Source organism: Cajanus cajan, chromosome 1 (genome assembly GCF_000230855.2).
Source record: "Cajanus cajan strain Asha chromosome 1, NIPB_CcT2T_4, whole genome shotgun sequence".
Taxonomy (NCBI): domain Eukaryota; kingdom Viridiplantae; phylum Streptophyta; class Magnoliopsida; order Fabales; family Fabaceae; genus Cajanus; species Cajanus cajan.
This window is the reverse complement of record NC_138517.1, coordinates 82,671,385-82,793,280: the sequence shown is the minus strand read 5'-3', so window position 1 is coordinate 82,793,280 and position 121,896 is coordinate 82,671,385. Positions and strand designations below refer to the sequence as shown.

The 121,896-nt window shown below is 32.5% G+C and overlaps 9 protein-coding genes, 1 long non-coding RNA gene and 1 other non-coding gene across 25 annotated transcripts; 3 read left to right on the top strand and 8 right to left on the bottom strand.

Moving 5' to 3' along the window:
* Nucleotides 1-1,681: 1,681 nt before the first annotated feature.
* PPR336 (pentatricopeptide repeat 336) lies at nucleotides 1,682-3,386 on the bottom strand. The gene has a single exon (XM_020384651.3). The coding sequence runs from the start codon at nucleotides 3,275-3,277 to the stop codon at nucleotides 2,099-2,101; it is 1,179 nt and encodes a 392-aa protein (XP_020240240.1). The 5' UTR covers nucleotides 3,278-3,386; the 3' UTR covers nucleotides 1,682-2,098.
* A 1,136-nt stretch (nucleotides 3,387-4,522) lies between these two features.
* Nucleotides 4,523-4,594, bottom strand: TRNAW-CCA (transfer RNA tryptophan (anticodon CCA)). The gene has a single exon. It is a non-coding gene; the product is annotated as a tRNA-Trp (tRNA).
* A 1,399-nt stretch (nucleotides 4,595-5,993) lies between these two features.
* Nucleotides 5,994-9,330, bottom strand: DER2.1 (DERLIN-2.1). The gene is made up of 6 exons (XM_020354990.3): nucleotides 9,042-9,330; nucleotides 8,598-8,697; nucleotides 6,911-7,125; nucleotides 6,741-6,824; nucleotides 6,558-6,611; nucleotides 5,994-6,463 (listed from the first exon to the last, which is right to left on the bottom strand). The coding sequence occupies exons 1-6, from the start codon at nucleotides 9,138-9,140 to the stop codon at nucleotides 6,281-6,283; spliced, it is 735 nt and encodes a 244-aa protein (XP_020210579.1). The 5' UTR covers nucleotides 9,141-9,330; the 3' UTR covers nucleotides 5,994-6,280.
* Nucleotides 9,331-16,492: 7,162 nt separating this feature from the next.
* On the bottom strand, nucleotides 16,493-17,504 carry LOC109795287 (HSP20-like chaperones superfamily protein). The gene is made up of 2 exons (XM_083064947.1): nucleotides 17,233-17,504; nucleotides 16,493-16,965 (listed from the first exon to the last, which is right to left on the bottom strand). Exons 1-2 carry the CDS (start codon nucleotides 17,372-17,374, stop codon nucleotides 16,700-16,702), a joined length of 408 nt encoding a protein of 135 aa, XP_082921073.1. The 5' UTR covers nucleotides 17,375-17,504; the 3' UTR covers nucleotides 16,493-16,699.
* A 15,025-nt stretch (nucleotides 17,505-32,529) lies between these two features.
* On the bottom strand, nucleotides 32,530-35,140 carry LOC109795367 (zinc finger MYND domain protein). Its single transcript, XM_020354840.3, has one exon. It carries the CDS (start codon nucleotides 34,697-34,699, stop codon nucleotides 32,804-32,806), a length of 1,896 nt encoding a protein of 631 aa, XP_020210429.2. The 5' UTR covers nucleotides 34,700-35,140; the 3' UTR covers nucleotides 32,530-32,803.
* A 2,945-nt stretch (nucleotides 35,141-38,085) lies between these two features.
* Nucleotides 38,086-42,556, top strand: LOC109814848 (polyadenylate-binding protein RBP45). Of its 3 annotated transcripts, XM_020379364.3 has the most exons (6): nucleotides 38,094-38,520; nucleotides 39,105-39,570; nucleotides 41,482-41,543; nucleotides 41,615-41,745; nucleotides 41,845-41,941; nucleotides 42,161-42,556. In XM_020379364.3, exons 1-6 carry the CDS (start codon nucleotides 38,239-38,241, stop codon nucleotides 42,338-42,340), a joined length of 1,218 nt encoding a protein of 405 aa, XP_020234953.1. In that variant the 5' UTR covers nucleotides 38,094-38,238; the 3' UTR covers nucleotides 42,341-42,556. The 3 variants fall into 3 exon arrangements, 2 of the variants coding, with proteins under 2 accessions (XP_082921061.1, XP_020234953.1); XR_014429969.1 differs by lacking the exons at nucleotides 41,845-41,941; nucleotides 42,161-42,556 and adding an exon at nucleotides 39,873-39,955 and having other exon boundaries at nucleotides 38,086-38,520; nucleotides 41,615-41,734; XM_083064935.1 differs by lacking the exons at nucleotides 41,845-41,941; nucleotides 42,161-42,556 and having other exon boundaries at nucleotides 38,091-38,520; nucleotides 41,615-41,749.
* A 4,286-nt stretch (nucleotides 42,557-46,842) lies between these two features.
* LOC109793015 (uncharacterized) lies at nucleotides 46,843-54,758 on the bottom strand. Of its 13 annotated transcripts, XM_083064897.1 has the most exons (6): nucleotides 54,610-54,720; nucleotides 54,355-54,467; nucleotides 53,878-53,967; nucleotides 51,229-51,483; nucleotides 48,064-49,923; nucleotides 46,843-47,224 (listed from the first exon to the last, which is right to left on the bottom strand). In XM_083064897.1, the coding sequence occupies exon 5, from the start codon at nucleotides 49,877-49,879 to the stop codon at nucleotides 48,068-48,070; it is 1,812 nt and encodes a 603-aa protein (XP_082921023.1). In that variant the 5' UTR covers nucleotides 49,880-49,923; nucleotides 51,229-51,483; nucleotides 53,878-53,967; nucleotides 54,355-54,467; nucleotides 54,610-54,720; the 3' UTR covers nucleotides 46,843-47,224; nucleotides 48,064-48,067. The 13 variants fall into 13 exon arrangements, with proteins under 13 accessions (XP_082921023.1, XP_020208069.2, XP_029130462.2 ...); XM_020352480.3 differs by lacking the exon at nucleotides 54,355-54,467 and having other exon boundaries at nucleotides 54,610-54,743; XM_029274629.2 differs by lacking the exon at nucleotides 54,355-54,467 and having other exon boundaries at nucleotides 53,878-53,962; nucleotides 54,610-54,704.
* Nucleotides 54,759-60,301: 5,543 nt separating this feature from the next.
* On the top strand, nucleotides 60,302-60,859 carry LOC109795365 (uncharacterized). Its single transcript, XM_020354838.3, has one exon. It carries the CDS (start codon nucleotides 60,372-60,374, stop codon nucleotides 60,699-60,701), a length of 330 nt encoding a protein of 109 aa, XP_020210427.1. The 5' UTR covers nucleotides 60,302-60,371; the 3' UTR covers nucleotides 60,702-60,859.
* Nucleotides 60,860-65,384: 4,525 nt separating this feature from the next.
* LOC109791021 (protein DETOXIFICATION 40) lies at nucleotides 65,385-71,592 on the bottom strand. Its single transcript, XM_020350273.3, has 7 exons — nucleotides 71,173-71,592; nucleotides 70,240-70,871; nucleotides 68,365-68,421; nucleotides 67,989-68,227; nucleotides 67,113-67,231; nucleotides 66,062-66,148; nucleotides 65,385-65,826 (listed from the first exon to the last, which is right to left on the bottom strand). The coding sequence occupies exons 1-7, from the start codon at nucleotides 71,470-71,472 to the stop codon at nucleotides 65,779-65,781; spliced, it is 1,482 nt and encodes a 493-aa protein (XP_020205862.1). The 5' UTR covers nucleotides 71,473-71,592; the 3' UTR covers nucleotides 65,385-65,778.
* A 10,456-nt stretch (nucleotides 71,593-82,048) lies between these two features.
* On the top strand, nucleotides 82,049-84,530 carry LOC145952516 (uncharacterized). Its single transcript, XR_014429966.1, has 2 exons — nucleotides 82,049-83,313; nucleotides 84,193-84,530. It is a non-coding gene; the product is annotated as an uncharacterized LOC145952516 (long non-coding RNA).
* A 14,390-nt stretch (nucleotides 84,531-98,920) lies between these two features.
* LOC109789505 (protein DETOXIFICATION 40) lies at nucleotides 98,921-108,086 on the bottom strand. The gene is made up of 7 exons (XM_020348477.3): nucleotides 107,642-108,086; nucleotides 106,872-107,503; nucleotides 103,524-103,580; nucleotides 102,513-102,751; nucleotides 102,301-102,419; nucleotides 99,410-99,496; nucleotides 98,921-99,137 (listed from the first exon to the last, which is right to left on the bottom strand). The coding sequence occupies exons 1-7, from the start codon at nucleotides 107,948-107,950 to the stop codon at nucleotides 99,069-99,071; spliced, it is 1,512 nt and encodes a 503-aa protein (XP_020204066.1). The 5' UTR covers nucleotides 107,951-108,086; the 3' UTR covers nucleotides 98,921-99,068.
* Between the last annotated feature and the right edge of the window lie 13,810 nt (nucleotides 108,087-121,896).

The following is a 121,896-nucleotide window of genomic DNA, read 5'->3' as shown; positions in this document are numbered from 1 at the left end:
TATCATTGTTGTTAAGGCCACCGACCCGTTGCACTGTAAAATATAGCAAATTTAAAAAGACTACATAAGATAAGTGGAAAACAAACAAATTCTAGACAAATTACCTTATATAAGTAATGTGTGATTGAGTGAGTTTCTTAGGTTCAAAAATCTGGTTGAAGAAGAGATACAACAACTAATCCCAACTAGAGCAACATATTCACCCGTCCAAATTAATATTCATCTTCAAAAGTAGATTAACACATCAAAAATCTATTGAGATGCTCTCTACTTCTCTAACTTATATGTTGCATTGATTTTAGATCAATTACATATAACTTTCTATACACATTATTCAAATACAACCAAATAAATGAGTTCTTAGAAGTTGTTTTATTTGAATAAATTGAATATACAATTAAACAAATCCCTGAAATACCAACTTGGATTAACACAAGAGACAAAAGACTCACATCATTTAACTAAGTAATCAGGGATCAAATATTAACTCTTGTGATTACAAAAAATTCAAATTAAAAGAAAATGTTCACTTATTTTATATTTATCAAATCTCCAAGAAAAATTGTCCCCATATTCGACAAAAAATTCTCATTGGTAATGAACACAAATAAATAAATAAGTCATTGAAATATTATTTATTTGAATAAACATTTCAATAACTTATTTATTTAGTCATATTTGAATAACATGAATGTAACTCAATTACCACTAAATAAATAAATTTAATTTATTTAAATGAAAATTAAATTTAATCAATTAAATAAACAATATTTCAAGGACTTATTTAATTAGTTATATTTGAATAGCATGAATTTTATTTGATTACAATCAAATAAATAAGTTTGATTTATTTAAATGGAAATTTAATTTAATCAATTATAAGAAAAGAAAAAAAAACTTTAAAAGGGTAAAATGATAATTTTCTCTAATTATAATTTTTTTCCTCTCAATGTATTCAAACCAAACAACTCTACAATATTATTTCTCTTTTATTTCTTACATATTTCTCTTATAAACTAAATAAACTTATTTTTACCTTATTTCTACTCACTTATTTCTTTCTTCTATTTCTTTTTAGAGTTAATTACCTATACACTACTAGTGTAAAAAAATTTTACACTAGTAACCAATCATATTTTTTAACAGTAACATATCAGTTACTTATTTAATAAAATAATAATAAAATAAGTAACTTTAAAAGATATGATTAGTTGTCAGTATAAAAAACTTTATACTGGCGGTGTAAGGATGATTAACTCTTCTTTTTACCCTACTTCTCACTTAATTTTCTCCTCTCAACCAAACAAGTACTTTCTTTGAAGGAATGACGACGCTTGAATTACCTCCCATTGCAATATTCCAACCAAAGGCATTTTCCCCGCATAGATTTTAACAAACATTTCAGTAGCCAAAAGGAAGGAGAGAACCATTAAATTAAGAGAGATGATAAAAGGCACTAGAAACAACGTTTGGTTTGCGTTCGTGTGCTAAATTCAAGTAAATTACATGGTGACTAGAGTTGAAGGAGCTGGTTGACGTTTAACACCTCTATTTACTATCAATATGCTTGAGCTTAAATTAAAATGCTTGAACACAAAACAAATCATTCATGAGCTGAGGGCCTACTATTGACTCTGCTGCTCTGCATTACCTACACAACTAGCATCGTACAACAAGCAAATGCCTCAAGAAGTTATTCAAAGAACTGTGTATAATTTCAGTAGAATCGATCAACAATTAGACTGAACAAACTATTATATCAACAACAGCTCCCATGTAGTGTATCAGTCTTCTTTTTTAATAAAACGGGGACAATGCAATTTAAAGAGACAAAACAAATGGAAACAAACAGAAATCCACTTGCATAACCCTTTCCAATTCTATTATTACTCAAACAAGGAATACTAAGCATGCCCAACAATAATGATCATGTAAAATTAACTTGACAGATTACCATTGACCATGCAAAAGGCCAAGGGCTGGAGGAAATGGCAAAACAAAAGAAAGCCATTCCAAAGCTGATGTCCCACACATAATTTAATTTTCCATGCTCCCTTCCAATTGATCAAAGAATCACACAAGGAGTCCCCACTCTTTCTCATTGAGACAACCCAGCCTCAATCTCATCCCACTTGTCCCCATTCTCAGGAAACCTCTCCTTGATCTGCTTAATAAGCTCCTTGGCCTCATCCACCTTGGACACACCAGCAAGCCCATTGACAAGACTCTTCATGGTACTAAAATTCGGATACCAATTCTTCCCCATACACTCCTTAGCAACCTCCAATGCAGACTCAAACTCCCCACCCTCACACAGGAAATGAACAAGCGTAAAGTAACACGCCCCATCAGGCACAAAACCCCTCATCTTCATGTCCCTAAACAACCTCTTGGCCTCCTCAAGGTCCCCCTCTCTACAAAACCCATGAATCAAGCAATTGTAGCTAACCCAATTCGGCTTCCTCCCGTTACAAAGCATCCCCTCCATCAAAGCCTTAGCCTCAGAAGACCTCTTCAACCTACACAAACTCAGCATCCTAACATTGTAAGTACTAAGACCAGGTAAAACCCTATACTTCTCCTCCATCAGTTTCATCACCTTCCCCACATCCTCAAACTTCTCCTCCCGGTAAAAACCGGAAATCGCATTATTCAAAGTAATCACATTAGGTCTAACCGAATTCCTATCCATTTCAGCAAAAACAGAATAAACAGAATCAGACGAACCAGACTCAGCCAAGGCCTTAATAACAGTGTTGTAAGTATCGACGTTAGGTTGAATTGAATAGATTTTGGGGAATTCGAGGTAGATTCGGGATACCTCTTTGTAGTTCTTGGCGAGGATGGATGCGAAGAGAAGGGAGTTTAGGGTTTTGACGGAGCGAGGGGGAGTGAGGTCGTCGGTGAAGGTTCTGATGGCGTGGTCGAGCATGTTGGCTTGGCCGTAGAGGACGATGGCATGGGAGAGGAAGCGCTCGTTCCGGAGGTCGGGACGGGTTTTGAGGTCATCGAGGAAGTGGCGGATTCCGGCTAAGTGGTTGGCGGCGGAGAGCTTGGAGATGGCGAGGGAAAAGGCGCGGCGGTCGAGGTGGTAGTCCGGGGAGAGGGAGGCGGCGCGGCAGATGTCGAGGATGCGCTCGGGGTTGCTCTCCGATTTGAGGAGGTGGAGGGCGCTGCGAGTCTTCTGCTTCGAGGTTAGAGGAGAGGATGAGTTCGGGGAGAGGATGGAGCTGGCGGTGCTGCTCGAGTAGTGGCGGAGGCGGGACAGAACGGACATGCTTGCAGTTGCAGGCTAGGGTTTTGGACGGAGGTTTAGGGTTTAGGGTGAAGAAGAAAATGAGAGCAAACACGAGTGTGCCACTTATGCTGTGAAATGAAATGTCAACAGTACATTAAACCTCCATAGATTCTTTCAATAATTACATACTACTCACTTTATAATTTATGATTTGTTTATTAATTATTTTTAGTTTATTACAATATTTTTTTAAAAATAGTTAATGAAAAAAATTAATCTTATTTTCTCTTTTATTATCAATAAATTATGCATAAATAATTTTGTAATTAGAACAAATATGTTTATTCAATAAATATGTAACTAAGTTATTTATCTAATATTGTTTGTTTTCAATTTTTTTTTTTTACTTCAAATGACAAACATATAGTGACATAATTAGAGACAAAATTATTTCGTTGTCCTTCTATTTTTATTTTGTTCGCTATATGTAACCAACTAGTTTTTAATCTATTAAAATTGAATTTAATATTAAAAATTTACGACAATTCACATAATAATTCAATTAATTCGAACTATACTTCTTGATTGTGTACACCATGTAAGACACAAAATACATAACATACTACTTAACAATGTTTCATGGCACCTTTCTCCTCTCCCGAGTTTGTTGTAGGAAAGTCTTGACTGAATTCAATATATTTGTATTGTTTGCATAAAGGATTTAACATTGTTAAATAATTAAAAAATTATCTTTAAATAGTTTTAAAGATATTTTTATGTAATTTAACTATTTTTTTACACATTATAGTATATAATTAGATAAAATTATTTAAAAATTACATTATTATTCGTACATTTTTTATTTATTCATCTTTATTTACATGTCCTTTCTTGTCTAAAAATTTGTGTGATTTAATCCAACTATTTAATGTTTAAATAATTAATAATATAGGTAATATCATGTATAATTTTTTTCATTTTTATTTAAATTAATTGGATTTAAATAGAATGCACTATACTCATTCGTTGTCAAGTATGATGATTTTTAATTGTTATTTTGAAAGTAACATAAGATTATTTCTAATTAGTTCATAATATTTTTTTACATTAACTGTTAACGAAAATTATTATTTTAAAAGATACTTTTATAATTAAAAGAAATTTATTTTATTATGCCATTTTTATTGTACATAAAATGTTTTTCGCGGGTGATATTTACTTATAATAAATTAAAACAATTTTAGATCGGATGTAATTATAAAAATGAATAAAGATAAAAAAACTTGAACCTGACGTGAATCGAACACGCAACCTTCTGATCTGGAGTCAGACGCGCTACCATTGCGCCACAGATCCATATATGAGCATATATCATATTATACTTACTTAACTATAGTCTCATTCCATGGAGTGACTATCAATGTAGCGAAAAACTGAGAAGTCTCATTATAGATTTAGTGTTAAATTTAGAAAATTAATTCACGTAATTTTTAATTAATAGCGTATGTATTAATTTAAATATTTAATTCAAAATAATTTTGACAAATATATAAATTATATTTACTAGTTGAAAATATTTTTTTATTAGACTCTTAAATCCAATAAACATGTACTCAGATTTGATTCTTTTAAAATAAGAAATACATTTAAAAAATAAAATGTAATGTTGTAGTTTTTTTTTTTTTTATATTCATATTCTGTAACATTTTTAATAATACCAAAGCATAGTTATATCATTTCATTAATAATTGTTTAGTAGTACAAAGAAAAACATGATTGGAAATATAAAGATAGAAGTAATATCATAGGTTGGATTGAAAAAAAAATCTACAATGTTGTATTGAAATTCCTAGCTCAGATTTATTAATAATTAAATTTCTTATTTCATCTACCGCTACATTACAATCTAATTCAAATATCACACATACTCAAAGAGACAATAAATTGGATTGCATACAAGATCAATACCAATCAATTTTTGAAATAAAAATATTACCACCATAATCGCGAATTCAACAATTGATACTACAAGAAGTTTAGCTCATAAAAAAACAGCATCAACGTATAATTTGCAATTTTAACAGTACATTTTTAATTAAATCTAATTTGCATTTTACCCTTTAATGAGTCAAATTCTACAAAATCATGCACATGGTTATATGGTATTTATCTTTTGTATTTAAAGTTTTAAGTGAGAGCATAACCAGTGGGAAGGCAAGGAGTTTATCTACAGGAAAGTTCAAGATAGTTTGTCTTTATAAACTTGTCATAAACATAATAATTAGGAGTAGAACTGTAGAAGATATTTTATATTTTATTAATAAAAAAACTATGACGGCAGCAATTTCTAAATTTAAATTTAAATTATGTACAATTTTAATCGTTGAAAACAATTTTCAAGTTAATAAAGACTATTTTAAAACTAAATAAATTTAATTCATGTAACAATTTCCTTCTGTTTAAAATCCTCAAATTTATACTTTTTACTCAACCTTCATTTGAATTATTTTAATTTTTTCTACTTAAAATTCACTAGCCAAAACCTCAAATTTTATCCCAAAAAATCTCAATTTATCTTGAATTCCTGATTTCAACTCTTATATAATCCTTCAAATTTTATCAGGCTTTCACTAAATTTTTTACTTCTAAACATTTAGAATTATTTTATATATCATGTTCATGATAAATTATCAAATATTTGGATTGAAATTAAGAGAGAGAGAGAGAGAGAGAGAGAAAACAAATGGGCTTTAAATAGAAGAAGAGGAAGAACCCAATTTGCTTACTTAATAAGCTTAAAAAAACTTTGTGGACTAAAGGGGCAAATTATAAAATAAATATCATATCTACAAGGTGGTGTCTGACAAAAACTACAATGAGAAAGAGAGAAACTCATCCAGTTAAAACTCTTGAACATTCGACATGCCCCTTAAATCCTAAGGATTAACAAATGCACGCGAAAAAAGATGTTTTAAATCTATATATTACACGGTCAACCGCTTTGGTGTTCTGTTGCTAATCCGCTAACCATCTGATGGCCATTCAATCTTGGTGAAGTTCATCTGCAGGTGGGGGCGCAAATCTGACATTGGCAGGCCGTGCCACAACAACTGGGTCATCTGCAAATAGTGCTTTGATGAATGATGGTGTTTTTAGTGGCCTACGACCTGTCATCCGAGGATAGACATCTTCAAGAAAATAATATGCATGACCAGCAATCATTCCCTGAAAAAATGTGGTCAACAGTCACATTAGTTGTTGTTTACAATAAATGTTTAGATAGAAATCAAGTGTCCATATTAATGTAACAGAGGCATACCAATAGATCCACCCAAGCACTAGCACCAACAAGTACAGAGAACCCCAAGAGAACCTACAAGCATAAAAATTTAATGTTAGGTTGCCTTGATTATAATTTGGAACTAAAGCAAAAGACAAAGATCAATTATTTTAAGTATAAACCCGGTTTAAATGTTTATTCTATCATATAGAGCTTACGCACCCATGGAAGGTAAGCAGCAGTGAAAGTAAAGAGGCCCAGGAAACTCATGTGAATAAAGGGATTCTGTTTGCTCCACACATAAACCTGAAAAAAGACAAATTGAGCTGTACATTTGAGGTAGATTTAAACACGAGGAGTGAACCAAAAAAAAATATAAAAATGTGGCTCACCATCATAAATGTCAACGAGTTGCTAAGGAATATTATTTTTGCGAATGACTCTGATAGATAAGGTATCATCCCCCCAAGAAGAACGATTCCAGTCAATACAGTGGCACCAAATAAGAGCATGTAAAAGAAATCAGCGGTCCTTCCCCTGAACGAGTTCTCCTCAAGAAGCTTGCAGTAACGAGCAAGAAAAAACATATGAAACAGGAAATCCAAGTCTGCCCATTCAATAAGAAAATATCATGTCAAATTTCAATGTAAGATGCACAGTTTTCAAAATAAATATCAAAAGAAAATGGGACAAACACAAAAAGTTATAGGGTTATTATTAGAGGGAGTTTGGAGGGTGTCTGATAAGCACTCAAGCACTTGGGAAACCGTCCCTTAAAAGCTAGCAGTTAAGGGGGGGAGAACCAAAGTTACCAAACACTTAAACACTTCACCGAACATCTCATACTACTGGATGTGGGACTAAGGCCCGCCATAATGCCTAAGTCCCTATCAGTGTCATTGTATTTGAGGAAAACCACGGGAATGTCAAGAAATACTGAGTACATGGACATAATAAATCATAACAGGAAAATTTGAATACATATATACATCTGATAATCTAGTCCATAGGGTGTGGGCAGGATGAGGCACCATTTTATACAATAGACACCTATTTGAATTGAGAGATTTTTAACATATTAACTTGTATACATCAAATCATCAATGCAAGCTTCGGTCTCCTTCCTAGTTTACTTCTATGAGACCAGGTTGCATTTGGCAATCTAGATTGCGTACCACTGAAAAGCACCACAATCAGAAATGCATGACCTAATTTCCAATACACCAAGGGGTTCAGCAAAGTTGGTAACTATGGTCATGTGTAAATACGGGCAATAACCACACTATACTCTCCAAGCAACAAGAATTAAATATCATAAAGCAGTTACATTGCTTCTGATAAGCCAACAGATACTCATATCTTTAATCAAATAGCTTATTTCTGGGAACTATCATGTCCATAGTCATTCTCCTTATGATTATGTCTGGGATAATTGGATTGACCCCTTACCCGAATTGTAGGGATATCCCACGTATTGCAATAGCCCCTGTCCATCAGTGCTATTCTCAAAAAGTTATGATTTATTTACCACAGGTTTGGATCCATGTCTCAGTGTGACAAAAACACACATTTGGCAGACGCCACTGCACCTAGCGTTTGCTTCAACATGTCAATATGAAGCGATTCCAAACATAGCATTAATGCAATTGCTCTTGTAATGTGATTTTCATCATGTAGGGATTAAATTCATGATGCCTAAAAGAAGTCCCCACTCCTCATTTACCAGAATTAATCAGGAACGATCAATAGTCACTATCACATTCAACATAGATAAGTAACTGCCCCCAGGAGGTGGACTTTAGTATAGGTCTTCCTAAACTAGGGAAAAAATTATTTCCTCTTAGGTGGAAGCAACAAATATCTCTGTATGCATACACCAAAACTATTTGAAATGAAAACAAGTGCTCAAAACACGTTAACATAAAAAAAAAAAAATATATATATATATATATATATATATATATATATATATATAAAAAGATGTTTCCCAAATGAAAACTGAAATTGAAATATCTAAGAACCTGCCACACCAATCTCAAAGAATAACAATTCGTTAAATGGTGAAAGCAGAAAATTTACCCATTTTCCGGAAATACAAGAAATTGGTAACCAGACGCCAAAACTGATATTGCTTCACCACCAGTTTCGGGTTCAAGTACAAATGATACGGAGAAATTATCTGCAACATCAAAAAGAAAAGAGCATCAATCAACAAAGAATCAGCCACCTAAAGTTCCCAAACCAGAGAGATCCAAACAAAACTAATCCTTTAAGTGCAAAATTTGAAAAATAAATAAATCTTTCCAACTTTTCAACAGACAAAGCTAACATAAACACGATCCACCCACAACTGCATTTAAAATTTCTTAAAAGCCTACAATTGCCGACAAATAACGCATTCACGATTTCAAAATCGAGCAATCAAAGGAACAACAACAACTATAAAATCAAAAACCCAATTTAGACAAAAAAAAATTGGAAACCCTAAAACTAAGAGTGCGAAAGCAATGAAAAGGGGTTTACATCAAGGGAGCATCCGATGGTGGTGACAACAGCGGCAGTGAGATAGGAACGCGTGATAACAGGCATCTGCTTGTACCATTCTTCAACCGCTTGAGCCATTCTCTAGTTCCCTAATTTCTGCTTACAGAGAATAAAAGGGGAAAGGGACGGGAACGAATGTGAAGGGTTCGGCTGCGATGAGAAAAACGAGAAACGGTGTGATAATCTTGGATGTGACAGAAGCAGAAGAAGATACCACCGAACAATGGAAGAAACGATGCAAAGGGGAAGATGAAGAAGAGGGCACGAGAAGACGAGAATACGACAAATGACAGAGACTTCACGAATCACACAGCGCGTGGTATATACGAACCAATGGCGTTTCTTCTTTTTTGTTTACCCTGTTTTGGGTCAAAATGGATTAATACTTTTTATTAATTTTAGGATAAATTTAAACAAGTTTTGCATTTTTTTTTTTTTACAGGAGTTTTACATTTAATTAAAAAACACTATTTTACATATCATATAAGTATGTGTACATTATAGAATTATTAATTACTAATATTTTATAATCATCATTCTAAAAATTAATTAAATTGTACCTTGTTTTACACATATACTTATTAATTGGATTTTTTATTTAAATATTAAAAAATTACTAAAATTATATTTATCAAAATGTTATATTTATTATTCATATCCAAAATTTGATCTTGCACTCACCAATTTTTAACCTAAAATTTTCAATTATTTTTTATTTATGCATTGAAAAATTGGTTAATTATTAACCAAATTTTCAAGTGCATTTTTTATTTTATTTTATATAATTTCAATTTTATAATATATATTTCTGTTTAATTTATTAGTTTGAATAATTAGTTAACATATGAATAAATTCATAATTTTTTATTTTATAATAATATATTTGTCTCTATTATAAATACAATGTTTTTAATGATGATTAATAATTTTCATAATAGATGTGTTTTGATAATTTATTAGAAGAAAGTAAAAATACTATTTTTTATAAATATTTTTAATATATTATAGTCAGTAAAAATAAGATTTTAAACGATATATGAAATTGTTAAATTGATTTTAAATAAATAAAATTAAGAACAAAATAAAAGGTACGATAATAGAAATAAAAATTACTATTGTTAGTTAGAAGTTCTCGCACAATAAAGACATTTTTCTTAGTATGACTATGATTTATACACATGAAATATCTTTTCAGTTGACCAGGTTTTCTCATATTCATTTTTTTTATGTATATGTGAGGATTTTGAACAACTATTTTTTTTTTAATTTCTTTTTGCCTTTGTTTATGCATAAGTGTCTTAATTTAGTCATAACTTATCTCCCTCTTTGATTCAATAAGTTGACACAACCAACACTCTAATTCGTAGGTTTATGATTTTTCTATATACTAAGTTGATTATCTCTACTAGATTGGTGGATATATGCCCCCATCTTTGAGTTCCATTTATCTCGTGGGATTTGATCAAGTCATTGAATAACATTTTTATTTTGTGGTTCTATCTTCAAATTATCATAGTAGTAATTGAATGTAGGTTCAATTATGTCATGTCAGGGAATTTAGACTATACAAAATCATTAAGTTGAAAAATAATTGATGAAACTAATTATTTTGATTGCATGAATAAAAAAAATTACTAACTCATGTTAACTACTTATTTTCTTTTGCTTGCATTTTTGAATTTTTTAATGAAATATTGTGCAATGTATCAAATGCAAAACACATGCACTAAATTCTCTTATGTCCATCCACTGTCGGTATTGAGTACCCACTCTTAATTGACTTATGTCTATCTAAGATCAAACAAAGACCATTTTAGTACTGATGGGCACATGCATCATTAATTATTGTGTATGAATTTGATTTTGAAGTATGTGTGAAAGTTAATTATCAATGTTTTTATTTTGAATTATGTGTGTTGTGAGCTATGAATTTCATTTCAAAACACATGTGAAAATTAATCTATATTTTTTTTATATTATTTTTTGCAATGTAATTGATCTTTTAAAATTTTATTTTCAACGATATATGTGTACTCTTTATTTTGTATTTTATAATAAATTTATACATCTTTAAATTATTTATAACCATTTTTTACAAAAATTTAAAGGTATAAAACAAAAAATATGAATTTATATATATATTAATTAAATTTTCAAGCTAATAAATTAAATAGAAAAATATATACTATAAAAATAATAATATTATAAAAAATAAAATTATAGAAGGAAAAAAAACAAAAAAAAAACTGCAGTTAATTAATTAATTTATTTTTTTTGGTAAAGATGTAGTTGATTAATTGGTTACTAGTTAACCAATTTCTCAGAATTAAAAAAAAAAAAAAAAAACTTAAGTGAAAAATTGGTTAATAAGAGGCTAAATTTTTAACATGAATAATAAATTTAACACTTTAGTAAATATATTTCAAGGTATGATACTTTAGTAAATTTAATTATTTTTTGTAATATTCAAATAAAAAATCAATTAATTGTTATTTAATTACTTTGAAACTTATAATTTAAGATGATTTTATAATGATGTTTTATCGATGTTCAAAAAATATGACTTGCATTAGGGAAGAAGTGCATATCTATAATTTTACTAAAAAAATTAAAATTTTGGTGATTGATTTTGAATTTACATGAAATTGTATCTTATTTTAATCTAAATTATTTGTTAAAAACATTATTAAAGCAACATCCATGTTTTTATTTCAACAACAGATTTAAGTATATTAATAATATAAAGAAATTTGTTTTGATATATATCCTTAATTAATATTTTAGTTTGTCAAATATATAAAATAAATATTTATTTTATAATTAAAATGTATAATAGATAATTCTTTTAAATATATAATTATATTATAAATTTATCCTGATCATTTTTAAATATTTTAAATATATAAATTATATTTTAGATTTATGATAAACAATAAATAACGTGATATAATATTATTTTAATTTAGTGATAATTTATATTAAAATATTAATTTTAATTTAAAAGAAAAAATAATATAAAATCAAATAATAATTAGTGCTGCAGTTGATCTTCAAGATCTCAAATTTAAATATTGAATTTATTAAAAAAATAATACTGGAAGAGATAGTCTTAATGTATTAAAAAATCACTAGTTTTTAGTCAAACTAATAAATACTTATGTCAATATCATGATAAAAAAAATAATTTAAAATTTTCAAATATTTTAATTATGACAAATAATATGTAACTATTTTTGACAAAGCTTTTTTATTTATAGAATAAAACAAACAACTGACAATATATTTCATTTTATCAATAGACGAATATAAAAATGCTGTGAATATAATATATACACGATATTAATTTTATTGTGCATATATTTTGTTGTGTCTCTTTACTTACAATGTTGTGTATATATTATATTCACAAAATTTTATTGTGTATAAAAATAAAATGCTATACCAAGAAGAAGAAAGTGAGAGAGTAAAATTTTTAGTATCTCTTCACTTACTTTTATTTATTTTCACTAACTGAATTTGTGTTTTTAAATGTTAGTAGTTTTGAAACAATTTGGATAGAAGTTTATCACATTTTGACTTAAGTTTTTTAAACATTGTTTTACATAATTTGATTTGATAAACCAATTTTTATCTTTCAACCAAATTTGCAAAAAAAAAAATTTAAAACAATATTTAACCCTTTTGTGTTTTAATATGTTTTACGGTATGTAATCATAGTTTTTCTTTTACAGGTGGAGGATCTTAACATGTGTTAATTAGAGGGAAAACATTCATAATAAATTTAGAAGGATAATTTAAAATTTTCTTATTAATGTCTCTAACTTTCAATGGTGAAGATTAAGTCAATTAAAAGAACAAAGTGAAAATGTATACTAAGTTCACCCAATATTTAAAGGATTATTATTCGCGAAAACCTTCTCTCACTAAACTTGAATATGAATACAATTAAAACAATTTTAACATACATTAACTTAATATCAAAGCAAGGTATATACTACTTATGTTTTATTTAAAGAAATGTGGGATGTTAAATAAATCATTCATGAAGGAAATAAAAATGATGAATTGAGAAGAGCTACAACTCTACAAAGTATTATGAAGTGTACACAATAAAATAAAACGAGCTTTAAAAATTTGAAACAATCATTAATAACTTTTAAAGTTTTCGTGTTAAATTAACTAAAATTTAAAACAATCTCAAGATCTCAATACAACCTTTTCATGATATAAGAATCTAAAAAGAAAAATAGTCAAACTCAAAAAGAAATATTTCACTACAAGAAAAAGGGGTTGAATTATTATATTTTTAAAAAAAACTTATTTTTTTTATGAAAATATGTCCTTTAAAAGGTAGATCTTATGAATGTTTAAAAACTTAGTTTTCTTATAAAACTACCTTCTAAGCAATTAATTTTGATAACAGATTATGCAACAATATATATGTACATATATAAGGCAATAAAGTAAATGCAACAAAAATATAGAGTTAGAGAGATTGTACACTGAGTTTTTATAGTGGTTCACATCAAGTTGGGCTACATTAAGTCCTCACACAACCTTGTGAGATTTTCTCCTAACATAATTACTATTGTTCAACTTACAACTTCAACAACTTGTTGATACAAATTTCTCACTATATAGCCACATGTTGTTAGTGATCTCCACTCAATTACCTATTGAGACTTTTGTCTCAACAACCTGTTGAGATACCCAACCGCATAGTCACCTACTATGAGATCTTACAACCATCTGTTGACTTCTTTCCTTCCTTCTTAATCTCTACGACTTAGATCTGGGTAGGAGAGACTTTTACAAAGAATGAGTTTGTGTATCCTAACACTTAGTTATGGTTACAACAGTTTGTCCTAACTAGAGCTTCCACCAAGAAAGATTCACACTTCATTTTCTCTATTATAAGATTAATACAAATGTAGAAGTGAAGTTCTTTATAAAAACAGAGTATGAAGTAAGGATTACAACTTTCACAACTTATGTTTTGATTCTTCTCATCTTGCTTACTTTTAAAATGTAGTCTTGATCATCCTTTTATAGCCTTCAAAATAAGTTCATTGAGGTTAGCTTAACTTTTAAGTTGTGTTGACATCCATTGTACTTTCCTTTTTTGGTACTATTAGCTTTTCCTTCTGAAGTTGTTACCTTGTGAGCTACCTTCTATTTAAACCTTTTAAGCATAATTTTCAGTACTAGTCTTCTAAGAAGCTAAGTTTTAACTAAAACTTTATGCTGAATGGTTTTGTACCCTCCGGATCTCCAATTTGTCAAGTTGATCGATCAATGGCTCTATGCGTCGCCAACGCTCGAGCCAAGAGGGTTTGTGTACCCTCTTGGTCTCCAATTTTCCGAGCAGGCCGAACAAAACATACCTTCCTGATCCTCATCCGACCGAACAACCTAGACTTTAGGCTGGTCATAAGTGTATTAACGACTGAGTTCCGGTAAAACTAATCAAGGTTATAATTTTCGTGATTATTGCGTAGATTTGATTACAATCATAAATGTGGTTTATAGGTTTATTATAAAGAGAGATCCGCACGCATTTAAGGGGATGAGGATCGAAGATTCGTATCACGTATATGGGACCCATATAAATAAGGAGAAAGGGAACTGGTGAAAGACAGGTTATTCTCATTCTTGAATGTTCTAGGTCAGGGCGACGGCTAGGTTCTCTTAGGATTCACGTCACTAAGGGTTTTCCGGCTGCTATCCCTTTACTAGAACAGATTTAAAGATAGACTTTTGAGTTAAGTCTTCAACGCATTTTCCTAGAGAGGAAATATTGATCCTGAACTCCTTTGATCAATATTCAGTGTGTTCATCAAAATAACTAAGATTATAATGCTATGTAACAACTCAAGTAGTATCTGTTGAAGCTATGAGCTGTAATACTTTGATAAACTTTTGAGTATTGAATAAAATAAATCTAAAACACTCGAACAAATTTGTTAATACTTAACACAATAATTTTTCGTTATTAAAACTTGAAACTAAAAGTTTGTCATTATCAAAATATGAATTAAGGCGAAAGCCAACACAAGAAATATTATATTCAATGATATATAAAAAGTGTCACTATAGTATAAAATATGTAAGTATAAATTTATTTAACATATAATTACATATAATTTTAATGTTAATTTTAAATAATATTTAATAATATATTACGTGTCATTATAATTTATATTTACACATTTAATAATATACTAACATAGATATATGTATCTAACTATAGTGTTGCTAAAAATAATTTTTAGTGAAAATATTGTGTTGCTATTAGTGTTTTAGTTTCTACCGATTACTTATACAACCGGTTCCATTACTTTATCCTCAACAATAGTGGTTAAATATGGATTTTTTAGAAATTAATATTTAAAATCGATATATGTAATTGATGTCGGTTTACGAAATTTTTACGCAAAACGACTGCATCATTGCCCTGTACTAATAATATATGTAATGTGATTCATTATATTAGAATACTAGCGATTTTCTCAAAATATATTTTTTTTATTGTTTACTAAAATTTATTAAAAAATTATAAAATTTGTGTGTGACTCATATCTCGAGTCTTTTTCATGCAACTCATAGGAAGAGAAAGCGGCAAAGAGATTAGCAAGCCCGAATTGACGAGTAGAAATACTATTTTAACACGAGTCTTGGCAATTATTTTTGACTGGCAAACCGATAATAGGAGCCAATGAATGAATATTGAAGAAAAGCTATCTCATTATGTTAAAATTTTCACGTGCTCCTTCTGTCTGAGGCGGTAAGTTGGTAACATGCAGCTGGATAGTATCTCTTTTTCTTTAATATGCCATCATTTGAGTCATCAAATCTTCTACCATGTTTACTATTAAGACAAGTTCTACTTAAATGTTCCAAGTTGTTTTGGTGGCACAATCGATGTGGTCACGTGAATGTGGTGCACTTCTCGGTGGGAATGGGACATGGAATATTTCCATGTCCGTGGATTATTTTTATTTTTATTTTTTCCCATTCAAACTAGCCTTATTGATTAAAACTTGAAAAGACAAAATGTTGAAAATATCTGCATCCACTTGGGCCTGTTTGGTGGGAAGATTTTTCCATTATTGCCATTTTTACACTGGAAGCGATTGACCAACAACTCCTTAAAAAAGATTCCAAATTTCCAAATGGGGATTGCGAATTTATTTTGCATTCTGCATGCCATACCCCAACCCAAGTGTTTCTAACGCGACCTTTCTGCTTAGTTGTGCAAAACATATTGAGATTGCGTTCTGGCTAATAAGCCATGGCATGTTATTGTCTACACCAGTTACACACTTTAACAGGTGAAAGGACTTCAAAGTTGAAACACACGATATAAAAGTTATGTAAAGTAGGAACGTGTGACGTGTCGCAAGTTTGATACATAAAGTTAGCTAAATATCTGCGGGTTGAAATCTTGGATGTCATTTGTGAAATAATATAAAACAACGGGGTCACAGTTTACAAGCATGTTGTACACAAGAATCACTAAGATAAGAACATAGCCCAAATCACGCAAAGGCACCTTAACCAATGTTTGATTAAATAATTCCATAAATCAATCACAATCATGTAAATGCATGGCAGCTCCTAAAACAAGGACCGTTCATTCAAGCAGCTCTTGCTAGAACTTCCAAATTGTCAGACACATCAGCAGGGTCAATGTAGAAACCTCTACTAATTGATCTTGGAACTGTAACAGTTAAAACTCCATCTTCATACCCAGCAGAGATGCCATCAAGATCAACCCTACCCGGCAGCCTAAACTTCCTCTCAAACTTCCTTGCAGGTTGTGTGGATTCATCCACTGCTTCAGTTCTGATTATGAGGTACTTCGAGTCCTGAACCTCTACTCTCAGCTCTTCTTTCTTCACACCTACCATAACAAGCTAACACCAAATAAATAAACAGAGAAAGAAACCAAGTTGATGGATGCAAATTAAAATTTAGTAAATGGACTATAACTCATATTATATAATAATTATCTTAAAAGTTATATCAACAAATTTATAATTTGCTTACAGTACATTTATTATTTATACTAACAATACATAGAAATTGAACTCAAAACCAAAAACAAAGGAAACAAAAGATATAGAAGTATGATTGATGGGAAGGAGTTTATTAATTAGTATGTGCTTACCGGGGATGTCAGCAGAGAATACGTGAGATTCAGGGGTTTCTGTCCAGTGAACATAGTTTTGTGGGATGAAATTGTAGGGAAAGAGAAGGTGAGAAGGGATACGGTATTGCCAGGGAAGGGAGTAAGGTGGTGGGAACTCCATTGTTTGGAGGTTAACTTGTGGGAGGGAATTTGGAGTTTCCTTGTAGAGTTGGTTTATATGATGTTAGTGGAAAAGGATAAATACTATGTAGCCATAGGTAGTTGGTTGGTTTTTTTTATAGACATGTGGGCAAGTTGGGTGATGAACTCATTAGAGTCTGATATATCATTGCTTTTCTTTTCATTCCTTTATTTTTCTTTTACCTTTTTTATTACAATTTATTATATTTATAATATTTTACAGGAACCCTTGGTTTATTGAGTTTATAGGGAGAATAAGAAAAAATAAGTATAATATACTACTCATATAACTTATAAATATTAATAGATAAAAAGGGAGGGAAGATGAAAAAAAAAATATCAAAATAATTTAGTTAACACAATATAAACAACATAATTACATTTGTACAGTAGATTGGGTTGAGTTTTCAATACTAAAACTTTATATCCAATATGGAAAATAATGAGTTTGATTGAACTTGAATATTATACGAACACTTAAAAAAATTGATATTGTTGGATCCACTCGAAATTATGGGACTCGAAAAAGATTGATAGCGCTGCCCGAGAAGTAAAATCAACACATGCTGATTACTTGTGACAAATCTCACGTGGGACGTGGGAGCACTCGAGATAGAATCGAACAAGCAAGTGTTGCTCGAGAATAGTTGAAAAATTGAGACATTCTCAGAACATGGAGGTTAAGCCAAAACGGTTACCAAACAAATCAATCGAAGAAACAAGAAACGTGGGAAGAGCGGTTAAAGAAAGTTATAATTCAAGACCACGTAGCAAATATAGTGGATAGCGGTTATGAGTTAGAGGCGTACATGCACAGAATTAACCGCTCTTGATTGCTCTATAAATACAAGGATTACGGACCTTTACAGGGGTCGAAAAAACTCATACTTGAATTAGCTTCTGAAGCATTCTCTACCTACACACACATATGGCTCTCGTGCACAAGATCGTTTTTGGGTATGACTGACTCTCGACCACTTTTATTTTCTCTTTTTAGGAGTAGAAGTAGAATAGTCTTCTTGTTCTTCGTTTAATCACGTAGTGTATTCATATACTTTGATCAATATGTTTTCATGTGTAATGTAATTTGACCATTGTACGAAATGAACTATGATTTGCATTGCTAATATACGTGTTGTTCATTCGGTGCATTTAAGTATTTACATACATGAACACTATTGCTTGATAATACTTAAAGAATATTTAGAGACAAGCAATTCTTGAAAGTTTCCACTCTGTCTCTGTTCTTTGCACTGTGTTCCAAATACATAAGAACGTTAACATATCTAAATTGAAACATTGATTGTGCTAGTCCGAGTAAAAAGAATCCTTAAAACAAATTCCACCGTAAACAAATTGGCACGCCCGGTGGGACTGTTTAAATCTAACATAATTGGACTAGTTTTGGGCATGTATGTTGCATGAGACTTAGGAGTGGAAGAACAATGTCTACGTCTAATAGAGAAACAGGCACTAACAACAATAATCACGTAGATGTAGAACAAGCAAATTCTAATCCTGATAATGTGACTAATGTAACCAGGGGGGCAACGTCTTCATCCCCTGTGTTACTCGAAAACACAGCTAGGCAAACAAATGTTACTCAGGAACTAGCGAATGTCACTAGAGAGTATCCCTGGGGTATGCCACAGAATTGGCGAAATACCCAACCTGTGCATGTCGAAATGCCAATACCGTTAATAGGACCCAATTCACAAATGCATGTATCCCCACAGGGTTATAATCCTGGGCCGAATGGCATGTGTTTTGTTATGCAAGACCCGTATCAGCATATAGGAACAAGTCAGGAGGGTTCTTTGATTCGACCAGGGAGTTATGTACCTACGGGTATTAGTAACCAAGTCATGATGGCTCTTCGACAACAAATGGACCACAGTAATCATGACATGGTCAATTTGTTGTCGACACAAATGCATAATATTATGACTCCTCTGTATGAATTGATAAATAAAATTGGAGATAAATTAGGAGAGGGGTCACCTTCGAGAGCCATGAGTGGAAATCTGAATGAGACGGAAAATCCTGGGGGGCATGAGAATTTTCATCAGAATGTAGTTCGACCTAATAGAAACCCACAGGATAATTTAGACCAAATGGTAGAGAGGATACTTAATAGACATGGATTCGATGTGGGTCGAAATGAACGCCCCTACTTTGTGTCAGCTTTCCCAGATTATATAACTCAAGTAGAATTACCCCGAGGAATAAAAGTACCGAAGTTTTCAAAATTCGCGGGAGAGTTAACTGAGTCAACAGTCGAACACATAGCTAGGTATGGGGTCGAATGTGGGAATTTGGCAAACAATGAGTATTTAAAAATGAAATATTTTCCAAGTTCATTGACTAAGCATGCCTTTACATGGTTCACAACCCTGCCCCCTAATTCGATACACACTTGGGTTCAGTTAGAAGGTAGTTTCCATGAACATTTCTTCCGAGAAGAAACGAAAGTGAGTATAGTTGATTTAATGAACATTAAGAGGGAAAGCCAGGAAACTTTAGATGATTATTTAAATAGGTTCAGGCAATTGAAATCGCGATGTTATACTAATATACCTGAACATGAATTAGTTAGGATCGCAGCAACAGGATTAGATTTCTCGATACGCAAAAAATTAGTAAATGAACAGTTGAGAGATATGGCCCAGTTAGCCGAAAAGGTGAGAAGAATCGAACAAATTAAGTTAGAAAAAGAAAGGTTAAGAAAATTCGATAGATTTGTTAGAAAAGAAAAAGTGGCTTATTTAGAAAACTCCGAGCTAAGTGACGATTCTAATTACGAGATTTCGACTGAAGATTTTGAGTTTAACTTAGCAGAGTTACGCCCTGGTCCTATGTATCGGTGTCAAATGTTAAAACCGGGAGATAATGTAGAAGGGAATTCGACTAAGAAATATAGTTTTGATGTGAGTAAGGCAGAAAAGATATTCGATACCTTGCTAAAAGATAAACAGATTATACTCCCAGAGAATCATAAAATTCCACCTTTCGAGCAAAGAAAAGGAAAGAAATTATGCAAATATCATAATATGTATGGACATTGGACTAACAGTTGTGTGCGTTTCAGGGATTTCATCGAGAAGGCGATTACTGATGGTCGCCTGGCTTTTGAAGAGAAGGAAATGAAGGCGGATGTTGATCCATTTGCTGCCCATACTGGCTATGTTGAACCAGTTTCGATGCCCATCAACATGGTGGAAGTTGCTGCTGAGGACGATGATAACATTGAGCCCATTTCTGACGAGAAGCTCGAGGAGTTAATGGAGGATTTTGCTAAAGAGCAAGAACCCATATACCCAAAGGAAGGGGATAGTCTGTTGGAGTTTCTGTCGAAGAAAAAAGAAGCTGATAAAGAGGTCATGTTGTGTCCTCGATGCAGTGCTGTCTTTGATAGGGCAGCGACTAAGGCTTTCGAAGAGTCAGAAATGATGAAGAATTACAAAGCTGAGAAGCTGCGTGAGAAAGCGAAACCCAATGCTAGGTCGAATGCTGGTTTGACCATGAGGCAAGTTCATATGCCTCAATATAATGCCCCAGTTGGGAAGATGGAGATGTATAACTCGTCTAGGTTCGGCAATACTTTTGCGCCGAACGCGAATGTACCTGTTGGAAGATGAAATGCACCACCTAGGCCTATAATGGGTCGAGGTAAACAAGTAATGACTAGCATGGGAAACCCAGTACAGGGAAATGCAGGAAAATTTTCGAATTTGACTACGGGGAATGTTAGAATTTCAGCTGGGGGAATGTTAGAATTTCAGCTGGGGGATATGGACGTGGCTTTCGACAGCCATTTAACAACTTAACCAAAACCCAATGGAGGAGGCAGCAAAGGATGCGAAAAGCAACCTTTGAAGGTATGGGGGGAAATCGTTTTTCGATTCCAGTTCCTCAAAAAGGGGAGTCCTCTAGAAAGTTCATCGAAGACGATGAAGACATGATAACGGACTGCTTCGAGAGCGGTTTCGAGGATTCTCTGGAAGATATTTGCAGGATAGTTTCCATTTTACCTTCGGAGTATGCTGGTGCTATGGAATCCATGAATGAACAAGAGGATATCAACAGGGAAGACGTTTTCGAGGATCTCAATTATGAGTCCAAGATTATATGGGTCAATCAAATCTCGAGGGTTGTACCCAAGTTCAACTCAGCTGTGTTTGACTCTCCCACCGAGGAAATGAAAGGACACCTCAAGCCCCTATTGCTAACTTTGATGATTGAGGGGCAGGAGGTGAATAAGGTTTTAGTCGATGGAGGCGCCGTTGTGAATATCCTGCCCAAAACAATGTTGAAAAGGTTTGGGAAATCTCTGGCTGACTTAAAGCCTCACAACATCATGATCTCGGACTACGCATGAAAGTCCTCACATCCTGAAGGTATGATTTTGTTGGATGTGCAGATTGGGAGTGTGAAGAGGACTACTATGTTTATAGTGACGCCATCGAAGGCGAATTTTAATGTCCTACTAGGTCGAGAATGAATACATGGGGTAGGTGCTGTTCCTTCCACGGTTCACCAGAGGATTTTCTTCTGGAATGAAGATGAAGGGTTGGAGGTTCTCGAGGCTGATCAGAAAACTTATGAAGTTGGCATGTATTTTGCTGATCAACAACTGACAGCATTTGCCAAGACCAAACCATTCGACGCCTACAATTCTAGGGTGATGGATGAAGAGGAAGACGTCAAGAAAACCTTTTGTTGGGACGTGAAGAGAGGATTCGTGATTCGAGCCGAAAAGAATTCGGCTCCACTGGATGCATGAAGGACGAAGATCCTTACTCGAGCTTCTTAGCTCGAATATCGGCCTACGTAGCCGATCAAACGGCCAACTTGGCCGAGAAAGATCAATTTGACAATGAGGTTAGCACGACCAAACCATTCGACGCCTACAATTCTAGGGTGATGGATGAAGAGGAAGGCGTCAAGAAAACCTTTTGTTGGGACGTGAAGAGAGGATTCGTGATTCGAGCCGAAAAGAATTCGGCTCCACTGGATGCATGAAGGACGAAGATCCTTACTCGAGCTTCTTAGCTCGAATATCGGCCTACGTGGCCGATCAAACGGCCAACTTGGCCGAGAAAGATCAATTTGACAATGAGGTTAGCACGACCATTTTGGCCGAAGAAAAACAAAAAAAGAAAGAAGAGATGGATTTCGAGTCAATAAAGAAAAAAGAAAAACAAAAGAGAAAAGAAAAGGACTTCGAAATCGAAAAGAAGAATGAAGAAAAACAAAAAATAGAAAATCAAAGGGACCAAGGAGTCTCAGATAAAAATGAAAAGCAAAAGGAAAAAATAGACCTAGAGATCGAAAGGACAAAAGAAGGTAAAGAGCAAGAGCTAGAACTCAAACTGGACTGCATTTTCGATGATTCACCTTTGGGGTTCGAGAGGGCCACTAATGAAGAACATAAGTTAGAATCCCAAGATCCGCTCGAAGAGGTTAATCTGGGGACTATCGAAAATAAGCGAATCACTTACATTAGCAAGTTCTTGCAAGGGGAGCTGAAAGAGGAGATAATTCGAATGTTGCATGAATACAAAGATTGCTTTGCATGGGATTATGATGAAATGTCAGGACTAGATCAAGAATTGGTGGAGCATAGCCTACCAATGATCCCAGGAAAGAAACCCGTGAAGCAAAGTCCTCGAAGATTTGCTCCTGAAGTGATCGAGAAAATCAAAAGGGAAATTGAGAGATTGCTGAAGGCAAAGTTCATCAGAACTTCGAGATACCCTGACTGGATCTCGAATATAGTGCCGGTTATAAAGAAAAACGGGAAACTCAGAGTTTGTATTGACTTTCGAGATCTCAACATGGCAACTCCCAAGGATGAGTACCCTATGCCCATTGCTGAAAATATGATAGATGTCGCTGCAGGTAATGAAATTATGAGTTTGTTAGATGGTTATTCTGGATATAACCAAATTTATATTGCAGCTAACGATGTGTCGAAAATTGCTTTTCGATGTCCAGGTGCCTTAGGCGTCTATGAATGGGTGATGATGCCATTTGGACTAAAAAATGTTGGTGCTACTTATCAGAGGGCAATGAATTTAATATTCCATGATCTAATTGGTAAGTTTGTACAAGTATATATTGATGACATAATTGTTGGGTCGAAACAAAAAGAGGATCACCTAAGCCATTTAAAATTATCTTTCGAGAGAATGAGAAAACATGGTTTGAAAATGAATCCACTAAAATGTGCTTTTGGTGTTATAGCAGGAGAATTTCTGGGGTTTATCATACACCAGAAAGGAATTGAAGTAAATCAAAACAAGACGAAAGCTATCATGGAGACTAAATCTCCATCGAACAAGAAGGAACTTCAATCTCTCCTAGGTAAAGTAAACTTTCTACGAAGATTCATATTGAACTTGTCTGGTAAAACTAAAGTGTTTTCTCCTCTTTTACGCTTAAAAAAGGAGCAAGAATTTCGATGGCATGAAGAGCACCAGAAAGCGTTCGATGATATCAAAGGTTACTTGGCCCATCCTCCAGTGCTTGCACCAATCTCTGAAGGGAAGCAACTGAAGTTGTATATTTCAGCTAACGATTCGACTATTGCGGGCATGCTGGCGCAAGATGATGAACATGGCATCGAGAGAGTCATTTACTATTTAAGTCGAATGTTAGTTGGAGCAGAGATTAAATATACCCCTTTAGAGAAATTATGTTTAAGTCTTTATGTTGCTTGTACAAAGTTGAAGTACTATATTAGGACTCGTGATATTGTAATATTTTGTCGAAGTAATGTGATTAAATATATGTTGTGTAAACCTATATTGCATTCTCGAGTCGGTAAATGGGCACTTGCATTAACAGAGTATTCATTAACTTTCGAACTGTTAAAATCAATTAAGGGGCAAATAATTGCAGACTTTCTCGCTGATCACTCGAGAGAAACAAAGGATGTTCTATACTTAACTACAAAACCCTGGCAATTATATTTTGATGGCTCTAAACACGGATCAGGCGCTGGTATAGGCCTTTTAATTATATCTCCCGAAGGGTTCCCGACTAAATTATCATTTGCAACGAACAAAAAGTACTCGAACAATGAAACTGAGTATCAGACATTAATAACAGGGCTTGAAATCCTTGAAGAATTGGGCGCTCGAAATGTATTGATTCGAGGTGATTCGTAATTAGTCATCAAGCAATTAACACGAGAGTATAAATGTTTAAATGAAAAGTTAATTGAAGCTAAAACTCGAGTTGTTCAATTGCTTAACACTTTTGATGAAGTTGAATTACAACATATTCTTCGAAGTTCAAATGTTATTGCAAATAAGTTAGCCCAAACGGCCTCAGGATATAAAGTGAGTAAAGAATGTTTTGAGCGTCTATCGCTTATAGAAGGTGAGTTAATACCTTATTTAGGGATGTCAATTCTAAATGTTGGTTCCTCGAGTCAACAAGACTGGAGAAGAGAATTAATCGAATATTTGCAAAACCCCAATTCAAAGGTCGAGAGGAAAACTAAACTTCAAGCTCTCAATTATGTCTTGTTAAACAACGAGTTATATAAGAAAGGTTTCGACGGGGTTTTATTTAAATGCTTGGGAAATCATGAAAGCTATATAGCCATGGCAGAAACACATGAAGGTATTTGCGGAGCACACCAAGCTGGGCAAAAGATGAAGTGGGTTCTGTCGAGGAAAGGTGTGTATTGGCCATCTATGATTAAGGATTGTATCGAATTTGCCAAAAGCTGTGAAGAGTGTCAGAAACATGGACCAATACAAAAGGTACCAGTAAGTGAATTACATTCAATCATCAAACCTTGGCCATTTCGAAGTTGGGCAATGGATTTAATTGGACAAATACATCCACCTTCCTCGAAAAACCATAAATATATATTGGTGGCTATAGATTATTTTACGAAATGGGTTGAAGCTATTCCTTTAAAAGACATTGAGCAAAAAGACATTATTGATTTTGTTGAAGATCACATTATTACAAGGTTTGGGATTCCCCAAACAATCACTACTGACCAAGGTACTGTGTTTACAGGTCGGAAAGTTGCTCAATATGCTGAGTCTAGGGGAATTAAGTTGATAACTTCGACCCCATATTATGCGCAAGCAAATGGTCAAGTTGAGGCTGCTAATAAAGTGGTAATTGGACTAATCAAAAAACATATATCGAATAAGCCTCGAAGTTGGCATGAAACATTGGTCCAAATTCTATGGGCTTACAGGAATTCACCTCGAGATGCCACAAGGACTTCTCCATATAAATTGGTGTATGGACATGAGGCCATCCTTCCTATCGATATTAATTTACAATCAATTCACATACAAAAACAAAATGAATTACCTTCCGAGGATTATTGGAATTTAATGTATGCTGAGTTGATTTCTTTAGAAGAAGAAAAGCTAATTGCGTTGCGAAATCTGGTTCAACAAAAAGAAAAAATCGAGAAATCGTATAATAAGAAGGTGAAAATGCAGCGTTTTCGAGTCGGGGATTTAGTCTTAAAAATCATCCTACCCATAGATCAGAAATCTCGATATTTAGGGAAGTGGTCATATAATTGGGAAGGTCCTTTCGTAGTCGAACAAGTATATTCAAGTAATGTATTTGTGATTAGGGAGTTAAATTCGAGTGCAAGCAAAGTAATAAATGGAAAATACTTAAAATGCTTTCACCAGAGGATGGAATGTTAATTGTTCGATACAAGTTAAAAAATAAATGAAAAGAACTGAGGATAAGACAAGAAAATATATTTATTACAGAATTTGGACTTAAAATCCTTGAAAGCTTTATAGGTATCGTCCAAACTTTTTCTTCGAGAACGACATTGGGCTTCTAGGTGCTTCTTCTGCTCCAAGGCCTTAGCAAGTTTAGAAGCAATCAATTTGCCTTCCTCCTTAAGGCTCGTCTGACGCTGTTTGATTTCTTGACTCTGAACCTTGACAGCATCTTTCTTGGAGCGAGTCTTATCCAATTCATGCTGCATAGCCTTAATAGTAGTCTCGATATCTGTTTCTTCCTTTTGCAATTGTTGCAAAGAGGAATCATCTCTGCCGTTGAATCCTTGAGGGAGATCAAGTCATCACGGAGTTTTTCCAGCTTAGCCCTATTTTCCTCGTTTTCAAATTCGACCTGAGCCACTTCTTGATGAGCGTTAGACCATTGAGTTCGAAGGTCCCATGCTAGACTAAAAGGCTTGACGAATTCTTGCAGCTCAGAATGGACCTCAGGAGGAAGGTTCGAATAACACAGTAAATCATCCATCATTTGTTGAACCTCTGCCTTGAACCCAGGAATAAGGAAAGCTTGATCAAGGTCCTCAACATAAGCCTTTGATCGAAAAGAATCAAGCAAAGGTTGATACGATGGGGTCTCAGAAACTTGCTCAACATTTTTGCCTTTCTCCTTCTCCGTTTCAGAAGGATCATTGGTCCAATTATCCAAGACTTCAAAAATCCTAGAGATATCTTCATCTCCATTGTTGAAGAAGCTCATCAAATCGAAATCCGGAGAGGGAACTGATGAAAGCCCTTAGATCGAAGAAGTAGGACCACCTTGAGTTGAAGGGGAAGTAGTGAACGGTCTTGGAGACTCAGTTGAACCTAAACAAAAGTAATATATGAGGTTTTCATTAAGGCACAATCACACAAGAGTTAAGTTGAAAAGAGATATACCCTTATTCGGGCTGAAAGGGGGTTGCAACTCGAAGGAAGGTTCACCTTGTGCCGAATTCTCTTGATTATGCGCGGTAGGGTCAGACTCAACCGTCCTGGTCTCTTCGATTTGAGGAGGTATTTCGATTGAAGCTACCACAGAGGCAATTTCAGCGACGTTCAACTGGGTTGGAGTTAGCTGCATACAAAATTAGAGGTTAGAAAATCGGAACAAGGAGGTTAAAGGCCTAGAGTTAGAGATTGAACTTGAGGAGTCGCTGCAGTCACCAGATGCACATCCTTCGGCAACTCTCGAGACATTTCTTGAGAGGAATTTAACTGGATGATCTCAGTGTCCTATTATGTGTTAATGTTAAGTCAAAAATATGGAAGACATAAAGAAATATGCATATAAAAAAAAGCGAAATACCTTCGGAACGGACTTCATGGCGTCTTTGAGTAGTTTCTCACCATCAGGCTTGGGGGGTTTCTTGGAAAGAGACACGACCATTTTGCCTTTTCCTTTGTCTGGTTTCTTCGTAGTCGAGATCTGACAACAAAGATAATGAATGGGTTATAAAGTGCGAATGAGAAAACAACTTCAATATTTTGACAAGTCACTTACGGTCTTAGTGCTGTCAGACCCTACTTTTTGTTTTTTCGAGGTCTCAATGCTCTGCCAGAGAAATCAAGAGTTAAGGAAGGTAAGACAAATATTTCGAGTTTAAAGAAAGAGAGAAGTCTAAAAGAAATGTACCTTAGAGCGAAGTGAGACCTTTTCAGCGGCAGTCTTTCTTTTTCGACTTTTCTTTGAAGACTCAATGTCTTCATCGTCCTCACTTGCCCACTCGGGAGTTTGCTCAGCATGTTGTGGAACACGCTGAGGTATGGCAACTACAAAATTCGAGGAAAGAGTTGAGACCAGTTAAAACAAACTCGAAAAGAAATATGGAAAAAGGAAAGACATTTATCAGGAGGAGGGTTAACATTATTGACCCAACATAATGGCCACCATTTGCTTCGAGAAAAATCGTACACGGAACACCTCGCGTAGGTAACTCGATTCTTTACAGGAATCTCTTTGCGCTCAAGGTAAAACGGATCAAGTGTTTTCACCCAAGGAGGGTGAGATAAATGTTTAACTAGACCAAAAAGAGCATTTGGAAGAGGAGGTATATGTTTTGGACAAATTTTTTCGAAATCAGTTTTACCTTGAGGGTTTATTACCTTTTTCGCGCGGATATTCCGTTGTACCATTTTCGATAAGGATACCGAAGCGTCAAAGATGGCTCGGTGCACATTATCAGGCCGATAACAAACTTTAAAAAATTGTTCAAATTGATAAATTATAAGCTGATTCTTGAAAGTACCTGATTGCTTGGGCCCCTGCGAACAAGAGAGAGGAGAATTAATCAGCTTCTTCAGAAAAATATCAAAATTAAGAAGTCTATCTACACAGTAGTCACACCACCATCGAAGGTAGCATCTGGAGGTTAAGAAAGAGGGTAAAAAATTGCATGGTGTAAGAGTTAGTTCTTTGCAGGGTCGAAGGACAAGGTCTAGAAGTTCTTCATAGTTCCCTTTCTCGACACAGATATCAGCATCGATGCTCTCCTTGCGTCGAAGAGGAAGAGGTTTCATTTGACAAAGACCAAATTGTCTAAAAAAAGAGTTGCGGTTGATATGGGTAGACTCTCACATCCTTTTGTCGCATTCCTGATATAATAATATCCCAAGAGAGAATCCTAGACTACATCTCGAGAGCATCAGGCGTTATATTCCAAACTTCGTTAGTGCCGCGAAGCCATGATGGACCAGATAAAGTATGTCGAATAAAAGGGGCGAGTTCTTCAGAAAATTCAGAAAAACTAAGGATAGCGCGGATATACACTGCGAAGTTGTCAATCAAACGCTTACGAGGAGTTAGAGTTGTTAGTCGAGCGCCCTCGAATTCGTAGGAGGGAGCAAAAGATGAAGAAAGAGACAGTTTCTTCTCGAAAATGGCATTGAGCCATAATTGGAGCAACCACAGCGGACCAGAGAGATTTCGAGGCCCAGATTCACGAGAAAGGCTTTCCGATGCCTCATCGAGACAAGTATACAAGGAGGCCAAGAGAAGTTTACTCAGACAGATTTTCTTTTTTAAATGAAGAGCTTGAGCAAGAACGTAGTAATATTTGGGAACTTGAAGTGAGGGGGTACAAAAGACACAAGCTGATAACCAATACATTAAAAATGCTATATGTTCAGAAGGCGAGACAGTAGAACCAGGTTGCCCCATATGAGCGTTGATGAAAGCTAAATAAGTTTTCTTATCCCAAGTAATCGAAAGCTCATTCATCGAAATCTCCTCTTCGAAAGCACCAGGGTAAAATCTTTCCCCAACAGGGGACAAACCAGTGATTGCAGCTATATCTAACAAGGTGGGGCCAACAAAACCACAAGGGAATTCGAAAGCTTTAGTTTCTCGATTCCAAAAGAAAATGGCTGATAGCAACATCTGAGGGTTGAAAAAGTGCAGGTCGAACTTAGCTAATTGGATAAAATCAAGTATACCCGTCTCAGACCAAGAAGTTTCCATTGCGTTTTCTACCCGAAGTAACCATTGGAAGTGCCTATCTTTAACAGGGGGAAAAGCCCTAAATATCTTGGTTGTGTCATTAAACAAGGTAAGATCTATCTTGGCAGAATGGATGAACGGGAGGGTAGAGTCATCTTCAGGTAATAAAGTATTGCCAAATTTTTTCTTATTTTGCCCTACAAACGGACCTAAGAAAGCATGTACATCTCCGTTCTCAAGAGAGAAAGGGAGCAATACCTGGGATTGGAAGATTTTTAGACTTGCTTCTTCCATGCCGGGAATAGGGACAAAGGTTTCATCCCCATCAAGAATTTTTTGAACTTCAGCATTAGCTATTAGCAAGGGAACCGTTTGAGTAGGAGCCATGGTGGTAGCAGCGGTAGTGGTCAAAACAGGAGATGTCGTCTGGACAGGAGTTGATGCAGAGGCGGTAACAGGAGAAGCCGTAGAAACTATAGCAGCAGAGCTAGAGGCAGCGGAGGAGGCCATTAAAAGAAGAAAGCAGGGAACTTGGCAAGATAAAAGAACGAAAGAACGCAGAGTTCGCCGGAGAAGAGGAGCGGAGACGGAGTAGTGAACCTTAGGCGCGAAGAAAGACAATAGTAAAAGTGGTTTTACGTAAGGTAAAAAAAAAAAAGGGGGTCTTAATGGGCTTAAGGTGAATGAGCCCATAAATGAAATTCAAATTAAATGATTGTAACACCCGCCAAAATACCAAAATATTTTGGTAACAGAAAAGGAATAGAAAACACGAGCCGTCTCTGCCATTAATATCAATTCAACGGTCATATACATTAAATGCAAAATCCAAATACGAGTCAGATTAGGGTATCATCGAAAGAAGTATGCCTCAAGTAATCCATAGGAACTCGACTTGCTATATCAGCATACATATCAAGATCGAATTCCTAGGGGGGCACTTGTTGGATCCACTCGAAATTATGGGACTCGAAAAAGATTGATAGCGCTGCCCGAGAAGTAAAATCAACACATGCTGAGTACTTGTGACAAATCTCACGTGGGACGTGGGAGCACTCGAGATAGAATCGAACAAGCAAGTATTGCTCGAGAATAGTTGAAAAATTGAGACATTCTCAGAACATGGAGGTTAAGCCAAAACGGTTACCAAACAAATCAATCGAAGAAACAAGAAACATGGGAAGAGCGGTTAAAGGAAGTTATAATTCAAGACTACGTAGCAAATATAGTGGATAGCGGTTATGAGTTAGAGGCGTACATGCACAGAATTAACCGCTCTTGATTGCTCTATAAATACAAGGATTACGGACCTTTACAGGGGTCGGAAAAACTCATACTTGAATTAGCTTCTGAAGCATTCTCTGCCTACACACACATATGGCTCTCGTGCACAAGATCGTTTTTGGGTATGACTGACTCTCGACCACTTTTATTTTCTCTTTTTAGGAGTAGAAGTAGAATAGTCTTCTTGTTCTTCGTTTAATCACGTAGTGTATTCATATACTTTGATCAATATGTTTTCATGTGTAATGTAATTTGACCATTGTACGAAATGAACTATGATTTGCATTGCTAATATACGTGTTGTTCATTCGGTGCATTTAAGTATTTACATACATGAACACTATTGCTTGATAATACTTAAAGAATATTTAGAGACAAGCAATTCTTGAAAGTTTTCACTCTGTCTCTGTTCTTTGCACTGTGTTCCAAATACATAAGAACGTTAACATATCTAAATTGAAACATTAATTGTGCTAGTCCGATTAAAAAAGAATCCTTAAAACAAATTCCACCGTAAACAGATATCTAATCCAAATTAACAATAAATTAGATTGAATTTGAATTTTACATGAACATTCTAAAAATCCGGATCAAACTATTAGAAATGGATTGAGTAGGTTTGAATCACGAGTATTCTTACCTTTGAACATCTTTTGAATATGACAATTGTTTTGCGAGGAAGGTGATCGATATTTATAACAAGAAAAAAGCAAGAAATGCGGATTATTCATTGATCGGAAATAACAAGCATCTTTTCAAATTTTAATACATATGAATTACGAAGTCCCTTCGATCTATAACTTTTTATGGTTTAGACTTTTTTTTTTTGTTTCAATTTTTTGATTCTTTACGCATTCCAAATAATATAAATATTTTTCTAAAGATTTGAAAAACATTAAACATAAAAATAATAGAGAGTAATATAGTTGCATTATGGGAGAAAACATAAACATATTTATTTCTAATTTAAACTAAAATAACTCATAAATTCAATTCCACTTTATTATGATTATTCTCTTACTTTTTCCATTTTAAAAATGTTAAATCCAAATAAAAATGTGACATCCGAAGAAAATAAATCGTTTTTATATAATTCTACGATTTTCTTTAATTATTTTCTTAAAAAATCAAATGCCTAAGGCAGATGCAAAACAAACCATTTTGATATTGTTTGAGATTTTGGTGGTCTCTAGAAAATAATGTTTGTACCTTTTGTCATTAAAAAGCCACACCATAAACACAATACAGCTCCAATCATCGAAACAAAGCCATAAGTTATGTGCATTCCAGTACTATTACAAAAGGCATTCAAAGGAACTTGCTTCGTGTTCCACAATTTCAAATCAACGACAAAATGGTCATTTGAATTGGTTGGTAATTGCAATTTTGCAAATATGGGCACTTAGTTATATATCTATTGGTAAAACCATAGTCGAGAACAGCGGTCATATATACTTAATCCAATGTTAAACAGGGACTTTATGGATAACTCTTAATATTGCTTTATTTCTCTCCAAAACAATTGAAGCACTGATATTGGTTCACCAAAACAACTGACATCTGATTTCAACTTGTACAAGTAAGATTTTGAGGTTTTAAACAAGATTCTAGGGAGATAAGTGACATAAACTTCAATGAGCTAAGTGGAAAACAACTTAATAACTCAGCACACTGGAGGCACAGGATACAAGATTATATAAAAATCACATGGTCCACAATTCAGAGATTAATACAAAAACTCTGGCCAAACAATCAATATACATAATTCAACAAAACTTGCAAGGATCTTCGTAGTTTGCTGTCATTTTCAGCAAACCGCATGACAAAAGAGAAAATTTGAAGTTGGCTGCAAGCTTGGGAATGCATGACAACAGATAGACACTTGTTTTTAGAATTTCTAGGACTGAATTTAAGTATTCACCCCAAAGACAAAACCATTGCTGTATGAAGGAAGATTGCTAGAGGCTGTCAGATTTTTCACAGGTGACCGAAAAGGATTTGGAGTCACCGGATGCGTGATGTGCAGTCCTGCATTACGAAGGACTTGTTTAGCATTTACACACGAAACTTCAGATTGATCAGTGAAGAAGGCAGGCACCCCAAGTGATTTGATTAAATCAAGTGCGCCACCCCAACTAGAATAGCTTTCTAGTCTTGAATTCAGAGCAATGACAACATGTGGAGAAGGTAGGTAGGAGGCTTCCACCTGATAAACACCCCTCACAAGATTCACTCTAACTCTGCTACCAATTCCTGAGGTTGTACCTGACAAATTTATTGGAACTTCTGGTCCCACCATCACTATTTGTACATTTCCCAATCCATTAAGCAAGTGACCTACTTCTGCAAATGCTGGCATCCAATCCAACTCGCCTTCAGGTCCAAGGTAGTGTACAATCACCTCCTTCCCTTTCAGTATAAGGTTCTTTGAACTTATATTAAGAGTAGTTAGTATATGATACACAGTCAATGGATGCGAGAGAATGTCGGCAACAGGACTTGACATCGGTAGGGAGCGAAGGTTGTAGTACTCAGACCAACCAGAGAGAAGAAATGGACTTGAGATGAAATGGTTATTAAATGGAGAGTCATGAGGGTATTCAAATTCATCAATTCCACTCCACAGTTCCTGCATCCCCCCCTTCACAGGAAGGAGACCAAAAGGGCAGTGTGAATAGCAACTGCACTTTCTCCTCCACATACCCTTCTGGTGGATACTTAATGATTCAAGCCACTTACAAGGCTGATCAGCAGAACATGGAAACAAGAAAATCATTATAGCCAGCTCTTCTTCCCTCTCCATCATAGCCTTGTAAAGTCCACACATGCTTTTATGTGTGTCATTCCAGTGTTGCTTCTGGCAGATTGGACTGCAGTAAACAACTGCTCTACACCGGCCACAGCAAAGAGACTGCTCTCCATGGACTTCTTTCTCACACATTGCACACTGTCTCAAGCCAGTACTTGAGTATCCTTTTGAGTCACTGAAAGTGTCCTCTCTAGGTGGTTCTACATACTTGGTTGGGGTAGAGCCAGCACTCACACTACCAGATTTTTCTTCATATGCCTGACCTGGTGGGTGGGAAATGGTAACAGCAACAAGGTCATAACCTCCCTTGGCTACTTCTGGAGGCCACTGAACATCAACAGTCTCTATAAAAGGTTCAAAACACACCACTGTTGAATACTTTGGACCACTTTCCCGGTCAACCTGAAGTAAGGAATGCACCAGAGAAATGGCCTTCATGAATGCATAGACAAATCTTAGCTCTTCAGGTGTAGGATTTCTAAATCGAAGATCGCCGGAAGGTGTGCATCGCACAACATCAATAACCGGAAATCGATCAGAGCCTGATGCTTCCAATGACAAAGACTTTATCATCTTGCGGTTAGATGGGAACATCAATGACTCCACCTCATATGTGACCCTGAGAAGCTCAACATTTGGAACATGAAGGGTCTCTCTAGACCCTGTCACTTTCTTAGCATCATTCTCTGATCTAAACATGTAGAATCCAACATCCCCTCCATCCCCTCCAATGAACTGAACACATGGAAAAGGCTGTTTCTTGCCAGGCCAATCCGAATCCTTTCCAACCCGAATGCCAAACAAGTGCCCCGGACGCAGCCTTTTCCATGGCTCAGTTCTATACAGAGCTGCAGAAGCTTTGTATATAGATTTAATGAAATTTGGAGCAATGCCATCCACTTTCATCATGCATGTCCCAGATCCAGGACCAAGACCAGGACCAGATCCAAACTGCTCCTGAAATCTGTTGAAGAGACTCTTCAAATGCAAATCCATTGTCTCCCCAATTCCTCAGATTATTTTCCCTTTTATGTTCACAATTAACTCTAGTGAAACTAAATCTATTAACTTCAACACTTGAAATTATACAATCACTCTGATCTCAGTCTCACAAAGTATCATAACTCTACTCCACTTCAACAAGCCAAATTCCCGCTATGCACTAGCACTAGACTTATCAAAGCAAAAGCATTTGGGTATATGAGTCACATACAGCTTATGAAATCAGCACCCTTTCAGTTCATTCGACGAACAATAAAACCAAAACTGACAGGACCATAAGATCAATTGTTTCAAATGTTCAATCACAAAACGAAAGAAAAAAATAAATAAAAATCAGAGCTTTTGTTTCGTACCAGCCCCGCAAAATAGTGACGTTGAGCTCCAGAGACTCAATTCGGATTCGTTTCATTTACAGACATTAACTCATAATGATAATGGAATTGACAAGTAAAATGTAACATGTAGGCATTCTCATTTGTGATCTGTGAGCTCGGAATTTCTATATCAAAATCAAAGCCACTCGAAATAAATCAACGGCCAAAATCCATCCATCAAATCAACGGTGATATATTCCAAGAGTCTTCTTATATATATTAAAAAAAAAATTTACACTCTAGGCCAATATTTTATATATATGTATATATAGGAAGATTATAATAACATTAATATAACTAATTTAATAACTAAATTTATAAAATTCACATTTAATATAAAATTAGTAGGCGATATAATATTTAATAAAAGTTATATTAATATTATTATAACTTTTATATATATATATATATATATATATATATATATATATATATTAATCTAGTTTAACATGTTTTTTTACAATCACTTATTTTGTAATTTAATTTAACTTGGTGGGTAGACTAAATTAAATTATTTTATTTTTTAGTTTTATTTAAATTAAAAAAAATTATCAAAAAGATATTGAGTAAGTTTTAAGCCAAATCCAAGTTGACTTTGTTAATCCTTTACATCAAGTTAGATTGGGTCAATTATTTTTCTAGATACATGTTTTTGATGTTTGACTCAATATGTGAGTCAAGCTATTGAACAAGTCACTTTAATTCCTCTAATAGACAATGAGTTAATTGAAAAGAAATGAAAAGAGTGGAAATATTATTCTCTAAAATGATAATACGAGAGTAAATAAATAAAAATTGTTTTAGCTTAACGTTAATAAATTTGTAATACTTTTTTTTTTGTAATTTACTCATAAATTATAATTATATATTCTTAATATTATTTCTCTTTCTTTTTTTATGTGCATTTCATGTATTATCTTACCGTCAGCCAAATAATATATTTATTAATCATTTCAAACAAACTTTACATTTATATACGTATCTTTTTATGTCTCTATCTTTAAATTAAATTTTAATAATTTATTTGAAAGAAATCGTATTTATAAGAGCAAGAGTTCGAGATGTATGTAATGTGAATATAATTTTTTTTACATAATATATTAGTGTATAATGAGGAAGCTAATCATGAGATTATAATTTATAATTTTATATAGACTTCTTGAATTTAAGGGTGATAAATTAATGAATTCGATAATTTTTTTAGATTCATCATAAATAAAAAATTTATTAATTTATTTACATCTAGAAAAAATTTATATAAAAATTTAATTTATTTAAAGCAAAAAAATTATTTAATTTATTTATTAACAATTTTTCCATAAATGAATATTTAATCCATCTATAAAAGTAATTTTTTTAAATTAATTTTTATTTTTGTAAATTTATTTTTCTTTCTTTTTCTTATAAATAATTATATTTTTATATAATCTTCTAAAATTCACAAGATATTTTTATGTTAAAATAATCTTTTAAAATCTCCATCCAATAGATATTTCATATTATAATTTAATGAATCTTGAAAAAATATCGAATAAATCACTAATCATCCATAAAATGAAGTGAATGGAATGAATCTAATCTATTATTTATTTTTATTGTAATAAATAGATTAGATAAATTTACTTATAAATGGATTACATGAATGATGGATAAATGAATTCATCTTGAACTTCTCATGATTAATTATTTTTTAAAATTTTTTATTCATTAATAAATCATAAATCATTTTTAATAGGAATTTAAGTTAGCTATTATAAATTAACAATTTACTATATAATAATTCATAAATAAATGATAGTATAAAAAAAATATTGTTGATGTATGTATTATTTATTTTAAAAATCATAAAATTATTCAAAATGAATCTAAAAGTAATTTTTATATTATAAATATTTAGTTATCATAAATTATAATTATGCAAAAAAATATATTTTATTTTATGTACTTAGTAAAATATTACATTAAATTTTAAATTTAGATTTAAAATTATTTAACCCATTCTAAAACCATATAGATGGATAGAGAATTCATATTATATAAACAGAAATTTATTAAATTATAATATTAATTTATTTTCCTTCAATTTTGTCATACAAACTATGTCATATTCAAATATTATTAATTTATTTCCTAAAGAATTTTTTAGTATATTTCAAATAATATTTATATTTTAGATGTAATAATTAATATTTTAAAACTAATTATCATTCTTATCACAAGTTTTTAGATTTATTGAAATAATATCGATAATATATTTTAAATTAAAAAAGTATATAAAAAATAATGTTATCTAATCTAATTCCAATCTACATGTAAGTAAGAATGGTTATTTTGAATGTGGAGGTTTTAGGAAGTATATTGAGAGAGGTTTTAGAATTTTTATGAACAAAAACATTTTAAGGTCTTTTTGAATATTTTATGTCTTTCATTTTATTATTTTTCTCTATTTTATAAATTTAATTTTAATTTTAAAAGTTATTAAAAATAAAAATAAATTTATATCATATAAGAAAAATTATTATTATAAATATAAAATCCAATTTACATATTTGAAAATATTTATTATAATTTCAATTATAATATATTTCAAATATTTATTTATTATACTATACAATACAGATATTGTGATATTAGTTTAATATTTAAATTAAATTATGTTAATGATATAGTTATAAAAATGAAATTATAATTTTTTTTAATCATAAAATGAAATAATTATCGGGGCAAAAAAATAAAAGTCGAAATACGTTTACGTTAAGGAAGAGGACATGAATCATGAATGTATTATTTATTACACGCGTTGCAGAGAACATGTGTCGTTTTGAAGAAGTAGCCAATGAGAGTACTCCACCCAATCACGAAACGATAAAAATCAATCAATCAATCTTTTAATTAATAATTAGCAAAAAGAATAAAAAAATAAAATAAAATAAAAACGAAATGCTTTCTTTTTTCATTCCATACCCATACCCATACCCATACCATATATACCGCACCACGCACCACGCACCACGCACCACGCACCTTACCTTTTTAGGGTTAGGGTTTGCGTCTTCTTTAAAGGGCATCCAGCCCTCGTTTTCTTCCTCTCTCTTTCTCTCTCTGGCCCTCTCACTTTCTCTCTTTCTCTCTCTAGAATTTTGAGATTTGCTGGGCGAGATGATGCAGCCAGGACCCGGCATGGCTCCTCCCAGCATGGGCCAACAGCCGCCGCAACAGTACCAGCAGCCGCCGCCACAGCAGCAGCAGCAGCCATACGTCATGATGCCGCCGCAGCCTCAGGCGCCGCCTCCCATGTGGGCTCCCTCCGCCCAGGCTCCGCCGCCGCCGCAGCAGCAGCAGCCTGCCAGCGCCGACGAGGTTCGGACCCTCTGGATCGGCGATTTGCAGTACTGGATGGACGAGAACTATCTTTACACATGCTTTGCTCATACTGGCGAGGTATATATAACTCTTGTGCTTCCTTGATTTGAACATGTTTTGTGTTTTTTTATTATTTTCTTTTTCTTGACTAAGCTAATTAGGGTTTTTGCTTAGTGAATTTGGGTTTTAGGTTGTTTTTTAAATTTGTGTACCTGGTTTTACTTGAGTCTCTGTGTTGATTTAGAGCTTTGTGTTCTGTTGTGATGCCGTGTGGGTTGTGAGATTGTAGGTTGACTTTTGTATGTTTTGTGTTACTTTTGAAAAAGTTGATCAGGGTTTTCTGATAAGTCAATTTATCCTGCTATGCCACTAGTTTTTTTTTTTTTAAATGTGTACTTGCCGATGTTAATTTTGTATTGATCATGACATTTGAGAGTTCTGTTGTCATGTTGTGATATTTAAGAGTAGGTTTTGTAGCATTGAATGTTAGATTTTTGTATTGATCTGTGTCATTTGTTTTTTGACAATATTAAATAGGGATTTTGCTGTGCGTGTTTTGATATATTTTTAAACCTGTGTACTTGTTAGTTTGAATCTTGTATTGATTTTGATGTTAGTGTGTTTTGTTGTGATACTTAAGTGTGGGTTTTGTTGGATTGTAGGTTACATCAGTTAAAGTGATTCGAAACAAGCAAACTAGTCAATCTGAAGGTTATGGATTTATTGAGTTTAATAGTCGTGCTGCAGCTGAGAGGATTCTCCAAACGTATAATGGGTCTATTATGCCGAATGGGGGGCAGAGTTTCAGGTTGAACTGGGCAACTTTTAGTGCTGGTGAGAGGCGACATGACGATTCTCCTGATCATACCATATTTGTTGGTGACCTTGCTGCAGATGTTACTGATTATCTCCTTCAAGAGACATTTAGGGCCCGATATAACTCGGTCAAGGGGGCAAAGGTTGTTATTGATAGGCTAACTGGCCGGACCAAAGGGTATGGCTTTGTAAGGTTTGCTGATGAGAGTGAGCAAGTGAGGGCTATGTCTGAGATGCAAGGGGTTCTTTGCTCAACAAGACCCATGAGAATTGGACCAGCCTCTAATAAAACCCCAGCCACTCAGCCAAAAGGTTTGTCTTTTTTGTTATGCTGTTTGTTCTTTTTGCTGCACATATCTCTCTCATATGCTGCATGTCAGAAAATTGAGCTGTCTTCGTTGTATGATTGATGGTGGTTGAGTTTAAGGCCATATGTCTCAAATATCTTTTGTGGTGATGCAAAATGTTATTAAGTTATGATTCTTTTCAGTTACGCACTTGAAGATTTGCAGTCCAAACTCGTTTCTTCCTGCAATTTCCTTTGAAAATTTGGGCTAAATAAATTATTATATATAATAATAAAATCTTATAGAACTCCTATTGTCTCAAAGCAGGGTGTCAGGAGGCTCTGTCATCCCGGAGCCTGGAACTGATTTCAGCTGAAATGGTTACCATTTTAGTGCATGTCCTTGCTTAGGTCAGTTATCCGTTTAAGTTTTGCCCGTTAATTTTTGTGGCATTTTCTTTTCTTGCCTACAATTTCAAGTTCTTTTCATTCCATTTGTTGGTTGAGTTTTTACTCAAATTACATTTGCAACTTCTCTAGTTACTTATTTTTTAGTCCTCCATTCTTAATCTTTGTTCCTTTAATTTACTCCTATTAGTTTGTCATAAGAACTACATCTTTGACTTTCTGTTGTAGTGTTCCCTTGTGCCAAAAAAGATCTTATTTAACTTTAGTAATTTCTTCTTTTCTTCTATCAAATGCCTGCTAATTTCAGTTTCCAATCTAGTCCATGGGAAAATGTTGAGTGCCAGTGTTTATTACTTTGATTTCCCAGAAACTTTACTGGCTGGTTGATTGTTTTATCGCGTGGTTTCATGTTTTCATGATGATTAGATTCTGTTCCCATTCAGTTGTTCCCAATTTCTAAGCGCAATGGCATGCAATTGAAGTTGTAATATACTTTTTATTGCTCATTCCTTTCAGTTATCATGGTCTTTCAAACTCTTGTTATTAATATCTTATTTTCTTGAGTACTAGAAAACTTTAGATATAGGATTGCGAAGATGGTCAAGTTCAGGGTTGTATCTATTGGCCTTTCTTGCATATAATATATGTGGTATATATATATATATCCTTTTTCATTCTTCTCCTATGCTGTCTTCATTTCCTTCTTCCTTTCAGTTAGCATGGTCTTTCAAACTCGTTATTAATATCTTATTTTCTCAAGTACTAGAAAAATTTAGATACAGTATTGTGGAGATGATCAAGTTCAAGGTTGTATCTATTGGCTTTTCTTGTATATAATGTAATATATATGACAATTCATTCTTCTTCTATGCTGTCTTCATTTACTTCTTCCTATTTGCTTGTCATTTTAGTTTAGATATTTTCTTTTTGCCTGGACCTGTATATTTGTCTTGGTTGTGTTGTACTTGTCATTTTTTATTATAGATATTTGCTGCTTACCAGTTGCCATGACCGTTATTTATGTTTACTTTTAATTTAATTGTGCCTTTAATATTCTGCCATTTTCACTATATGACTACTATCTTTGTTGAATTTACTCTAATTTATTTATATGCATGGTAAAAAACTTCTACTGGTTTCATTTATATAGGTGATTAGTGTCCAACTACTTTTCTGAAGATATGTGGTGCTTGTAAGGCACTGACCAAGTTGTTGCTTATGCTCTATATCTTATTATCTATTATTTATATATTCCTTTTAATTCTATCGTTGAGTATATTTACCTTTTTTTTTATTTGAAGGTCTGTGGTGCCTGGAAAAGTATGGCACTGAATAATTTTGTTGCTCCTGAGATTGCACACTAAATATTTGCATGCTATAAATAGCACCTACATAGAATCCTTGTTCTTTTATTAACAAATTGAACCCCTTTAGTCATTACAGTATTTATTTGATATGTTGCTTCTCTGTTTTCTTTTCCATGTTTACATAATTCATCTCTTTACTTCACTTTTATTTTGAACATGCAGCTTCATATCAGAATGCTCAACCTCAAGGCACACAGAATGAGAATGATCCAAACAATACAACTGTGCGTACTGCCTTGCAATATACAAACTGCTTTTTATTCCAACTTGTTTCTAACTTGAATCTTAATTGCAGATTTTTGTTGGCAATCTGGATCCTAATGTCACTGATGATCATTTGAGGCAAGTTTTCAGCCAGTATGGAGAATTAGTTCATGTGAAGATTCCAGCTGGCAAGCGATGTGGGTTTGTCCAATTCACAGACAGGTAATATAACCTCTCCTATGTTAAACATTCAGCTTGTGCGATAGCTTTTTCTAGTCTAGGCAGCCCTCTAATTGTGCTTTTTTTTTTTTTATGCATCAGGAGCTGTGCTGAAGAGGCCCTGCGGATGTTAAATGGGACACTATTGGGAGGACAAAACGTTCGACTTTCATGGGGCCGCAGTCCTTCAAACAAACAGGTAATTATATAGTGGTGTATCTTTGCATTTGGCTTCTAATTCAATGTTTTTCGATTATATTTAGTGTGTTTGGATTCTAATTGATGATCTGCGTTTTATCATATTTTTACATCAAAATGCACCAAAAATAACTAATAGTTGTTTCTCTGATCCGCGTTTGAGGTATGTGGTTGAAAAACCAATTATGCAATTAATGACCTTGAATGTTTTGTTTTTCAGGCGCAGCCAGATCAAAACCAGTGGAATGGTGCTGCTGCTGGATATTACGGATATGCTGCTCAAGGTTATGAAAATTATGGTTATGCTCCTGCTGGACAGGATCCCAACATGTATGGCAGTTATCCAGGGTATCCTGGTTATCAACCACCTCAGCAACAGCAACAAATAGGATATAGTTGAAAGTCTATTCCTTTACTTTTGTAATCTTATGACACTTATCGAGTTGCGTATCTCTTCTCTTGTCTCGTTGAAAACCGACTCTGCCCCTTTTTTCTTTTTCCTTTGATTGCTCAATAACATTAAATTTTATCGGAACGTCTTTTGTATCCATAAAAATTTGCATGTAGAATACTTATTATATGAAGTAGTCTCTATTATGCATTGATATGGTTTTAAGATGTGTTTGTTCTTGGATATTCAGCCGCTGGTAAATTGTAGTTTTGTTAGGATTTTTTAAAGATGGCTTTTGATTGCTAAAAATGTATAATCCAATCTTAATTAGGTTTTTAAACTTGGCATCGGTTTCTTTTGATGTATCAGATATTTTGCGAGTTATAAATGGTATAGTATGGTGAAACAACCATAAATAACTTGTTATAGAAAGTGTTGATATTGTTTTTTGAGGAATTGTATTTGTATATATGCTTCTGAAGTAATGAGATTATTTTAGGATTTGTGTATATGCTTTTAAAGCTTGAAATGTGTAAATTGGATCCAATTTTAATTAGCTTGTAACATGTAGGGCTTTTTCTATGGACGTTAGTGAAGGACTCAATAATTGCCTATTAAAGCTTAAAACTTGATTACAGTAGCTCAAGAAAAAGGACTTTTGTTCTATAACGTAATTTATGAAATAGTTGCCAGAGGATACTAAATATGTTTCATTCTCAAGTTAATATTAACAAAATTTTAATTTAGTAGTTTAGGTAATGAAAGTTATTGCTAAAATACTTTTAGGATAAATACTTGTTAAAGATATCTTAAAGGAGTTAATATTAACAAAATTTTAATTTAATAGTTCATGTAATGAAAGTTATTGCGAAAATACTTTTATGATAAGTACTTGTTAAAGATATCTAAATTGTCTCATGCTATGGTGAGCTACTTTATTGGTGGTGTGCGGTGAACACCCACAAATGTGCTGCTTCACGAAGTACTGTAATTGATAATTTTAGGATTTGAATGTTTTTAAAGCTTGAAATGTGTAAATAGTTGGATTTAGGAATGACAAAAATACTCGCATCACAAGTATTTGTGGGTAAAATTCGCTACGGATAATAAATGAGTAGGTTAATTGAGTACTTACGAATAATAAAGATGGATAATTTTTTACCCGTTTATAAACGGGGCGGGAGTGGGTATGATGGTATCTATACCCACGGGCATCCGGTTAATAACATTTCTTAAATATCCTAATTATTCTTTTATCACATAATCTTAAAATTACACTCTCATCTTAATTATTTTTTTCCATAGTTGCACAGCCCACACATTAGTCATCACACATTATGAGATTGAATTATTGTAATTTTGTAATGAGACTTTCACTTATTGATGTATTTTAAGTTATTGATTATGTTGTTTTTTTGTTATTATTTTAATAAAATTAAAGTTAATTACAAGTTCAAAATTAACATTAAATTTTTAATTTTAATATTTCAATGACATTAAATATAAATTTAAAATAATTTGTAATATAATTTTTTAATTTCTTAAAAAATTTATAAATATCTATAGATATTCATGGATATCCACGGATATTCAATAAATTCATAAATATCCACTTAACAGATACTCACGCAGGTATGAGGCCAATTTTCATCCAGTAGGGTGGGAATGAATTTACTATTACTCGCACCCATGAGGCTCATTGTCATCCTAGTTGGATCTTTTCTATCAAGATTAGTGAAGGAGACAACATTTGCCTATTAAAACCTAACACTATTAGATGAGATGAGAAAGTTTCTAGAAAAGCTAAGACGTATTGACGTATAACTTCCGTGAGAAGTGTAATTCATTTTACTCTTTTATTTTTTATTAGTTTATTTACAGAAGTAGAAAAAGAAAATAAAAATTAGATGAAAAGATTATGAGAGAAATAGTTGGAGAATGTGTTTGAAAAGAGTTATATGGGTAAAATAGTTCAAAAACTTGTATATATAAAACAAACTATCATTTATATATCATTATAGATTTATTGAGAAATTTATCTAAAATGTCTATTAAGAATTAGAAATTATGTTTCATATCTAGGATTAGGTTTGTTAGTGATCTATGATCCGACTTGTAAACGGAAAATATGTTAGATAATTTGTTAGTGGTCAATAATTTGATCGTATATTAAAAGCGTCAGGTTTAACTTAATTTTTTTTAAAAATAATTACAAAATGAGATTTCACACTTTCAAAAACCATAACTAACCTCATAAGTAGGAATGAAGATATATTAGGTTGAAATAGACTTTATTAAGCCTTACTTAAATATACATATTATATAGTCCATGTCTGAACATAGTTTTAAAAATTGGATTGTTCATTAAATCAATTACGGTATTCGGGATGCTGAGTTAGTGAGTTAAAAGTTGAACTAGTGGGACACTAATTGAATCGCATGACCTAATTTTTATTAATTTTTTTAAAAAACATTCATGTTAAATATATTTTATACTTATAAATTTTAATAAATTCATATTCTATTTTAAATTTCAATAAATTCATATCCTGTTTTAAATTTTAATTTCCATCTTATTTAAATTTCTTTATTTTTATTTTCTTTAAAGAAATACATAAAAAAAATTACATGTTAAATTGTATATTAATACAAATTAAAAATATAAATAATATGTACTAATATAATATGCTTGCAATTGATATCACAAAATAATATATGTAATATCTACATAGATACTATATTATTAAATATATAATTTAAAATTAATAATATACTATAAAAATTATTTAAGTTGCATAAATTACAAACAAATACATTAGAACAAGTAGTCATTGTTATGTTTAATAAGACTCTTTGCTTTTTCATTAAAAAAATTTAATTCTCATTGTTATTTTTGTGGTTTGTGATCCCTTAAAAAAAAATTAAAAAAATTGTGATTGAACCGGTTTGATCCACCAATTCACTGGTTGAACAAAAAAATTGACCAGTTCAATCCAGTTTAAAACGGGTTGAATGCATAACCAATCCAACTTAAGATTTGGACCGGCTAGACCACCGATTCCCGATTCAACCGGTTCGATCGGCGATCCAATCCGATTTTTAAAACACTATGTCTTACTTATTTACATTCGTAGTTTATTTTTTTAAAAGCTTGGACTTGACCTATATAAAAATCTGACATAATTTACAAACCTATTTCAAAATTTATTTTATAATAATTTAACACTAATATATAAGTAAAAATATGCTAAGTTTGATAAATAAATAAAAAAAAAAGCAAATGTAACTTGTTTATATAATATACAATATTTTTAAGGTTTAATACGAAAATCAATATATATTTATAATCATAATTTTATGGTTTGATATAACTTGTTTAAAATATATTTTGCAATAAAATATCTAAAAATATCACATAAATTTATCTTTAAACAAATTTCTAAGCTTTTACTTCTTATACAAGCATCTTTAGTATTTATGAAAGTTTTAATAAAAGTATTGACACGACATTTTCTAAAAAGCCTAATTTGGACCTAATGTAGGTTATGCATAAGTCTCCGTTGAATTATTTTCACCCTAATAATAAATAAACTTATTTAACATATAATATAATATTAGTTTAAATATATTTTTAGTCCTTCAAATTCAGGATAAATTTGTTTTTGGTCCCTTAAATTTAAAATTAATATTTTTAGTTCCTGTAATTTCAAAAAATCTTATTTTAGTCCTTATATTCAAATTTTATTAAAAAATTTATCAAATATTATTGTATAAAATCTACCTATTGGTATCCCTGTTAGTGAAAATATCACATTAAATTTAATTAATATTGCATAACCGTCTTAATTTGTTATTTTCATATATGTTATTAGTGATCTGAGAGACTAAAATAATATTTTTGAAAATTGTAAGGACTAAAAACAACGATTTTAAATTTGAGGAACAAAAAACAAATTTATCTTAAATTTGAGAGACTTAAAACATATTTAAACCTATAATATTGAATAAGTTGTACTTTTAGTTTTTATAATTTAATCTGTATTTTTGGTTTCCTAATTTTTAATTCTACAATTTTTGTTTCTAAATTTTATAAAAAAATCCACAATTTTAATTTAATAGTTAAATTTCATTCATTGACTATTAAAATTGTAACATTTATCATAATCTAACATTAAATGAATGATGTGACAATTAATACTCAATAACATTTAGGCTAAAATATCCTATTTTTATCTCATCTAATTACTTTAATGAGATAAACTAAAAGTTATAAGTATGTCTTAATCTAAATATTATTAAATATTTATTGATATATCATTTAATAATGTTAAGTCATACACATCGTAACAATTTTAATAACCAACAGATAAACATTTAATCGTTGAATCAAAATTACATGTTTTACAAAATTGAAAAAATAAAATTGCATAACTAAAAATTAGATCAATATCGTTGATTGAAAATTATATAAGAAAACCAAAAATATAATTTTGCTTATAATACTATAATAATGCTTTTAATACTTAGATTCGTTAATCTACTCAGATCTATTGACTTGTTCATAAACATGGCATTGAACATTCTATAAAACAGACTGTTAGACTATTAAACATGTCAAAGTCATAAAAACATGAAAAATAAAAATAAAAATAAAAGTCCGGATTCAAACTTTATAATTTTCAAATATTAAATATACCGAAGTCCGGCCATGTCCACCACCCTTTAGTAAAATGAAGAGGCCTACGGCTAAATTGTTCCAACCACAAATCCCTGCTTAGCTGCATGGGCAAAATGTTTTGGCACGCCATGTTGGAAAACACACTTTTGGGTAGCTCGAAAATGTCTTCCTTGGTTGAGATGAGACCACAGTCTGCATACTCCTGCACCCAAGCCCTTTTCGGTAGAATGAAAAAAGAAACATCAACATTCTATTAACAGCACATGGTTCTTTTAATAATGGGGACCGAAATGAATAACTTTTTTTCCCAAGAAAACAAAAAACATCAGCACCTTTGTGTTTTACGTATTATTGATTTAATGACTTTAATCCTCCCAAGTCCCAACTTAAAATATATTTGTTATGGCCACTAAAAGCAAAATCATTCACACAAACACACCTAGAATCCTATTGTTTCAGCAACTGCAGAAAAATCCCAACTTCAAAAACAATAAAACTTTATTATGAGATAGAATTATATATATTTTTTAAACAGAAAAACAACATCCCTAGATTTATAACCTATTCATAGTGCAGCTCTTTTTTGGACTGCACTTGATTATATTCCCGTACAACATTAAACTCTCTCTGTCTCTCCCTCTAGGACAGGCCTCATCATGCAAAGATGGTATAAATGCCATACGTGGGAGTTGGGGGAAAAAACACTTTCTTTTGAATAGTATCAAGCAGGACATTGTTTACCTCCGGAGATATGTGACTAATGAAATCATCATTCAAAATTTGGATAACAACACATTTCCAGTTTCATGACGATCATACTTAAATAGGTTGCATATGTGGATATCTCAGGTTAAAATGTACAAACAGTAAACTATTGGGAGAGTTTTTCCTAAGAATATCAGAATATTATTAAAAAGAAACTCATTAAATCAAACAGTTCCAGTATAGGAAAATACTTTAAAAAACCATCAAGATATATAAGAGACATTTTAATCCAAATGTCTAGTTCCGTTCCTATAAAACAGTCATGACAAGTGACTACCATAACCATTACCAGTTCAAGAAGCATCTGATCCAATTGGGTTTTCAGATTCCAATGAAGTAACCAAAACTTGAGTAGGTTGATTGGCATCCAGATTATTAACAGCACCAAACGAGCCACAGTTCTGGGGATCACGCATCTCCTGGAAATTAGATCCTTCAGATAAAAGCTTGGACTCAGAAGGAACAGTCTCTCTCCCAAACAGTATTGGAGGGTGGCTGAACTCCAATGCATGGTTTGATCCCACATCAAGAATGTTAGCAATGCCAGTACTTGGCCTTCCATTTGAGTTTGAGGTGTCAACTTTGGTCATGGTCTCAATGAGAAGCTTGGTTTTGGTACCTTCTTGTGTACCTGTTTCTGGAGAGCCCTGCTTCTGCATAATATTGTCAACAGTATTCTTCATCTGTTCAGGAGGCATGGATTCATGCTCAGCAGATACAGGGATTTGGTTGATTTCAGTATTTGAGCAATTTGATTCCTCAGGAATCAACTCATTCAGCTTATACATAGAAGACATATACTGCTGTCCAGATGTTGGCACCTTCTCAATGTTTTCAAAGGTTGAAACTAAGTTGATGGATTCAGAAGTTTTCTGAGAGTCTTTTGTTGGCTTTGGTTCACCAGGAATAAACTCATTCAGCTTATACATGGAAGGCATATACTGCTGTCCAGTTGTGGGCCCCTTCTCAATATTTCCAAACGTTGGAACTAAGTTGATGGGTTCAGAAGTTTTCTGAGAGTCTTTTGTTGACTTTGGTTCATCAGGAATCAACTCATTCAGCTTATACATAGAAGGCATATACTGCTGTCCAGTTGTGGGCCCCTTCTCAATGTTTCCAAACGTTGGAACTAAGTTGATGGGTTCAGAAGTTTTCTGAGAGTCTTTTGTTGACTTTGGTTCATCAGGAATCAACTCATTCAGCTTATACATAGAAGGCATATACTGCTGTCCAGTTGTGGGCCCCTTCTCAATGTTTCCAAAGCTTGGAATTAAGTGGATGGGTTCAGAAGTTTTCTGAGAATCTTTTGTTGATACAGGGATTTGGTTGATTTCAATAATTGAAGGCTTAGGTTCATCAGGAATCAACTCATTCTGTTTATACACAGAAGGTATAGAGTGCTGTCCAGTTGTGAGATCCTTCTGTGTGTTTTCAACAGTTGAAACCAAGTTGATGGCTTCAGAAGTTTTCTGAGAGTCTTTTGTTGATATAGGGATTTGGTTAGTTTCAATAATTGAAGGCTTTGGTTCATCAGGAATCAATTCATTCAGCTTGTACACAGAAGGCGTAGAGTGCTGTCCAGTTGCGAGCTCCTTCTCAGTGTTTTGAACTGGTGGAATTAAGTTGTTGGGTTGAGAAGTTTGCTGAGAGTCTTTTGTTGCTCCTCCATCAGCATAATCTTCATGCAATGTTTCTTCTTGTTTGACAGAAGGATGTATCTGAGTCTCGGGGTTAAGAACAGGAATAGGAATAGGAATCTCTGTCCTTTCTATCATCCTGACTTGTGGAGCGACATCAGTTTCTGCAGTAACTGGAACAACTTGCTCTGGTAGAAAAACAACACCTCTTAAATAAGTATCGGCTGCCACCTGAACATTAACAAGATATCCACCATTGAAAGTGCCTTCAATGACACAAGCGACCTCCTTCCCCAGCATTCCATCAACACAATCATCGCATGTACCTACTGTTTGGTTGGAGTTAGGCATTGCAGGCATGTTCGTTCTCTGAACTCCACTATCCACTTTGCGTGGTCGCCCACGTTTCCGTTTCATTGGAACATTTGATGGAGTTGAAGACCCTAATCCTTCACTCTGCTCGTTCATCTTCTAGAGTGAACAATACTGATCCACGATTTTAGAAAACCTCCCTAAAAATTGTAAAACTACCACTAAGTTTTCCGTTTTTATTAATAGCAGAGTAACTGTCTGTTTCAACAGCATAAAAATACAAGCACAGTTCAAATACACATAAATTGCCTACATTGAGCTTGTTTATATACAAGTTAAAAGTGCTTTTAAAAACTTTTCTATTGAATTAAGATGGAATATAGTGCAAATGAGGGAGTTTTTAATAGATAAAATCAAAGTGACAAAATAATTGAATTAAGACTAGCCACTCACTTTTCCCTCAACCTATGAAAGCAAGAAGAGGAAGAAGGAAAAACCAGAAAATGGTATAATGGAGAAAGACAAATGACAAAACACCTACAAATTTATGTTATGAAATAAATTTCATGGCACAGGGCACAGGGCATGGGGCAGTAACAAAACACCCACAAATGGTATATTGGTTTGAATTTAAACACTTAATCTTCAGAGACTCAGATATAACTTATAGTATGATAGAGTTGGATGAATGGGGATCGAGGAATAACTTATAGTTGTTATAAAAACACATGATTTGTGATTCAAATCATACTATTCAACAGAATTTACAAGCTTGCAATTTGTTTCATGTAATGAGTGGCAAATGACTTTCAATTGTGTGATACATGTATGAATCAGTATGACTATCATTGAGAAATAGACATCACGATGTCAAACACCCTTTTCCAAGCATACAGATATGCACACGGGGAACAAAAAAAAATGTTGGAATGCATATTTTTGTTGACTAACATTTATGGTACAAATTGAGAAAGTGAGATATTCACGAGTAAGGCTATTCATGGACTGGATATTTTAAAAATTCAATCCGAACGGATCTATTTTATAAAAATGGTTCAGTTAAACAAACCATTTTTATAAAGTGGTTCGATTCGGTTTTTTAAAAAATGAATTGGATTTTTTAAAAATCAGTTAGGGTTGGTGCAATTCAATTATCCACTCTATACTTGTATATATGGTTCACTTTCAAAAATTGAACCGAAGTGGACCGACCAACTTTGTAAAAACAAATCAGTTAAGTGAACCATTTTTGTAAAGTAGATTGGTTCGGTTTTTCTCAAAAACATTGGTTTGGGATCGGTTTAGATTTTTGCACACCGCTATTCATGAGATTCCCAAAATGTACCTCACTAAGATGAAGAATATCATCAATATAAATAACATCGGATGTTCAGATCTTTCTTTTGAAAAAGATAAAAAAATAGTTGTGGTCTCTATAAGCATAAATAAGAAAACACTCTATCCTCTTTATAAAACATATTAAGAAAAAGAGACATTTTAGTTACCTTAATACTTTGGCTAACAAAAGATGTTTGATCACCACTCGGCCACCATAACTTTAGAGACGGCCCTAGATCCTAAGACCTACCACTCTCCCTCCAAAGACTATTCATAGTAGGGTAAGACTTAATGCTAGGGGAAAAAAATCTTCAAGGAGCTAAAATTAACAGTTGTGCCATAGCACATTGTGGGCCGTCTAGAGTCCAATTCAGCTGAAACACATGTTCCACGTGACAACCAAAAATGACTTGAACTTATATCTGCAAAATGGGCCACATTGAGATACAACATCATAGTTCAATGAAGATATAGCATTTTTTTTTATAAAATTAGCTGATATACCACAAGTCAAATCAAATATGATAAAACATATTTGATTGATCATATTAAGGAGGTTTGACCACCAGGTATTCTCCTTTATTGCTAGATATGATCAATTAGTATGTGTTTGGTTTCATGGTGGCAAGTATCAAATTTGATTTTGCCTCCAAACCTTGATTTAACTAGAAGAGATAAAAAGTAGCTTTTGTGTTAGGTTGAAAAATTTGCACCAAGTTTTACATCAAACTTGGTTTCCAGATATTCTCCTTTATTGCTAGATTTGATCAATTAAAAATTAGATATTTGCTACTTAAAATTTAAGTAGGTTTGACCTTCAGATATTCTCCTTTATTGCTAGATATGATCAATTAGTTTGTGTTTGGTTTCATGGTGGGAAGTATCAAAATTGATTTTGCCACCGAACCTTGATCTAACAAGAAGAGATAAAAAAATAGTTTGTGCTAGGTTGAAAAATTTGCATCAAGTTTTACATCAAACTTGGTTTCTTGATATAAGCATCCTAACATAAATCACTTCACATCGAAATTAATTCTATCCAAATTCAATTTTTCAAAATTAATTTTATTCAAAATCAATTTTACATAATGCTCACCCAAACACACCAAGTGGATTTAGAAGCAAAGCATGAGAGTACACACTTGTGCACATGCGAAGAAATCAAGAAAGACGGAAAGAGAGACATTAAAAATTTAGTCAACTATGAGAACTTATTACTTTCCTATGCATTCCAACTTTCATATCTTACTATATTTTGACTGGAACAAATAATATAAGTATTATGAAAGACTTTGACATTTTAACACTTGTCAAAGACCATCTTTCCCAATAACATAAGTTGTTAAGTGGAGGCTCAAGAACATTCCTTTGGTTTTGTGTCTCTAACATTCCTTTGGACCTGAAACTCTTAACTTGGTCATAAAGGCTCTAATACCATGCCATAGATCATCTACTAAAAGCATATGCTGGTGAGTGGATAAACAAGTATGGTTTTGCATCTTCTAACAATCCTCAATTGCCACTAAAGAACAAATTTAGAAGAAAGGTCCGAGGAAAAATTTGTATACAAAATTTATTTCGCAAATAAAGGAATTTTATTCAACCACATTTTGCATCTGCATCTATTACCCCTTATGTGTGTCAGTATATATGTTGATCCTGAATGTGGTTAGAATATTTTCTCTAACAAAAGCTTTCTTTCCGAAAAATTAAATGCTTCACAAGAAGAGCTCTGCCAGGTTTTCATAAATTCTAACAATAATCTTGTTTGAAAAATATATATATGGAATTGAATCTAATAAAAGGACCATAATCAAATTTCACAAAGAAGTGTTAAGAATGATTACACCTTTATGCTGCATTATCTTGGTTCAGTTGGTTCAGTTGTCTCTTTCACATTGATTCCTCTCCAGAAGATAGCAAACATATCAATTAGTTCCTTGTTTCTGTTATTCCCACATCATTTAATATTAGCTTTTAGTTAACTAAAATATCATGTCTGTCTATGAACTCTGAGAAAACTGCTGGTCAAGGAGGGGAAACCAAAGCCCAGTCATACAAACTCTCTACTTTGGTTCTAGAGTTTTTTGTGTGTGTAAAATTAGAGTTCGTAACACTATGGTTGAATTCTTAATGATTTTGGAATGGTTCTTTAAATGAGATTGAGATAATTTATATCATTTTAACATTCTCTTATGCAACAGGTAAAAACAAAACAAGGCATAAATGACACAAACATTATAACAAGGGGAAAAAATTGAGTTATCAAGCAATGTTAATATCAAATGAGATCAATGTAACTTGATGTTTCATATTGACGAAATATTCATTAAATAACATGATTCATATAGGCCACTATTTATTTGGCATAACAGAACTCCAGACAATTATGAAAAGCTATTCTCTTATGATCTGAAAATCTCTGAATGCATTTCACTAAAATTAAGTAGATGTAGATTATATGTTTCTCCAGTGGAGTCATTACATTTACATCTACCAACTAGCACACTATTGTCTGACTTATGGACTAGCGACAGTGACTAAAAGAGAATGTGATTTGAAGGGTATAGAAAACAAAATTTACAAAAAAAAAACACCCAAAGTGAGCATGTTGGTCAAAGACAAAATTCTTAAGTAAATGAAAAGAAAATAACACAATCCATATATGCAAAAGCACCACCTTTCCTGTGCCTAAGGCAAGTCTATAGAATCAGAAAAGGTAAAAAAATGGAAGCGTGGTACTATAAAGCTCCTACCATACTTGGGACCGAAGCAAGGGTCTGGCCCCACTATGCGTCTACAATAGAATGACTTACTTGCATTTGGAGGATGCTGATTTCATGGCTCAAACCTGTGTGACCTTCAGGTCACATGGCGACAATGTCAAATGTTGCATCAATCCTACTCTTCAAAATAAAATAAAATGGGTGAGTGTATATCTCTCTTAAGAACTCTACATATACACCCACCCCTTGTATCAATTAACCATTACATAAAAGGTTTTAAATTGAGATCACGGTTGCAATATCGTTGTGTCCTTGATATTTTGGAAAATCACAGACAAATACAACCAACGTGGTCACAATTGCAGTTGCAGAGAATCCATACACCTTGAAGTTGCGGCCAAAATTGCAGTCATCAACCGGTTTTTAAAACCTTTGTGTATTTACTATAGGTAAAATCATATTTAACTACAGAGGTTGAAGTGATTGAAATCATTGAATGGATAACAAATAAAAAAAGAGAGAAAAGAAAACCAAATGCCAAGAAAGGGAATGCCTACAAATGTGCACCTTGTTTCAATGTGTGTTTAATAACAACAGGTGAACTGCACTGAATAACGTAGCAACTAGCAATCCACAAACCACAACAATTAGAATAATCTCATTCTAACTCAGATCAAACCCTAAACCATTTGAAGAACAAACTGAGTCACGTGATCATGTTCTACTTTAACAATGCCATAACATTGAAAAATATAAAATGTGGGTTGTTTTGTGTCAAAGTAAAATGATTAAAAAAGAAAAAAACGAAAACCACACACTCACAGTGGATGGCGTGTTATTTCCCAGAAGGAATCGGAAAATCAGTGGAAGCCGTTATATTTGTTATGGCAATCCCTCCAACTCCATCTAATAGGAAGAAGAAACAACACACGTGGTGCGCTTTAGAGTGGCTTTGCATGCTAATTACTAGTTACTGTTACTATTACTTTCTTTTTTTAGGTTTCAATCTTTTTCTCCTCAACGTTTACGGTTTCAGAGAGATGAAAAGAAAATGCTTTGTGGTTTGGGGGTTTGGACTGAACCAATAAAATTTTTAAATATTATGGCACTAGTTTTTTTTAAAACCTGTTCATTATTGTGTTGTTGACAAAAAAAATATATAATAGTTTTTTCTTTTATTTTGAAAAATAATTTTAAAAAAATAGCTTTTAAAACAAAAATTTGAGGACCCTTTAGGATGGTTTCATTTTAAAAAAAAAATGTATTTTGCAAAACAAAATGTGTTAAGCTAAAATATTTTTACAATTTTAAAAAATAATTTATGAATTTTAATTTTATTTTTTAGTTTCAAGAAAACATTTTTCTTTTTTATATTTGACAATCACTTTTTTTATTGTTGTCATTATCATGTTATTGTCAACACAATCATCAATACTATTATCATTATCAATAATACTATTCAAAGTTTTAAAAAAAATTAAAAATTACAATAAGTTCAAAATCAAATACTAAATATTCCTATTTTCTAGTTTAAATTTTTTCTCTAATTTTTAGTTTCAAAATAAATTTACTTTGAACATTTTTATTACATTAAAATTATTTTAAATTTTGTGTAGTGATGGTAGCAATATAAATGTCAATGAAGATGTTAATTGTGGTATTAGTGGCATTCCTTAAACTCCAAACTTATAACTAAAAATCGCCCCTCGATTAGGGATGGCAACGGGGCGGGGCGGGTACGGGTTTCATGATACCCGTCCCCGTCCTCGCGAGCTAAACTCATCCCCGTCCCCGTCGGCTATGTGATTTTCATCCCCGTCCCCGTCCCCGTCGGGTATCGGGTATACCCGTACCCGTACCCGTCAAAATTTTTATTTTTTATTTTTTTTTTAAAATATAATATTTTTAAATTATTTTTTTTAATTATATTATAATTATAATTAAGTTATTTCTTTATCTCATATTATAATAAATAATCACACATTAAAAAATATTAAAATTCTTTAATATAATTAAATTGAAAGTGGGTATTAAATTAAAAATGAGAACGGGGACGGGTACGGGTACGGGTACGGGGCGGGTAAGTACATACACGTACCCGTACCCGTACCCGATTTAATATATCGGGTTTTACTCGACCTGTACCCGTGCCCGATCAAACCGGGTATTCCCCGTCAAAGTCGGGACGGGTTCGGATATTACCCGCTGGTACGGGTATATTTGTCATCCCTACCCTCGATCAATTTAATATAATTTGTTTAATACAAAAGCTTATTTTAATATGATTTATAACTTAATTTTAAAAACTATTTCAACTAACTTATGACATACAAGTTACTAGAACTTTTTTTTTTCATCTTCTACTTTTATCTACACAAATTTATTTAAAATATATTTTTTACATTTTCTTAATTTAAAAACTCTTTTTCGCTAAACAAAAGTTGGTAACAATTTAAATTTTTTAAAAATATTATTATTTGTTTTAAAATAATGTCGCGAAACACTTCTAAGCGAATAAATTAAACTTTTAATTTTCAACTCCTAACTTATATTTAGTTTTTAACTAATTTATGAGTTAGTTTTGTCAAATGTAACCTAAAATTAATGAGTTTCTTTTCTTAGTATGCGTACTTTTTTTTTTTTTCGGGAAACAGGTACTTTAAAATTAAAATAAGAAATATATACGTATCATTATTACTAAATAATGCATATTGAAGTAGTATAACATATAATGAGAGATGTTATAATACTTTTGAAATTTTTGGAGAGAAAAATAAGAAAATAAATAATTTAAATTAAAGCAAGTCTCTATATCTCTACTACATGGTGATAAATTTAAAATTTTAAAGATAAATTTAAATTGATATTTACTTAAAAATATAATACCTTTAACTTCATATGATATATTGAATAAATATATTTTAATATGATATGTTATGATTCAAAATTCTTGTATCTAAAATCAAAATTAGATTAACTAAATTTAATCAATAATGTCTGAGAAATATATTAAAGGAAATATTTAATACTTAAGAAGTTACGGGACCTAATGAAAAAACAAATATAATTTATTTAAAAAATCTTGTTTAAAATTAAGTATTCAAATTTATGATATAAACGTGCACGTATAGAGACCAATATAGTCAACTCACTGCTTACATCTTCATATATTGACTCCTGTTTGTTTATTATTATTTTTTCTTCATAGAAACGCTTCATTTCCAATTTGTTTTTATGATCGATATAAAATTGATATAAAAAAAAAGAGATAATAATAATAATAACCGTAGACCGGAAATTAATAAATAAATAAAAACTTACATCGTAGGTTAAAAGCCTTAAAAAGAAGTAAGTAAGTAACTGTCATTTTCCTTGAATACCTATAAAATTAGGCTTATTAAAAAAAAATCACTATCAACGAGATCTTTAATTAGAAGAGAAAAACATGTTACTGTACCTTATTTTTAACCATTGGATTGACATAGTCATAGATTCATCAAATATCACCTAGAAAAATGTTAAAAACATTAGAATCAACTGTGAAAGGACAATAAATGCACAAAAAAAAAATAGATGAGTTGTTATCGGTTGGGGGGCTAAATACAAGCATGTGATGCAAGAAATGCCTTCAGTTTTCTTCTGATGTCTGTGGTAGCTACAATACTACTCTTTAAATGGTGTCCTAAAAAACACAACTTGTAATCTATTAATTCTTAAATATGATTATTAATATTCTATGATGAAATAATACTGCATAATAGTTTATTTATATTATGTGTCAAATTGACCTGAAAATGGTAGTTACTATAGAAACTGAGGGCTGCTACCAAACTGAATTTTAAAATGTGAAACTTCCGATGAAGAGAATCGATGTTTTTTTTTTTTTTTTTTTTTTAATCTACTTATATATATATATATATATATATTAAATACGAATCAAAAAATTTTTTAATAAAAGAGTTTGTAAGAATTTTTTTAATTTCTTATTTAAATAAGTTTTTATTTGTCATAATTATTTATAAATTAAATATTAATATTTTAAAATAAATATTTATTTTATTACAGTACAACAAATTTATCATTAATTAAAAATATTATTTATATATTTAAAAATATTTATGTATACTAATTTTAAATATAATTTATATATTCAAATATAATATTTAAGTATGATATGTAGTATAGATTTCTCTTTATATATATATATGAAAAATCTTTAAAGTATTGAAGGTATAATGACATGAGTGATTAACATGCTCTATAATAGATTTAACTATAACATTTTGCTATTATCTTAATTTTCGAACGGAGCTTACTCCTCTTTTAATATTTAAGGTGATGTTAATTAATGTAAGATTTGTGTATTAATTAAGCTTTCGTAAGAGGGATTAGGATTTTCTTTACAAAAGCTAAAGTAGTGTTCTATTTAAATTACCTTCATGGTCCTATTTTGTAAGTGTGATTGTAATTTTCCCCTCTACCTTTTAGGTGGTTATGTATCACGATGATATTGTGTGTGTAAAAATTTACTAGATTTATTTTTCATAAAAACAAAATCATATTTCAGAAATGCAACTTATATACTAATTAACATTAACATGTCATTTATTCGAGAGAAATTAAACTAAAATAGTTGAAGTAAAATCTAGACTTTAAACAATAAATATGAAAAGAAGTAATCGGAAAAAGATATTCTACTAAACTTGAATCAACTAGTGTGATATACTTTCAAACCGATAGTTTCCAATCTAATTAAGTCTAAGTATACAGCTGATATAAAATACTTCGAAAAAAAAGGTGTTGTATATATGTGGAATTTTTTCCTTAATTAACGATAATTTGTAGTCATTTTGAGTTATGTTTTTGCTTTAAGAATTGTTGCTGAATAAAGTAGGAATTTAGCAATGGAATTCAAAGATCCCTCTTATCCCGGTGGAAATTTGGTCTGTTCTATACTGTGCATGGTTCATGCTTGTCTCGTTGTTCATTTGACTTAATAAGAGCTTCTATCATAAGAAAGAAAGCAACAATAGCGCAGTTATTATTAAATGAATGATTGAATTTCAGAATTATAAAATATATAGAGACCCTCTTTAGTGTCAAGTTGACGCTTCTTAGTCGGTGATATTAGAAATGCTATTCACATCGCATCTACAATATCAGCTATAACTCAACATGCTATGTCAATTCTCATCTCTTGTATAATTTCATGATAAGTCTTTGGGAAGTAGGTGAAGACAAGCACTGTGTTCATATTTTTATTTTTAGATAATATTAAGTTTTTTATAATTATTTTTATTTATTTAAGAACTCTTCTTTGTAAGAATTGATGTCACAAACAAAGCAAATGAGGACCAAATAATTATTTATTTGGTTACATTACATATATAGTTTAATTTAAAATGTTTTTACATATCTTCAAGCGTAAATAATGTAAAGTTAAGAATATCATCGATTTGCTGGTCTGAGTTCAAATCAAATACTTTTTTTTTATTAACAACATTATTAGATTAATCAAAATAATATCGATAAATTACAGACAATTATTGGAGTCAACGCATCATTATTTAAATTAGTATTATTGTTCATATTTTATAACAAAGCCTGTGCCCAAGAACGTCAATGGTCACTCCTTTTACTTCCTTGCCACACAAAAGTTTTAAATTTTTAATCTCACGTCACAATGCTCAAATCAATTTAGAAACTTTCCCTTTCCGTTTTTTCCAAATACAACAAACTCAAGAATAAAAAAATTAGTGGCTCAGCCGGAGATTATCTGTTGTTATTAAAAAGAAAATTGTTATTTATACAACAACTGGTATAAGAAAGAAAGAAAAAAAAATCAAATCTAATAAATCATACAATAAATAAATATTGACTAAAACAAATGTAATTCATTCCATTATATAAAGAAATACCTCTTATCCTAACTGTTTTGATTTCTATTTTGATACAAACCATTTTATTATTTTTTAATTTACTTGAAAAATTAAATAACTTTTTTTTCTTCTAAAGATCTTTCTTAATTTTAAACCACTTATTCTTTATAAATAACTATTCACTCTATACTTTATCTTTTCATTTATTTTTAAAAATAAAGAATCGCGTAGTACCTCTTTCCCTTTCCATATAAGATAATGAGTTATTTTATGAATGAAACACCTCTTAAAAAAGCACTTGGATACATTACATGCTGATTTTTTCTTAGTCGCCAAAAAAACAAACCAAGAAATGGCAGCATTCATGCAAATTAACACTTGGGGTGGCACTACTTAATGATTAATTAATCAAATTATGGTTGAAGTTCCTATTTTCCAAGGCAGTTTCTACTTTCTTTATATGAGGATTGAGGACAGGTTAAATTTTGACAAAATGATATAAGGCCAGTTCAGGCACGCTCATCATGTCCATTATTTTTCATCAGAAAATTAGTGCACATGATCTGCTTCATCACCATGTATGACATCGTTGAATGGCCCCACCACCAGCCAAACTTATACTATAAATATTACATTCAAGGCTATGGCCACATCAACCTTCATTTTCCTCTCTCTTTCACTCCCTCTCACTCATTTTGAAGAAAAATGGCTTTGTCTAGGAGGCCATACGCTTACTCAAAGGTGGATAAGGAGGACCCTGAAGACATAATCCATCGAAGGGCACAGTTTTTGATCCACAAAGTGTTGGAGAAAGCAGATTCACGCAGAAAGGCATCATGCTTGAGAATCAGAATATCCAAGTTGAAGGTGAAGATTGGGAAGAGATTAAGGAGACTTAGGAAGAGAATTATGTCAGGTGTATCTGTGGCTAGGCTTGGCATTCATGGACATCTTATGACTCAAATCAAAACATGGAAGCGACTATTTGGCCTAGGAAGACAAACGATTGTAACCCTTCCTCCTCTTGTCAAATGACGTGTATCTATGTATGTCTAAACATTTTACTAGGAAACTGATTTTGTTTTATGCAATACAATGTCATGTTCCTGTTTTTCTTCTTTTCATGTGTTTTCTTCCCACTTTTCTTTAGACTATACAAAGAGTGAAATGAAATCACATCAGTTCTGCGTCAAGATCAATATTCAGTTTTTTTTTTTGCTTTTCATATGTCTCAATCTTATCGGATGTTTTATCATTATCATAGTTTCAATTAGGATTGAAAAACTCAAGTCTCATCTCAACCAAAAATAAGATAAAAAATAAAATCAAAATAGAGGATGTAAGTAAACAATAATTTTTATATGACATATCATTAAGTGTTATTAATTTTTTTTTATAACTTTTAAAATTTGAATTAGTTGAGACCATTGTTAATTTTCTAATAATTTTTTTTGTTTTTTACTTTTATATTCTGGACTCTGTTTCAGAAGTATATGGAGCGGCAGTTTTTCGTCTGTTGTTAAATATGTGTCCTATTGCACTTACTTGCGGTGGAAATGTCTTTTACTAAAATGAATCGACATGTTTAAAGAGAGGACAGGGGAGCAATAAATACTATTAAATATCTATAAAAATAAACGGGAAATAATGGAAAGGTTATACACTATAGGACATAAACTTTCAGTCGTAACCAACGAGCCATGATTTTAATCCAAGACAATGGACACAACTAAATACAAAACATCTAAGTAGAATCTTTTGTATTTTAAGCTGTGATCGACATTATTTACGAAATAAAATCATATGTATTACGGAATTTTTTCCCTACTGATTTTTTTTTTTTTAAATACAAGAATGAACCTCTTACAAATATATTTACCAAACTAAACTCAAATAAAGTGCATGAATTTTACCTGCCTGATTTCGATTATCGAGATCCAAATTCTGTGCAGATTTTATTATTTTTTTTAAAGGTTGTATTATATATATATATATATATTAATTAAATAATATAAAAAGTTTAACTATAATAAAAAATAGTTATGTATTTTATTTATATTTTTTTTATTTTAAGTTTTTTATACACACATATAAATATATATATAATATTTTATATATATATATATATATATATTTATAATTCATTTTTACACTTTTTATAATATTTATTTTGAATATATATATATATAATAAAAAAACTTAAAACATAAAAAAATAATATAAACAAAATACATAACTATTTTTTATTTAAATTAAACTTTTTATATTATTTAATTAATATATATATATATATATATATATATATATATATATATATATATATATATATATAAATATAAACCTGCACAGAATTCGGATTTCAGGAGACCAAAATTCTAAAATATGGGTCTGGGTGGAGACTGTGCGATCATGCACAATATTTAGGTTTAGTTTGATAAATATATTGATAGGTGGTTCATCTTTGTACTTTTTTTAAAAGAAAAATTCCAATACGAAAAAAAATTCATGTATTACTCCTTAGTAACCATCCCTTATCATTTTCCATTAATTCCTTTTGCCTTGTGAGAAAATCATGTAGAGATGATTTGTAGCATGAAAAATTGTGAAATTTGGTTCCCATGACAGCAAAGTCTTTCCTTCCCTCTGACACACTGCAGCCATATCATTTTATAAAACTTTTAAAAAAAACTTAAATACTTAATTAAAATTTTTTTAAAAAAATTATCCTTTTCTTCCTATTCTTTTTAGTTACATTGAAACAACACTTTGAAGTAAAGGAGTGTTGAAATGATGCACACGCTGATGTAGATATGCACAAGTGACAGACACAAATTTGATGAGTAATAATAATGAAAACGACATGTTATGAAACTGGGTGTGGGCGGTGCAGTAGTTAAGTTTCTGATAGTAGCAGCTCCCATCTGCTATTTGATTATGCATTGTGTACACACTAAATAACATCCTAAGCCACATCAAATCTGGAACACGTTGTACTGGTACAATAATGACATGAGGGAAATACTTTCTAATTCAATGTCTGGTTTATCTCAACTTGTATCCGATAATATATTAATAAAGACAATCACAAGCTTCCTCGAATAAGATCTTTGCAACAAAGAAGAACTTTGCAACAATGTATTGGCATAGTAGGTAGGTATTTTAGCTGGCACACCGTGGATATCATCTATTTAGTAAAAATTTTGTGTAAAATATATATTATGTCTAAAAGAATTTTGGATTAGCCACAATCACATTACCATAAATAGAATTATCTTCTAACTTGGGAAATTTACTAAAAGAAATAAACGTCACTCTGATCAAACTCACCGAAAGAGTGATAATTATTCAACTGTAAAAGTTAGGAGGTTATAGCTTGTAAGTAGGAGTTATTAAATTCCCCCGACTAATTGATATTTTTCTTTTATTTACCTAAGCTAAGAAGGTTAGCTAGGCATTAGCTCAAGAAGATGGACTTATCTTATATTATTAAACGTGTATCATTTATTGCAGCTATGAATTTCTCATCTAATTCTTGATAATGTACATTATTTCTTGGATATTCTCTGTATATATGGAACATGAACTTGATTACTACTAGTAGAAGTCTTGATTCTTAATTTGAACCCTTGCCCGGTAAACATGGCTGCAAGTTATAGGATTCTTTCTTTCTAAGATCTAAAGTTGATTTTTTAATAAAAAAAACTAGGTGTGAAAGTAAGTGCAGGCGTAAGTGCAGGCATTAATGACAATAATTATTGGTGATTATTGGAGAAAAGAGTCAACTCGTCAAATACACCTTCCACTACACTGCCGTGGTGACCCAGCAACTACTTGTGTACACTACCCTCCATTAAATAATTGGTTGTGTACACGTATCTGCAAGCAATTGCACCCAAGAACCCAGCCTGGCTTGTAAATCTTGGGACATCTTTCGTATTTTCTCAATTAAGAATTGTCCCTTGTGAGAAAATTTCGGTAACTTGCAGTTTTGACCCTGTTTAAGACCCTGAGAGATACTTGCAATTTTTTTCACTAGGAAAACCTTCATTATTTAACACTTTTGGATTCTTCAAAGATCTGCAAACTTTCTTTCAAATAAAATGCCTCGTTCTCGGTATCAATACATGTTTCCTTCCTTGGAGCATTCCTGAATAACACTGATTAACGGATTAATTAACTGGCTGACCCAAAAAAAAAGCACAATTAATTAAGTGGTGTCAACAAAATTAGGTTGTGTTCATGCATAGCACAAATCTTTGAAAAGCACAACTCTTTCTTTCAACACCCCACCCCACCTTTATCAAGGGGTAGCATGCTTTCACGTTTTTGGTGGGTTTGAATCTGACCAGAGTCAATTGTGGGGCATGAATATTATCAGCTCTCATGCCTCGTGAACATGGTTTCAATTTTCATGACTTTGACTAATGACACTATACAGAAAACTGAGAATGGATCCTCCTTAGGAGACGATACTGTTAGAGACAGGATTGGAAACCAAAACAAACCTTTGTACGCAGTTTTTAACTTCAGTTGTTAGTGTGTGCACAAGAGGATACTTTCTCATTTTCCTGTTATTAGAACTGGTCTCATTAATTATCAGCTTGGTCATTCATTGTATTGGTAATTAATTTGGTATTTCATCAAGGGCTACTAGTATATATTAAATTTGTAAATTTTATATTATACTATTTATAATATATATTTTATTTATACATATACCATATAAGTGTTTTAGTTCAGTGATGTCGCTTTTCTGATTTAGATATAAAATGGAGAATTGTGAAGTGTGTTTCAAATTCAGTTTTCAAGTGTGTTCCTTGAAGATGATGCAAGATAAAATGTAATTCTTTGTTCAATCTAGAGGTGAGTATGGTCCAATTGACCGCTAAACCGTCATGTTTGAAGTTGATTGGAACAAATTTAACTTTAAAATTCAATTTATAGTAATTTTTAGGAAAGATTAAGTTATGTTACGGATTGTCCAAACTCAATTCAATATATGATATTTTAAAAAAAATATAATATCTTTTAATTATTGTGTTTTAATAATAAAAAATTATTTAATTATTAATATTTTTATAACATGATATTATATTTATAATAAAATAATTTATTTAAAATATATCTTAATTTAAATTTTATATTTTATATTTTATAATTTAATTATACATAATGTTAAAGTTAATATAGTATAATAAGGTTAAATTGATCTGATTTTGTTTTGCATATTCAAATCCAATTTTAATTTTTAAAAATAATTAAACAAAAAATCAAATCAAATTTAAATAAGAATAATTTGAGTCCAACCTAACTAACCTAACTTAAACTCATCCTTAATTCAAATTGTGACCCTCAAGAGAGTAACCTAGATATCTAAATCAAGGATGTGTAAGCATCAATTTAAGCATAAGAACTCAAAAGGAAATAAGAAGTAAAGGTTGAGCGCAAGATTGTCAAGCTATTAAAAATTAAGTTCGTGTAGCTAGGTAGACTCGTAAAAATTCACCTGATATAAAAATAATATTAAAATAGCTACAAATAACTTATATTCATGAAACATAATATATACTTTTATTACAATAATAATTCAACATTTCATTCTTATAATAAGAAAATAATCAAGTTTGATAGTACATAAACAAGATCAAACTACACACTAAATCATTAAAAAAAATCTTTAAATAAAAACATTTTAAAAATAACTAATTTCTCCAAATCTTCAATCCTCTAATAATATCATCTCCAATATCACAATCAAGTTCTAAATAAGATCAAATTACACTAAATCATAAAAAAAAAAATTCTTAAAATGAAAAACATTTTTAAAATAATTAATTTCTCCAAATCTCCGATAACATCATCTTCAAACCTCTAATAACATCATCTCCAATATCACAATCAAGCTCTTCCTCTATTTTGGCATAAAAAATAAATTATCAAATATCAAATGCATTTGAAATTCGATTACTTAAACTTCATCCAACTAATTCAACATTATTACCATCCCATTAAGGCTGCTCAAACTCAATAATCGATCTTTTCATCAACATTAGCTTCCTCTTCAAATTTCCATTCATCATCATTGTGAACCATTTCAACTTTGGACTTGAGGCTACTCCTTGTTCTCCCACTTGTCCAGTCGTTTCTTTGTTTTATTCACCTGCATTTTTCATGTTGTGTTGGTGCTTAATTTTGATTAACTATTATTATAAAATGATAATATTATCAAAATTAGTACGGTTAATTATTTTCTTAATACGCGTGCACTATTTTAAATGATTAATAAAATGAGACGGAGTGATCTTCTTCAAGAGATTTTTAAAGTTTAATGTTCAATGATAATGCTTAATCATGATGACGTTTAACATAGTTAATTATGAAGAAACTAATATTACCTCTTTATTCCAATCGGTGCGAAGTGTGATCCATGATAAAATGAGGGTCTGCAACATTGTTCCGCCGATCATGCCAGACCATATTCCCTGTATTACATATCAAATCAAAGTTTTCATCAATTATAATTTGATAGATCAAAGTGAGGTTTTCTTCTCCTATGTTGGAAGGTTATCTTCCTATCTGTCCCATAATAAATCACTAAATCTGATATTACATTCGACCTTGCCCGTACAAATAACCAAGTATATATATTTTTTTTGGTCAACAAGGGGGGTTAACACCCCAGAACACTAAACATTAACTTGGAGAATAACAGAAGAATCTGCAAGTAACAAACGAAAAATACATGATGGAGGGGATTTATAAATGAAAACATCCTCCAATGTAGTCTCTCTACTTTTAGTATAACCAAGTATATATCAACCAACTAATTCGAAATTTTCATATAAAATTCTTTTTAATATACTTATTAAACTATTAAAGGTAAGTTTAATTTCGAATAAATTATACTTTTAATTCTTTGACCCGAAATTTTAACCTTTCAATTTTTAATTCCACAATTTTATAAAATGTGTAATTTTAATCTTTTTCATCAAATGTGATAATTAAAATTATAATATTAATTTAATATTAAATAAATGACATGTCATTTAATATTTAATAATATTTAAATTAAATTACAATTTTCATTTTCATTTTTAAAGTGAAATTAAACTTAAATAATTCTAATAATAATTAATTCTAATATTAATTATTATGTCATCTAATTAATGTCAAATTATAACTAATGTTATAATTCTAACTATTAACATATAGATAGATATTTAGTGAAAGAATCAAAATTGTAAATTTTATAAAATTAAAAAATTAAAATTACATAATTAGAGATTAAAAACTAAAATTACATATTAAATATTATAAGAAGATGAAAAAAAATATAATTTAACCTTTAATTTTCATGCATTATCCTCTTTTTGGAGTTATTTCATCTTTCTTTCTTTCTTAATTAGTATGTAAAATACTGATGGGCCGAATAGAAGAATTCATTACCTGGACGCCTAGGTTGAACTTGAAGCCCAAGACACAACCGACAGGAACTCCAACCCCATAATAACAGCCCACATTTATATAGGCTACAAGGGATTGCCATCCACATCCAACGGCCACTCCTTTGAACAATAAAAATGTGGAATTATATATTATTACTAGGGGTGGGCAAAAAAAGCTGAACTAACTGGTGGTAAACTGAACTGAACTGTACTATAAAAAACTGAACTGAACTGCTTAAAAAAAAACTAAACTAAACTGAACTGTTGGAAAGTTAATTGTACTGAACTATAAAACTAAACTGAATTATAAAAATTGAACTATTTTTATAAAATGATAAAAATTAAATGTGTCTAACATGTTATGTCTTAATGGAATAACTCGATAGTCTAATAACCAAAATTTTAGAAGAAAAAAAGTGATAAAAAAATTGTATCAATTTTATCGAACTTAACGGATTAATTGAGCTATGTTGGACTACTTATTTTTAGGCTTAAAATTCACTGAGTTTGTTTGACTTAATTTTATATTTTTTTTCTTTGAAAAATTTAAATAAAATGAAAAATAAAGTAAAGTTGTCAAATGTGTCCTATTTTGATAGACCAATGAGTCAAAATTGTTCAATTCAAAACATTATAACAGTTCAGTACAGTTTAAATTGCAGTTCAGTTTAAGTTTTTATAGTATAGTTAAGTTAGTTCAATGACACAAAAAACTAGTTCAGTTCAGTTCGTTTGAACTAATATTTAAATTCAGTTCAGTTCATGAGAACTACTTTTAAGTTCAGTATAATTTTTATAAGTTGAATTTAGTTCATTTTGCCTCCCCTAATTATTAGCTAATGAATGGCATGATTATGTAAATTGTGTGATTGATTACCAGAGAGTACGGGTTGGATGCCATTGAGAATGAGAGTGATGGCCAAGTAGGGACAGAGATCCGAGACAGCATTAGCCACAGTTTCACCATCTGTGAATGCATAGCTCAGAACATGACGAAGTGAAAGGACCACCATTGCTTCTATCACCGCAATTATCAAAGAAACCATATTCACCACAATTACTGAAAATGCTGCTGATTTCGGATGTCCAGCCCCCAACTCGTTGCTCACCCGCACACTGTATTCACAAACTACAATCACACCCATGCATGCATACATCTTTCAATTTCAATCTATTTTGTTTTAAATAATCAAACCTATCATTTTTTTTATTTTCATTAATTAAAGCATAACCATATGGAGAAGTACTCTAACCTTGCAGCTGCGTTAAATCCAATTCCAATATGCAGCATCAATCCTGCTATTGCCATGCTGCACTCACAAGTGAACATAGATCACCATCATAAACTAATGAACTAAGAGTGTCTGTTAGGCTCAAATGAATATTTAAACTACATTGAGAATTTGATATTAATATTATGTTTGAACAGCTGATAACGAGTTAAGAAAAAACAAAATGAGTTATCTATATTTGGCACTGTTTTATTTATTTTTCTTTAAATTTTTTTCGCACCCTTTTCTCTCATTTTTACGTACATTTATTTCTACTCCTAATCCTATCCACTATTAAATAAGTAGTAATCTATATTTTAATTTTCTCACACAAACAGTTGATTACATGTTTGTTGGTGTCTTACTCCTCACTTTCTTTCCTTCAATTCATTCCAGAAACGCCATTCAATTCCAAAAACTACTGTAAAGAAATGTTGTGGTATTATAATTACTCAACTAACATAAGGTACGAGCCTCTCTGTAAGTTAGTTGTGTTGAGATATTAAAACTGGTCATTAGTTGTTCTTCACGTACGCTTGAGTTGTAGGAGAATTTTTTTGTGTAATGTCATTTAATTTTAATAAGAGAAACTATATTCACAGAGATAATTCGTGTTGTTTATCATACAATAAAAAAAAGTGAAAGAGAAAATTTGTTATATAAAATAGTTAATGTGTTAAAAAAAAAAGAGAAATAAAAATGTGATAAAAATATTGTACGAATAATATGATTAAAAAAGCAGTTGCAGTGACCCAATCCGACCAACTTATATTTTTTTGGAGGCAAACACCCAACGAACTTTAACAGAGTAAAGTGCCCGTACTCTGCATAGATTTTCTCTTTTGTGCATCGAGATACTTTTAACATAAAGAAAAAAAAAATGGCATGCGGAAATTACAAGGCCCAAGCATCATGGGGGATATCTTTAGCTGGCATGCGGAAATTACAAGGCCCAAGCATCATGGGGGATATTTTAGCGACTGGGGCAGCGGCGAGTTTTACGTTTACCTTTCCTGTCTTTACAAATTTAAATCACTCTTATTATCAATATTTATTAGGAGTAAAATTTGGATATCTATTTCCATTTCTGGTGGGATTCGGATTTTCTTGCCTAGTCCCCTCACCTACTCCTATCTTTTTTTTTTTTCTTTTTTCTAAAAATAAATAAATTTTTTTAAAAATAAAATAAAAGTAAAATAATACAAATTTTTACATATAAATATTTATAATTTTAATTTATATATATATAAAAAAATAACTTTTTAATTATATTATTAAGCGGGGACGGGGATGTTAATCTCTGTCCTGGCCCCCACCCCTTATCAATCAGAGAAAACTACAACTTGATAAACACGAATTTTCTCATTCAAATCGGGATGGGTTCGTGCAAATATCTATGATGATGGGTTAGATTGTCATGCCTAGATATCTTACCTCCACTATTACTAATATAATCATAATAATTTATAAATAAATTTTGTAAAATTAAAATAGATCTAAATAATTTTAATCTAAATTCATATTCTAAAATAGTGAATAATCTATCGTAACAATTATGAGTTATTGTTATATCGAATAAGTAAATAATTTTCACTTTAAAAAATCAGTTTTGTACTGGCATCCTCTTCCAAATCTATTTGACGAGCCAACAAGAAAGAAAATTACACATGGTGCAAGTGGTCTCACTCTCATCTAGTGCTTTTTTCCTTCAACGGTGGACGGTACAGAAAGGTATGAAAATATAAGCACGTGTTTAATTTGACATTAGAATTTTCACAATATAATTTAGTTTTTTTGTTTTTATTTGAAGAATTGTTTGAGTCTTTGAATTGAGTTAATTAATTTAAGATAACTTACCAAACAGAGATGGCATCAAGAGATAGCTGAGGGTTATCAAGGAGGCCAGTGATGAGCACCAGCACCTGAAAATACCACGTCTCCAAACACAGCATCACCGCCGAGGCAGCCGATAGTTTCACAAAATCCCAGAGCCCAGAGAAGGCCTCAACGCTGAACCCATTCCACGTATGCTTAAACTTTGGGGCATTAAGTATGTACAAGATCTGGGCCACCACAATGATCCACCAAGACAAACTCAGCGTCAAAGACGACCCAATGAGCCCAAACCCCAACTTGTAGACCACCACCCAACTCAGCACGAAATGCAACAGCAGCGTGACCACGGAGATGTAAGTGCTGGGTGCCACCACGCTTTGGGATTGGAGAAACTTCTGTATGGGGAAGTTCACCGCGTAAGCGTATATCTGCGGGATCAAACCGTACACGAATACCGCCGCAACTGATGCCAGCTCAGGTGGCTCACCCAGCAAGAGCAGGAGCGGTTTACAAAATATGTAAACCAGGGTTAAGGGAATTCCAGTTACAGTGAGAACGATAATAGCTCTCTGCATGTATATTCCTAACATTTCGTATTTGTTAGCACCGTACGCTTGGCCACATAAGGTTTCCACTGCACTTCCCATGCCCAACTGCAACCATAATTAACCACGCGTCACACAACCCCATTAATAAAATATTAATTTAACTCTTGTTTTTAATAACATTACACTTATAATTATATGTATATTAAATTTTAAATAATTTAAATTCTTTTAAATATGTTATCTAATAAATTATCAAACAATTTTATAATTATATATACTTGATTTAATTAATATTATCATTAAACACAACTATTAAATTTACATTCAATAAAAAAAAAACTATAGGTATTATTTATATATAAAAGTAAATTTTTGTTTTATTTAGAAATATGATGTGTATGCATACCATTAGGCCAAAGGCGAAGAGCTGAATCCCGCTATTGCCAAGGTTGGCAGCAGCGAGTTGGAGATTGCCGAGGTGGCCGGCAAAGGCTCGAGTAACGTTGGACATGAGGCCGTTGATGACGTAGACGACGATGGCTGGTGCAGCGAGGGGGAAGAGGAGTTTGAGTTCGATCCATGTGGCTGATAGGAGGCGTTTGGAGCATGGCAGGTTTGTGTCTGATAGAACCTCTTCCAGACGAGAATCTGGTGGTGGCGTTGAATTTTCTAGCAAAGGTTGGGTAAGTTCATCTTGGGATTCCATGTGAGCTAGTTAGCTGTGTTGTGTGGTGGAAGTATGGAATAGTTGGGGTCTAAAATAGCGAGAGGATATGGATGGATAGAGATGGCATGACGCAGTGCAGTAATTAACATGACAGAGATTATCGGAACCAAAATCATGCTCCTGTATCCTACTTGTTTTTCTTTTATTTGTTTAAGTAATTTGCTAATAATAAAAATAACTTTTAACTATAGTCCTAAAGAAAATCTCTATTGAAATTACGACAAAACTACCTAAATGTATAGATTAATTTTTCAAATTTTTTTTTTTTACTTTTAATTCTTTAATTAATTAACTAGTGTTTTAAGAACACTTGTTAGTATGTTTCTTTAACTATTTGTATATTTTCACTTTTAATGTAATACGTATTATTAGTTATATTATTTATTTACATTCTTACTAATATTTACTTTATAAAATTATAGTTGTCCTGCATCGTTTCAAATAACATGGAAGAATATAACAAAATTAATTTTGTAAATTTATTATTTCCTTTCATTTATTTATTATTCTCACCATCTCATAATAAGTGTTGTCCTATATATGTTATTTTATATATATAAAAAAATTAATAAATAGATAAAATATTATTGTACTAATAATATTTAAAAAATTAATCTTGTAATTAATCTTATTTATTAAAAACAATGTAAGATAACAATTTTTTTTTGAAAATATATATATTATTAAGAGTATAAATGAAAAATAGGTAATTAATGTTATATTGAAAAGCTAAAATGTCATTTATTGAATGTGTGTATTTTGTTGAATCTTACCTAAATATAAATTTTAATAATGACAAATTCTTAGTTTTAAATTTTAGAATAAAAAAGTTTTCATATGTGTATTAATAATTTTGTTTAAGTGTTTCAGAAATACTTATAATTGATCAAAATATTTGGGCTTGAGCAATTAAGAATATTCCCAAGACATATGTATCTATCTCAAAAAGATTCAAATTAAACATTTCTTCTGATCAGGAGAGATGTCTTGAAGACTTGGTTCAGAAGATCAACACTTTTGGTTGTCAATTAGAAAGCTTCAATTAAAAACCTAGTTTCTCAAAAGACTTGTATTGAAGACCCTGTTCAAAATACTTGAAGTAAAGACCTACTTAGAAAGTATCTCATTTGTACAAAAAACTAGCAGGTTTAGAAAAAGTAATATACTATAATGTCAGCATATGCTTAAAAACTAAGCAACCCACAATCAAGCACCTACAAAGGAAAGACAAAGACCACCACTTGAAGGAAGCAAAATCGAAAAGAGAAATTAAATACAAGGCTAACAAACTGTAATTTTTGCTTCATACTCTCATTTGTTTAAAGATTTCCACTTCATCATTTTGTATCAATCTTGTCATAGAAAAAAGAAGCGCAGAACCTTCCTTAAAGAAAATTTCATCATAGAATAACTGATTGTGATCTTAGCAGTTTACAAGAACACAAAACCCATTTCTGTAAATATTATTCTTACCTAGATTTAAGTGTGCAGAGGTGTACAAAAGTAGAAAGGAACTACAATAGGTGTATGTAATCTCATAACAAGTGATGATGAGATTTTTTTTTTTTCAACATGTGGTTGAGTAAAGAAATCTCAGTAGGTGGTTGAATTTTGTTGAATATTAGTTGATTGTGATTAATGAAAATTCCACAAAATTGTGGGGGGATCGAATATAATCCAATTGGGATGAACTAATATAACTTATGTGCTTAATCTCTCTCCTTATCTCTTGTATTTAACTAACTTTATTCATTATTACATTGCTGGATAATTTGTTTTGCAAATAAGTAAGCTCAAAAACTATTTTTAAATAAATACTTTAAGTAAACCCTAAATGAAGTAAATAATATGAAATCTGTCCATACTTTATACACTCATCATTACTTATGTTTATAAACATAATTAATTTTGCTTTATAAGTTATTAAGAATAAATAAATATAATTATATAAAATTATAAATACATAGTTAATACCATTAAGAGATTATTAAATATTTAATCATAATTAATTTTTATAAGTGATTAATAATATATAGTAAATGAATGTGATTATATACTATTGTCGGCATGTGCTTAATAGAGTTATGATGCTATTAAAATGCTTAATACTCATAAGTGCTTAATATTGTGAGGTTATTTATGGTTATTGAAATATTTGATAGTTGTTAACTTTCTTTTATAAGTAGTTAATATTAATAATAATTATTATATATAAATAGCATTTTAATCTATATAGTAGTTATAGCGCAGGTAAGTCACGATATTCTTATATGTTTAAATATGGGTGATTAGGAGTTGACTTAGTTTAAATTTCGATAAAAATTTAATTTAAATCAATTCAATTTAATTAATTTAGATTGTTTAGATTTCATATTTTTTTTATTTATCTGAATCAATTCGATATTAATTAGTTTGATTTAATTCAATTTATAAAATATCTAATAAATTTTTTAAAATGAAAATCAAATTAAAAAAATCAAAAGTAAATTGGGGTATTCTCAAGAATATAATTAAATAATTGATAACTTTCTAAAACAATTAAAATGATATAAGCATAATTTTAAGTTCGACTGGATTATTACTTTAACTATTAAAGTTGACATAAGATTATATTACTTTAAATAAACACAATTAAATAATTGATCAACAATTTAAAAAGTTATCAATAATTGTGTTTTAGTCGGATTGCAATAGCTTTTTTTTTTTGTTCTAAATCGATATATCGTAAAAAATAATTAAATTAATAAATTTATAATATAATTTTTTTAATTTTTGTAATCTATTAAAGAATTTTAAATATATTACAATATGTTAAAACGATACTCAGTATATTATAATATATATAGTTCTTGATTTCTTTAAATATTTTAAAAAAAAATCCACATATTATAACATTAAAATATATTTAAAATAATCAAAGAATATATATATATATATATATATATATATATTTTGTTAACTAAATAAATAATAATATATAAATTAATTAATTTAATTTGAATTGGTTTAGATCGTAAATGTATAATCTATTATTCGAATCAATTAATATCAAATTTGATTAGTTTGATTTAAAATATATAAAAAAAATGAATTTAATTAATCCGATTCAAATTATAAGTTTATCGGATTGTTCGAATGTAATCATTAAAAATGTGCTTGTGTTAAATAAATGAGACCCACAAATAGTATGTGGATCTCAGGTTCGCTACTGTTATCGTAAATTCTACGAATAGAATAACGTGCTTATAAATATAAATAAAGAAATGTGAGAAAAGTTTATTACTTTTTCATCCGTACGTTTATTTGGTAATTAGACGGGTAAAGTTTAAATGGCAACTAATTTTTCTAATTTATTTATTGCTTTACCTGCTCAACAATGTATTATGAATACAAATTCAAAGATCACCATCCTAAGAAGATATAGATCTACAACAGTACATAGAAGGACTTTGAAAATTACAAACTAACAGAAGAAGTTGTCATACAGCCAAACTCCATCAAAAGGAAGAATAATATATATATTTCCAAAAAAATTTAAACAACATAAAGGACATATATCCAGAAAATTATCATTGTATAATGCTGCAGCATTAACACAAAAGATTGGGTTAAAGACCAAATAATAAAACTGTAAATACTTGAGTCAATTAGCGATCCACAGAGGACTGTAATTTTCAATGAAAAATATAAATTAAAAATTATTTTGTACAACTAATATGATGAAAAACAAATATAAAAATATTATTAATAACATAATTTATAAACCTCGTCTTATTTAATTTGTCCCTTTTAGAGTATTTTTATGTTTTGAATTATTTGTTAATATAGAATATTAAATAGGTATAATTATAATAACGACTGAGTAATATAATTAATTATTTACAAATAAGAATATTTAATTAAATATTATTATTTTATTATAAATATTAGTATAATTAATTATATTCATGATATATTTGATTATTATTATTATTATATACATAGGAAAATGTTAACAACTATTAAAAATATGGAAAATTTAAGTATTTAAAGGACAGAAGTTAAGATTATTAAAGGTATAAATGAAAATAAATTAATTGATACTATATTGAAAAGATAATATAATACTTATTTTAAAAAAATTAATGCAATATTTATTATATACAGAATGGAAAGAATAAATAAAATAAAATTGGTATAAAAAAAAATTTGAAAAGCTAACACGCGTAATCTTGATGTAGCCCACATTAAATACGCATTAATAGAGTCAGATAGTGCACATTAAATACCTCAGAATTTCAAGTTCAGAAACAAGGGGGACACCAACAGGTAGCAAATGACAGTGCGATTTGTTTGGGAGATCGATTTACTGATAATTTACTATGGATATGGAGTGAAAAAATTAGGATAAATTATATTTTTAATTTTTATTTATTTTTAAGATTTAATTTAGTTTTATTATTCTTAAATGTTTAATTTAGTTCTTTGATTTTTTAAAAGTGTTTAATATTATTTTTCTGTCTAAATTTACACTAATAATATTATTGAAATCGGACAAAAAGATAATATTAAACATCTTTTAAAAATGAGATGAATAAGTTGAATCATTTAAAAATAATGGGATCAAATTAAATATTTCATAAATGAAAATATTAAATTAAACAAAAAAATTAACCAGAGCATTTTTTTTGTCAAAATAAACTTCAAATTTCTTTTTCTTACTTAAGAAATTTTTTTAGATAACTATTTCATTTTGTGATATTTTTTTTATCTCAAATACTCAATTTGTTGTCATTCATAAACTTGTTAAGTAAAAGAAGATTCAAATTTATCTAAACAAAAAAATGTTAAATTTTTTTATTCAATTTAGTTATGCTATATTTTTTTAAGTATTTAATTTGGTCTCACTATTTTAAAATGTTCAATTTAATTTCCTAATTTTTTTAAAAACATTTAACATTATCTTGTTTTCTAATTTCATTAACGTTGTTAGTATCAATTCGGATGGAAGAACAATATTGAACATTTTTTAAGAATTAAAAATCTAAGTAAAACTTTTAAAAATAGTGAAATTAAATTGAATCTTAAAAATAAATAGAAGGACTAAAAATATAATTTAGCAAAACAAAAACATGCCATCAAATATCTAATATAAGTAAAAAAAATTAATTAAATTTATTCTAATTAAATAAGTTAATTAAAATTATTTAATTATATTAGTCTAATTTAAAAATAATTAATACCTTGAGTTTTGTTGAGAGACAAATACAAATGACATGTAATGTCTATTTTTATAATTCTAAACTTAATTGTCTAAAAAATTATAGATTATTAATTCAATTATAAAATTAATATTTATAATTTGGTATTTTTTTCTAAAATAACTTAATTTTATAATTATATAAAAGTAAAATTATAAATATGCCAATTTTTAACGTAAGAACAAAGAAAATTTAACGTACTAATGTACATATAGTTAGATTATATACATGACATATTATTCAAAAGTATATACAATAACGTAGTTATATTAGCTTGATCAACTACATGAAGGAAATAAGTCTTACTTTTGTACAACCTTTTCTTCATACCTTCACTATGTCATACTCTTACTATAAGATTACATTGGAGGTGGAAGTAAATTTATAATAGAATTGGAAGGTGGTAGAAAAAAGGTAGCTATTATAAGAACGTCGATAATCATATGGGCTTCTTGTTCTGAAAAAATTTTAAAGGTTGATAAACCTATTCCTTGAAAAGTGATGGAATTAGATATAACATCCACATTCCAACTTCCTCCCGGAAACGCGACAGTAATGACAGCTATAAAAGGATTAGGAATTGGGGAAAGATCCATCTATTTTGCACATCATATTTAAATTAATACTTGAAACAAGAAAACAAGGAGTGAGAACTATGACACCCTCTACCCCAACGTTAATACACAATAAATGTAAACAATAATTTCTTTTTCTTTTTGAGTAAATAAAATCTTTCATAGTTTAATAACATATTCCATGTATAAAATAATTGTTTCAAATCTCATAAGGTAGAAGATTCACATTCGTAACTCATCAATCATAAAAAGTCAAATATAAGTATTAAACTCAAGAAATCATATAAAGGAGAATATATATTAATTCCAGTAAAGGTGGCAGTGCCTCCTAGTTAGAAATTAATTTATAAGTTTCAAATCATATAATAAAAATAATATGATAAAGATGTACATTTTGGTCTTTTCTCAATAATGTTCAAAATTAAAAAGAAGAGAAAATCAAAACCTTTAAAATAACAACATCTAAAATAAGCCTAGCTATGCCCAATGTCACATCCTATCAGAGCATGTCCAACTGAAGCCTTAAGCCTCATCACCAACATCCTCATGATGTTGTTCACCTGCAACATAATTTAAACACATACAAAAACAACAAGAGAGTGAGAAACATCTCACTCAGTTTCAGGTGCAGAAATAAAGGTTAGATAGCACCCACACACACACAAAAAATATAAGTCACATGTAAACAATACACATACATCATCAATATCACATATACATTCATTTATCATGCAATAATGTCATGAACTCGACTCATAAATGCATGCATGTGGCGCCATAAGGAAGTTTCACATATCATCACTGGTGACCCAAAGGTACACCTGGTTACATCACTGGTGACCCTAAGGTACACCTTGTAGCAAGTTACATCGCTGGTGACCCCAAGGTACACCTCGTTAGCAAGTTACATCGCTGGTGATCCTAAGGTACACCTCGTTAGCAAGTTACATCACCGGTGACCCTAAGGTACACCTCGTTAGCAAGTTACATCACTGGTGACCCTAAGGTACACCTCGTTAGCAAGTTACATCACTGGTATGCGGCCTCAGCGGCACACCTGGAGTAATATATGCATATGATGCATGTCACACATTCATTATTTCATTAACTCAACATTTAACTTATTACAGAATTTCATTTAGTACATCATGTCCCCATTTTTCATAGTCTCATAATCATAGTTTGTCTCAATAGTCCATTCTTAGGTCTCATGTCATTTGTCCATATTTCACATGGTCGTGTCATAAATACTCCTCATAAGGTCCGCATAGGTATTCACAGAGATTCAAAGAGCATTTTTGTTCATATTAAAACTCATTTATTATTAACATTAATTTCATATTCATTTATTACTTTCAACAAAGAACAAAGTAGAGTAAATAGAAAATCAAACAGAACAACGGCACCTTCAACAAAGAGCAAAGTAGAGTAAATAGAAAATCAGACAGAACAACGACACCTTCAACAAAGAGCAAAGTAGAGTAAATAGAAAATCAGACAGAACAACGGCAAGGGATTGGGGGCCAATCCGACAAACAAACTATCCAACAATTATCCCCACACCCCTGAGCGAGGTTTCTCACTCCCCCCCTTACCTGGATAAGCGGAGTTGAAACTTGAGCAGGGCCTCCTCTTCTGGATTCCCTCATTCTTTCCCTCTCTTTCTCTCTCTTTCTCTCTCTCTCTCTCTCTAGAATTTTCACTTTTCACTCCGTATAAAATTTTCACCCCTTGCCCCTATTTATAGGCATCCTGGGGTCTCCGGAACGACCCGTATTGGATTCAGAACGACCCGTTCCAAATCCTTCGAACATAGGCAAATTTAGCTACTGGAACGGCCCGTTCCAAAATCGGAACGGCACATTTCAAAAAGCAGAACGACCCGTTTCAAAAAGCAGAATGACCCATTCTGAAGTTCTCGTTAACACTGATTGACCATAGTTGGAACGACCTGTTTCCAACTAAGGTCTTTAGGCAATTTCATAACCTTGGAACGGCCCGTTTCCCTTTGGGAACGGCCCGTTCTGGAAATACAAAAATGAGTAATTTTCTTCTTTGGAACGGCCCGTTCTGATTCCTCAAAAACAACTTATTTTCATTATCTGGAACGGTCCGTTCCACTTTTGGAATAGCCCGTTCCAGCCTAAAAAAATATATATATAATTTATAAAAATTTCATAAATAATTTTAAATTAATACAAACCTCTATAAAACCCCTTTAATTAATAAATAATAATCAACAAGAAAATTCAGGGTGTTACAAGAACAATTATTTAATAAATACAAATAAATAAATAGAATGTACAAAATTATTTGTAACTAATATTAATTATGTATTTTATATTTTTATGCCATAATAAAATTTAAATTATTATTGTAATGACTAGTTAGGATAAATGAGCATTATCATGATTTTAAATAACACAAGAATATTTCTCTTTAAATTTTTATTTGTTTAAATCCTTAAGATTAAACTTTCGAGTTTCGACTACAAATTAATTCAAACCTTTATTTTTTTCATCACCATAGATTGTTTAACTTTTATAAAGAATGATGATTTAATGATAAGACGAGGTTAGAAAGATTAACTAGATAAAATTAGAAATAATATAGAAATAATTAAACTAAACAATTTAGAATGTTTTTAATTATTTAAAATTTAGTACAACATAATTTACATAAGTAAGATGTGGTTAAAATATTAAACTAGTAAAATAACAGTTATAAATATTATAAAATAATTAAACAAAATAAATTAAGAACACCTCATTGATTATTTAGAGTTAAAAATATCATAAATTAAACAAGTGATGAGATTAAAGACATATAACTAATAAATATACATAAATATAACAAAATAAATAAATATAATAATATAAAAAATTTAAAAAAGATAAAAATCTCCTTCCTCCGAACTGTTTAGAGATAACTTAAAACTGAATAAAAGGAATTTTCTCACTTTTCTTTCTCTTGCTTTTTCTCTCTCTTTTTTCTCAATTTTTTTTTCTCTTCTCTCATTTTCCTCTTTTCCCCCTCTAACGGTCCCCCATCCTTGTCTATTTATAGGCAATTTTGTAATGATCACTTAAGTTAAATTTTAACTTTTTGGTTACTTTAGTTTGATTGGCTTGTAACCATTCATTTATTAAAGATAATTCTAAATACATTTGGATATGGATCGGTACATCTTATCTTGTGCAGGTCATCATTTCAGTTTATTTTTATTTTATTTTATTTTTACTTTTTATTCCTTCCCTATTTCTTTTAACATATATTAGATTAAAAATTCAAAATAATTTTTACTACTAATATTTTTATGTTAAAAAATTCAAAATTAAACATTTAATATTTTATATAGATATATTTTCCATACACAATAATATTATACAAAATATTTAATTGTATTTCATATTGTAAAATTCATAATTAATACTTACAAATATATTCAAATATTATTTTATTAATACAATATATTATAGAAATTTAAAATATTTACATTACATCATTTAAAAATTTATTTTAAGCAATGTAAAATATTACAAAATTTTAAACATTGTTAGATTGAATTTTTGGAACAATTAGAATTTTTTTTTTAACTTAGCTCACTTTCAAAGTGAACCAGATTGATCTATAGTTTAGAACTCACTTTGACATATCTATCCAATTATCTTTCATCTCTTATTCAAAATGAAATGATATAAACTTACTCTATTAAAAAAATTATTGAAGATAATAAAATTACCCAATAATAACTTTTTATATTAATAAAGGTTAAAATAATATACACCAATTTTTATGTTCAAATTTTAGTACTATTTTTGAAAATTTGATGAATAAAAAAAACATAATAAATAATTTGAATTTACATATTTTATATTTACGCTAGAGTAGCTAGGAAGATAATTGACCAACAATTTTATTTCATTTCTTATCAGTCATTGTCTGCATTAATTTCTTACCTATATACGCTAAATATATGTTTCATCAATTTTTTTTATACAAATATTTAATTATATATTCAAGAATGCAATACTACTAAGATATATATATATATATATATATATATATATATATATATATATATATATATATATATATATATATATATATATATATATATAAAAGTAGGCAGATGAAATGAAAAACAAACTCAACACAAGGAAAAGACACAAAGGACCACCAATTACTTTTATATCAATTATTTAACTTTATGTAAAGTTTTGAAATTTTTTTTATTGCAGTATGCAGAGTTTTAAAATTTGGTTTGACTCGTCCGACCGAAAACTTTTTTTAGAACGGCCACAATTTTAATGTTTAATAAATATAATGCCATTCTCTTTAATTTATTTTTCAAAATGTCACACTTTTTTGTTGCATTGAGAATTTGGATATGGAAGTTAACTTCTCAACGCATTATTTGTATTATTTTTTATTTTTATTTATAAAAATATTTTTTTAATATAATAAATATACTTTTAAACCATCAAATATAAATTAAAATAAAATAAAATAAATTATTATATTTATTAAATCATTTAAATGTGAGACCCCTCCCGCTTCTCTTTCTTTCCCACTCAACACTCCTCTCTTACCCTTTTCTCTTTTCACTTTTGAAAATTTCTCTCACATTCTCTTCTCCTTTACTAAACTTCATTGTGGTGGCTGTAGTGAGCATAGGTGCTGAGTAGGTGTTTAGAAGCTTGCTGAGGCGCAAACTTTCTTTTCTCCTTCTCCTTTTCTCTCGTTCTCTTCCCAGAGCTCGGATTTCTTTCCCACCGAGGTAAGGGAAGCTAGAATTTGTGCTGGTTGTTTCGGAGTGAGTTGGAACTCACTTGTTGTTTGACTTCTTGGAGAATGATGGTTTGATTGATGAAAATGGTGTTTTTCGGGGAAAAGGGTTAAAATTTGGGGTTTTTGACGTTTTCATGGTTGCATGTTGAAAAAGAAATTATTTTTGAGCTGTTTGATGAAAATGTGGTGTTTTGAGTGGATTGCATGTGCTTGGATTGCTGGTTTTTGCAGGATTTGGTGAAAATTTCAAAGTTGGAGGGTTTTTGATTGATAGTGTGCCGGGCATAGTTCTTGGTGTCAGGCGCGTGACCATTAGAGGGTTCCATTGGTCAAGCACGCCAGGTGCAAGGCTGGTTGCACCGGGCGAGCTTGGGAATGGAGGCCCCCTGGATGGCTCACGCCAGGCATGGGGGAACCGCGTTGGGCGTGATATCAGATAGAGACTCACATTTTGGGGTTCTGGTATGGCGTCGGGCGTGATTATGTCTCGCCGGGCGTGGAGACTCCTTGGGAGTCTCTGCCAGGGGTGGCGTCGGACGCAATTGGTATTACGCTAGGCGTGAGACCTTGTGTAACATCCCAAATTTTATTTAATGAAAAGAAATATTTTTTTTATGTATTTATTATGTGAATAAGTATTTTATTTATGTATTTTACTATTTACGTATACGTATTTTACTATTTATGTATACATATTTTTACTATTTATGTATACGTATTTTACTATTTACGAATACGTATTTATGAATAGTATTTTACTATTCATATGAATAGTAATTTTGAAAAAAAAAACGTAAGCGCTTACGCAAAACTCAAATTATTTGGATGAATAGTATTTTACTATTCATGAATAGTAATTATATTATTATTTTAATGAATAGTATTTTACTATGCAATTGCACAGTGAAGGGCGGCTGAAACGTGGGCTGGTGCATAGTGCATAGTAACTTATAATATTATTTTAATGAATAGTGCATAGTGCATAGTAACTTCAAAATTTCTATAAATAGGGACCTAAGGATTTTGAAAATTCATAACTAGAGAGAAGAAAAGTTTAGAGAGAAGGAATTCTAGAGAGATAGAAAGAGAAAATAAGAGAGAAGGTTCTGCCTAGGTTGTGAAAAGAGGAGGAGAATAGAGAAGGTTCTGCTCTAGTTCCGGTTCCGGTTTAAGGAGAAAGAGAGGAGATTCTGCCCAAATTCCTATTTATCCAGGTAAGGGGGGGAGTGGGAAACCTCGCTTGGGGGTGTGGGAATAATTGTTAAATAGTTTGTTTGTTGGATTGGCTCCCGATCCCTTGCCTGTTGTTTATTTCTTTGAATATGTATTATTGATGTGTTTTGTTTTATATCTTATTTATTTACATATTAGAATCTGTTATTTGAATGGAAGGCTAAGCCTCCTAAGTATTTATAAATTTGTAATCTATTATTTAAATGGAAGGCTGAGCCTCCTTATTATATTACCTTTTAAGCTTCCTACTTTACTTAAAAGATCTTAATATATTATTATTGAAAAATATGATACCTAAGCAACCTCTAGATTGTTGGATTGTTGGATTGTTGGACTATTGGACTGTTTGGACTGTTGGACTGTTTGGACTGTTGGACTATTGGACTATTAAATTGGATTATTGAAATAATTCTTAATTATGAAATATGAATATGATATGTGTAACATGCTAAAGGTTGAGTCTGTGAATGTATGACATGCATCATATGCACATATTACTCCAGGTGTGCCGCTGAGGCCGCATACCCACGACTAACAAGGTGTACCTTTGGGTCACCCACGATATGCTAACGAGGTGTATGAACACCAATGATAGGTGTACCTTAGGGTCACCGACAATTGTATAGGTGTGCCTTCGGGTCACCAATGATGATATGTGAACTTCCGTATGGCGCCACATGCATACATTAGTGAGTCAAGTCAAGAAAATCATTATACATAAGCATATATGTGAGATTGATTATATATGTGAATTATATTGCGTGTGTGTGTGCTATTTAACTTTTATTTCTATATCTGCAACTGAGTGAGAAGTTTCTCACTCCCTTGTCATTTTTGTGTATATTTAAATTATGATGCAGATAATTAGCATGAGGCTGAGGATGTTGGTGGTGAAGCTTAGGCTTCTGTTTGGGTTTCGCTCTGATAGGATGTGACATCGGGATTAGCTAGACTAATTGTTAAATTATTATTATTTTTCTTTTGTAATTTTTATGTTATTTATGTTGAAAGTGTGTATTTTTGTCATATTATAATTTTACTAAAAGATTATAAGTTAATTCCTAACTAGGAGGCCCTGCCACCTTTACTGGGATTAATTTATAATCTTTGTTTTATAATAACTTCTTGAGTTTAATATTTATGTGTATGAATTATGAATGTGCATCTTCTACCTTATGATACTTATTATTTTATATCATTCTAAGAAAATCTTTTATAAATATAGTTTATGTTTATTAATGATGTTGGGGTAGAGGGTGTCACACCTTGGGGAAGTCTCTGCCTTACTTACGCTGAGCGCAGGCGTGTTCTTTCTTAACAATGCTGATTTATGCTGATTTGAGCTGTTAATGCTAAATGTTATTTGAGCTAATTGATGATGAGTTGTATTGTGAGATGTTCATGCTGAATAATGATGTTTAAGCTGTATATATGTTGTTTAAAAAGTTGAGTTGTGTCGTATGCTGTTATACTGTTAATGCTGCTATGTTGTGTTGTGTTGAATGATGAATATAAACTGTTGCAGGCCGTAAGACTGAGCTGTTGTAAGCTGTAAGGCTGAGTTGTTGTATGCCGTAAGGCTGAACTGTTGTAGGCCGTAAGGCTGAGCTGTTGTAGGAGATATCCGAGCTGATATACATGACGACGCATTGTTTGTTTGATGTTGTTTTTGCTTAATGATGTGAGCTGTATATGTGATGTGTTGTATGTTGAACTTAATGATTGCTGATAAGCTGTAGCTGTTTATGATTTCTTTATATATATATGCTGATTCTTTTCACTAGCTTAACCTTGTTATTTCCATGTGGTTTGGACTACAACGATCATACTGTGTATGAGAGCATAGCAGGGTTAGACTGGAGGATAGTAGCAGGTCTGCAGCTGGGAGATGTAGCTGATGTTTTGTGTTGTTTTTCTTTGGCTACTTAGTGTAGCATTCTGGCTGTATTTTGTACATTGACTTTGAGCCCCAGGCTAGACATATGTGTATATATTTTATTTATATATATATATATGCTCTATTCTGCGTGGTGTTGTCTGTTGTGGAACGACTAGGCAGGTCGTTACATTAAACGTCTAATATATTTTAAAAACATTAAAATAATATATATTTACTATTTTTTTGATTTTTTTAAATTATTATAAAATTTAATTTTTGTATAATTTTATTAATATAAATAAGATTTGTTTTATTCAAATAATGATTCATATTCATATTTTTTATATTAGCGAATACAATAGTATTACTTTTATGTCTTGAATTGATTTTAAAGAAGTTTTTAAAATATTCTCAAAAATTATAAAAAAAATATATTTTTTTACTAACTCTTGAAATATTATATTAGAGAATTATTAATTTTTATTGACTCTTATTTTTAACTCTAAATTATTTAAGCATTTTGAATAATTTTTTATAATATTTTAAGAGTTAATAAAAAATAATTTTTAAGAATTATTTTGAAATTTCTTTAGAATCAATTCAAGACATGAAAGTGATACATTATATTCATTAATATATAAAAAATTGAGTATAAATAATTATTTAAACAAAAAAATATCTTACATGCACTAATAAAATTTCTCAAAAATTAACTTCTACAACAATCCAAAAAGACTTATTATCTAAATAAAAAAGTAAATATCTATTGTTTGAATATTTTTAAAAATGTATTAGATATTTAAATAATTGAATAAATATAATAATTTATTTTATCTTATTTTAATTTATATAGATTAAAATAGGTATAAATTTGTTAAAAAGTGGTCTGGTTGGACCAGTGGTATTTTTTTTCAATTTGGAGACTGTTGCACTGCTCACCCTGGCTGTCTCGTGATGCGAACTTTGCACTGCAGTTGGAAGGAATGGAGCCAGTATTATTAGCACTTATGAATGGCTTTTGTGACCACAACACCATTTTCATTTATATGATTTTATTTGATATATATAATTAATATTTTTACACTAAAATACTTTCTTATATAATTTCTCATACAAAATAAAAACATTAAAACTAATTTTAAACGAAATGAAACTTGAATCTAGTTAAATATGATTATTTATCACATTAATTATTATTAAATTAATATATTTTTAATTTATATATTAATATATGTAATCCAATCAATTTATAATTTAGTTATTCTATTAGTATCATATTTTTTTTAGAAACTTCCTTAAGATATGAAATGAATGTTATAGTAATTTATATGTATACAATATATATATATATATATATATATATATATAATATAAATATTTTTAAATTTTTAATAAATATTTTAATAATTTACTAATTAGATCTCTCACCTCATTAAACCATTGCTCTTATAGATTTAAACATCCGGTCTTTTTTTTAAAATATTAATGTTTTTTGTCATAAGAGTGAAAATTTGGTTAAATTACTTATTTTGATCTTTTTTATTTACACTATCCAATTATGATTTCTCAATTTTAAAATATTAAATTTATTTTTTAAATTTTTAAAATAATATTTAATATTATTATTTTTATCTAAAGTGACGATGATGACGTTAATGAATATAAAATAACATTTTATATTTGTTTTAAACTAGAGCATAAAAATGAATAATTTAAAATAAAAAGATTAAATTGAATAATTATTATTATATAGGAATTTATTAAATCAGTTAAAAAAATATTCTATAAAAGTAATTAATAACAATATTTTTACGGTAAAAGCGGATCCTCTCTTGACAGAGACTGATGGCGCAGTTGTCAGCGGAGAAACTCACTCACCCTGCATTGCTTACAAACAAATGAATTTTTTTTCTGTGCTAGAGTTTTTTTTAAAAAAAATTATAAAATTAAAACTTCCACAATATAATTATCAATATAAATCTTTTATTGTGCATGGTCAAAATTTGATTTTCCAAGAGTCAAATTTGGTACCCTCCACCTAATTCAATTTTAAAAGGGACCAATTTTTTCTGCTGAAATTCGGTCCTGGATCTGAATTCCGTACGGTATTTTTTTTTTTTTTGGTGTTGATACGGGTTTAACTTTATTATTATTTTTTTTCGTTTCAGCATTTCCATAATATATATATATATATAAACTAAATATTAAAAATAGTTTTAAAATGTATTATAAATATAAGGTAAAATTTAAATAAATAATAATTTTAATAAATTATATTGATAATAAGTTAGAATTTTTATAAGTTATAATTTTAAGAAGTTAGAAAATTAATAAGTTATAACTTAAAAAAATTTAAATTTAATAAGTTATAATGTTTATATATATGTGTGTATTTAAAAATATTAATAATATTTATAATTAAAATATATTTATAATAACAAAATTGAATAAATAGTTTTTTAAGTATGATAAAATAAACATGTATAATAAAAAAATAGTTATGAATTTTCTTTATATTATTTGTATAAGTTAAATATTAGAAGATGAAAAATAATATTTTAATAAGGTAAATATAAATGAAAAATAATAATATTATTTTTATAAATTTATATTTTTATGTAAATTTATATAAGTTAGAAGATGAAAATTTATATTTTTATGTAAGTATTTATAAATTAGAAGATGAAAATTTATATTTTTTTTTGAATTTTTATAAATATAACTTATTATAAATATAAATTTTCTAAAATTATAAACTTTTTATAAATATAACTTATTAAAAATAATCGGTTGAATCCTGTTATTACCATCATGATGACGACGATACCATTGTATCCTTCTACGCATTCTGTTTTTTTTTTTTTAAATTTTTTTTAATCATTATTAGAAAATTCCATCATTCTTTCAATCTTTTGTTATTATTTTATTTTTACTTTTATATTCCTTATTCAATTTTTTAATTTTATGATCTTGTCAATGTAATTAATGTTTTAGAATTATTTTCAATTATAGTCGATATTTAAAATATAAAAAAATTTAGATAAGTTGGTTTAGTCAATCTAATTGAAAACTAATATTATGATTGATCCATTAACTTCAAAATCTAATTGATATTAGAATTAGTAAAAATTGGATAAAGTAACCTAAAATTAATTTTAAAAAATGATATTTTTCAAATTTTTTATTTTCTTACTTTTTAATTTAACTTAAAATAATTTTAAGACAAATAAAAATATATTTTTAGCGCAAATAAAAATAAAAATTTAAAATTATCTATAAGTATAAATTATCATCTAGTTTGATCCTTCTATATCTGTTCTTACCGGAATTTGGTCGTAGAGGTGACCCGTCCAGTAAGATCGGTGAACCTCCTTTGCCTGATGTATTGGTGCTCCAAGATGGGGGAGGTACCTGCAAAAGAGACTCCGATGCCAAAGTTAGGGTTTGTATGTGTAATAGTCTCGTATAAGTAATGCACGTACCTTGGAGTGAATTAGGTTTGCCTTGGGACTTTTTGGGCTTGAGATAAGATATATCATGATATGATATGATATGATTGAAGGGCGGATCTGGTTTGGGACGAGATCCTTGGAATCAGGTATGATTTGCTCAAATATCGGGCTGACGTCGCGCAGCACGTGCCCGGGGTTGTTTTGTATTGTCAATCCGGGCTCGGAGCCCGGGTGCGAAGTACGGTTAGTACACTAGCCCCCCGAGCTCTGAAGACCGTAGGTCAAGGAGCTGAGACCGGGCTCGCCAGTGGGAAGTAGCTTTCCACGTGCGCCATCTGAGGGTCCGCCATGTGTCGCGACTGTTTATTTCCCGGAAACGTGCAAGTGGCGTATTAAGGGAAATGACGGTTATGCAATGATGGGTTGCAATTAATGTGTCATCAGGCGTGCCCCTTGGTTGACACGTGTCGCGTCGGTTTTGATTTTTGGGGGAGAGTTTTTTCCTTTTCTTCCACTCGCGCCCCTTCGTTTTTACTCTTTGTCTTTCTTCTGACTTCTCAAGTACGAGAGCTTTTCTTGCTTTCTTGCCTTTGCGCTTTCGTCGCTGTTTCCGGTAACCCTTTCTTTGTTAGGGTTGTTTTCTGAGGAGGAGTACCAGGTACTTCCTTTTTATTTGCTTCTTCTCTCTTTTCATGGCCGGTGGAAGTGGTGCCGGATCCTCTGCGTCTGCCAGGGGCAAGGCGCGTGGCAAGGCGGTGGCCGCCGGAAGGGTCGTTGTTGAGAAGAAAGACCCGCCGCCGTCTGGGGGCCCGGAGCCAGGCGTTCCTGGTTACGACTGGGTTAAACGCGAGGTGGCTAAGGCTCAGATCATTTTTCGCTCTTTCCTCGAAGTGAATGTGTTTCGGAGGGCGCATAGGGTTTGCGACTCCTCCATCTCCCACATGATTCGGCTTGAGCCCTGTCAGGCCGATGAGGGCGTGTACATGGGGAGGTCTACTGATTCCCCCCATTTCTATGTATATCAATGTTTTTTTAGGGATTTGGGTGTCTGTCTTCCCTTCACTCAGTTTGAGTGTGATTTTTTGAATTTCATCAATGCGGCTCCTTGCCAGTTGCATCCCAATAGTTGGGGTTTTTTGAGGGCTTTTCAGGTTCTATGTACAGTTCTAGGTATAGAGGTGTCTCTTCGCGTCTTTCTTCATTTTTATCAGTTGAAGATGGGCGTTCCGCCTTATGGCATTTTGTCCCTGAGCGAGAGTAGGGATGGGGGTTTGTTTACTCCCTACTCCCAATCGTATAAAAATTTCAAGCAAGAGTTTTTTCGGGTCGCCCTCGTGGGTGTTGATCCTTTGGAAGATGAGGTATTTTACTTCGGCGGTTTGCCGAGGTTTCCATTCTATTGCCGTCCCAAACCGTCTAGGTTTCACGCTCCCTCGTCCGCTGGATTGCAAGCTCGTTCTGTCGCTTGCAAATTCGCCTTATAGGGAGAGGGGCCTAGAGAGTGAGTATTGTACGCTTCAATAGATTGCCGGGCTTGTGTAGTTGCCTTTTACTGATGTGTTTCTATTTCTTTTCTGCAGGCATTATGGGGAAAAACTTGTAGCGCGAGCTTAAGCACCGCTACAACGTTACCGAGCTCGAGGTTCCTGAGCCTCTAGAGGAGGATGTTGCCCCCCTAAAGGCTAGTCGAAAGAGAAAGAGGGGGGGAAAGAGGCCGAGGGAACCTCAGTCCTTCCAGGTGCCGAGGAGGTGGCCTCCAAGGCTGCCGATGCTAATGCGGTGGATCTCACTGAGAGTCCACCACCCCAGGTGGCTTCTGAGGAGGTGGCTCAGGTTGTTGAGCCTACTGGGCAGGCCGCCGCGATGGAGGTCCGGACTGCCGGGCAGGCTGCCTGAGTTGCCAAGGTGGTGAGTGTCGTCTTTCTCGGACTTTACCTTTGCCTTTTGTTGTGTTGTCCGGCTGTCCAATCTGGGTGATTTTTGCAGGTAGGAAATACCGCTGAACCTAAGGTGAAGGCGGGAAATGCCGCCGAGCCTGAGGTGCAGGCCGCTGAGCTGGTCGCCCAAGCTGCTGAGGTGGGTGGTGTTTCGTCTCCTTGTTTCCGTGGTTTCTCGTACGTCACATTGTTTGTTTTTGACGTGGGACTGGTTTTTTGCAAGCGGGGCCGAGGGTCCCTAAAGTGGACTTTCAGGGTGCTGAGCGGGGGAGCACCGTCCTCTGCCACAGATTCGGCGCCGCAGGCAGGCTCGTCGCAGAGGCCTGCCCGGACTCGATACCTATCCCATCGCTTTGGGAAGGGTATAGATAAGGTGCGGCTGGATCACGTGAGCGCCTCCGCCGACATGGATTCATTGTGGAGCGCGGGGGTGACTGCGGAGGGGTTCTTCCCTCAGGGTTTGCTGAGCTCCGAGGACCGGGGATTGATAGACAGGGTCAGTCCCGAGGACAGCCTTGATGCTGCCCAGGTCATGCTGCAGAGAGTGATGGGTATAATGAGCCACTGGAAGCCTAAGTGGGGCCAACAGCGGGAGGATTTGGCTAAGCAGCAAGAGGACCTGGCCAAGTTGAGGGGCCGACTTCAACCTTGGAAGGAGGCAAACAAGATCCTGAGGGAAGAGAATAAAGCTCTCAGCGCAGCCCTTGGTGAGGTGAAGCGGCACGAGACTGAGCTCCGTTCTGCGCGTGGCGACCTGGCCCGGGTGCAGAAGTCTCTTGAGATTGCGTTGTGATCCAATGAGGCTTACGCCTCTCAAGTGGGGGAGCTGCAGGAACTCGTCGCCTTTTCTCGAGGCTGCGCTCGCTCCTTGGAGGATGAGGTGACCTCTAGTCGTGGCCAAGTACGGGCTCTGGAGGACATTGTGACCTCTCTTAAGGGCGAGTTGGCGACGGCGGCTGAGGAGCGCCTCCGTAACGAGGTAATTCTTGGTGGCCGTGAGGACGAAATTGCCACCTTGAAGGCGGAGCTCGCAGAGCTGGTGGCGGGGAGGGGGGCCACGGACAAGAGGCTCGCGGAAGTCGAACGCTCCGTTGTGGTTGAACACAAGAGGGGCTTCCAAAAGGCTGCTCGTCAAGCTCGGCTTCTTGCTCCCGGATTCAACTTTTCTTCCATGCATGTGGAGAAATTCGTCCGCTTTGGGAGGCTAGTCAAGGAGGACGATGCCGACGACAGTTCTGGCGGGGATGCTTCAGCCTAGGCCGCCTTTGTAATAGCTGGATTTATTTTTCTTTGGCTTGAATTGATGTACCGAATTTTGAGAACTTTGTTTGTATATATATATTTTGTTCTATCTTGTCTGTGTTTGCGTTCAATTTTGGCTGTTCGCGCTGTTTGAGGCACATGTTTGGTGTCTGCTATATGCTTCTGTATATGGTGATACTTCTACCTTGAGTTGGTGAAGTCGAGATTCGAGGTCGGCCTTAGTTTTTGTTTAGTAGGACTTTTTGTGGGAGTTCGAACCCGGTCGTAAATGAATGTGTTAAGATGTGTATTCGACCTCGAATTTTGACTAAGTAATTGTTGTGAAAGTTCATAAATGACCCTAGACTGGAGTCAAAGTCCGAATTCGACCTTAAGTTGGTCGTGCCGGGGTTTGAATTCGACCCTGGTATTGAGAGTGGGGTGTGCTTTGCCAGGTTTCAAAGTCGTCCTTAGGTTAGCGGTTCGTGCTCGATCCCGGATTATCGTGTTCGAGGTTCGTGTTCGACCTCGCTTTAAAATGAACAACACAATTAAGGTTCGAATTCGACCTTATGCTGGGAGTCCCGAGGTTCGTACTCGACCCCAGATTTTCGTGTTCGAGGTTCGTGTTCGACCTCACTTTAAAATGAACAACGCAATTAAGGTTCGAATTCGACCTTATGCTGGGAGTCCCGAGGTTCGTACTCGACCCCGGATTTTCATGTTCGAGGTTCGTGTTCGACCTCGCGTTAAAATGAACAACGCTATTAAGGTTCGAATTTGACCTTATGCTGGGAGTCCCGAGGTTCGTACTCGACCACGGATTTTCATGTTCGAGGTTCGTGTTCGACCTCGCTTTAAAATGAAAACCGCAATTAAGGTTCGAATTCGACCTTATGCTAGGAGTCCCGAGGTTCGTACTCGACCCCGGATTTTCATGTTTGAGGTTCGTGTTCGACCTCGCTTTAAAATGAACAACATAATTAAGGTTCGAATTCGACCTTATGCTTAGAGTCCCGAGGTTCGTACTCGACCCCAGATTATCATGTTCGAGGCTCGTGTTCGACCTCGCTTTAAAATGAACAACACAATTAAGGTTCGAATTCGACCTTATGCTTAGAGTCCCGAGGTTCGTGCTCGACCCCGAATTATCATGTTCGAGGTTCGTGTTCGACCTCGCTTTAAAATGAACAACGCAATTAAGGTTCGAATTCGACCTTATGCTTAGAGTCCTGAGGTTCGTGCTCGACCCCGAATTATCATGTTCGAGGTTCGTGTTCGACCTCGCTTTAAAATGAACAACATAATTAAGGTTCGAATTCGACCTTATGCTGAGAGTCTCGAGGTTCGTACTCGACCCCGGATTTTCGTGTAAGAGGCTAGTTTAACTTCGAGTGTTACAAAAGCAATTCGTGAGGAAATGGATTGAGCAAAACGTATAATTTTATTGATTTGTTCTTACGTGCCTCGTTAAAAACCCTATCAGTCGAGGACCGAGGCGGGAAAAGAGTGCACAGCTTGTTCGTACTGAAAGTAAAAGAAGATTAAGTAAAAAAATTTAAGGAGCTATAGTGGGGGGATTCCCCTCGCTTTGCTTGCTTGACGAGGAGATCTTCAGGCTCTCGGCGTAGCATTATCGAGCTATCTTCTAATTAGCTTTGACGGAGATGACCTGACCGTCTTTGCCCGGGAACTTCATAGTGAGGTGTGGGGTTGACACTACCGCTCCGAGTTGGTTCAAGGTTGGCCTCCCGATGATAATGTTGTAGGAAGTGTTGGCTTCCACGAGGAGGTACCGGACCATGATCCGCCTTGTATCTGGTGGCGTTCTGAAAGTTGTCAGCAAGTCTACGTATCCCCGAGTGTGAACTCGTTCTCCCACGAAGCCGACTAGGGGCTCCGTGTGAGGTTGAATGAGAGAGTGGAGGACGTCTAGTTTGAGGAAAGTCGGCCAGTACAGGACGTCAGCCGAGCTTCCATGGTCAATGAGTGTTTTCTGCACTTTCCAGTTGGCTATCTCCACGATGATGACCATGGGGTCATCCTGGTTAGGGCTGACGCCGGCGTAATTTTCATCGGAGAAGGATATCGGTGGTGAGCTTTGGTGCGGGGCCGAGGTGGTAGAGTGGACGCAGTTGATGCTCTACAGGTGTCTTCTTCGAGCCGAGCTGCTGGCGCCTCCTCCCGCAAAACCACCTGCAATCGTGTTGATTACTCCCCGTAAGGGAGCCGATGCTGTTTCCTGACTTATTTCAGCCTGTATCGCGCCGTTAGTGTTTTGCTGGGACCCTATGGGTAAGTCTGTGCGAGTTCCTGACCCGCGGCCTCTCCCGCGTCCCCGGCCTCCAGAGCCACCTCGGGAACCTGGCTGTCGCTGGATGTAGTGGCCGAGGTGGCCTGCCTGGATGAGCTCTTCGATGCGGTCCCGGAGTGTGCGGCACTCGTCAGTGGTGTGGCCGTAGTTCCTGTGGTACCGGCAGTGTTTGGACTGATCGGCGTTGTTGGGGGTGTGGCCGGGTGGTGGGAGGGCTAGTAGGTTATTGTTACTGGCTTCTTCCAGGATGTGGACTCTCGGGGCGTTTAGGGGAGTGTAGAAGTCATACCTCTCGCTTCTGTTGGCTCTGGCCGGCTTCTTGAATTGGCTGTCATTATTGACTTTTACCTTATCCTTGTGGCCCTGTTCCGGTTTTCCGGGGCCCTTCCCGTAGACTTGGTCGCGGAAGGCCGAGTGCTCTTCCATCTGAATGTAGCCGGCGGCGCGGGCACGCAGCTCATCCATGTCGCGGGGGGCGTCGCGACATAGGCTGTCGACAAACGATCCGGGTTTCAGTGCCATGAGCATGGCGTGCAGGGCGACCTCCGGGTTTAGATTCCGGATCCGAACCGAGATGTTGGAGAAGCGCTCCATGAAAGCTCGCAGAGATTCATCATCGTTCTGCCTGAGGTTGGCCAAGGCGGTCGAGGTTGTATGGTGAGGCCGGCTGGTGGCGTATTGTGCAACGAATTGCCGCACCAAGGTGGCAAAGCTGTCGATGGATCCGGCTGGTAGTTGGGTGTACCATTGAAGCGCGGATCCCTTGAGTGAGGTCGGAAACACCCTACACAATATAGCTTCGCTGTTAGTGTAGAGGTTTACCTGAGTTGTGTACGAGTCGATGTGCTCGTCGGGGTCCGTGGTGCCGTCGTAGCGGTCGAGGTGGAGGGGCTTCCACCCGCGGGGCAGTGGGGCCTCCATAATGCCATCCACAAAAGGATGACGGCGGAAGGGTTCTTGGCCCTCGGAGATATGGGTGGGGGCCCTACTAGTACCCTGCCCTGATCTGTGCGTGGATGCATGAGACCGGTGCGTGGCGGGCCGTGAAGTCGGTGCCTTGGTCGTCGCTCGGGATTGGGAGGCTGAATGTGCCTCCTCCTCATGAGTGTTGCTCTCGTGCGGAGGTTGTTCGGAGTGGTGTCGAGGGAGCTGGGCGCGAATGCGCTCGTTCTCGGCACGTAATGCTGCGAGGTCTGCTTCATTAGCGGTCCGCATCGCTGCAAGGTCGTTTTCGTGTTGGGTGCGCATGTTTTGAAGGTCGATGTCGTGCTGTTGTCGCATATGCTCGACTTGGTCGATCATCCGCCTTAGGGTTGCAGCGTCGCTGTCCATGTTGACTGAGTGGCTTGCGTTGTCTGTTGCTCGTCTAATGTGGTTTCTAGTAGAAACCATACAGGTGGCTGATGAAGGCTGTCTCGATCGGCCCCATTACTGGAATTTGGTCGTAGAGGTGACCCGTCCAGTAAGATCGGTGAGCCTCCTTTGCCTGATGTATTGGTGCTCCAAGATGGGGGAGGTACCTGCAAAAGAGACTCCGATGCCAAAGTTAGGGTTTGTATGTGTAATAGTCTCGTATAAGTAATGCACGTACCTTGGAGTGAATTAGGTTTGCCTTGGGCCTTTTTGGGCTTGAGATAAGATATATCATGATATGATATGATATGATTGAAGGGCGGATCTGGTTTGGGACGAGATCCTTGGAATCAGGTATGATTTGCTCAAATACCGGGCTGACATCGCGCAGCACGTGTCCGGGGCTGTTTTGTATTGTCAATTCGGACTCGGAGCCCGGGTGCGAAGTACGGTTAGTACAATTTCTATATTATTTTAATTTAGTATCTCTATTTTTATAATATTAAATTTAGTTTTCTAATTTTTTTAAATAATTATTTGGTGTTTTATCCATCAATTTAATTAATTAAATTAATATCATTAATTTAGACAAAATAATAACATTAAATATTATACATTTTTTTAAAAAAAAATAGAGGATCCGATTGATATTTTAAAAATTGAGATATATGCTAAATTAACTATTAAATAATGAAAAAATAATTTATGTTTGATTATTTTATATATGCGTAAATATGCTATAGGTTTGTCTTTAAGAACTTAAAACATATGTTTATTTATGTCATTGGTTTCTAATTAGTAACTACTTGACATATTCAACACCAAAAAAAAAAACTACTTGACATATTTGAATTACACAAAACAATTAACAATTAGGTTGTTCATAAGCTATATATTTAAATAAAACATTCATAACCAAATATCTAAAAATGAATAAACATGTGATCAACCACAAAACAATGTAAGAATAATTACTAAATTGAGATATATTTGAAAATTTATTTTATAATATCTTTTAATAAACATCATCAATATTTTAAAGAATTATTTTTTAATTTTAATTCATTAATATTTTCAAAGATTGTCACAATAACTTATGATTTAATATTTTTGTATGTATATATGTTTTTTTTATAAGGATAGTGTGAGATCCCGTGCGGATTTCCTTTCTCCCCAACTCGCTTTCTCTCTAACTCTCACTCACTCTCATTCCTCACTCTCCTCTTCCATCAATTGTTGATTCCTTATGGTGATATAGGTGCTATCTAGAGCTGTTGAGTATGCCGGACGGATTTCTTTTCTTCCTCGTGGCTTAAGCTTCTTCTCCATTTCTTCTTCTCGGAGCTCGAAATCTTTGCACTGAGGTAAGAGAAGCTAGGATTTCTTGCTGGTTGTTTTATTTTAGTGAGCTAGAACTCACGGATTTGCTAAATATTCAAAGATTTTGAGTTGGTTTGATGAAAACTCATTTTCGGGGTTGCTTGGGGTTTGATGAAAATTGGGGTTTTTCTTTGTTTGATGTTGCATGTTGAAAAAGCTGTGATTTTTGGGTTAGTTGATGAAAATGTGATGTTTTGGGCCGATTGCATGTGGATTTTCTGGCTGTTTATGCAGGTTTTTGAAGAAATTTTCGAACTCGGTGAGTTGCTGCTGGGTATCACGCCGGGCGCAGTTCTTGGCGCCGGGCGCGTGACCACCAGGGGGCTCTATTGGGCAAGCCCGTCGGGCGCAAGGGTGTATGCGCCGGGCGAGCTTGAGAGTGTGAGCCTCTGGATGGCCCACGCTGGGCGTGGCATGGGCCACGCTGGGCACGATATCAGTATGTAACATGTTTTTGGGGTTTCTGGTGCTGCACCGGGCGTGATCACGTCTCGCCAGGCATGGAGACTCCTTGGGAGTCTCTGCCAGAGGTGGCGCCGGGCATAATTGATATTGCGCCGGGCGTGAGACCTTGAGGAGGTCTCTACCTACCCTGCGCCGAGCGTGGGTTTGGCACGCGGGGCGTATGAGACTTTTTGAGGTCTCTGCCTCCTAGCACGCCGGGCGCAATGGGAATTGCGCCGGGCGCGTTTGAGCCCTGGTACTCTCTAGTTTGGCCACGCCGGGCGCGACCAGGAGTGCGCCGGGCGCGGATGTGAAGTTCACTTACATGCTGTTATATGTTAAGAAATGCTGATTAATGTTGATATATGTTGAGTTGGGGTGCTTTTGATGTATGGTGTTAAGCTGAATGATAATATTGCTGTGTTGTAAGTTGTTATTGTTGAATATTGATCTGATTTATAATATTGTTGTGCTGTAAGTTATTTGAGCTGGGCTGTATATTGTTGAGATGTGCTATATGTTGAATTGTTGTGTTGTGCTGCATGCTGATATAAACTATTGAGGCCGTAAGGCTGAGCTGTTGTAGGAGATCTCTGAGCTGATATGCGTGACAACGCATTGTGTGATTTTCGCTATTTATGCTGTATGATGTAAACTATATATGTGATGAGTTGTATGTTGATGATGTGCTCATAGTTGTAGTTGTTCATATTTCTTATATATGTTCTATATGCTGATTCTTTTCACTAGCTTACCCTTTGTTGTTTCCATGTGGTTTGGACTGCGATGATCATACGTTGTATGGGAGCAGAGCATGGTTAGGTTGGTGTCAAGAGGCAGGTCTGCAACTGGTAGATGGAGTATTTCTTGTGATGTTTTGTTGTTTTTGGCCACTAGTTTGGCTACCTTGGACTGTATTTTTACTCTGATTTATTCAGGCCCCAGATTTGACATATTGTATATACTTTATTTAGATATATGTATGTTCTTTCTGTGTGGTGTTGTGGTGTTGAGTTGTGTGTGACGACCAGACGGGTCGTTACAGTTAGTACCTGTTATTTTGAAAGTAAATTACCATTTGTCAAACACATATTGTACTATCATACAAGAACAAAAGAATTAAAAAAATAAAAGAATTGAAAAACAAGATATTCTAATAAATTAAATTATAACATCACTATACAAGAAATAGATTTTTTAATATACAAATTATAGCATATTATATTAATAAAAAATTAAAGACAATTTTATCGATGAGAACAATTACTTAATAGAATAAAGTGTAAATAAAATACTAATATATTAAAAATAATTAAAATATAATATAATATAAATCTAGATTATCTGTAATAATATATAAAGGAAATTTATCTTTTAGTAACCACTTTGATCACTATATTTTATTAATTATTATATTTTTTATTTTAAAAAATTAAAAAATAATATTTTTCTTAAAATTAAGACCTTAAAATTAATTGACTAATTATAACATTAGATTAATTTATATTTATTACTTAATTTTTATTTTATTTTATTTTTAATAAAGGTACTAAGTAACTTGACCATACTAATATATAATAATGAGGATAAAGAATCAGTGGGGGCAATTGCCCCACCCTTATTTATAGATCCGTCCTGAACACAACAATATTTGTTAGACAAATGATAATGGCTCTTAATGTGCCTGCTATGCATTCCAATGATCTGAGGTAACAGCAACCAGCAGGGCACATGTTCAACTTTGGACTTGAGGCTCCAAATTCTTGTATTCCCACTTCTCCAATCGTTTCTTTGCTGTATTCACCTGCATTCATCATATATATTTTTTTATTTTATCACAAGTTTTTATGGTTCATCAAACCAACCACTGCATGTGTATTACTTTATTTTCTATATAATAATATTTACCAAAAACAAAACATAATTAATCATTTTCTTAACGACATCAAATACTATTCCAACTAATGATTTGATATATATATATATATGTTACTTTAAATGATAAACAAAAAGAGAGGAAACCTTTTAGAACTTTTAAAAGTTGAATATTGAAGAAGATGTGAATGAATATCTGACCTCTGTATTCCAATTGGTGCGAAGGGTGATCCATAATAAAATGAGGGTCTGCAACATTGTTCCTCCAATCATGCCGGACCATATTCCCTGTATTAATTCCGTATCAAATACTATCAACTCAAAGTTTTCATCAATTATAACTTGATAGCTCAAACTCAAAGTCAAGTTTTCTCTTACTATATTTGCTGTTTATTTTTCTATCTATCCCATACACGCTAAATCTCATATAAAATTACACCTTGCGGTAGTAATGAGAGTAAATTACACCCCTTTTTTTTTTTTTTTCTTCTTGATAGATATTTATATTGCATTTTTTTTTTTAAAGTTTCGTTAACTTCTATTAAAATATATTATTATTAGAATATCTTTCGCATTAATAGATATAAATATTATCCTCCTCTCTTATATTAAAAAAAAATTTATTTAAAAATATAAATATTACACTTTTAACAATTTATCTTTTGACAAAAAAATTAATTTATCTCTTCATTACATATCTAATTATTATGTTAAAAGTTATTATGAATTTTCTAGAATTAATTATATCTTTAAAATAAACATTATAATTATTAAAATATTTTTAAAGTCATCAAAATAAACTAATATATATATATATATATAAAGTACAATAAATCAAACACATGTAATAGTACGTAGTATTTTTTATTTATAGGTAATACTATTTAATTAATTAACGTAGTTAATGTGATATTTGTATAAATATTTAAATAAAATAAATTTTTTATTATATATATATATATACACACACTAAATTATGGTAATATATAAGTTAAGATATTATTTAATCGATGTTATTAATAAAATACTTTAAACATATCTTAATAAAATGATATTTTCTGATAAAATATTATTTATCATATTTAATAAATATAATGGTAAAAAACATATATTACACAAATATTTTTTATAAATATATTTACATTACAAATATATCAGTAATAAAATATAATTCTTACAAAATTTAATATATATATATATATATATATATATATCAAAGTATACATATATAAATTGTTTTATAAATTTTATTACAATTATCATTTTTAATAAATTATTTTAAATTTAATTATAAATTCTATAATTTTTTATCATCGAATAAATGATAATGAACTAAAAATATTTTAACTAAAAATATATTCTAAAATCTTATAATGAATATTTTTTAAATATTTTGAGTTAAATATTTTAAATTATATATTTTAATATAATTAATAGATGAATGATGGTAAAATACTGATATTTTTAAGAGATAAAAGTGAACTTTATACTATATTTTAACGAAAGAAGGATAATATAATATGTGTATATATGTCATAAGAGAGAAAAATATAAATCATTTGAATGTCATTAAGTTAAATTTATAAATTATACATTTTAACATTAGAAAATGACAGTACGTATAATACACATACATCTTAGGAGATGATAATGTAGTTTACTCTATAAATAATCATGTATATACGTATCAACCAACTAATTCCAAATTTTTGTATAATATGAGAAAAAAGGACTATAGAGCATGCAGTCTCACACTTTAAAACAATTTTATATAATCATCTAATCATAGATCATTATTTATTTTAAATTAATTGACTTGTATAATAATTATCTTTAAAGTTATATAAGGTTAGAAATTTGTTTACAATATGTGAAAATTTTAAAAATATTATTTATATTCTCATACCTAAATAACCACATTAAATTTTTATTTCATATCATCATTCATGTGTATCATGTTTTAACTTTTTACATTTTTTGTCAATAAATGTCGTCCTCATTTTATTTTATTATTAATAACTAAATACTAATTTCCACTTGTGAAACATAATTTTTTGTTGAATAAACATTATTTTAACTTCTTATATATATATATTAATTTTTATTTATGATACTTATTTTATAAATTAAATTTAATATTTTAAATTAAATTATCAATAATTAAAAAAAAATTGTATCACATTATAAATTATTTACTATAAATCTAAAATATAAATTATATATTTAAAAATATTTATTTATATTAATTTTTAATATAATTTATATAAACTTAAATATATTTTTAATCCCTCAAATTTAAAACTATTAATTTTTAGTTTCTATAATTTTTAAAAATATTATTTTAGTCCCTTAAATCGCCAATATCATATTTAAAAGTGACACATTGTAATAATTATGTATTATCTATTGGACTTAATGTAATATTTTTACTAATAAGAACATGAGTAGATAAATTTTATGCAATAACATTTGACATATTCTTGAACAAAATTTGAGTAAACAGACTAAAATATTTTTTTTATAAAAATTATAGATATTAAAAATACCAATTTTGAATTTAAATAACTAAAATAAATTTACCTTAAATTTAAGAGGCTAAAAATATATTTAATCCATTTATATATTTTAATATAATATTTGTTTATATATATACAATTTATTATAAAATTTAGTTATATATAACTAGTAAGAAAAAGAGATACTTTGTGCTTCTTAATTTTTAAAAATTTTTAAAAAATAAAGAGAGATAATTTAAAAACAGTTGCGAGTGATTTATTCATAAAACATGAGAGATTCTTTTTAAAGGTATAATAGTCCATTAAAAATGAAGATTAAAACAATTATATTACCTTATATCCTCTTTGTAGTATGTATAAATGTCTTTAGTTTAATCCACAAAGAGAATTATAGTATAATTAAATAATAGAATTGTCTAAAAAAAATGAGGACACTAGAACATGATATGCTCTTATTAATAGATAAACATTTAATTTTCATGCATTATCTATCCTCTTTTTGGAGTTATTTCATCTTTCTTTCTTTCTTAATTAGTATGTAAAATACTGATAGGGCGGAATAGAAGAATTGATTACCTGGACGCCTAGGTTGAACTTGAAGCCCAAGACACAACCGACAGGAACTCCCACCCCATAATAACAGCCCACATTTATATAGGCCACAAGGGCTTGCCATCCACATCCAACGGCCACTCCTATAAATAAAGAATAAAAATGTGGAATTTTTATATATTATATTATTATTAGCTAATGAATGGCATGATTGTGTAAATTGTGTGATTGATTACCAGAGAGTACGGGTTGGATGCCATTGAGAATGAGAGTGATGGCCAAGTAGGGACAGAGATCCGAGACAGCATTAGCCACAGTTTCACCATCTGTGAATGCATAGCTCAGAACATGACGAAGTGAAAGGACCACCATTGCTTCTATCACCGCAATTATCAAAGAAACCATATTCACCACAATTACTGAAAATGCTGCTGATTTCGGATGTCCAGCCCCCAACTCGTTGCTCACCCGCACACTGTATTCACAGATTACAATCACATCCATGCATGCATACATCTTTCAATTTCAATCTATTTTATTTTAAATAATCAAACCTATCATTTTTTTATTTTCATTAATTAAAGCATAACCATATGGAGACTATATATTTATTTTGCATGTCTTAATGAAATATTTTTTCTTTGTCAGTGAAGTGAGGGATAACTACTGCAACTAATGAAATAGAAGGAGCTTAATTGAGAGTAGGTTGGATTTGATTCGTCAAATTGAAAACAAAAATTGTTGTTTTGGCATGGAGTGGATGGCTTCCGGTGGGGCCATTGCCATGACATCATGCTACAGTAACTTATTCTATAAGAGATTAATCTAATGGTTGAAAACAATACATCACCATGCATGGACTACCTATTAATATGGATCACTTTAGTCTCCATCTTGAAAATAGCTTGACAAATAACATTCAAGCCATTTTTTTAAAAAAGAAAATAAAAATAAAAGCATCTAAACTACAACTCTACAAGACAAATTATAACTAACTAATGCGCTTGTAAAATACATGAGAAAAGGAAACAAAACTTTTTCACAAGCCATGCTCTAATATCTGATCAAATTCCATACACTTAAATAATGAAACCATTATTTTAATGAATCTGTTCATGGTTGTATTTCGTTCTATTTTATTTCAAATAACCTAAATAATAAACATATATATATATATATATTATTTGATTTTATAATTTCTTTTTTTCTTTCATTAATTCAAACATAATCATGTGGAAAAGTCTAACCTTGCAGCTGCATTAAATCCAGTTCCAATCTGAAGCATCAACCCTGTTACTGCCATGCTGCATTCACACTCACAAGCTAATTAATCATGACCATCATATAGCTTGCGTCTGTTAGGCTTAACTAAAATTTATGATATTGAGATTATGCTTGAACAGTTAATGATGACTAAAAACAAAACAAAATGAGATGAACTAAAATAAAATGAAAGAAATTTAATTATTATTTCAGTGAATGTTATATATATATATAAAACAATATTACAAAAAATATTATATACCGTGACATACAAAAAAAATATAATTATAAGTATAATATATATAATAATAAATTTATCTGATTAATATTCATCACACATAATTTTGATATTAATTTTAAATAAAATTTAATAATATATTTATATGTTATTATAATATATTTATATTTTATAATAATATATTAATATGTATTATATATATAATATAGATAAAAATAATTTTTAATAACACTTATTATCACTGTAATGTATATCTGCATGACATTTTTTTAAGCCGAGAAAGATGATGGTTTTATAGCTCTTTTCCATCCCTCAAAATTATAGAGAAAAACATATTGGATAAAATAAAATGAAACAAAATATATTTTAACTGATTATATTTCATCCTATTCTATCAATCTGAACATATATCATCAGACGCAATTAATTCCAAATATATAATAAATATATAGAAAAGAATTCTTACCAGTTTTGATATCTATCATTTTTTTATTTATCCCTAATCATTATTAACGTGGGCCAATGACTTCACTATGCAGAGACGTGATAGTGTGATACTATGTGACTGGCAACAATTTCGATAATAAACACCTTTCTTATTTCCTTTTAACAAAACGACAGAGTCCAACTCACAACTGGTCAACTGCTTCTTTTATAAATTCCATTAAGTTTGGAAGATTTCGTTTTCCTTTATTAAATACTAAAGGATAGAAAAATTTTGTGTTTTTAATAATTATACATAAATAAATATTAAAAGTTATAAATAATTATTTAGAAAGAATAAAAAAATATTTTTTTTTATATTTTAAAAGTATAATAATTTATTAAAAAGTAAAAATTAAAAAAATAGTTATCAAAATATATTCTGTTTATAATAGTTATAGATTTTTTTTTAGATGAAAACATAAAACAGATAAAAGAAAAAGAGAAAATATTTATACACTGTACTCATATAATCATTTAATAAAGAATAACTGTATATAATAAGTTTATTAATGTTTATAAAAATAACTTAAAAATCATACTTACTAGTATTATTTTAATATTAAAAAGTCGACTCTAATATACACTTTTAAATACTTTATATATATAAAAGTTAAATTATTAATTATATATATATATATATATATATATATATATATATATATCAAGCATAATAATTTAATATTGGTGTGTATAAAAGAATATCATCATTTGGTGAAGATGATGCATATCGATGTATAATATTACATCAATTGATTATTTGTCAAAACTATTCCTTTCATAATTGAATTTTTTAACACCCTGATAGAAAATTGTTATAAAAATTGAATATAGAAAGATTAGAGTGTAAAATAACTATAAAATTCAAGTCTAACAATTTTAAAATTAAAATTGTTTGAATTCCAATTATTCATTCTATTCATTTTGTTATATAATTAATTAAATTCTTACTTAAGTGTGGATCAACCCTTACCACTGAATCACACGCTTGAGATTAATTAAAATTTATGTATAACAAATAAGAAAATGACTGATATTTCAGTTTTTAAAAATATTTATTATTTATTTTCTGTTATATTTTTTAAATAATTAAAAAAGAAATAGGTAAATTAAAAATAAATAAATAAATTATTTAATAAATACATATTAATTATTGAAGATAAAATTAATAAATTATTAATTTTAAAAAAGTGATAATTAAAATAATAAAAAAATAATCAAATCGTGTATTAAAAAAAACGAAGGGAATAATATTATATATCATCACTGTCAAAGTGAGCCAATGACTGGCAACAACTGCCATAAATACCTTTATTGTCATATAAAAGATTATCTACAGCATCGATCCAACCTACTTCTTTTAATATTTCCTAAAATTTGGAAGATTTCGTTTGTTTGGAAGAGGAAATACAACAAATACAAAAAAAAAAAATATATGAAGGTTTAATTTGATATGAACACCGTGCAACTTTAATTTAAACATTTTAAAAATATATATGATGTTCACGAGTTTGAATTTCATGTCGATGAATAATTAAAAAAGAAAAAAGTGATGGAAAAGAGAAATCCCCCCAAAAAAAAATAGTGAATATGCATGCTTGGTAGTGAAATCCAAAATTACCTCAGTTATCCTATTTTTTTTTAGGTGTTTTCAATGTAGCGAGAAGATTAGTCACTATTATCAACATGAGTAAATATCTTAAGGATGAAAAAAAAAATTCAAAATTACCTAACTCTGGCACATGAATATTCTATAGGCAATTTCTCCTTTGGCCATCATGCATGTTGCAACATGATAACCATTATAATCACTACACATGAATTAAATGATCCTAATTTCTAATATAGAGAACATCTGCCATATACTAGAGAGGCCGCCAAACAGAATTCAGACTCTTCACTCTCACCTTATGGGATCCTTCTCCACTTCTACTTGACAGTGTCTCCCTCCCTTTCTTCTAAGAGTTATTATTACAGAATTTTTTTGATATCCTCTTCTCACATTATTAAGAAAAAATTAAATAAAAATAAACATATTTATTATATTAAAAATATAAAAAGATTTATAGGAAGATTTAGATGTTGGATCTAAATCTCTCTTTTATCCTTTTTCTATCTCTTATTTCCTGTTATACTATTTGATTTTGATATCTTCAGATAAATTTATCTAAAAATACTTTTAGAAGAATAAATAAATAAATAAATAAATTCTTTTTATCAAACTAAAATTAGTTGTAAAAACTTTTTTTTATTAGCTTCTCAAAAATGTAACTTTTAACTTATATATAAGTTAATTCAAACTTATAAAAAAATATTTTAATTTATTTTTCTATTTTTTTCTTACTCCAATAAATTTATTCAAACAAGTCATTCCTTTGATAACTTTCCTTTCATGAATGGCGCATAATTAGGTAGGGGATATGATGCAAGTCTAGGAAACTAATCAAATCACTGAGTGTATGTTTGCTTTTACGATCCATATCTAATTGAACGTAACTCCATCCTACCTTTTGCTTTTACGTTTTTGCTTTGGAAAGCAGTAAAACACAGATGAACAGTGTTGAAACGTTAAAACAAACATGGTGAAATAGAAATACTACTTAGTACTTACCAAACAGAGATAGCATCAAGAGATAGCTGAGGGTTATCAAGGAGGCCAGTGATGAGCACCAGCACCTGAAAATACCAAATCTCCAAACACAGCATCACCGCCGAGGCAGCCGATAACTTGACAAAATCCCAGAGCCCAGAGAAGGCCTTAACGCTGAACCCGTTCCATGTATGCTTAAACTTTGGGGCAGTAAGTATGTACAAGAACTGGGCCACCACAATGATCCACCAAGACAAACTCAGCGTCAAAGACGACCCAATGAGCCCAAACCCCAACTTGTAGACCACCACCCAACTCAGCACGAAATGCAACAGCAGCGTGGCCGCGGAAATGTAAGTGCTGGGTGCCACCACGCTTTGGGATTGGAGAAACTTCTGTATGGGGAAGTTCACCGCGTAAGCGTATATCTGCGGGATCAAACCGTACACGAACACCGCAGCAACTGATGCTAGCTCAGGTGGCTCACCCAGCAAGAGCAGGAGCGGTTTACAAAATATGTAAACCACGGTTAAGGGAATCCCGGTTATGCTCAGAACGATAATAGCTCTCTGCATGTATATTCCTAACATTTCATATTTGTTAGCACCGTACGCTTGGCCACATAAGGTCTCCACGGCACTTCCCATGCCCAACTGCAATCATAACCACAGAACGAGAACGATCATGCATGAATCATGTCCAAATTCTTTTAGAGAATTATACACTATTGTATGAGTTTATTAATAGTCAAAACGAAGAGATGGTAAAATCATATGTCTATATATATATACCATTAGGCCAAAGGCGAAGAGCTGAATCCCGCTATTGCCGAGGTTGGCAGCAGCGAGTTGAAGGTTGCCGAGGTGGCCGGCAAAGGCTCGAGTAATGCTAGACATGAGGTTGTTGATGAGGTAAACGAGGATGGCAGGTGCAGCGAGGGGGAAGAGGAGTTTGAGTTCGATCCATGTGGCTGATAGGAGGCGTTTGGAGCATGGCAGGCTTGTGTCTGATAGAACCTCCTCCAGACGAGAATCTGCTGCTGGTGTGTGGTGATGCGTTGAGTTTAGCAAAGGTTGAGTAAGTTCATCTTGGGTCTCCATGTGAGCTAGTTAGCTGTGTTGTGTAGTGAAACTGTGGAAATAGCGTCTCATGTAATGTGGAGATGGATCAGATCAAGATGCTGATGCATGGCATGACGTACGCAGTTCTATAATATACATGCTTTTATTCTCGCTGTATCTTACTTTCGTTGCCTATTTTTCGGTTCAATATTAAGAATAACAAATATTTCTTTTGATTGTTTGTGTGGTTACGTGAGCGGCCCGACATATCGTAATCAAGAAACACCAGCATTTATATTGTGATAGAGTGTTTTAGAAATTTTTGTTTCACAAGAAAATTTTTAAGATTTTTTTTTAACTTTTCCTTTTCTTTAATTTTTATGTATTTAATATTTTTAAAATATATTATTAATAAATTGGTTGACTCGTGTAACAAGCGTCTTCAGATCCTACTGTATATGTTTAAAAATTCTTTTAAGTATTAATAAAAATATTGCAAAAAAATGTGTTTTCTGTTGATGACACGAATTGTTCGGTGTAGACTCTTATGTAAATCTCCTAAATCTTTCAAGTATTAGATTGAAGATAACGAACGTACAATTTTTTAACCCAAAAAGAAAAGAACATAGAGAAAGAGTACAATGCTGGGTTTAGCTAATTCTGGTTCTTGATATTTATAGAAGGAAGATATTGGCCGTTTATATTTAATTATGAGAACCAATTACAATTAATTTAAAAATGTTTGATAATTTAAATTAATAAAAATTATAAATTAATCTTTAAAATTACTAATTAATAAAATAATAATTTTAAATTTAAACTTAAATTTAAAATAATTTTATGAATAAATTAATCTATTAAAATATGAGTTAATCACCTGTACACTGCTAGTATAAAGTTTTTTTGCACTGACAACTAATCATATCTCTTAATAGTGTCATGTCATTTGCTCATTTAATCAAATAAAAATAAAATAAAATAATTTAAAAGATATGATTGGTTGCTAGTGTAAAAAACTTTACATTGGTAATGTATGGATGATTCACTCTTAAAATATCTCAAAATATATAACAATCTCTCACATATTTCAAAAGGTTTAAAAGAAATTGAGTTCTCATATACGATATTGTCACATCCCAAATTTTATACAATGTTAATAAAAAAGGTTCTTTTTATTTTATGTATTTTAAATATTTATGGGATTGTTAAAGGGATTTTTTATAATTAAAAATAATAAAAAAATAATAGTCTGGGCTCAGAACGGGCCGTTCCAAAAACTGAAACGGACCGTTCCAAATTTCTAAAAAGGCTTGTGTTTGTTGGCCCGGAACGGGCCGTTCCAAAAGTGGAATGGGCCGTTCCAAATTTGTAAAATGGCCTAACTGGGTTTTTCCATAACGGGACGTTCCCAAAGGGAAATGGGTCGTTCCGGAATTTTAAAAATGCCTAAAAATCTATGTTAGAAACGAGCCGTTCCGATAATGGTCAATGAGTGTACAAATGAACCCCAGAACGAGTCGTTCTAATTTTAGAATGGGCCGTTCTACTTTTTTGAAACGGGCCGTTCCGATTTTAGAACGGGCCGTTCCAGTTGCTAAATTTGCCTATGTTCGAAGGATCCAGAACGGGCCATTCCGAATCCAGTACGGGCCGTTCCGGGTACGCCTGAATGCCTATAAATAGGAGGCATGGGCTGTGAAAAAATTATAACTGATTGAGAAGGTGAAAATCTTAGAGAGAGAAAGAGAGAGAGAGAGAGAGAAAGAGAAAGAGAAAGAAAAAAAAAAGAGGGAATCTAGAAGAGGAGGTTCTGCTCAAGTTTTAGCTCCTGTTTATCCAGGTAAGGGGGAGGAGAACCTTATCTCTTTAAAATTTTATATACTTTTATGTTATTTTTTATGTATATTTATTTAGTGGGGTGTCCCTAATCTCATTTTATGTTATTTTTTATGTATATTTATCTAGTGAGGTGTCCCTAACCTCATTTATTTGCTTAAACTATGTTTATTTTTGTCTATAATAATTATTAAGGTGTTTATATTTTATATTGTTTAATTATTTTATAATGATTGTCATATTTATTTATATCATTGGTACTCTTAATGTATTCTTTTTACGTAACTATATTTATTGTAAATATATTTATAATCAACTATGATATAGTTGTGATATCTTGAACTCTTGTTATTTCTTCACGTATTTATGAAGATAAATATTGTTCTATGGCCATAGAAGATAAAGTTTGAATTATTTGTAGCCGGAGGTTTGACCTTGGGGATTTAAATGAGTAAGAAACGAAGGTGAAATATCCTATTGTTGGTTAAGGTGAAATATCCTTTTATTGGTTGATATTATGATGATGCTCATTTATCCTGACTAGTCACTACAAGTATAATTCAAATTTTATTGTATCATGAAAATTTAATATATGATCTGTATATATATTTATATACATATATATATATATATATATATATATATATATGTTTAATATTGATTATAAATAATTCTGTATATTCTTTTGAGTTATTATATTTATTGGATATTGTTCTTACTCCTCTCTTTTCTTTGTTTTTAAAATTAAATATATTATAAAATAGATGGATCTACTTGAGATTTCAGAGCATTTTGCAGTGATTATAGTTGTTGTCTTTTTTGGAAGAAATTGGAATGTGGAGGCTATTTGATGAATCTATTATAATTTTATTTGTTATTGTAAATTTATTCCCATTATCAATGTAAAGTTTGTAATAGAAGTGAAAGAAAGAAATATTGTGTAAAATAATACATTATTATAAATACTTTAGAACGATATGTCATTCACAAAATATTCTGTTTCTTTATCTTTATCTTTATATAAAAAAAAATATTGTTAACGATATAATTGCGAAAATATTATATAAGAAATATATAATTATTATTATATAAATCGCGTTACAGATATAATGTATCAGAATTGGTGTAGTAAACTATTAAGCCACACCTAGATAGATAAAACTTAACACATAGTATAATGAGTTAGCAAATTAATGAATCTAAAACACTTGGTTGTGTTAGAGGTTAACCAATCACAATATACCTTACAATTCTTACCATTATCAACGTGTTGCATCTTTAGGCCATTTGTGTGTCAATTATTCATGAGTGTTTTAGAGTTCTTGTTACGATCTCATGCAAGTTGTCCTACTTGACACTCATATATAATTTTATCAAGTGTATGTTGTAAGTCATATACACCATCCATAAAAGATATGAAAATCATTATAATCTTTATAAGAGTCAAACTTTCCCCTAATCACATAAAACTTAACTATAAAAATTATCTTCTCATTAATACAACTTTAACACTTTCTCACACCGTAGGAAGGGATTAAAAAAATAAAATTTATTAAAGTCAATTTTAGTACTAACAAAATTAACAATGACTTGTTTTTTCCTTAAACCTTTTTCATGAGATCTTCAATCACAGAAATTGAGTTATCATCACTAGCATTGTATATGAGGGGATTAAAAAAATAAATTTTATTTAGATCAATTTTAGTGCTAATAGAACTAACAATAACTTATTTTTTCCTCGAACCTTTTTCACCAGATGTCCAATTACAAAAGTTGATTTACCATCATTATTCATTTCAAGTGACTTTTATAAAGTCTCATTCATCTCGATGTTTATAAATAACTCTCGATATTTCATAAATTATATATTCTTTAGAAGTTTAGAGTCAAAGGATTGGCCAAATCAATTATTGAATTTGCATAATCAATAAGTTTTATACTTTAAATAATTGTTTTATCACACAATTTCTCAATTTATATTCTCAAGGAATATTTGTTAAAAGGTTCTCAATCACTAAGCTTCATAATCAACTATCTCTAAAGCAATAAACAATTTGATTCAACAATTGTATTTGATTGATCTAAAATTAATTTCACTACAACAAAGTGTGATGACACAACATTAGTGAATGTTGCCTCATATGGATACAAGACTCAATTAATCATATGATTGTATTTTCTAATAAAATGAAAAAATTTACAATATTAAATACCATAATTTATGGCACTCTCCAACACCATATCATGATATATAAATTTTTCGTATGCTGAACACTATATTTGGCACTATAATAAAGTAAAATTGACAAATCATATGAATGTCATAAATGATAATAACTTTTAAAAGTTAAATTTAAAAGGTTCACATTACGAATACCATCATAGTATCATTATAATGACATGTATAATTAGAATACTCAAATGACACTAACTATCTCTCATTTAATGTCATATATATAGATCAACTTATTATCTCAAAAATAAATAAAATATATAATCATCGATATCTCTAAAATATAAGGCAAAAATTTTAATACCCCTTGACATTCATAATAATTAGTTCTTCTCGTTATAGAGAGATTCTCTAATATTAATGGGTTACATTATTATCTAAATGATACCTCGCAACTATTTTTTTCGTCACTTCAACATACATCATTTTTTTTTCATAAGTTAACTTTAACTTTAACATGTACTTACACAATAAATAAGTTAGACATATGCGTACCTCCATGTGAGTAAGTTACCTAATAATAGAGGATTGCTAGAGAACAATTCTACACTAGGTTAATGCTAAGAAGATACTCATTCCTTGCCTCAAAATAGTCCTTACAATCAAATAAAAAGGAATTTTAAAGATTCTGGTTCCTACACGTGTAGGACCTTGATTCTAGGTTAAGAAAACAGAAACAATAACTGGAACAAATTGTTGGACTCTAATTTAAATTATTGGCCTTTTAAGGCCCAATTCCTTAAAATGTGTAATCTTTAAATTTGAAAGGTCTTGTGGTTATTCTTTTGGGCCTTCCACCTGTATCAATACCGGCCCGATCACCTTTGACATTGTCCTCAATGTCATTGGGCATGGAGATGAAGTCACGGATCGAGGCTGAGGTGGACACATGTGATGCGTTTGTGTTTTGTGTGGACGGCTGGGATGAAGCGGTGGAAAGTGGAACGTTGGCATTAATTGACTTCTTAATGACATGGGCACGTGTTGGGGCAAACGAAGTGGTGCCCACTTCATCAAAACACGCAACAACATTGCTATGTGTAAGATGTGGGGCTTCTTCTGAGTTGGTGCGAAAGGATGAGAGCGTCAAGGGTGTAGCTGGACGGAGCTGATCCGGAGTTGGTGGGAGTGGACGGAAATAATGAATGGGATCAGCACCTTTGTATGGGCGGAGTAGGGAGACATGAAACACCGGGTGAATTCGAGCAGTTTCGGGCAACAGCAATTCATAAGCCACCAAGCCGAAGCGACGGTGAACGCGGAAGGGCCCATAGTATTGCTTGGCTAGTTTCTGCGACGTTCGGCGCGACAACGACGTTTGACGGTATGGTTGAAGCTTGAGCAAGACCCAATCCCCCGGTTGAAAGGTAATATCACGACGGTGTTGATCTGTGAAAAGTTTCATTCACTGCCGTGCTCGAGAGAGGTGTAGTTTGACCTCTTGTAAAATTTCTCTATGTTCTTGTAGGAGGAGCTGAACAGTTGTGGAAGACGGGCCTCGTAGAACATCCATCGGGGTAGGCGGGGAGCGGCCATACAAGGTGTGAAAAGGGTTGGTGTCGATGCTGGTGTGGAACGATGTATTGTGCCAGTATTCGGCGAGATGAAGGTACTGATACCAAGCACGGGGGTGATCACTCACAAAACAACGGAGATAAGCCTCCAAACAGCGATTCAAGACCTCTGATTGACCATTCGATTGGGGGTGATACGCCGAGCTAAAGGCCAGCGTGGTGCCTTGAGCCCGAAAGAGTTCGCGCCAAAAAGAACTGACAAACAGGGGGTCCCGATCCGAGACAATGGATTTCGGGCAGCCATGAATTTTGAAAATTTCCACCATAAACCGGCGAGCTAGTTGAGGAGCGGTGAACTTGGCCGGAAGTGCAAGAAAATGAGCGAACTTTGTTAAGCGGTCACAGATAACCCAGATGGTAGAATGCCCAAAGATTGAGGTAAGTGAGTGATAAAGTCCATTGAAATGTCTTCCCATACTCTGTTGGCTTGCTGGAGGGGTTGTAATAAACCAAATTTTTTTTTGGGTAGGTACTTATTGTGTTGACATTCCGGACACGCACGGATGAACTTGCGAGCATCAGAGTAAAGGCCAGGCCAATAAAAAGCGGCAGCAAGACGACAGACCGTGGGTTTCAATCCAGAATGACCGGCAACTGGGGTGCAATGGAATTCCTTGAGTAATTGGAGGCGAAAGTCTTGAATGTCAGGAACAAAGAGGCGTGATTTAAAATATAACAGCCCATTGTGGAAGGTAAACACTTCTTGTTCCGGATTTTGGTGAAGCAATTTCGTAACTAACGTCTGACCATCCGACTTGAAATATTCTTGCCAAGGTTGAATAAATGTTGGAACGGGTGAGGAAATGTGAAATAAGATGGGCGGGGCTGGTTCCGGTCGTGACAACGAATCAGCCACAATATTCTGTTTGCCTGGCCTGTAGAGGATATCAAAATGGTAGCCCAAGAACTTAATGGCCCATTTCTGTTGCTCTGGTGTGTGCACTGCTTGGGTAAGTAGATTCTTCAAATTCTTTTGATCTGTAATGATTTGGAAATAGTGACCAATTAGATATTGACGCCATTTCTTTATTGCTTCTGTGATAGCAAACATTTCGCGCACATAGACGGATGCAGCTTGGAGTTTTGGGCAAAGGCGCTTGCTGAAGAATGCTATGGGATGACCATGCTGAGATAAAACGGCCCCAATTGCATTGCCCGAAGCATCGGTGTCAATAACGAATGGAACGGTGAAGTCAGGAAGAGCCAAAACAGGGACTGTTGTAATCTTATGTTTTAATTCTGTGAATGCTTGTTGTGCCTGAGGATTCCATTGAAATGAAGGAGAACGTAACAAATCGGTGAGGGGAGTGGCAAGAGACGCGTAATTACGCACAAATTTGCGGTAAAACCCCGTTAAGCCTAAGAACCCGCGTAGAGCCGTGAATGATCGCGGAGGGGGCCAGGCCACAATAGCCTGAATCTTCTCTGGGTCAGGTAGAACGCCTTTGCCTGAAATGATGTGGCCCAAATAGGCCACTGATTGCATTGCAAATACACACTTGGAGAATTTGGCATAAAACTGGTTAGACAATAGGAGCTGTAGAACAGAAGTCAAGTGGGACAAGTGATCTTGAAATGAATTACTATAGACCAGTATATCATCAAAAAACACAAGCACACATTTTCGTAAAAATGGTCTTAGTAATTCATTTATGGTCGCTTGAAACGTAGAAGGAGCATTAGATAAACCGAATGGCATCACTAAAAATTCATAATGACCATCAAACGTGCGAAAAGCAGTTTTATAAGTATCGGAAGAATTTACTCTAATTTGATGATAACCGGAACGTAGATCAATCTTAGAAAAAACCTGAGCAGAACCGAGTTCGTCTAGCAATTCCTCAATTGTTGGCATAGGAAACGGTCACGAATGGTTATTGCATTAAGGGCCCGGTAATCCACACAAAAATGCCAAGTACCATCTTTCTTTTTAACTAGTAAAACTGGTGACGAAAATGGACTAGTACTAGGCTTAATAATTCCATCAGTTAACATTTCTGTAATGAGGGTGGTCATAAGAGTCTTTTGGGAATGAGGGTAACGGTAGGGCTTAATATTAACAGGGGTGGAATTTGGCATGAGGGGGATATGGTGATCTTGGGGACGATGTGGAGGAAGACCTTTAGGTTTTTGAAAAACTTGTTGGAATGTGGTTAAGAGGTTGCGAATCTCAGTGGGGTATGAAACAGGTATGGAATCAGAAAAGGGTAAATGTGAGGGAGGTTCAGGATGTGAGACTTGGAGTAGGTGAAGGGAAGCCACGGAATCTTGGTGAACATAGTGGCACAGTTGGTGAAAAGAGGAAAAGGTATGGGAGGCCGAGTCACCTGTAAGAGTGACCGAAGTATCGTGATGTTGAAAAGTAAGTGTAGGCACCGAAAAGTCTACTTGAATCGGACCTAATGTGCGAAGCCAGGCAACCCCTAGAACAACATCAGCACCTTCAATAGGAATGACATAAAGCGGAACACATAAGGTAGCCTTTGGAAGAGTAATAGGCACATTAGAGCACACTTGATCACAAGTAATAGAGTCACCATTGCCCACCATAACTTTGAACGGGGAAGTGGGTGTCGTAACCAACCGTAAATGACGAGCTAAACGGGGTTGGATGATACCCATTAATATAGCCTTTAAATTGCAGGGTTTGGGGTGAAGGAATACCAGTGAGTGCTTGAGCTGAGAGTTGAAAGTGAACAACTGGGTTGGGCTCGTAATCTGCCAAATTATGTTCTTCCAATACCGCATCTGTGGCTGGGAACTCCAACTCAGAATCATCATGAGAAAGTAACAACAAGAATTTGGGGGTGGCACACTTATGGCCCGGGTGGAACTTTTCATCACAATTATAACAGAGGCCCGCGGCCCGACGTTCTTGTAACTGTTGGGATGTCATCCTTTTAACGGGTAATGATTGGGGTTCCTTTGTAGGGGTGGGTTTAGGGACAGGGTTTGTAACGACCCACCCTAGGCCGTCACATCAATAACCAACCAAAAAAAAATATATATTATAAAGAAAATAGAGCAAAAGCCAGCTACGCTAGAGTGTAATTATACAATAACATATAAATTGTTTCCAAAATATATAATATAATCTGCTATAGCAGAGTCATCATCCTTAGTAAAGTCATACAGTAATCCAAAAGATAATATAATATAGACACCCTAGGTGCTGGTCAAGCTCTAAACCTTGCTACTACTCAAAGCAGCAATCAGAAGACTTCTTGCTATCCCAAGCCTCACACCTGATCTGCTCCCCCACAAAGTGAGATCATCACAGTCCAAACCACATGGAAAACATGCAAGGGTTAGCACATATAAAAACAAACCATAGTACATGATAAAATATCATTAAATAGATATTTATCCATAATATATATATATATCCGCACCAAGGAAATAAACCTTATAAATAGTTATTTCCATGCCAAATATAAATCAAATCTAAAATCCAATGCATACAATCCACACCATTTGTATACATATTCCACATCCAGAAACAAAGTCACACCACTGTATAATTATTCCATGATCTCACACCAACACAATGTTGGCCTCAACACCATCCACCAAGTGTTGACACGCACGCTGAAACATATCAGCAACACAGGAATCACACCTGACCTCTCATGGAAAATATACAGCTGGATTACGTCGTCACGTAACCCTGGTGATCATAGCCACTTCATCCATCGGTATGACTCGGCTTGGCCCCCATACCGGTAGCAAATAGAATACTTAAAGGAGTACTTCAGAATCCACCTAACATCTGAAGTGGTTTATCATATAACCTTTGGAAAAGTTCTACATTGGAATCCTCACCATGGGATTCCCAATTTCATACTTTTCCAAATATTATATCCTGATCTCACCAAGAGATCTAATCCATACCATAACCTTACTCCTTTAAGTCCTATTTACTTTTCCAAACCACATACACAGCATATTCCATAATTAAACATATATCATAACCATGCCAATTTGTCAATATAATAATAATATAATTATCCAAAACAATCATCAACTTGAATAAATAACAACCTTCATACAAACAAAATAGCATATTAAAATTATACTATTCCTATCATGCCCATGTATACTAGATTAAGTCTTATAAGTACTACCCATACTAGATTAATTTTATAAATGCCACCCTTACTTGGATAATCCTGAACTGAAACTCGGGCAGAACCTCCTCTACTGGATTCTCCTTCCTTTCTCTCCTCTTTCCTCTCTCTTTCTCCCTTTCTCTCTCTTCTTTCTCTCTCTAGAAATTCTCTCTCTCAAGGCATACATTCCCAACACCCCAAGGCCCCTATTTATAGCAAATTTCCGCCACCTAACCAGAACGGCCCGTTCCGGAAACGGAACGCCCGTTCTGAATCCTTCAGAACAACGTAAAATTTTCGACTGGAACGGCCCCGGAACGGCCCGTTTCGAAACCCAGCAGAACGGCCCGTTCTCCTTTCGGAACGGCCCGTTCTGCAAGGAGAACGCCCTGTTCTCCAAGCAGAACGGCCCGTTCTGCAAGGGGAACGCCCCGTTCTCCAAGCAGAACGGCCCGTTCTCCTTTGGAGAACGGCCCGTTCCGGCCCCGTTCTGCACATACACAGAACACGTATTTTTCTCTTTTGGAACGGCCCGTTCCGCTTTTGGAACAGCCCGTTCCAAAATCCGAAAATGCCCCAAAACTTTTAATAAAATTACGAAAATGCCACCGATAATTACTAAAATGCCATCCAATAATAAAATTACAAAAATACCCCTGTACCTTTGAAAATTTACAAAAATGCCATAATAATAAAATGGGTATTACAATTCTCTCCAACAACAAAAATTTTCGTCCTCGAAAATTCACTTACTCTAAAAGAGATATGGGTATTGATCCTTCATCTTTTCCTCCAACTCCCAAGTAGCTTCATTAGTAATCTCATCCCAAATAACTTTCACCAAATTGATAGATTTACCTCGCAACTGTTTAACTTTCTTATCTGCCACTGAAACTGGCTGTTTCTCAAAAGTTAAATTTTCCTTAACTTGTACTGCCTCTGATTCCAAGACATGACTTGGATCGTGAATATACTTTCTCAACTGTGAAACATGGAACACATCATGCAGATTAGAAAGGAATGGAGGTAATGCAATCTGATATGCCACTGGTCCAATCCTCTTGAGAATTTGATACGGTCCAATAAACTTAGGATTCAACTTCTTAGCTTTGATAGCTCTTCCCACACCTGTGGTAGGAGTTACTTTCAAAAACACATGTTCTCCTTCTGAAAACTCCAAAGGTTTCCTCCTTTTGTCTGCATAAGACTTTTGCCGACTCTGAGCAGCTCTCATTCTTTCCTGAATTTGTTTCACCTTTTCAGTAGTCTGTAAGATGATCTCTGGCCCCACCATCACTGATTCTCCCTCTTTAAACCAACACAAAGGTGTTCGACATTTCCTCCCATACAGAGCCTCAAACGGTGCCATTCCTATACTTGCATGAAAACTGTTATTATAAGTGAACTCGACCAAAGGCAACATCTCTTCCCAATTCCCTAGATGATCCAAAATACAAGCCCTCAACAAGTCCTCCAAAGATTGGATAGTCCTCTCAGACTGCCCATCAGTTTGTGGGTGATAAGCAGAACTGAGTCTCAACTTAGTTCCTAACGCCTGATGCAAACTCTGCCAAAATCGGGATGTAAAACGAGGATCCCTATCAGAGATGATACTAGAGGGCACACCATGTAATCTAACAATCTCCTTAATATACAATTGAGTTAACTTATCCAAGGACCACTTTATATTCACTGGAAGAAAATGAGCACACTTAGTTAATCTGTCCACGATCACCCAAATAGAATTACAATTCTTAGCAGACCTTGGTAATCCAACAACAAAATCCATGGTTATACTATCCCATTTCCATTCAGGGATCTCCATCATTTGTAACAAACCTCCTGGTTTTTGATGTTCTACTTTAGCTTTTTGACACACAATGCAAGATGCAACATACTCAGCTATCTCCCTCTTCATACCATTCCACCAGAACATTTTCTTCAAATCTTGATACATTTTTGTCATACCTGGATGTACACTTAACTTACTTTTATGACCTTCCTCAAGTATCAACTTCTTCAACTCCTCATCTTGTGGAATACAAATTCTACTCTTGTACCTCAAAATTCCATCTGTACCTTGTTCAAATCCTTCAGCTTTCCCAGAATTCATCAACTCCTTAACCTTGTTCAAACTCGCATCCTGAACTTGTTTTTGTTTCACCATCTCTAAGAAATCACTAGTAATGGTAGTCATACCACAACTAATAAAATCTGAGGCAATCACAACATTAAGATTCATATCCCTGAATTTCTCTACCAACTCCATCTCTTTAACCATCATGTAAGACATATGAAGAGATTTTCTACTCAAAGCATCTGCCACCACATTTGCTTTACCTGGATGGTACATTAACTGAAAATCATAATCTTTCAAAAATTCAATCCACCTCCTTTGCCTCATATTTAACTCTTTCTGATCAAACAAATATTTCAAACTCTTATGATCACTGAACACATCAAACTTTGCTCCATAGAGATAATGTCTCCAAATCTTCAAAGCAAAAACTACCGCAGCCAACTCTAGATCATGCGTAGGATAATTTCGTTCATGAGTCTTTAACTGCCTAGATGCATAGGCCACAACCTGCCTATCTTGCATAAGAACACATCCTAAACCTTGATGAGATGCATCACAATAACCTCAAAAGATTTATTAGGATCTGGCAAAATCAACACTGGAGACGACGTCAGCTTTTCCTTTAACTCTTGAAAACTCCTTTCACACTCCTCCGTCCATATAAAAGGATGATCCTTCCTGGTTAGCTGTGTTAAAGGCATAACTATTTTAGAAAATCCTTCTATAAATCTTCTATAATAGCCAGCCAATCCCACAAAACCTCTAATTTCAGTAACTGATTTTGGACGCTCCCACCTCAAAATCGCTTCCACCTTAGTAGGATCAACTGCAATTCCTTGTGCAGAAATCACATGACCCAAGAACTTAACTTCAGATAACCAAAACTCACATTTTGACAACTTTGCAAATAATTGTTTCTCCTTCAATACCTGTAAAACTATTCTCAGATGTTCTCTATGTTCTTCCATAGATTTAGAATAAACCAGAATATCATCAATGAACACCACCACAAACTTATCCAGAAAGGGTCTGAAAATCCTGTTCATATAATCCATGAAAATAGCTGGAGCATTCGTCACTCCAAAAGGCATGACAACATACTCATAATGACCATACCGAGTCCTGAAAGCAGTCTTTGGTATGTCCTCTTCCTTTACCCGAATCTGGTGATACCCAGATCTCAAATCAATCTTGGAGAAAACAGAAGCTCCCCTCAATTGGTCCATCAAATCATCTATCCTTGGCAAAGGATACTTATTCTTGATTGTCAATTTATTTAACTGCCTGTAATCCACACATAACCTCACACCACCATCCTTCTTCTTTACCAATAACACTGGTGCTCCCCACGGAGAGACACTTGGTCTGATCATCTGCTTCTCCAAAAGCTCCTCAACCTGCTTTTTCAATTCAAACAACTCCGCTGGTGCCATTCTATAAGGAGAAATGGACACTGGTCCCGCCCCTGGTATAAGATCAATACTAAACTCTAACTCTCGCTTTGGTGGTAATCCTGGAATATCATCCGGAAAAACCTCTGGAAATTCTCTAACAACATCAATACTATTCAACAACTTTTCATTCTCTATACTAATAAAAGATAAGATCATAAACCCAAGAGCTCCATTTTTCAACAACCCATCCACCTGTCTATTAGAAATAAATCTCTCATGTTCATCAGTAGGAAAGATTAATTTCTTCTCTGAACAATCTATCAAAATCCTATTGGCAGAAAGCCAATCCATCCCTAAAATCACATCCAAATCGGATAGAGGTAAACAAAATAAATTCACTTTATAACAACGCCCTTCCACCTCCACTGGACATCTCAAACAAACTTCAGAAGTCAAAACAGACCCTGAAGCTGGGGTAGAAACAACTAGATCCACACACAAGGAACTCACAACCAAATTTAACCTTGCCACGCATTCATAAGAAATAAAAGAATGTGAAGCACCAGAATCAAATAAAATAGAAATATCATTACCATCAGCTTTGCCCTTTCCTTTTACCAGCTCAGATGTCGTCTCAGCTTCAGCACCTGTTAAAGCAAAGACACGACCTGCTGCAGTAGGCCGATCCACTTTCTGGTTATCTCTAGCTGGAATATTTTTGACATTGCAATCTTTAGTCATGTGACCCACCTTGCCACA

What these genes read in the sequence shown, in the direction of transcription:
- LOC109795365 (XM_020354838.3), top strand. Translation starts at nt 60,372, where the DNA reads ATGGCTTTGTCTAGGAGGCCATACGCTTACTCAAAGGTGGATAAGGAG.
- DER2.1 (XM_020354990.3), bottom strand. Translation starts at nt 9,140, where the DNA reads ATGGCTCAAGCGGTTGAAGAATGGTACAAGCAGATGCCTGTTATCACG. An exon ending in CTTGTATTTCCGGAAAATGG is followed by an intron (nt 7,126 to 8,597) that starts GTAAATTTTCTG and finishes TTGAATGGGCAG; the next exon opens with ACTTGGATTTCCTGTTTCAT. An exon ending in ACTCGTTGACATTTATGATG is followed by an intron (nt 6,825 to 6,910) that starts GTGAGCCACATT and finishes GTCTTTTTTCAG; the next exon opens with GTTTATGTGTGGAGCAAACA.
- LOC109795287 (XM_083064947.1), bottom strand. Translation starts at nt 17,374, where the DNA reads ATGGAGTTCCCACCACCTTACTCCCTTCCCTGGCAATACCGTATCCCT. An exon ending in ATTCTCTGCTGACATCCCCG is followed by an intron (nt 16,966 to 17,232) that starts GTAAGCACATAC and finishes TTGTTATGGTAG; the next exon opens with GTGTGAAGAAAGAAGAGCTG.
- PPR336 (XM_020384651.3), bottom strand. Translation starts at nt 3,277, where the DNA reads ATGTCCGTTCTGTCCCGCCTCCGCCACTACTCGAGCAGCACCGCCAGC.
- LOC109795367 (XM_020354840.3), bottom strand. Translation starts at nt 34,699, where the DNA reads ATGGATTTGCATTTGAAGAGTCTCTTCAACAGATTTCAGGAGCAGTTT.
- LOC109791021 (XM_020350273.3), bottom strand. Translation starts at nt 71,472, where the DNA reads ATGGAATCCCAAGATGAACTTACCCAACCTTTGCTAGAAAATTCAACG. An exon ending in CTTGATGCCATCTCTGTTTG is followed by an intron (nt 68,422 to 70,239) that starts GTAAGTTATCTT and finishes TTGTGAGTGCAG; the next exon opens with CATGGCAATAGCAGGATTGA. An exon ending in CATCCAACCCGTACTCTCTG is followed by an intron (nt 67,232 to 67,988) that starts GTAATCAATCAC and finishes TATTGTTCAAAG; the next exon opens with GAGTGGCCGTTGGATGTGGA.
- LOC109814848 (XM_020379364.3), top strand. Translation starts at nt 38,239, where the DNA reads ATGATGCAGCCAGGACCCGGCATGGCTCCTCCCAGCATGGGCCAACAG. An exon ending in CCCAGCCACTCAGCCAAAAG is followed by an intron (nt 39,571 to 41,481) that starts GTTTGTCTTTTT and finishes TTGAACATGCAG; the next exon opens with CTTCATATCAGAATGCTCAA. An exon ending in TTTGTCCAATTCACAGACAG is followed by an intron (nt 41,746 to 41,844) that starts GTAATATAACCT and finishes TTTATGCATCAG; the next exon opens with GAGCTGTGCTGAAGAGGCCC.
- LOC109789505 (XM_020348477.3), bottom strand. Translation starts at nt 107,950, where the DNA reads ATGGAGACCCAAGATGAACTTACTCAACCTTTGCTAAACTCAACGCAT. An exon ending in CATCCAACCCGTACTCTCTG is followed by an intron (nt 102,420 to 102,512) that starts GTAATCAATCAC and finishes CTTTATTTATAG; the next exon opens with GAGTGGCCGTTGGATGTGGA. An exon ending in GCACCAATTGGAATACAGAG is followed by an intron (nt 99,138 to 99,409) that starts GTCAGATATTCA and finishes TGATGAATGCAG; the next exon opens with GTGAATACAGCAAAGAAACG.
- LOC109793015 (XM_083064910.1), bottom strand. Translation starts at nt 49,879, where the DNA reads ATGAACGAGCAGAGTGAAGGATTAGGGTCTTCAACTCCATCAAATGTT.